This window comes from Dromiciops gliroides, chromosome 4 (assembly GCF_019393635.1).
Source record: "Dromiciops gliroides isolate mDroGli1 chromosome 4, mDroGli1.pri, whole genome shotgun sequence".
NCBI classification, from domain to species: Eukaryota; Metazoa; Chordata; class Mammalia; order Microbiotheria; family Microbiotheriidae; genus Dromiciops; species Dromiciops gliroides.
The window spans coordinates 198,094,295-198,236,873 of NC_057864.1; the positions used below are offsets into that span (position 1 = coordinate 198,094,295).

The following is a 142,579-nucleotide window of genomic DNA, read 5'->3' on the forward strand; positions in this document are numbered from 1 at the left end:
GCCTCCGACCAGAGCCATCTGATATGAACTCCCTCACTCAACTCTACTTCTCAGACCCCACACCCAGGCTCTAAACCTGTCATGCTTGACACCATCATTCATTTTCTCCCCCTGCTGGCCTCCCCAACATCCAGTTAGTCAAGTCCTGTATAGTCTATCCCAGTATATCCTTTTATATTCCTTTCTTTTTCCATCACCACCTCCCTAAATTGGGTTTGGATTCACTGCCTCTTGCCTTCTATACCATATCAAGAGGTTTTTAAATGGTTTTTGCCTCCAACCTCTCCTCTCCCCAAAGGATACTATCCATGGCTGCCAGAAAATCTTAATGTACAGCTTTGATTACATAACCCCTCTGTTCAAATACCTCTCATGCATTTAACACATATCCTAATTTGTGTTTTGCTTATTTGACTCTTTTATCTTTCTTTTTTTTTTTTTTTTTTGGTGAGGCAATTGGGGTTAAGTGACTTGCCCAGGGTCACACAGCTAGTAAGTGTTAAGTGTCTGAGGCCGGATTTGAACTCAGGTACTCCTGACTCCAGGGCCGGTGCTCTATCCACTGCGCCATCTAGCTGCCCCTCTTTTATCTTTCTTATTAGATTCTGAACCCCTTGAGGCCAAGGGCCCCAGTCTTGTTTCCGTAACTCTGCCAGTGCCAAGCACTGCTTATTAGATGTTTAACTGAGTTTTTGCTATTTAATCTGTAAAATGAGCGGGGTGGGCTAGACCACCTGGAAGGCCTTTTCCAGTTCTATAATTCTGTGATCCTCCAGGGGCCTGGCAGGGTGGGCAGCAGCACAGTTGTCTCTCCAGAGCTAGACTCTTGCCAAGAAGTCTGATAGTGAGAATCATGTATGTGGGGGAAGTTTGGGAAGAGACAGACATTCCCTTCTTATTTGTTGTCTCTGGTATGTGTCTGTGGGGATGGTGTTTGGATTTCAGGTTTTGGTCTGGGTCCTTCCTGGGCATATTGAATACATAAATGGCACCAAATAGGCTTTCAAGGGCTTCTGAATTCCCCGGTGAGTGGAGTTTGAGTCAGCTGCTTAATGAAGTGCATAATCCCCTAATGTTCTCAACGCTGGACACCGGGGAAGACATTGACTGTTTTGAGACCTCAGTTAGAAATACCTATAAGCCACAGGCAACCGGCATCTGTAACATAACCACCCATATCTAACAAACTACCAAGAATGCAATTCAAGCTAAGACAGTTGGCAAGGTTTCATGCTTCTTATAAGTCTTGTGAATTGTCTCAACAAGATGGTAAGATTTTCATGGGCAATGCCCTTTTGGATTGCCTCCAAACACCACAGATAATATCAGTCTACACATACTTTGCTTGACTCAATTGTTGCCAGTTCGGAAGGGCAGTTGCCATCACAGTCGCCGGCATCCATACAAGGTAGCAGCTGAATGATGGGTCAAGGCACACTATACAAGGTGGATAGGGGTGCTCAGCTGGATCAGTTCTTCAAGAGATTTCCAGACCAAGCTGGTCCATGCCAAGGGAGCATGGGGGCCAGCTGAATGGGGGAAGAATGATGGGGAGTCAGAAACTAGAGTCCGGCCCTGAGGACTGCATAAGGCCTGCTTCAGGAAAGTACCCAGGCCTTAAGCAGGGCTCTCTGCATCATGGAAACGATACCATTCTTTACAACGTAGCTTCCTTCACTTGACACTCAGCTTTCCCCCCAAAGTGCAAAGTTTAGTTACCAGAGAGAAAAATAAAAATAAAAGATTTCCCCCTGGGATTAGGCTGGGAAACATAGTTTAATACAGGGAACAGCTCTAGAGGTTGCTGTGGGGCAGAGATAACATGGGGAGAGGAAGGGTGGGGCGGCTAGGAATTCTCATATGAGATACTTTTATGTAAACAATGAGCAACTACCCCACCACAGCGGAGGTGATTCATCTCCCCAGCTACTTTAGAGCTTGAAAGGCCAAGAGCACACTGGGCACCGAAGGGCTTGGGAGAGCAATATCAGCAATGGAGAGAATGCCACACCTTCAACTAGAACTGTACCACACCAACCCCAGCCCCCCCCAATCATACCTGGACTGTCAATAACAACTCCGGTTACTGTGACCTTAGATGTGTGGCCAGGTGGGCACCTGCATGTTCCCTATAGGTGGAGAGGAGAGAGAGAAAGAGGGGAAAGGAGGGTGGGGAATACCAGGACAGCTACCTTGACAAGGTTCAATGTTCAGGGTACTCAGTGGCAGAAAGGGTGTTGGATTTATACCGGCTTCCTGCTATACTTTCCTCCTTATCCTCAACTCTGCTACTAGAGGTGGTAATAGGGGCAGAGACAGCTTCAGTTGTGTCTATAGCAACTTCTTTGACCGCTCTTCTCCCTGGGAATACCTTGGACTTAGTCATCCCCCTCCAGAGTCATGCTTCATCCTGAGGCCCTGCATGAACCCCGCCCACCCTCCACACACTGTGGAAGCACAAATTCTGCCCCTGTTATCATCAAAGACTCCAGGACAAAATCTCACATGTTTAAAGACTGAGCCTGTAGAAGAAGAAACTACCTGGGATGCTGGGCTATATTGATATAGCACTTTTAATAGAGCAATGGATGCCAAATTAACATGGCTGCAAGCAGTCTGTACAGCCCCGATGGGCAACAAGGGTCCTTCTGGATGACTGGGCAACAGATTCTCTCACTAGGACTAGAAAGAGAATGTTTTCTCAGGGTTGGCAAGACAGAAAGCTGCTCCTCATTGCTGGGAAGCTCTCTGGAAAGCCTCAGTCCAGGGACTGCATGGGTTGCCATGTCCATGGAGGCATCCCACATCTTGGGATCACAGTCTTGGCAAGGTCCTGGGGCATCTCCTAGCCTTCAACAAGAAGTATGTCCAGTCCTGTACCAGGTCTATCACTGCTTGGCCTTCTTCACAATAGTGCCCACGGCTGAGATGACTGTGGTCTTGGAGCCACTAGCACTAGTTGTCACAGTAACAACGGCTGGCAGGGTAGCTGTGGTGGTAAGGATGGTAGGCTGGGCTATCGTCGTCACTGGGATAGCAGAATCCCACTTACTCTTTCTCTTCTGAGCATCTAAATGAAAAGCCAAAGAGAAAACGTTTCAACTTTAGCACACAAAACCCAACATTCTCTTCCTTGCAAGTGACCTGCCCTGTGTAATCCAGAAAGCCCTCACTCTCTTGCTCCAGCCACAGGTTGTGACGTCACCAACACTGTGAGGCTGGGTCAGACTCAGGTACCCAGGACTACCTGGGGATCACGGTGACTCTGGGCCCCATATAAGCCACTCGACTCAGGAAAGGAAGGAGGCCTCAAGAGAAGGAAAGCTACTGGTTACCTGTAGCTGCGGTGCTGGCTGTGGTGGTTGTGGTGGCAGCGGCATTGGTTGTGGTGCCTTTCTTGGTGCCTGTCACAAACTCAATCTAGAAAGGGAAAGGGAGGAAGAATGAGAGCTATAGGAAGTTATCTGTTCATCATGTCCTCTTGTAATCCATCTGCTCCCAGGGGACAAGATTTTGGAATTGGTAATAAAGGAGACACTGATAATCAGCTCTGGTTTGACTGGCAATGTTTGGCTGGGGGCAGGGAGTGATGTCTATGGATATCAATAGTTTTAGCCCTAAGGGTTGTTTTTTTTTTGTTTTAACTAGGTTTAAAAAACTTCCTGAATAGAAGCCAGTTCCCCTCTCTCTACTGTCATGTATGTGCACAAATCCCAGACTTCCCTCCCGCACTGCCCCACCTCACATGCCCAGAACCATTTGGCCAGGCCCCTCCTCCTCACACCCAGGAGGAGGTGGTGCCTGCACAGGGGAAGGACAGCTCCGGTCACCTCCCCAGGCGCTGCAGACACGTCCCTGCAATAAGCCTGAGGTTTGAAGGGGGAGGAGGGAGAGAGAGAGAAGGGAAATTCAATCAAGTGTTAAGAAAGAGAAAATCAGATTATTCCCCAACACCAGTCCCCACATGCCTGGCTCAAAACAGTGCCTGAAGAAGTATTCTAGAAAGGCCAGGAGCCACAGCCCCTTGGCCCTAGGGATTGGAAGGAGGCCCACTGGGGCAGGAGGCATTACTACTGATAGTATAGGAGGGGTCAGGCCCAATCAAAGGCAAGAGGGGGTTGATGACCCTCATTGTCCCTCTCTCTTCCTTCAAGACAGAGTGACCTCATAGGATATAATACTCAGGGATAATAATCACTCACTCAGCCCTATGTGCTCAGGAGAGCTGCTGAGGGAGGCTGGTCTCTTGAAACAAGGGATCAACTAACCTGGCTGGGGAGTAGAAAGGAGTACTGAAGTGGGATACATGAGGGCCAAGTACTTAGGCTTAGCTAACTGCAGAAGGTTAAAGGCTCAGAGGTGGCTGGGATCTAAAACTAGGGGAGGGAAATGTTCTAAGGACAAAGCTGACTAGGGACCTGAAAGTAGTCCATGTGAAAGAAAGGATAAAGTAGCAAGGTCACAGACGACAGAGAAGGGGAAAAAAAACAGAGGAAAGGCAGGGCCAAGGATGCAAAGGATGGAAGTTCAGCAAAGACTGTTTGGCCTCAGCGGGACTATATCAGCTAACTACATAGTTAGATGACAGAAATGTCTTCTTGGGGGGAGAAAAACAGTATTCCCAGGCCCAGACCTTGAAGTTGGGGGGAACCTCCTTCCTTAAGCACGGTACTTCAATTATCCACCTTTTCTATCACCAAGTCTCCATGGTTTCTGTCACTTACTTTTGTTCTCTCCTTTTTGGCTTTTTCCAATTTGTCCATTTCAATCTTCTGGGCTTTGGCTACAAAGAAAAAAATAAACTGTCAAAAAAGAAGCCCCGCTCCCCTGCCATGAGCTAAGCCTACCCTCCTCTGTACTCCCTCCAGAGGCTCATAAAGCAATGAATGCTTCATCATAAAAGGAGGAAGTCAGCCACGAAGGCCCCTATTATTTTTCACGTTCTCTTTCCCATTGGTTAAAGAGAAGATTTTCTTCTGTTTGGACACTTAAAATTTCTCCTAGAGGAATTCCTTATTTGACAAGAATTACTAGGAGAAGATGAAAGCAGTCTGGAAGACTGGTCCAGATTTAGACCCACATGTTATACCATATATCACAATGAATATAACATACATTTGGAATTTAAATATTAAAGGTCACATACCATGACAAAATTAGAAAAAACCCCCAAAAGGTCAGGCACCTTTCATAAATACAGATAGGGGAATAATTCTTTATCAAACAAGGGTCAATGATAATCACAAATAATAAAACAGATAATAACAATCAAATAAACAAATAGCTAGCATTTACACCTTACAAATATTATCTCATTTAATCTTCCCAACAAGACTGGGAGGCAGGGGCAGCTAGGTGGCGCAGTGGATAGAGCACCGGCCCTGGAGTCAGGAGTACCTGAGTTCAAATCCGGCCTCAGACATTTGACACTTACTAGCTGTGTGACCCTGGGCAAGTCACTTAACCCCAATTGCCTCGCCAAAAAAAAAGCAAAAAAAAAAAAAGCCCGGGAGGCAAGTACTATATTATTACTATTTTATAGATGAGCAAACTGAGACAGAGAACAGTTCATTTACAATTACTTAAAACTGAAAAGTTTTTGCATTAATGTTATTAACACAACTAAGAAGGAAAGCAATCAAATGGGGGAAAAAAATCTTGGCATCAAAAATCTGATAAGGATCTGAAATACAAGACATAAGACAAAAAGTGATTCCCCAATGGATGAGAGGTCAAAGAATATGAATAGTTCTCAAAAGAATAGGTAAACTATTGGAAGCAAATGAAAGACTGCTCTAAATCTCTAAGAAAATAAAAAAAAAATCTGAGGTTTTACTTCCTACTTAGGAAACTGGCAAAGATGAGGAAAGATTGGAATGGTCAATTGCTAGAGGGCTATGAGAAGCCAAACACTTTAATTTGTACCGGTGGAGCTGTGAGATGGTCCAACTATTCTGGAGAACAACATGGAATCATGGTAAGAGAGGGAAGGGAGTGAGGGAACAAGCATTTATTAAGCACATACCATGTGCCAAACATTGTGCTATGCACTTTACAAATATCTCATTTAATCCTCACAACAACCCTGGGGTGGGGTGGGTGTAGGTGCTATTATAATCCCTATTTCATAGTTGAGGAAACTGAGACACACAGAGGTTAAACGACTTGCCCACGGTTACAGAGCTAGTAAGCGTCTGAGGCCAGATTTGAACTCAGGTCTTCCTGACTCCAAGTTTAGTGCTTTAATTCACTGTGACACCTAGGTAACACCTAGCTTCCTGTGACTAAAATATCTATACTCTTTGAACAAAAGATCCTACTGCTAGGATACCCCATATACTCCAATGGGGTCAAAGATAAAAAGGTCCCATATAAACTTTCCCCAGTCACCAAATACAACCCTGAAAGTACCTAGAGCCTCGTAGTAGGAGTCCTCAGACCATCCATGGGGGTCAAACATATCCTAGGGGGAAAAAATGTTAAATTCCTCATCAGTTAGATCTCATGCTAGCAAACTTTTCACCAGGGTTATGAATTAGGAACCAAAGTACATTTCCTCACTGAATGTGGGCTTAAAATCTTCTGTGTCTGTTATTAGCCTCTTGGTTTTTGGATGAGCACTGGAATTCAGAAGTCAATTTATGACTGTCAGCATAAATTCCAATGGGCCATGATATCCTATGGACAGAATCTTTTAGGAGCCCAACATTGGTGTTTTGTTATTTCATTGTTTTTCAGTTGTGTCTAACTCTTTGTGATCCCATTTGGGTTTCTCTTGGTAAAGATCCTGGAGTAGTTTGCCATTTCCTTCTCCAGCTTATTTTATAGATGAAGAAACTGAGGCAAACAGGGTTAAGTGACTTGGCCAGGGTCACACAGCTAATAAGTGTCTGAGGCCAGATTTGAATTCAGGAAGACAAGTCCTCCCGACTCTAGGCCCGGCCACTCTAGCCACTGTGCCACTTAGCTGCCTAAGACTGCTTAGTCTGTTGTCATGAAAGAGGTTATGTTCAGCTGACACATCCAGGACTATGGTGGTTATTCAGGTGGAGTCTTTATCTTTTAAAAACTAAATCTTAGGTCTGGGCAGTTTATATGGGCGGTGAGAAGTAAGGACTTTGTGTGAGCTGGAATGAAGTGCAACTTTGAGGAGGAATTCTCCACACTGCAACATTATATTTACAGAGCTTTGCCTCTTACCTTGGGATAATTGGTGCCAAGCTCATCAATTGAACAGTACTGGATAAGCTTCTCGTAGATGCTGAAACAAAGATGCACAGAAAACTGATCTGAGTACCCAGCATGACAGGTCACCCAGAACCAATCTCTTCTAATTCCCGGGCTGTTGTGATACCAGTTCAGCAAAACCCAACCATTATGTTTTCAGAAAGCCTTCTAAAGAAAAATTTTAACAAAATTCACCAATCTGAAAAGTCATCTCTGTCCTTTTTATTCATCCCAATGTTATGATAGGGATGAGACGCTTGTTGACTGTGAGTAGGAGTAGGCACTTTGAACAAGTCTAGTATCAAGTTGGCAGGTTATATTTTCATGTTCTAATCATATGTCTCTGACCTCCAATGGGTGTGAGTAGGATGAAGTACACTCAAAGGCAGGTCTCTGATGCTACCACATCATGTTCCATCAAAAGTATTATTTACATGACCAACTGGACTGAAGCAAGGTCCAGATACATCTCTGACCCTAAAAAGCACCACTCATTCATTTGTTCACAGAATCACTGGACCTTAAAAGCTAGAAGAGACCTCAGAGCATAGCTAGTTCAACTTCCTCATTTTAAAGATGGGGAAACTGAGGCCTAAAGAGGGGCAATGATTTATTCAAGGCCACAATGCTAAACTTCCAATGTTTTTTTTCTTTTGTGTTGACAATAATCCGTCTTAATGCTTTTGATTAGTAGTACAGTAAGATTTTTAATTGTAAATCCTTAGAGGATAAGTATCAATCCACTCTGTCAGTCTCCTAATGAAGTATCCCATGCATCTTGGTGCTTAACACAAGATGGGTGATGGTGATTGATTTGGTGTTAAGCTAGGGTCTGAGGTGGGCTCCTCACAGGTTCTGAACCACTAAAAAGACTATATAAGCCATCTGGACTAATTTGCTTCCTGGGCTAGAAGCAAAAACCGGAGCTAATTCTCTAGGCATCAGCAGAGCTTACCTGGGATTCCGGAATTCCTTCTTCCTCTGGATAATGTAGTTCATATCCATCCCTTCCTTTATCTTCCGCTCATATAATTTCTGTATCTTGTCCTACAGAAAAGGTACAAAAACTGTCATGATGTAGCTTTCCACCATAGTTCTTTCTTTTTTTTTTTTTAGTGAGGCAATTGGGGTTAAGTGACTTGCCCAGGGTCACACAGCTAGTAAGTGTTAAGTATCTGAGGCCGGATTTGAACTCAGGTACTCCTGATTCCAGAGCTGGTGCTCTATCCACTGCGCCATCTAGCTGCCCCTGAACCATAGTTCTAAAAACAGTTTTACAAACTGTACTTAAGTCATAGTTTTAACCCATGTCTCACCAAACCTTTTGCCAGAGGTTCTTGCAAGAAAGGAGACAGATTAGTTTGATTGTATCTTCTTCAATTTTTCCAGATAGCCTTCTACTACGAGTGTTAAAGAGCAACGAAATGGTCAAAGCCAGAAAAACTATTGGGAAGGAGGCCGGGAGAACCTGCAAACTGGTTAACCACTTCCTGAATTACTCATAAAACATCAAAGCTTTTCTGCAAAGATAAAATCCAGGTCTTAATTGAAAGAACAGGACTAAGCTCTCAGTGAATGGCTGAAGGGGCCTGAACATTTCCCACTGGAGAAGGAGTGTGCCTGCAGCTTCTAGTTTGGACTCTAGACACTTCTAAAGTGGTTTGCTGGAGGGTTCTCCGGGGTGGCAGATAACCTGTCGGACCAGGGTCATGCACTCATCTCTCATCAAGACTTTCCTACATTACATTGGCCAGGGCCTTTGTTAGAGTAATGAAAGGACAATATGGCACGGAGCCCAGCTGGCATGCTGTTATCACCTGCAGTGTTTTCTTTGGGGGAAGCATACCCAGCACATACCCATGTATTCTACATTATCAGCCAATGTATCAGTCTTGTCCAGTGCCAGAAGAGAGTCCGAGGAAATCATATTCTGGGGTAGGGGACACGGGGTAAAGAAACCTACTAAACTTCAAAATGAAAAGCCCGTGTTGCCCCAGGGAGAAACTAAACACAGCCAAATCCTGATTAGTCCAAATAAGGAATTCCCTCAAGTGCCTGCATGTATTTGAATTCGTCCTATACCAAATTATAACTGTGTAAAGTATGGTAACTGATTCCAGCCCAATGGAAATAAATTTACACAGCTTCTGGAGGTTGAAAACACTTGAGTTGGTTACCATCTCTCAGAAGAAAAAGGAGGAAAGGATAAAAGATAACTGATCTGGGGCGGCTAGGTGGCGCAGTGGATAAAGCACCGGCCCTGGATTCAGGAGTTCCTGAGTTCAAATCCAGCCTCAGACACTTAACACTTACTAGCTGTGTGACCCTGGGCAAGTCACTTAACCCCATTGCCCTGTAAAAAAAAAAAAAAAAAGATAACTGATCAAGTAAGATTCCCTTCAGGGATAGGACAGCAATGCTTTCATGTTCCTTTTTTGGAGGACTGTTCTTTTTAAAGATTTTTGGAACTCAGGCAACATTAGGGGGTTGGGGGGCAGAGGGAAGTCTATTATAATATCAGCAGGGAGAGAAGCTAAGAGTGATAAATTGCTTTCTAAATCTGCTTTCTTACAGAGTCAATTTCTCCTCAAAGAGAAGCCTCTACGATCTGATCAAAGGTAAATCTATCCCCCACAGAGGACATCTCTGTCTTGGGTCACTGAGATTGTGCCAATTCAGCTGAAATAAAATGTTCTCAGGGCCATGGATTTTACTATTAAGACAGTCTGGAAAGAAAAAAGGAAATTACTGGCTAGAAGAGTCAAGCTGCTCTCTGCCTGAGAGACTGCTGGAGTTGCTAACTACATGCTGTAGCTTGTCTGGCTTGCTGGCATAGAGGGAGCCTCCATCCTGTGGGATGGTGGGTGGGAGGCCTACTCAGCATGGGGTGGAGACTTCAGGGAAAGGGGGAAAAAAACACAACACCCTATTTTCTGAGTGCCCAGCCCTGCCACAGGGCCCTCACGTCATCAGCCTGCTGCATTCCTCAGCCCCAGACCCCATAAGTCACCCTTTGTCAGGACAGGCACATAAACTTTCAATAGAAATATGGCTAGAGGCACCTTGTGGAAGCTATGAATTAAAGCCTACCTTTGGCTCTATGGCTAGCCACTAATTTGCTCTGGTTTACTTATCATTGATTAGGGCTGGAAGGGACTTTAGAGGCCAACAAGAACAATCCCATCATTTATTAAGATGAGGAAATCGAGGCAAATAGAGGTTAAATGAGTTGGGGTCACCCAACTAGTGAGGGTCTAAAGACAGGATTTGTACCCAGGTTTTAATGATCCCTTTCTTCTAGTCAGAACTACCCAGGAGTGAAAGAGTGCCTATGACACTTTGGGCAAGCAACAAAGTGTGTGTGTGTGTGTGTGTGTGTGTGTGTGTGTGTGTGTGTGTGTGTGTGAGAGAGAGAGAGAGAGTCTAAGACTAGATTCAAATAGCTGAAGGAGGCTGTGAGACCCATCAAGACTACCAAACCTTGCTCCTACCTGGAGGTGATTTGAGCATCTGCCAGGTGGCTCGGGGGGGATTTTAATCTCATCAGGAGACATGTTCCTGACTCTCTCAGAGAAGGAGGCTATGGAGAAAACAGAGGCAACATCACAGGCTGGCTCCTTGCTCCCAAAGGTGGCATTCAAATGCCTAGAAGGATGCTGGAAGGTCAAACTCCTCTATACCATCTCTCACCACCACAACCCAGGCCAGTTTTCCAGGGCACTTGCATATGTCAAAGTGAGTTTCAACAAATAAACAAAGTCCTTGATGCCAGGGTTCCTACTTCATCTTCTAGAAAACAAAAGGCTTGACCACTGTGGGGAAGAACTATAGACCCCAAAGATCATTTCTCCCCAGGGCTTGCAGGCTTCCCCTCGGCCCTCCACACTGCAGTGACTTCAGTCCTGCTCTAAATGCCTTGGACAATGGGGTATTTGTAGCAGGAATCTGTCCATGTTGTTCAAAAACACCCTCCCATGAAAAGGATCACACACTGTGCAAATAAGAAGCAGGGTGGAGTGGGAGAAGAAGAAGGGCCAACCAGGACCCTTTTATTTGCTTTCAGGGTATTTGAGGAGACCCCCCACACCTCTGGTAGGAGGTGGGGAGGCCAGTGGGACTGCCTGCCTGTTGCTAGCCTTGAACCAAACACCAGGGTTCAGGTCATTCCTCTGGACCCTAGGTTGGGTTAATATTTTCTTAGGAGATAAAGTGCTTTGATCCCTCTACTTACAGTTCAACTGTTACACTAAAGAACACATTGTTAAACTCATGAAGCTGGAGTTTGGGCCTTCTGTGTTCTAGTTCCAACTTACCTTCCCAGATCACATTGCTTCCCTTCATTTATTACAGCTGGGTTGCACTAGCTGTACCCAGACCCTACATTCCATGTTGGGAGACATGCATTTGCACAAGCCAGCCCTGTGGTGAGAATGTGCTTTCCTCCCCAACTCTGTCTCTAAGAATTCTTATTTTTTCTTTGAGGCTCAATTCAGTTGCCACCTCTTCCAAGAAGCCTTCCTTGATTCTCTCAGCTGTTAGTGCTATCTCCTGAGCGAGGGACCTTGTATTTACTTCTCTGTACACATATCGGAATCCCCATAGTAGAAGGTAATCCCCCTAAGGGCAGCAATGTTTTTGATTTTGACTCTATTCCTAGCGGCAGCATAATGCCTTGTACACAGTGGTGGTTTTGCTGAACTAAACCAAATCTGAGACCAGGGCCACAGTCAAAAGTTACCTATGCTTCTGGCTGCTAAATAAATGATGTACTAAAGATAAACTCAATGCAAGAGTCACATTCTGCGAAATACTGAAATAGGGGCTATAAAACCCCTCTATGTGACTCAATTTTCACGGTCATCAGTCAGAGTCACTAAACACCCTCCAAGAACAGGATAACACAACAGTCACAGTACAGTCTCTGAGCAGAAGCAGCTTATTCTCTATTCACCCAACATACAGATCGAGAGGATTCTGACAACGTGGTGGTTTTTAGATATTAGCATGAATGTACTCTAAGCACATAGGGTTGGGAACTCCCTCCTCCCCTCCCCTCCCCCCTTGTAGTATTCTTTCTGTTTCTTAACCATCACAGGCAGCAGTAAATTATGCCTGTAGGCATTAAAGGACATTTTTAGGAGCCCTAAGGAGACAGAAGAAATACAATCTGAGAGTGTGAGCTGGCCTCAAGTTTCATGAACATCAGCAACAAACACAAAGAGTAGGCACTAAAGAAATTAAACTATGCCTATCAGTCACTGAAGGCCTATACAAAGGAAAGAGAGAAAGGTCCTATACAGACATAAAACTATTTATAGCAGTATTTTTCTTTTGGTATTATTATTATTTTTTTAATAAAGTATCTTATTTATTTTTTCCCGTTACATGTAAAGATAGTTCTCAACTTCTGCCCACAGCTTCTCCAACATTTATTATTTTCCTTTTTTGTCATTTTAGCCAATCTGATAGGTGTCAGGTGGTACCTCAGAGTTATAGCAGTATTTTTTGTAACAGCAGAGAACTAGAAAGTGGGTACCCACTGATTGGGGAACGGCTGAACAAACAGTGGTATATGAACGTAATGGAATGTTATCACACCATAAGGATGAACAAACATGAAGGATTCAGAGACTTATACCAATGGGTAGAGTGAACCAAGCAAGGAGAACCATTAAAATGTACATCAAGGAGGAGGAAGGGAACAAGCATCTATGAAGTGCCTACTATGTGCCAGTCACCATGCTAAGTGCTTTATATAGATTATCTCAGATGATCCTCAGAAAAACCCTGTGAGGTAGATACTATTATTACCCATATTTTATAGCCGAGGAAAATGAGGCAGACAGAAGTTAAGTGACTTTCTTTTTCTTTTTTTTTTTACAGGGAAATGAGGGTTAAGTGACTTGTCCAGGGTTACACAGCTAGTGAGTGTCAAGTGTCTGAGGCTGAATTTGAACTCAGGTCCTCCTGAATCCACTGCGCCACCTGGTAGTCCCCAGTTAGGTGACTTTCACAAAGCTAAGAAGCGTCTGAGGTCAGGTGTTCTTGACTCTGGGCCCAGTGCTCTATCTACTGTTCTGCCTAGGTGATATACAATTATGTAAAGGAAAACATCATTGAGCCTCCAGGACTTTTCCAATGAATGTACTGCCCAGTCACTGTTTCAGAGGTTGGATTGTGAAGCATGCCTCTGGCTTTATGGCGGAGAGGGTTGGCATTCATTTTCAAATATGGCCAATCTGTTTTCTTCTTCATGGCACTTGTTATAAGAAAAAGTTCTATGAGGGTAGAAGAATTCACTGGGAGGTGATCACGTTTGGGGGAAAAAAAGCACAATAAAAATATTCTTAAAGTATATCTCCCGACCTCTCCTGCAAAAGAGTGATAGGTTCAAATAGAGGCACCACTTGCAAAAGGAACAAGTAGAAAAAGATATTTTTATTGGAAACAAGAGGTTTGTCGTGTCAAGGTTCCTACTCATAAGAAACAAGAGTGTTCCTGATTTCACACTTGTGCCATTTGATCCAGAAGAAGCAAAGAAAGGAAAAAAAAATGAGCTATGAAAACCTTCTAAAGACCACAGTCCTTTGGTCACTTTTTCAGATGACTGACTGTAGAAGACACAGAGGAAGCTATTGCTTGACATAGGTTCTCTAGGTCTGCTAGTTTCAAAAGAGACTAAACCAAAATAACTTCCCTTTATTGACAGGGTTACTGCATCAAAGGCTCAGGGGGAATCTTTAGATAGTTTACTTAGATTTTAATTTTAGCATAGCATATGACAAAGATTCTCATACCATTCTTGGGAGAGGTTTAAAAAAAGGGAAAGATTGGGTACGTGACAATAACAAAATCAGGTGGATTTGGAAACTGGTGAATTACCTGACCTGACTCAAGTCTGGAGTCAACTTGGAAAGGGGTCTCCGGTAGAGTGCTCCCAACAATCGATGTGATATTTTCATGGGACACAGATAAAAAACTTGGATAAAGGAATGAAGAGGTGGTCAACACAGTAGATCACAATGAGGACTGTGATAGCCCTGAATGATGAATGGACTCAAAAAGTCAACTTTGTAAGTACAAGATGGAAGAGGTAAGACAGCAGTTCAATATTACCATTATAGCATCTAAAAACACAAATATGTCTGTTTGCTTTAAGAAGCCTGGAGAGGAGACGTAGGGGAGTAGGGAAGGACACCATGGCTATCTTCAGATATATGAAAGCAGTGAAGATTAGAATTGTACTCTGAGTGTTTGGTCCTAAAAAACAGAACTAGGAGCAATGGGTCACACCAGCAATGAGGATAAGTCTGTACCTGATAATGTGGCAGGCAGAAATGGACCTTAAAATACAGTCCAGTAAATCTTTGTTGACTGCCATGATCTGTGATCAGTGCCCTTTGATGTTACTATTGTAACTGTTCTGGGGTGCCATCTAAGATGGCAAAGTTAATCGATAAATGTTCTGACTGCTCCACCAACCGCCTGTTCCCCCATCTCTCTCTTTCTTTTGGTCTCCCTATTCCCTGAGACACAATGATATTGAAATTAGACTAGTTAATAACCCTACAGTGGCCTCTAAGTATTCAAGTAAAAGAAAGAGTCAAACTATGGGGCAGACTTCATTTCGTCTTATTTTAAGAAATTGCCACAACCACCACCCTAGTCAGTCAGCAGCCATCAACATCAAAGCAAGATCCTCCACCAACAGATTACAATTCTCTGAAGGCTCAAATGCTACTATTTTGGGCAAGAAATTATTTTAAAATTAAGGTATGTACAACTTTTTTAGACATACTACTGCGCACATAATAGACTACAGTATAGCATAAATATAACTTGTATATGCACTGGGAAACCAAAAAATCTGTGTGACTCGCTTTACTGCAATATTCACCTTATTGTGGTGGTCTGGAACTGAACCTGAGGTATCCCTGTATTTGGCTATCTCTGCCTTTCACCAATCCGTGGTTTGACTCAGTATGTCCCTCTTCCAGGAAACTTACTTTATACTAACCCACAATAATTAGATCTTCAATTTGAATTCTGAGCTGTGCCTATTGAAGTGGCCTTGTAAGTGTTCTTATGAAAACATTTTCTGACATGTGAATGGTTTCCCTCAAAGAGACTCTGCCTCTTTCCTCTGGCTCTCTCTCTCTCCAGCGCCAACTGTAGAGCTCTGCACACAGCAGGAATTCAGAGTTTTTCTGACTTGACCTAAAATACAGCCCAGAGCTTCAGGGCCCTACCTGAAGAAGTCACTCAGTACACTTACGAAGGATTCTCCCTCCAGATGGCTAAATCTGAGTTTGACTAGAGTAGATGGCAAGACATAGTGCTGTTCTCTGAACAGCTAGGAGACACATCTTTTTATTTAGGGGCAAAATACAAGCTCTACACCTCCAAGGCAGTGCCATAGTCAGAGGCTTCTGATGGGGCTGGCTTTCTGACAAAAAGCCTCACCAAGAGAAGCTACATTCAGGAAGGGATTGGAAAGTGTGTCATCAGCATGAGTCACCTTCTTGGGCACACCTCAGACTCTCTGTACCCAAAATGAAGATATATCCATAGCTGCCAGGTCTGAATCTGCATGAGGGAGATGAGCTATTGGGAGGAGCTCATCGGATGGGCTCATGTTTCCTGCACAATGGCTAAAGTGAATGTCTTAGGTTGTAGTGCAAAGGTCTCTGCTGAATAATAGAAGGTAACACCAGAGCATCTATCTACTCTAACACACTTTCCCTGTGTGAACATGAGAAGGAGGGCTCCATTTTACTTGCTGTCTGGTGGATTCTGAGAACATGAAGAACCACTGTACCAACAACCAGTGCAGCAGAGTCCCAGGTCTAGCGTCAGCTGGGCATTTCATCTAACACGTCAGTTGTCTTGTCTGGATTTTTTTTTTTAAGTGAGGCAATTAGGGTTAAGTGACTTGCCCAGGGTCACACAGCTAGTAAGTGTTAAGTGTCTGAGGCCGGATTTGAACTCAGGTACTCCTGACTCCAGGGCCGGTGCTCTATCCATTGTGCTACCTAGCTGCCCCTGGATTCTTTAAAAAAAAAAAATGTTTTTTGGGTGAGGCAATTGGGGTTAAGTGACTTGCCCAGGGTCACACAGCTAGCAAGTGTCAAGTGTCTGAGGTCGAATTTGAACTCAGGTCCTCCTGACTCCATGGCCAGTACTCTATCCACTGTGCCACCTAGCTGCCCCACTGTCTGGATTCTTGATGGTCCTATTAATGCTTAGACCACCAACATAGGCGGCACTGCCTAGGTAAGTAGCTTTAGAGTGTGACATCCAAAAATATTGGGTCATCCCATTGGGTAAGGAGCTAGGAAGTTGGGGAGAAGATTGAGAAGACCAAATCATCCATCTCCATCTCCTCCCTCCCGACATCTCCCTCCCTCCCCTCTCCCCTCCCCTCCCTCTCCCCAGCAGAGATTCTAAAGGCCACTAGTTTCTTAGCTGGCCCTCACTCTGCATTCCCCTGCCCACAATGTCAACTGCTGTGTCTCTATAGTATTGTTTTCTCTCAACAGAATCTAGGGTTTGGTGAACCCTGGCCTTTATAGGGATCTGAATAAATCAGAACTTTTATAGCAGGGATGAACAAAATTTAGAGGTAGGCAGAAACACAGAACCCTTTCTCAAACTTCTTCCCTAACGCTGTAGGTCTAAGCTATTCAATCCTAACTACATCTTTACCCAATCCCACCCTTAGGTCCATCTCTCCCCTCCTCTCCCTCCCCCTCCATTCTCTCCCTTGCTTCTTCTCAATCTCTCCCTTGTCAGGTCAGGGTTTGTAGAGGGTTTGTTTAGAGAGAAGAGATTTAGACCCCACCTAGAGAGCCCAAACAGCAAAGCTGGTTTGATGAAATCCTTGATTTTGAAGCCCACAGGCTTAAAATGAATTAACTATGATTCTGTGATCAGAAAGAACAAAATAACAGAGCAATTCTGTTGGGAGTAGGGGTTTGCTTTCATGTAGACTAAAAAGACAGGTGACATTCAGAAGCCACAGGAAAGGGTAAGAAGTAGGTGGCTGCAGTATTTACTAGTGTCCCCTTCATCTGGATGGGCTAGGATTGTTTTTCCTCTCAGAAGATAAGTTATCTTGGAACCTGATTAGTTTAGGGACCTAAGATTCAAGACACTGACACAGCTCCCAGGTCACCTAAGGGAATAAAAGTGGCATACCAACAAGGAGTCAGTGCCCCATGCATGTCACCATACCCTGCTGACCAGATAGATGCATTTCTGTACAGATGTGAGTTGTATTTACCTGAACCAGTGTTTAAAATATTGTCTGAGTATTATTTCCATGCTAGGCCTAAGTATACCTCTTTTTGTTAACTGTAATCTACAAGTGCTTTATTCTTTTTCTTTCTTTTTTGCAGGGCAATGAGGGTTAAGTGAGTTGCCCAGGGTCACACAGTTAGTAAATGTCAAGTGTCTGAGGCCAGATTTGAACTCAGGTCCTCCTGAATCCAGGGCCGGCGCTTTATCCACTGCACCACCTAGCTGCCCCCTACAAATGCTTTATTTAATTCCAATGGGCAGTATGACAACCTTGGGATTTCTTCATTACTACATTTATAGGGGAGGCTGAAGAGTTGGTGTTTTTTCACCACCAAAGAACCGGGGAAGTTGCAGGAGAATTTAAAACCACCACCTGAAGTGTTACTACAATAAGGGTTTTTGGGGGTATGGTCCAGTGGAACCAATCTGGAGACCCTCTCTGTGACAAAGTTTTATGACTTGGGGATAAGGCAGCTATTTCTGTCCAGTGGAGTACTTCATGCCAACTATAGAGCACCTGCTTATCCTGAATGGTTCTCAACTGGCAGAATGGTCCTCATCCTCCATCTCAGAGGAAGAGTGTCAGCCTTCTTGCACAATGATTTTGCCATTATATCCACCAATACCAAGTGTTTCACCTCCTAGAAGATATGTCTGCTAGGAATCAGTGACACCTTAGGAAGGGGGAGGGCTCTTCAGTCTCGTAATTTATCAGATTCAGACTCCAGAAAGACCCATATGATAAGGACAGACTATATCTGAACATAGTTCTTAGATGACCTTCTTTGACTCTTATTTCATTGGAAATGCAGTTATCAAAGCTTTTGCTTAGACTGAGAGCCCCATACAGCATGAGGAAATAGCTCAGTTATTGCTCAATTGGCAGATCTTTTCCTCCCAGGATGGTTAGGACCCATTCCTTCCCAGAAAGGGCTTGGGGGACCAAGAACTGATACTCTTCGGAGGAGACGTGGGAAAGACAAAACTATGCATAACTATGGTGTATGTGTACTTCCACGGAAGAAAGGAGACCCCCTAGCTGACTTGGTGGCCACCCCAAGCTCCTGGATGAAGGTGAGAGCCTCTAGCCACCTGGCAGAGGCTTCTAAAAAGGTACCACGGCCTCCTGCCTAAAACCACCCCACCCCCATTAAAGGAGGGGGATTTCCTTGATGGTGAGCAGGGGAATATCGACAGGGTGGTGGTACAGGGAAAGTCTCCTTTATTGACACTGGCACCAAAACAAGTGGCACACAAGAAAGTTTCAGCTACCCTGACCTATGATGAGAATCGATAATTGTTACAGAAGTGTCACCATCATATGTGCTATAATCCTGATGTTGTTCTTGCTAACTGTCACCACTTTACATTGGGACCTACAATGAAAAATGAAGCTCTGGCATCACCTACCATGTGGACCCAATTTAGAACCTGGTCCTTCTGAAGGCAGGAGGCAAGATCTGGAATTTCTGGTCTTCATTCCCCCCATATTCATTCACTCCTTTAGTGAATGAAAGGGGACTGTTATATTGATGTTTGTATTTAAAAAAAACCCCAAATTTGAACTAAGTTCCTCTTCCAATGCTGCCTACGCTAGGCTTCTTGTGTTTCTGAGATTAGGGCGGTGCAGTGATGGCCCTTAAAGCCATTTAAGTGGCAGAAGGTCCTTTAGAAGACTGTTAGGATCTTACTACCAAGGGATGGGATGTTGTAGGAGCAACACACACACACACACACACACACACACACACACACACACACACACACACACACACACACACACACAAAACTAATTTTTTCCCTAAAAGGCAAGGAAGGTGTTTTCCAGACTTGATTAGTCTAAAAGCCTAAGGCTTAAGCCACTGATGTGGCTTTCCAGTCACCTAAGGGCATAAAGGAAGCTAGCTCACAAGGAGTCAGTGCACCCCTTATTTATAGTAGATGATCCAATACTGTGCAAGTTACCATATTCCTCCCAAACTCTGTTGACCAGATGTATTTTAGGATGGAGATGAGGTGGGTTGTCTCTACCGGAATCAGTACTGTATCTCTGCTGAGTATCCTTTCCTCAGTATGGCATGGTAAATCTTCTGTTAACTGTTGGATGGTCTACAAGGGGCTCATTTAGTTCTAATCTTGAACATGAACTACCAAATCTGCTTGAGTAGGGCCTGGCCTATGACACAGTAGTTCCAAGGAAGGTTTTTGGCGGAACACCAACATCTTCCTTTGTAGAAAGATGAATTCATGCCTGCTCTAAGGACTCAAACCTGGGAAAACCTGGATTTACTAGAGCTCTTGGAAGGGTCAAGGCTAAATCGGTGTCTAAGGAGGTCCCAAGGTCCTAAGCAACCAAATGCTTAGGACATGGACTAGATAGTGTGGGCCTAGTACACTTGTACATATTTGTGCATCCAATAGCAGGTTTCCTCCATTAACAATGGGGTTCCTCACTCTAAGGCTGTCTGGCATTTTCCCCTTTTAGTGGTATGGCTGGTGCAAGAGGCCACATGCTTACCCTCTGAACAATTTCCAGTACATAAGACTACAGAGGAGGGGAAGGGCAATAAGAAGGGTCTAAGACAGGGGTTCTGGCCCAAGACACAAGGGGAATTGAAGCAAAGAGGAAACATTTTTTGGTTAAATGGGGCTCTGATTCCCCTCCTGACGGAACTGGCAACTAACCAAAGTCTGACAAACTGTTCCATGAATACCACGTTAAAAGAAGAATTGTGCCTTTCATGTCTCACCCATCCTATAAAATTCCAAGTGGAAGGAGAGTATTAAGAGGCTGAATACAAAACTTATCTCTGAGTAGTTGCTTAAGACAGAATAGGAAATATCTGTATCAAGCAGAGGTTTACCCTAAATGGCTAAAACCTAGCTTACTTCTTCTCTAAGCTGTTCTCCGCTCATCCCCAACATAAAATTCCTTATGCCCCACAATGCATATAATAGAAATACATACCAACCAGCTCCTGGGGATCTCGCTTTTCCAGTTCTGAAAACTCCTGCAAGAAAGAAACAAAAACAAGGGAAGATAAGATTTCAGGCTGACATTTCCTCTTACTGCCCATATTAGTGTTCTTTGCTATAGCATAACACTTTCCAAGGAAGGAAAGGAAAGGAAAGTGAGAAATACTACATGGAACACTTTCAGTGAAAAACCAAGCTCCGAGTGGCAAGGCTCATGCCCTAGCAACTATTCCAATGCTTCTTCTCCTTCACCACCTAAGTTGGACGACAAAATACTGCTCTGGCCTGTTAAACATCATGCTTCCAGCAATGACAGATACAAACTTGCATCAAGGAGAAACGACTCAGGTAAGCCTTTCATGACCAATGAAACCAATTTCACTATCACCAGTTTTCTTATCCCCAGGGCTCTTGGGGCAGCCTGCCTGGACTTTCACTACCCTATACAAAACATGTCATTTCATTGCAGCTGGAACCTGGTGAGCCTGCTCAAGAGCACCATTACAGTTACTATAGGCATTAGGATATCGGGAAGGCAAAGACAACAAACAATTCTGTACCAAGAAAGGAGCCACACAATTAAAAGCAGAAAACTGCTCCCAAAGGCGTTTGGTTTTTTGTTTTTAATAAAACGTTTTCTGGCATCACTTTCCACTTTACTGTATCAAGGTGAATTCTCTATCCCAAAGAAGTTTTGAGAGTGAGGAGCACAATCCAAACCCTAAACAACATCAAGTCCTGGCATATCTCCGATGGTGAAAAGTCCATTGCGAAAGCAAGTCCTTCTCTTTATTGGCACTTTTCCTTATCTCCAAGATGGAGAGCACAAACCCAACCTGCAAACCTGGGCTGTTGTTGCACATCCACTTAAGACACAACAGCTGCATGGACACAAAGTGCGCCTCAAAATGCTAACAGAACGGTGGAAAGTGATCCCACAGAAAATAACCAGCCTTTCCTTTGCTCTCTTCCTTTTGTTGGGGGAGGGGAGTTATATAAGAGCTATAGAAATGAGGCCTTCAAGAAGAATCTGCAGTACACCCAGGCACAAGAAGAGATCAATTAGGTTCCAGTTTGGTAGAACAGCAATATGCCAATATGTGCTTCGAATCTCATCCAGGCCAAAATCCGCAGCCGCATCCCCCTCCCCCCGCCCAAAACTATGGCATTATGTTATTGAGACAGCACCATCTGTATCTTACTCCCTTCCTCAAGCCCCATCTCAGGATTCTAAGACAGTCCAAAATTCCCTAGGTCCTCAGAACACTGCTGCTATTCATCCAACCTGAAAAGGCCACAATCCTCATGCCTGGCTGCTTAGCAACAAGACCCTTGCAGCCATATTCCCACTGCCAGTCAGGTGGGCAAATAAAGAACTCTAACTGGGCTGAGATAGGGAAGGGTTGGAAAGCTGCTGTGCCAAGTTCAGGCTGGCATCATAAACCAGCTGCTTCACCAAATGCACCAGTCTCTCTGGGGACTCAACAACAATCTCTTTGTAGCAGAGAATGATGAAGTTAATGTTGAATGGCCAATTGGGAGGGAGCTGTGTGGCTAAGAGACTTCCTTATAAATTGTTCTGGAAGACAGTTTTCTTGGTGTTAAATGTGGGAAAAGACCAGTTAAGTGTATTTCCCTGTATTTATATTCTCTCCCTACTCAGCTATTTGGGAACAGGCCTTGTCCTGGTAGACAACCTCAGGATAGATCAGCTAGCTGCTACTTCCCATCTTTTCCAAGGCATTCCAACCAAAAAGGACAGTCCCAAAAGTAAAATACCTTAGGCAAGATACTGACACTGGAAATTTAAAAAATGCTTATCTACCTTAGAATCACAGGTTAGTCAGTATCACTGACATTTATAGAACATGTTAGGATGTATAAAATACATTATTATATATCATCTCACTTACTCCTCAAAACAATCTTGAATTATTATTCCCATTTTACAGGAAAATGAAGCCATGAGAGATTAACTAGTCATACAGCTAGTACCTGAGGCAAGGCTCACCCAGGTCTATCCTGATTCCCAAGTCCATTACACCATTGTCTCCCTTTGTACACAGAACATCTCAAAGGATAAGAACAGTGGCCAATTCAGCCAATCTGGTACCCAAGGCAAAATCCGCCAAGATTGCTACTTTAATAGCTGTTTGCTTCTGTGGATCTTCTGTCAGGAGGTAGAAGGGGAGGCACCTCTGATCTCTTAAAGCTTCTGAACCGGACAGTCCCTCCTCTCAAGGAGCTCACATGCTAATTGTTTAAGCACTGTTTCATGTCATGAGCATGTTGGGGCCCGTTAAGCTCCAGAGAAATAAAGCTTGTGCATCTTCCATCTTGGGGCCATTTCTACACTCTCTAAGACTACTGAGCTGAGCTGCCCCCCCTCCTTTGCTTTCAATCACCATACCTGAGTATAGGGAAGTCCAGAACAGTGTCACAAGTTGAGCAGTCTAATTATGTGCAATCCATGGTATTAGCCTCTGAGTTATATTCTCCTGGAGCTGGTTCTGTCCTCAAAATACTTATAACTCAGATAAAGGCACAAAAAGTTTTCCTGGTACCCAAGGAGCCAACTCTGTTAGCATCTGGTGTCAGATGCTGCCCTAGGACACCAAATCATAACGTATTTTAGGAAAACCCCATATACATCAATGGACTGATTGTACACTGTAATGAATGCCCGGGGGTGTCAAAACAACCTGTTTCTAAAACAGAGGTGGTTCCATTACTTCAAAGCAGTGATACTAAATGAGCCAAAGCCATGAAAATGAGGTGGAGGCTCCTTCACATCCACTTACACTCAAAATGTCCACGAAATGACAAAGAACTGTCCTCATGGAGGCAAGGTGAGCCTCTTTCAATGGGAATGGCCTCTGTTCAGACTTTTCATTATGGTTCTCAAAAACCAGCCACAAGTATGATTTGGGGGAAAAGGGATACAGAAGGGCAGAAGTGTAGGACAGAAACCATCAAGTAAATTGTATTTGGAATCTCTAGGAATTTAAAAGAAAACAAATGTTTGCCTAACTCTTGTACTCTCTGGACTCTGGCACCAGAAACGACTCCTAAAATAATTACCCACAAGAGTCTTCTTGGAAGTAATAATGCCATCATTCTTAACGGTCTGCATAAATTCAAATTCTTGACACATTCCATTAGCAAAAGAAGTCAGCTTTACAAAACTTCTTATCGATGACACTAGCTGTTTGACCTTGGGCAAGTCACTTAATCCTCTTTGCCCCACAAAAAACCCCCCCAAAACAACAAAAAAACAAAAAAAGGAAAAAACCCCACAAAACTTATCGAGAAAGATTTTCACCCATTTGTTAAAGAAATAGGTAAAGGAGAACAAAGATACATAGAAAAGTTGGTATGTCATCACTCTGCCCTTTTCTTCTACACCCTCAGCCCAGAGCAATCTTTTGGAATGCACTGTGTCTGACTGTCTCAACTTGTACAAATCCATCTGCTTCCAGGTGGATATAATCTGTTGGTCAAAGTAACAAACCTAACCAAGTCCTCTACTCACCAGACAACTGTCTACATAAAGGCTTGTGTCAGTCGTGAGGAATGGAATCCACAGCCTAAAGACAACAAATTGTTATCTGTAAGAACTTTAGCGTCTGTGCCCTTCAGACACAAACATTGCACCATTTGCTAGGGAGACTCAAAACAAGATTGTCAGGCTGCAAAAGGAAAGGAAACCCTGCAGAATGTTGATGAATCTTTAGAAAAGACCACATACGACACATTTTATTGATTGTTTTAGTTATTTCTTCCCTGCCCCACTAATGACTGAATTCTCCCTTGTGATAAAGAAAAATAGCATGAACACTGAAGACAGTGACCCCCGCCCCCCATCTCCCTGCCTGGAGGGAGGTGTGCATCACTCCGTTCTCTAGGTCCTTCCTTGATTCCTCAGTCATTCAGAGTTTAACTCCCTTCAGGTAAACTTTCCATTCATGCCATTGTTGTCCTTGGGCCCACTGTTCTCTTGGCTCTGCTTATTTCATTTTTCATGTCACGGGATTTTTTCTATCTATTATTTCTTTTTTTTCCCTTTTTTTTTTTTGGTGGGGCAATAGGGGTTAAGTGACTTGCCCAGGGTCACACAGCTAGTAAATGTCAAGTGTCTGAGGCCAGATTTGAACTCAGGTACTCCTGAATCCAGGGCCAGTGCTTAATCCACTGTGCCACCTAGCTGCCCCTCTATCTATTATTTCTTATGGCAGAATATTCTGATATGTTGACAAGCCAGAGTTTCTTCAGTCCTTCCTCAATTAACTGGCACCCATTCTGTTCCCGTTCTCTGGCACCACAAGAAGTGCTGTCGTGAGAATTCTGGCACATACCGGACATTTGCTCTATCATGTATCTTTGGTGTATCTGCCCAGGAATGAAGTGGTAGGTCAAAGGGCTGGCAGAGAAGAGTCTCTGATCTCTGAGTTCCAATTTGACAGCTTTATGGGTCCTCCAGAAGTCAGTGGATCAGGACCTCTCTTCCCACAGGCCATCCAATCATCTTTGTCAGTCTACATGGTGTCAGGGGAAACCTTTAAATCATTTTATTTGCATTTCAAATAAATGTGATTTGAAGTGAGTTTATTTTGTTATGAGGCAGCTAGAGTACTGGGCCTAGAGTCAGGAAGACCTGAGTTCACATCCAGCCTCAGACTTATTAGCTCTGTGACCCTGGGCAAGTTACTTAACCTTTGCCTCGGTTGCCTCATTTGTAAAATGGGGATAATAATAGCACCTCCCTCCCAAGGTTGCTGTGAGGATCAAATGAGATCACAAGTATATGGTGCTTTACAAATAAGTACTATGTAAATGCTAATTATTACAATTCCTAAATGAGGAAACTCCTCCTACCAATGAAAATCAGAACCACCTCAACAACATAATTATAGTCTTATAAAATGGTTAAATGACTTGTCCAGGGACACAAGCCAATGTGTATCAGAGGTGGGACATAGTGGCAAGTAATTTGATTGGTAAAGCACTAAATCTATTTATACATTTGGGTCATATTGTATGATTTTTGTTATGTTGGCATGCCCCAACTAAGAACACTGATTCTCTCTCCAATTTCCTAATTCTCCCTAATTGTATAAGGAATGTTTTGTGGTTGTGTTACTCTTGCATAAAATATTTGTGTTAACCTACTAAAATACATGTATTTTGCAGATATTTTGAATGGAATTTTTATCTTTTTTTGCCTTGTTTTTCCTAATGCTACATTTTTGTCCAACATTAGCATTTATTTTGTATATGGCTACTCTGCTGACACTTTTAATCACTTCAATTAGTTTCTTCATAGAATCTGTGGGGTTTTCTAAGTAAATCATCAAGTCATTTGCCAAAGTGGATAATTCTGTCTCCTTTTTACTTCTGTTTATGCCTTTAATTTTATTCATCTTATTATAACAGTTGTTAACATTTCTAGACTTATGTCAAATCATAATGGAGAGAGGAGCAATTTTTGCTTTTTTTTAATTCTCAGGAGAACTTAGATAAAGCTCCAGAACTCACAAACTAAAATTCAATTAAGGCAAGAAGGAAAAAAAAAATCAACTCCCTAATAGAGGGCTGGGAGAGATAGAAAAGAGAGCCAAACAATGTTAAACTGTTAAAAGAAACCAAACTCTGAGGCAATAACCACTCCCTTCTGAGAGTCAGCACTCTTTCACCCACCCTTGGCTTCAGTTAATAGTAACTTAATCACAAAGCTGAACATGCAGCTGCTAAGGCAAGTCAGGCATTCTTCCTCAAGAAAGGGAGGCAACCATCGGACGAGCTGGTAGTGAACTAGTCTCCTGTTTCAGGCCCTTGATCAGCTGTGGAAGAAGCTTCAGAGTGTACCAACCAGGCTATAAAAGACTGAGGGGGGTGGGGGCCTATGTGTTGGTTTCCAGCTCAAAAGCCAGCACAGACACTCCTCTAGCAAACAATCTGAAATCCCTTGATGAAGTTATGACTGGAAAAGAGGAAGGAAATGGAAATAACACAAATCTGTAAAGCTACATGTTAGATGGCTATATTTGAGCTAAGAAAGATTTACTCAGAAGTATGTGGAACTGACTGGGAAGAATGGACTTTTATTTACAGCAACAATACTTGCTAAATTCTTCCTGGAACAAAGCCCATAAAAAACTGTAAAAGGAAAGTCAGGACACAGAAGCTTCTGGTTTCTGCATTCTGCCCAATTCAAATGTCAACTTTTTCTTCTAGCTTTGGGGGCATCAGACACAGAAAAATCATTTTAAACAAAGGGCAAAAGAGCACGGTCCTTTTCTTGGGGAAGGACAGCCATGGTTGGTATTTCTGCTCAATAAGCCCAATTCACAGCTTAGAGCCCTACCCTCTAGATCTCATCTTTGATCTGAATAGCCCATCAGTTACAGGGACTTATATACATACCTCACTTTGTAACACATGTAAAGCACTTTGTAAACATTAAAGTGCTATATGAATGTTGGCTATTCTTCTTCTTCTTGCTAGTTATTGACTATTCCTATCATAGTTTCCAGCCTAAAGTTTGGGGCTACACAGTTATCTTGTCTGCAATGACTGCTATTTAATATCCCCAAACTATTCATGTCTGTTCAACTCAACCTTGTTTTAAAAGGCACAGATTCTAGCTTTCCAGGAGTTTGAGTAACTGAATGAAAGACCTGAGACCATAAGCATATAAATGGAACAGAACTGTGAATAAAGTTGGAATAGCAGCCAATACGCATTTATTAAGTGTCTACTATATGTCAGGCACTGTGCTAAGTGCTGGGGATACAAAGAAAAGTAAAAGACAGTCCCTGACCTCGAGAGGCTCACAGATTAATGGGGGTGACGACATGCCAACAGCTACACAGAAATAAGTTACATACAAGATAAACTGGATATGTCAACAGAGCACAGAATAAAGAAGAAAGGAGAGGTTACCAAGTAATGCTACTAAGCTCAATGCTTTGCTCTTCCTCCTGTACCTAGTGCCTTTACCATTCAATTATGACCTGGAGGGCTCAGGTCATCCCCAGAGGCTACTGGGATGCTGACTTTTGTGATAACTCTTGGAGGACACCCAAACTCTTAAAACAAGATTCTTAGAGGTGGATGTAAATCATCTCAAGTCTCCTTGGTTGCAAAAATGCCTTAGAAGCCCATCATAATTATTATTTCCATTTTATAGAAATATGACTAAGTATATAACTAGTAGGGAATGAACCTGTCAGAGGCTACAATATTCTGTATAAGAACAGAGAATTCAGTTCAGCCAGTCAGTTAGTCAGTGACCAAGCAAATATTAAGCACCTGCTATTTACCAGGCACAGGACAGACAGAAAGACAAAAGACAGTCCCCATTCTCAAGGAGCTAACTAGTTGGGGGAGACATGTGAACAATCATGTACAAACAATATATAGAGGATAAATTGGAGATAATCAGGATTAAAGGGGATCAGGAAAGGCTTCCTGTAGAAGGTGGGATTTTAGCTGGCAATTCAGGGAAGGCAGGAGGCAAAGATGAGGAGAAGGGAAAGAATCCCAGCTTAGTTAGAAAGCCCGAAAATTTTTATTATACAAAGGAGAACCCAGGAGAAAGCCCATCACAAATATATTTCCTTCAGTTGTATCCTGTTGGTCAGTGTTGGAACATTGCCTTGGGCAAACTGCCTGTTAGAGAATGGAAACACTCAATTTATCCAAAAATGGACGGAAGCTGGTGGGGCCACTGTGAATATGACTGAATGTGCCAGTGCTCTCAGACAGGTTAACCACAGGAAGGTTCTACTAAATCAAGGGCACAGCTCTGCATCCAGGGAACATTTTATAGGAAAGGGTTAATTAGAAAGGTCTGCCAAGACAAATCAAGCAAGTCTTTAGAATTAGCCTGGTAGGCAGAAGAAAGGCAAGTAGGGGAAAAAGGAAATGGTTGATTTTTATCTGAAAAAAATCTTACTAAAACAAAGCAGACACCATTAAACACTGTTGTTTGTGTTCTCAGCTACAATGAATATGTTAAAAAGCAAGTTTAATTCAGTATAAATTGAAAACAAGCAAGAAAACAGTTTCTAAAGGGGGCTCTTTGTTGTCTGACTAGGCCAAAGTAATCATACACATGAGGGAAGATTTAGGAACTGTAGTTCCTCAAATGCTACAAAAAAGAAAAAGAAGGCCATAACTCATCCTTCTCTGTTTTACAATCGCCAACAAAAAGTAAAAATAAAGATCATTTCTTAATGACAAGCATGGAATTTACTGTTCACACACTAAGAATCTGGATCAATATTATAAATGATACAGAGAGTCATTTTTTAAAAAAAGCTTCTAACATACTCATGGCTGATATTTCAGGAGGGGTGCTTAGAGTCAGGAAAGGATAAAGCTGACAGCTTTATGAGGCTAAGGACAGGAAAGTCAAGTTTTTGAGAAAAGAAAAATACTGTACAATTATTGTGGGTTTATCTTTGGGGGATGGGGATGGGAGAGTGGTATTGAGAGGGAAAAGGCAGAGGTAACTTATAATGTGTGCCCACCTAATTTCCCCCTTATTTTGATTTGTGGTGTAGTGGAAATAATGTTGGATTTGGAGTTAGGTGGTACAGTGGACAGAATGCCAGGCCTGGAGTCCGGAGGACTCATCTTCCCAAGTTCAAATATGGCCTCAGACACTTCCCAGCTGTGGGACTCTGGGCAAATCACTTAACCCTGCTTGCCTCAGTTTCTTCATCTGTAAAATAAGATGGAAAAGGAAATGACAAACCACTCCAGTCTTTTTTTTTGGGGGGGGGGGTGGGGGGGAGGAGGCAATGAGGATTAAGTGACTTGCCCAGGGTCACACAGCTAGTAAGTGTCAAGTGTCTGAGGCCGGGTTTGAACTCAGGTCCTTCTGAATCCAGGGTCAGTGAGTTATCCACTAAACCACCTAGCTGCCTCTCACTCCAGTCTTTTTGCCAAGAAAACCCCAAATGGGGTCATGGAGAGATGGACACAACTGAAAACAAAGTAAATAACAACTTGTTTCAAATCCTGCCTTACTACCTGTGTGGCCTTGGGCCAGTCACTTAATTTTTCTGTTGTTTTTTGCCTTCAGAACATCTCTCATATATGCCCTGTTTTCTCTTGATATTGCCACCCCCTGGTATAGTAGGCCTCATGCCTAAAATATTGCAATAGCCTGTGGTAGGTCTTCTAGCCTCAAGCCTCTCTCTACTCCACTTCATCCTCTGCTGAGATGCCAAATAGATTTTTTTGGGGGGTGAGGCAATTGGGGTTAAGTGACTTGCCCAGGGTCCCACAGCTAGTAAGTGTCAAGTGTCTGAGGCCAAATTTGAACTCAGGTCCTCCTGAATCCAGGGCCGGTGCTTTATCCACTGTGCCACCTAGCTGCCAAGTCCTACCTTTTCCCAGTCTTCTTAATTCCTGAGATTATCTTTAATTTATCCTGTATATAACTTTTTTGTACACAGTTGTTTGCATGGTTTTCCCCATTAAGACTGTGAAGTCCTTGAGGGCAGGGACTATGCTTTTTGTCTTTCTCTGTATCCCCAGAACTTAGCACAGCATTAGGCACATAGGAGGCATTTGACAGATGCTGCTGACTGACCGGGTTCCATGGCCTTATCTGTAAGGGGGCTGTCCTGGATCAGGGCTTCTTAAACTTTTTCTACTGGTAACCCCCTTTCACCCAAGAAACTTTACATGACCCTGGGTATATAGGCATATCAAATAGGTATACATAATCTTTTACTGTTGCCAAATTTTTCTCAACTTCTCTAAAACTATGATCCTTTAATTGGGATAAAAGTAACTGGGATGCTGGAAAGCTAGAGAAATGTAATTGAGTAGAAGTGTCCCCTGATCATCACTAGCACATTAACATACTTGGCAGAAGATAAATATCAGTATCCTTTAGGTCCTGATCAGGAGCAATTTACCCATGTTCAAAGCTACTAATAGAAACCAACAGGGGCAGCTAGGTGGCGCAGTGGATAGAGTACCGGCCCTGGAGTCAGGAGGACCTAAATTCAAATCCAATCTCAGCCACTTGACACTTACTAGCTATTGTGACCCTGGGCAAGTCACTTAACCCCAATTGCCGCACCAAAAACAAAAAACAAAACAAAACAAAAAAAAGAAAACAAAAAGAAACCAATGCTAAGTATGAGTATGCTAAGTCCAGAAATCAAACACTACTGTTTCACTGGACCAGCCTCCTAACCTCCCCCCAAAAGGAAGACAGCAAGAAGGGAAGAACTTCAGAACACCTAAAGCTTTCTGCATCATGGCATTCTGGAAAGATAAAGCCCAATAAGGGAAAAGGAGGCCAGGCACACCCATGTTAGCAATCTGTGGTATCTGACCCTGAAGGGAAGGAAGTGTGTTGGGGCTTGTCTGTCTGCTGGAGCAAGGATGACTGGGCATGTAGCAGCTCTAGCTGCTGTGACAGACACAACCATTTGAGGGATGAGTGCCTTTCCTCAGACCTGTAGCTCTAAGTTTACTTGGCAGAAATCAAAGCTAAGAGCTGAGGTGAGGGTACCTGTGGGAATGAAGTCAGAGGACAGAATGATTCAGGCAGATTCCCCATCTGTGTGAGATTATTATTTGTGAACATTTCAACCACTAAAAATGGGACACAGGGATCAAGACAACACAATAAGGTATCAGCTTATGATACAATAAACCCTTGTTTTGAACGGGGCAGAACAAAGAGATCCGGACTGGATTTAGTTACAAAATAGATAATAGTTGACAGACTTCTTGCCTATCCACTGCCATCTGTCCCCTACCTTTTCATTCCCTACTCAAATAAAATTATGAGCCAGGCAGATCTTTGGGTTTCATTCTCAGGAGCTGTCATGCCACTTACTTAAGGAATTCTGGTGCCTTTTCAATTCAGCAAGTTGACCAAGTTCTACAATAGCTGACATTTATATAATGTTTTAAAAAGTGCTTCATATACATTATTTGATTTTCACAACCATCTTGGGAGGTATGTCCTATAAAAGATAAATCCCTAAGAATGTCATTGTTAAGAGAAGAAAAATGCCAACAGCTAACAGAATATAGGAGTTAAGGTTACTTAACAGTAGAAATGCCAACCACATGCTGTAAATTGCTAGCCAAAAGCTCACGGTTCACAAGCAAGATATTTAAAAAGTCAAGCAATGGTGCTATCTCTTTGCCCCATCTCTTTACCCCAGAAGCACTTTCCCTTTATAATGTTCCTTGATTAAAAATATTTATAAATCTATAAATCGCTTATTATGTACTGGGTACTAGGAATACAAAGGCAAAAATGAAAAAAATACCTACTCTAAAAAAGCTTACATTTCATCGAGAAAAAATTACACACATACACACAATATGTACAAAAAGTACTTTGTAAAACTTAAAAAATTATATATGTAAATGGAATATAAAATTACTACAAGTAGGGAAGGAGGGCACTAGGAGGTAGGGTGATCAGGAAAATCATATAGGTGAGTAGTATCAAACTGAAGTAGAAAGTGGAGCTACTGAGCCCTACATAAGGATCCCTGTCAGCACATACTGACTTAGAAAGCCACATATTAACATTATCTATGTTCTATTGTAGCTTTACTTATTTTGCTAAATATTTCCTGATTACATTTTTATTTGGTTCCTTGCATGTTCCACAGCTTGGATATAGTTGATACTGCTGGAGCTGTCTTCAAGGAAATCAGGGATTCTCCAAGGCAGAGGTGAGTGAGTACATTCCAGACACTGGGGTGGTTAGTGTGAATGCACAGAGAGAGATGGGAATAATCTAGCTAGACCGTCTGTGGGAAGGGGAATGATGCATAACGAGGCTGAAAAGGTAGGCTGTAATCATGTCCTGGAGGTTTTTACAAGCCAAGTAGAGGAATTTCTATTTAATCCTACAAGTAAAAAGGAGCCCAGAGTTTACTGAGAAGGGGATTGACATGGTAGAAAGACCTGTGCTTAAGAAAACTCTTTGGCAGCAATGTGGAAGATAAGAGTAAAGAGGGACTATGTGTGGGAGACCTGTTTGAAGCTCAGATGAGAGGTGATGAGACCTAAACTAGTGTGGTAACCATATAAATGGAGAGCAGGGAATACATTTAATATAATACGGAGGTAGAAATGTCAAGATTTGACAAATGATTAGAAATGTGAGCTAAGGGAGATTGAGGATTTGAACATGACCAGAATATTGAGAACCTCTGATACTGGAAAAGAGGGTACCGTCGAAGAAATGAGGAAGCTCAAAAGTTGAGTAGGTTAGGGGAAAATAAGTTCTATTTTTATTAAACCGAGTTTGAAATGTCTATGGGACATCTGGTAATTGAAGATGAGAGCTCCAGAGACAAAATGGAGTGGGATGTTAAGATCTGGAAATCATCTGCACAGAAATGACAATCAAATCTCTGACAGCTGAAGAGATCACCAAGTTCAAGAAAGTAGAGAGAAAAGGGTCCAAGACATAGCACTGGGGGTATGCCCACAGTTAAAGGGAAAGGTATGGATGATGATCCAGGAAAGGAAATCAGAATAGAGCAGTAGGAATCAGTAGTGACATGAAAACCCTAAGAAATTATCCAGGAGGAAAGGTTGGTCAACGTATTAAATGCTGTAGAAAGGTCAAGTAGGATGGAGTTTAAGAAAAGGTCAACAGATCTGGCAAATGAGGTGATTAGTCACTTTGGAAAGAGCCATTTCAGCTAACTGATAAGGTTGGAAATTGGATTGCAAAGGTCTAAGAGGTAAGTGGGAGGAGTGAAGGAAATAAGTGTAGATAGTTTTCCCAAGAGTTTGGCTGTGGAAAAGCTAAGGATAATAGCCTGAGGGGATGGCAGGCTCTAATGAAGGGTTTGTTTTTATGATGGAGAAACTGTAGACAGCTGGGAATGAACCAATAGATAAGTCTAGAAAAAGAAAATTGATTGTGGGGGTTATCTGCTAAGAGAAGATGAGAAGGGATGGTGTTAAGAACAGGTGTGTGAGGGACAAGGAATAGGGAGATGAAATGAGAGGGAATTATGATCGGAAAGGAATGTTAGCTTAATCATTGAAATGGAACATTTGTGGATGACTGTGAGAGCTAGAGAGTGCCTACCTCCGTGTGGCTGCGATGGAATGAAAAATTCTATCACAGGATTTGAGAAGTTTGAGGAGCATCAACATACGTTGAAAACGCCTACTATAAAGGCAGCAGGTGGTGGACAGAAGAGAGGAAGTTAGAGAAGCTAGATAGCTAGAAGCTATCAAAGATGATCTGGAAGCTAGTGGACAACAGCCACTGTGATGTGGAATGGGTGACAAATTTTTACAAAGAACTTCAAAGGAAGAGCCTGCTGAATGATGGCAGCAAAGGGAGCGTCTCAGAGTGGTAGTAAGTGTAATAAGCAGTCTAGGCAAAAGGCTTAAATTTATCCTCTTTTCCTACATCCATTTCCAAAATAAAGAGTATGCTATGGTCCCAACAAATCAGTAAATCTTTCATGTATATTTTAATCAACCAATTTGAGGACTTGAAGTCCAAGAAGGAAAAGAGATCTTTCTAGGCAAGATTTTCTGTAGGTAGGGTTTCATGCAAGACAAGAGGTGCCAAATATGCAACATGAAGGGGAAAGGAGTAGATTTATTACTGGTTAAACATCAGTCTTAATTAACAAGGGAAACATTTTAAGAGTTAATGACTCTTCAGTGTGTAATGGCCCAACTGGTTTGGAAGAGCTGGTCCCAAGACTTAATTGTGCTAATGGGGAGTCTTTCCCCCCAACCTTAGCTTAAGAGGGCCTGTGGAGAAAGGAACTGATTGCCTTAGAGCTTCAAGGGATATTCGTTTCAGTCTCCTCATCTACTGTGACTTTCAATAAATGGAAGATAAGGAATCATACCTTTTGACCCAGAATGTTATGTATACCTCAAGGTAAGCCAAATAAACTGCCTAGAAAATATTTTATTTCCATACCAAAGACTTTAATGTTTTAAAGTAGAAATTTCCTTCAAGAGATACCACAATACTGAATTCCTAGCTATATGTTCAGCAGCAGAGGGCAACTCCAGAAGCCCACAGGGCAAAAGAAGATAAAAATTCCAAGTTCACAAAGGACAAGTGAATTATTGTCTTACCCCCTCCCTCCAAGATGTCTGCAACAAAAAACGAGATGATGCCTCTGAATGGAAATAATTGGCATTTTCTCTTCTAATAAAGGTTTCTGAGCAAGGCATACCAAAGTGCTCAATTCTACCCTGATGTTTTTTATTTCATGGAGGCCTCTACAATGCTTGACATATGCTTTGGAGATTCCTTCCCTATACACATGGCAAAACTAAAATTAAAAGGGGAAACCTGAAGTGCTATGAAATTCCACTGAAATACAAGTGAAAGGCCTTCTAAAAATCAGCAGAAAGGTCACCAGTAGCCTCACCAGTCTTCATAGCTTCTAATGACATTTTATAAGCCTGAACCCACTTGAACACAGTAACTTGGAAGATGGTTTTGCTGGGTCAGTTCTGAGCTTTGTACACTGAGAGCCAGGTACCGTGGGGAGCTAGGCCTCCTCTTTAATAAGTCTGCAGGAAGTGGGGGGCCCATGGGTATGGAGCACTGCCCCAATCCAACCTAATTCACAACATCCCATGTCCTTCCTCTGGGCTTTTGACTAGGGAGTTCTCCCACCTCTCTATTCCCTTGATACCTCTGCTCGAAGAATCCCTAGCTTCTTCCCAACCCTGGGGAAATTATTCTGTATAACTGGTATGGATTTTGCATGTAACTATGCATGTACATGTTCCAACCCCTACACCTTCCCTCTCTCATAGAATTCAAGTTCATGGAGGAAAGGCTGCTTTTTGGTCCTGACATGTGCAGCAAGTCTAGCTCAATGCCTTGTACACAGCAGGAGCTTAATGTTTCTTGAATTGCATTTAATATGTGTGAACTATTTCCTCCTTTATTTTCTCTCTTGAACAAATAAAAAGGAAAGTAGCTAGTTAAGAAGATTTATATGCTTCTCATTAGACCATCTAATGATGCTTTTACTCAATGCCATGAACTTTCCCAGAAAACCTATTTTGCCTTTACAGAAGCCTGCTCCTACGAAGAGCATTCATTTCTTAGGTCAGTGTCTCAAGTGTGAAATCTCTTCATTGAGGCCTGATCCTCCCACACTCTCATTCAATTGGTAAAAGTCCATTCCTTTTTGTTTTCCTCTAGCCATCAATCCATTGATTTGTTTTCAAAGGAAGGGAGTGTCAAAGCCAATAAAGGAATGGAAATATCTTCATCCACAGGAACTGTGGCAATAAAGAAGAAAATAAACATGGGAAAATATTACAGGGCAACCAAGGTGAAATGCAGACACTGAGAATGCAGCACAGACAGAGGGAACAACATGGGCTCAGGAGGTAGAAATACAAAGAACAAAAAACAAGATATCAAGCCCCTGTTATTTTTGAACTGAGGACTGGAAGTGAGAACCTCCATTTTAGATTCAGGGATTCTAGGACAGGACTATTCAAAGACAGTGGTTCCCGTTGTTTTGAGCAAGTGAAGAATATGTATAGAAGAGGATATACCCTCAGAAGACATGAATAATAATAACTAAAGGCCAACGACCAGGCTGAAGAGCATTTTTAACTAAGCAAGTGAATGGAATGGTTCAATCGAACTCTCAATTCATTAGGAAGCATTCAGGCTTCTCATGCTTGTATCTCACCTAACAGCCTGAAACTTCCTATCAAGTAGAAATTGAATGTTTTGTCTAGGCCCAACTTTATTCTCTATGGAGCTTTTAGCTGGGGAATATGCTATTATCTACTCTCCAAGACAAAATTCCAAATGAGAATGAGGATTCAGGGATGATCTTAATCAGAAGTGATACTATAACCATTCCTAATGAAAGAACCAATCCAATGTCCATAGCATACATGTGGACACAAAACTTCCAGTCATAAGACAGGTTGACTTTATGTATAATTTTGCTTATTCTACCTTTAATAACAATCATAGTTAACATTTACATAGCATAACATTTCCTCCTCATAACAATGCTATGAAATGAGAATACAGGCATTATCCTCACTTTACAGATGAAAGAAATGTGGGCTCAGAGAAGTTATTACATTTTTTTTAAGTTAAAGATTTAAGGAAGATCATAAGTAGAATATTTTTTAAGCACACATTGAAAAGTCAAAGTAGGAAAGTTACTGCCACCTTGTGGAAGGGAGGTGTAACACTCTTTAATATACATTTCTCAGGAAGTTACATTTTATTAGTAGTAGGAATAGGCCACTTAAGGATGAGCTCCAAACCACAAGGAAAAGGTGGTTACGATATAAAGAGACAGAGATAGGGAGAGGGGCTACACTTACCAGTGAGGAAATTTGCTGACAATGCTGGTCAGCACCTGTGAGTTACTTAGAGAAGGGCTTAAATTTTTTGCTAGAGAAATTTTTATGCGACCCTGGGTATACAGATATGTAAAACAGGTATACATAGCACCTTTTATTGTTGCCAAATTTTTAGTAACCCCCACAATCAGACTCCATAAGCAGTCAAAACCCACAGTTTAAGAAACTAGGACCTAGAGAAGAGGTTTCAAAGTGTGGCTTATGCATGTAGCATGAGTGGGGGCTGAATCAGATTAACAAAATAAAAATATAAAACAGATGATACTGGGGCGGCTAGGTGGCACAGTGAATAAAGCACTGGCCCTGGATTCAGGAGTACCTGAGTTCAGATCCGGCCTCAGACACTTGACATTTACTAGCTGTGTGACCTGGGCAAGTCACTTAACCCCCACTGCCCTGCCAAAAAACCCCCCAAAAACAGATAATACTAACACATAGTTTTATAAGTCAATATGCAGGATCCTTATACAAGGTGTAGTGGCTCCCTTTCTATCAAGTTTGGCACCAGCAGTCTAGAGTTCTGAGGGGTTCAGTGACTTCGAGGTCACATCACACAGCCAGTATGTAGCTGAGGACTTCTGCCTCTGAAGATGGTTCTCTATCCATTATACCACAGTCTCTTCAAGGTATAAAACTGACTCCAAACGCTAGCTAAAATAATTCCAAATGTGTCACAAACAAAATGTTCATCTGGGAGTCTTGAGGCAGAGAGAGTTAGGGTCACACATTTGTCTGGCTTGGGGTAGACAGTTAGCAGAGGTCAAAATCAACCAGGAGGTTTTCAACAAGGGGACACTGGAGATGACTCTGGACCCTAGGCTAGTGCTGCCTGGAGTGACAGAGAAAAGCCAGGAGCAGCTGCTTCAGGACATGTGCACTGTGGTCACAACCACCACAAACTGTAGATTCTGTAATGCCAGGTCTCTGCGGACCTCCTTACGGCCAGCATGAAGCCTGCATGGATACAAGAGTGCCATTACAGGCACTGTTCTGCAGGGTCACCCATGTCCTCGACCCCATGACGAAGCAGGAGAAAGAAATATGAGTGACTCATACCTCCTCCCAGGATAGCAAAGAACAGAAACTACTGATAGCCACCAATGAAGGGCTCTACTCTGGGGCCCAGTTCCAGCAATGCTTCACCGCTATCCAGCACACTTCAAGATATATCTTTTATTTCCAATTCTCCTTCTCCCAGTGAAAATATTCAAGATCTGAGCTGGACCAAGAGCTGGACACTTTCTAAGAACCCCCCAGAGGCTGCATGCTGCGTTTAAGTCAGAGAACTGAGGTTGGACTTGACTGGTACTTTCTAGCTACACCTCTAGGTGTAAAACCTCACAGTTTTTCTAGAACTTGGTTTCCTCCTTTATGGAAAGAAAAAGTGTACTAGGTGACCCCTAATTTCCCTTTCCAGCTCTACATACACAATCCCTCTGTTCTTCCCTAGTCACTGGACACTTTCTTTGGAAGCCCTTAAAAAAAATTAACAAACCCCTACAGAAAAAACAAACAAAACAAAATAAAAGTACAAGGCCTAAAACAGGTTTGTCTTTCACAGCAGACTTTCCATGCTGATTTCAAGGGTTGCTTTCTCCTAAAACTTTCTGTTGAGCTGTCTAAAAAAAAAAAAAGTGGATAAAAACCAGTGGATTGCGTTCCACAATTCAGAGATTCAGTCTTAAATGCAAATGCCTTGTTGAAATACATAGATTGTAGCTCATTCACAAGAAAATATTATCACTAAATATATAAATTAATGCTATCAGATCTGCAAATTTATATGGAAGAATGGGGAAAGACCCCATGAAAAAATGTCAGGGTTAGCAATATTTTCTTCTCTTATCAATATGAAACTGTGCCTATAGCAATTTTCAGGTATAAAAAAAGGCTGTTCTCAGAATTTCCTATCTTCTTTTATCTAGGACATGTTCTGTAGCTCTAGGTTGCCCTCGACCAGCACTTATGGGCTCCATCAATATATTTCAATGCTAAGAGTGGCCCATGGCTAAATTAATTTGGGAAACTGTAGGTTAGCATAGGGTGATATTAATGAAATAGAAGATGGCTTACCACAAAGAGGAGAAATTAGTACAAAAAGGAAAAGCTGGATTGGTTCTGGTCACTTTTAGCAACATATAGAGAAAGCAAGGCTATGTGGTAGTGGGACGGAGTTCTCCTGGGAACATACACTGTGGTTGAGCCATGCTGGATGGAAAACACTAATATGGGCTGGGAAGAAATTTCTGCCACCCAGGAAGATGGGGAGGGTGAGAAAAATCAACATACTAGCTAGACACCAAAACTGATATAGCCCTTTTTTCTAGGGAAGGGTGAATTAATCTCCTTTGGCTAGCATACTTTCTTCTCCTATTCTCTGAATCTTTGTGATTCAGATTCAGGGGTGAAGGCTGCCTTTCCCCTTTCCCCTTTCTCCTGTTAGCACTGCATAAGACTCATCTACTTCAGGCATAACCCTTCTACTCTGCCCCCCCCACCTCCTCCCATTGCATTATCTGCAACAAGGTTCTATTGTTTGGTTTTTTTGGGGGGGAGTGGGGCAATGAGGGTTAAGTGACTTGCCCAGGGTCACACAGCTAGTAGGTGTCAAGTGTCTGAGACTGGATTTGAACTCAGGTCCTCCTGAATCCAAGGCCGGTGCTCTATCTACTATGCCACCTAGCGGCTCCCACAAGGTTCTACAGTTAACAAATGGTCTTTCATATTCAATTTCTTCCTTTGATACTTCAATTGATCTTGTACTCAGGGGAACCTGGCTTCCCTCAAGATCCTACATTCCTGATCACCCTCTCCAGTGCTGAAGAGACCTTCTCTTGTGCTTCTCAACACACCAGGCAGGAAGAGGACATGGCAATTCTCTGATTATCATCAAGCCCATTTCCAGACCCCCTCAGCCTCACATGGCAATTTCTCTCTGTCTCTCTATCACTCTTTGCAGATTCTAGTGGTTTATCTATCAGCACCCAGTCCATTTTCCCTCCCTGAGGAATCCAGCATTTGGATTGCAGATGTCCTCAATACTTGGGGATTTCACTATACATGTAGATGTCCCCTCATCTAATGTGGCCTACCAATTAATTCATCAACCTCAGTAACTCTTATGTTTTACACATCGACTCCACCTCTGAACTTCATGGGTTCTATGGACAGGGGAAGAGATCATGACCAAACAAGGAATAAAAAAGATCACAAAAGGGGCAGCTAGGTGGCGCAGTGGATAAAGCACCGGCCCTGGATTCAGGAGTTCCTGAGTTCAAATCCGGTCTCAGACACTTGATACTTACTGGCTGTGTGACCCTGGGCAAGTCACTTAACCCCCATTGCCCCACAAAAAAACAAACAAACAAACAAACAAAAGATCACAAAAGAAAAAATGGACAATCTTGATTATATAAAATCAAAAAGCCAATGAAACAAAACCAATGAAATAAAAAAAAAAATCCAACAAGAAAAAGAGGTAACTGGGGAAAAAACTGTACCATGTTTGACTGATAATGATCTCATTCCCAAGAAATATAAGGAACTGATTCAGATCTTTAAGAAACATTATCCAATTAATAAATGGTCAAAGAACATGAATAGGGAGTTTTCCATGGGAGAAATCCAAGCTATCAATGACCATATAAAAATATTCCAAATAACTAATAATTAGAGAAAGACAAATTAAAGCAACTCTAAAGTTTCACCTCGCAAACGATCAGATGGGTAAAGGTAACAAGAAAAGAAAATGACAAATGTGGGAGGAGTTTCAGGAAAACAGGTACATTGATGTGCTGTTGCGGGAGCAGCAAATTGGTATGACTATTATGGAAAGTGATTTGGAGCTATGCCAAAATATTACCAAATTGTGCATACCCTTTAACCTAGCGATACAATTAATTCCTAGGCCTACCAGTACGCCAAAGAAGGTCTTCTTTGCTGTTTAGAGGAAAAGGACCGATAAAGCAAAAATATTTATAGCAGCTCCTTGTGTAATAGCAAAGAAATGGAAATTTAAGGGAGTACATGTCAGTTGGGAAATAGATGAAAAAATTATGGTATATGAATGCAACAAAATACCATTGTGCCTTAAGAAATGAAGGTAGGGATGGTTTCAGTGAAACTTGGGAAGACTTATATGAAATGATACAGAGTGAAATGAGTGGAGCCAAGAGAACAATTTACATAATTACAAGAACACTGTAAAAACAATATTGAAAACCTTAAGAATTATATTAAAGCAAGGACCACTCATGATTCCACAGACTCCATGCTACCACGCGAGGCTACCCACTTCCTGATTTAGAAGTGGACTCTGGAGAGGTACAGAAAGAGAAATGTTTTGCACATGGTCAATGCAGGATTTTGTTTGTCTCTAGGTTTTCATTAAGAGTTTGTTTGTTTTTCTTTTTCAATGGTGAGGGAGTGAGAGGAAGAGAATTTTGATTTGTTAAAAAAAAATTGACTTGACAAATCATATCCTTTACCTTATCAAATCATCCACCTATGTAGTTCAGAATGGAAACTCCCCTGACCACAACCTCCTGCCCAGGTCTCTCCCAAACCTAATATTTTTCCTCACAAAACCCACAGCCATTCCATTCCACCATCTTTGCTCTGGCCTCACATTCTCCCTTTCAACATCTTTTACTTGTTCATTATATGTGTGTACACATCTCCCTGATGAGATCTAAGCTCTCTGAGAATAGGCCTTGTTTCATTTTTTGTCTTTATATACTCTCACCTAGTACAGTGCCTGGCACAAAGTAAGCACTTAATAAGGACTTGTTGATGACGCTCCACTCTGGAATCACCACCTTCTTAGAGGATGTTTCCAAACTGATGTCCCACAGGCAGTTAAGCCCAGACCATAAGCTCTGTCAAGGCAGAAGATAAGTCTAATTTACTTTTGCATAGTCTTATCACTTAGAACATACTTCCTAAGAGTTAGGCAACTAAGTAATTGTGGAAGTGAATTATTATAATTGACTTCCTTGGGTTTTAACTTATTTTAAAGCCATAACCCAGTCTCCTAGAGGCCTTTTCTTCAGAAGAAATGTTGGCTCTTTTCTTCTTTATTCTGCAAACACACAGACTTATCTGGCTTACCAGATACCTGAGTATACAAGTCGGCTGTGGCACTATTCTCTTCAGTAACATTTTAAGTGAGTTGAAGAATGTTTCTTGGACCTGGGTCCCTCACAAAAGGTGGGATGTTTTAGGGAGGTTCAGCTAGCACAGTTATCCTAGATCCTATCAGATCACTATAAAGCAGGGTTATCTTAGTTAACCTTTTATGTGTCACAGGCCCCTCTGGCAGTCTGATGAAGCCTATGGACTCCTTATGATGATAATGTTTTTAAATGCACAAAATACGTATGATTACAAAGGAAACAAATGATATTGAAATATAATTAAACAAGTTATCAGGTGACAGCTAGGTGGCACAGTGGATAAAGCACTGGCCCTAGATTCAGGAGGACCTGAGTTCAAATCTGGCCTCAGACATTTGACACTTTCTAGCTGTGTGACCCTGGGCAAGTCATTTAACCCTCATTGCCCCTCCCTTCTCCCACAAAAAGAAGTTATCAGACCCCAAGTTAAGAATCCCTGCGGTAAAGGATAAAGCTAGTTTTATAGAAAGTCTTGACGATTGTTCTCCCATGTTCTAGTATTGGAAATAAAGTTATCCCTTCCACATGGCGACTTTCCCCAATGAAGTTTTCATACATTGTGAGTTGGCATAAGAAATTAAATGGGAATTTGGGGGAAGTTTTGCAGAAGTGACAGATGACACAGAAAAAGTTCAGAACTCAAATACATAAAATATATATAGTATTGTATAATATCAACATATTTTATCTTTTAACACTATAATAATTTAGACTTCTTCTCTGGTACAAAGGGCCAGGGGTAGCTAGGTGGCACGGTAGATAGAGCACCGGCCCTGGAGTCAGGAGTACCTGAGTTCAAATCCGGCCTCAGACACTTAACTAGCTGTGTGACCCTGGGCAAGTCACTTAACCCCAATTACCTCACTAAAAAAAAACAAAAAACAAAGGGCCAAAAAACTTTACATGGATTTCCCAGATCAAAGAGGTGCCACACCTTTAACCCCTGCAATGTGGAAGGGATAACTGTAGTTTCTTTTTAACTTGAGAGAGGAAAAAAAGAGTCCATCTCCTTGTTGCTCTTTAAGATGCCCCTAGAGAACCCTCTCAGTTAAGGACTTTGTTTCATACTTCACTGAAAAAATTAAGGCTATTTGCCAAGAGTTCTCCCTTCTTCTCTCCTTATCTCACAGCATTCAAACATTTTCTTCCACTATCTCTTCTTTACTCCAATACTAGGTGAAGAAATGATCCCTCTTTTTCCCAAGGCCAACCTTCCAAGTGAGTCCTTGATTCCATCCCTTCTAGTTTTCCCTAGCACATCACTGCTCCTACTTTCAGCCTTACTCTCTAATCTTCAACCTTTACCTATTGACTTCCTCCCTAGGGCCTGCAAACACATTCATGTCTTCCTCATCCTTAATCCATACTTGGATTCTACCACCTCCAATGGCTACTGTCCTGTATCTTTCCTTCCTTTAGTGGTAGTTTAGCTACTTTGAGAAAGCTATCCACATTAGGTGTCTGCAACCAGGCTTCCAGCCTCATCATTCAACTGAAACTGCCCTGTCCAAAGTTATCAATGATCTCTCTTTTTTGGGGAGGTGAGGCAATTGGGGTAAAGTAACTTGCCCAGGGTCACACAGCTAGTAAGTGTCAAGTGTCAGAGGCTGGATTTGAACTCAGGTCCTCCTGACTCCAAGGCTGGTGCTCTATCCACTGCACCACCCAGGTGTCCCTCAATGATCTTTTAACTGCCTGATCTAATGGCCTTTTCTTAATCCTTATCCTTCCTGACTTCTCTACAATAATTCATACAGTCCATCACCTTATCCTCCTTAGGTTTTTGTGACACTGTGCTCCCCAGTTCTCTTTCTGTTTATCCTGCTGCTTCTTCCCAGTCTCCTTTGCTGCATCTTCACCTACATTATGCCCACTGACTGTGGGTGTTCCCCAAGACTCTGTCCCTCTACTCTTTTTGCTCTTTATCAGGTAAAGGTTCTAAGATTGAGGTTCTTAACCTGGGGTCCATAGATAAATTTCAGGGAGGCCATCAACTAGAATGGAAAAAAATTTACATCTGTATTTTCACTAACCTCTAATTAAAACTGAACTTTTTCCATAATCATGATTTTTTAAAAAAACCAACATCATTATAAAATAAGGCCTATAGGTTTCGGACTGCCAAGAGTCCAAAATATGAAAAAGTTTAAGAACGTGCTATCCCATACTATCTTTTTTTTTTTTTTGGTGAGGCAATTGGGGTTAAGTGACTTGCCCAGGGTCACACAGCTAGTAAGTGTTAAGTGTCTGAGACTGGATTTGAATTCAGGTACTCCTGACTCCAGGGCCGGTACTCTATCCACTGCGCCACCTAGCTGCCCCTATCCCATACTATCTTACTTAGTGATCACATCAGCTCCTAAAAATTCAGTTGTCATCTCTATGCAGATGACTCCCTACCCTTCTACCTGTGCTCCAGTAGTGCATCACCAACTACCTTTTTTATGACTCACAATAATCATCTTGAGGTCAACATGTCTAAAATAGAATTCGTTTATCTTTCCCCCTAAATCTTTCCCTGTCCTAAAGCTCTGTTGCTGTGGGGTACCACCATCCTCCCTGTCACCCAGGTTAACCTGGTGTTACCCTTCGGTTTCTCACTGGCACTAACCCGTTACAATTTCTACCTTTAGCTTTCTCCTGTGTTTCCTCTCTGACCACATAGCCGCCACCCAAGCTCAGGCTCTCATCTCTCAGCTAGACCACTACAGTAGCTTTCTAAGTGGTCTTCCTGCTTTGAGTCTGTCTCTCCTCCAATGAATTCTCCAGTTGGCTGCCAAACCAATTTTCCTAAAAATATAAATCTTCTGATGTCACCTCTGTGATCTATATGGGGGGGGAGGGGGAAAGGAACATTGATTAAGTGCCCACTTAGTGCCGGGCATTGTGCGAAGTATTTTGCAAATATCATCTCATTTGATAATAACTGAGTTCTAGTAACTGTTATTTCCAGGATCAAATGTAAATCTGATTTGGCATTTAAAGCTCTTAATTACCTGGCACTTACCCACCTTCCCAGGCTTCTTATGTTTTTCTGCCATTATTTACTTTACATACAATATAGTAATCTTAGCCTTCTTGCTGTTCCTGACATGAGCTCTTCACTGGTTGTCCCATATGCCTAGTGTGCACTCCCTCCTCACCTCTTCTTCGCTGCCATCAAGCTAAATCTCCTGTATTTAGTCAGATGTGTAAACCTATGTACCTAGTTATTTACATGTTGTCTTCTGCATTTGAATGTGAGCCCCTTTGGGGCAGTGACTGTTGTTGCTTTTCTTTGTATCCTACCTATGAGCCACAGTGCCTGGCACACAGTAAGCACTTAAATAAATGTTTGTTTATTGATGGACAAAAGAATGTTTCTCCTCACAAGTACCCTTCTGCTAACTCAGAATAAAAAGTCAATGAATCACAGTAAGAGAAGCCAAAGAGTTCTAAGGGGGAAAAAGTTTCATATTAGGGATGATTTAATAGGAAAAGACAAATTATGATGAAAAAGTTATGCTTTCAAGAGAATAATTCCACAAGGTAGAGGTTTAAAAGCATTTCACAGAAGTAGCAGGGTTTATAATTTGTATCTGCTACAGAGGAGTTACAAATCCTCTCAGCATTTGGCCAGACATCCTACACGAAGACTGGGTTATGAACAAAACCAAGATCACTTTGTAACCAGTAGACACTTCTAAAGATTGTTTTTGGAACTTGTTCGTTGTTGGTTTTTTGTCCTTTGTTCTCAAAAAGGACCATGATATCAGGAAGGTGATGTCATGACTTGCAAGTGAATTGGATTGAAGTGAGGGAGGGCTATGGATTATTTTTGGAACTTGTAAATCAGTCAGTTAACAAGTGAATTAACACACTGATAGAGTGGTGATACCTGCTAAGACCTCACAGTTTAAAGTTATACTTCATAAGGTCTACTTTCCGCAGAATTCTCTTTGGTGCCGAATACTTCTGAAGTTGACACTTGGCCAATGCCGAGCTGCTGAATACAAGGTGGACAGCCTGGCACCACCATCTTTATAAGGGATCCTAGAAATATGCTCACTGGCAGATGACTTAGCTACCAGAGAACTCTTGTCCTATTCTATTGCCACAAACCTGAAGAAGAGCATATTTCTAGGTGTTCTGCTGGACTAAGACTGGATCTCTCTCTCTCTAAGCTCTGTGCTACTCAAGTCTGATACAGAAGCCAAGGCTAGAAGCCCAATATGTCTCAAGGCTTATTCTTGGCCCCTAAGTTGAACTAGTGTTCTTACCAAACAAATTAAACCAATTTTATCCCAAAGTATTTATAAGTTCTTCTACTGTATATGTTAGTGGGGCAAAAAACTGCTCAGATACTGAGCCATAATGTTAGCTTTGTTTATATCCAGCCACCCCACCACAGCAAACACCAAATACCTTTAGGTCATCAGCCTCAGGTTTTTCAGTCTCTGAATCGTCATCTTCCTACAAGACAAGAATTTACAGGATTAAGCTTAAAAGAGCGGGCCTGGTGGTTCCCACATGCATAACTAGGGGCTGGAGGTCAGCAGCCCAGTTACCCAGCCTGAGTCTCCCCACCAATAACAGCCCCTCCCCTACTATATTACCCAAAGCTAAATAAAGAAGACAGAAAGATACTCAGAAAATAAGAACATCAGTATCTGAAGGTCCACAAAGGTAGCTCAGAGATGTAAGTCCATGTTACCATAGAAACATCCAAGAGATTCAAAACTACATACATAAAATGAAGAAAAGCTGAAAGATGCTTTGGAAAGGCATAAGACCTGGCCCACTAAGTGAAACTAGCTTTGGTTTATCTAGGAAACTTACATTATTTCTAATGGTTCAAGTAGCTACTTATAATTTTATTTGTGTCCTAGTTCTTAACAAAAATACATTCAACTTGGGCCTACCATAACATCTTTCATTGCAAAATTGTTGTGGGATCCACATACAGTTAAATTCCAACACCTCAATCAACTAAAACAATAGCAACACAAGATGTAGGGACTCTGAAGCATAGAGTGGCTACATTATGTAAATGCTCAAAAGTTCGCACCCAAATATCTTGCCTTCTTGTTTGGTGAGCACACTCCTCTCTACACAGGTCCGTCACAGATCCAACCTACTTAGCTTTGTTCCTCAAGAGAGGAACCATACAGAAACGGCCATGTGGGCAGGACGCTGTTCCAAGCATGTGCCAGTAACACAGATACAAAGTGACCAGTTGTCAGACATACATCCAAGGGTTCAGCCAGTGAGATGGTTTTCATAGATCAGTGGTAAGAACAGACAATACACCTCTTGGGTCAGCACAGCTGCTGCTTCAGTTCCCACCAAAAGTAGGATGCTCCCAGCACACATAGCAAAGAATACCAGCTAAATGCTCGGACAAAATCCACATGGCTTCACCTAAGCTTGCCTTCTTCAGTCAGAGCCACGCTTTGCAAAAAATCTTAGACAAAGACAACAATCCAGGTGTTGAGACAAATATCACACAAGAGGACTTGAACAGACTAAACTCTCATTGTTTTGCCAACTGTTCTTTAAGATGTCTATAAACAAAGGAATTTTATTTTAATACAAATACTTAAAAATAAGTGGCATAGGACCAATCTCCAGTTTTTTTAAATTAAAAAAAGAATCATGTTTATTGGAAATACATATCCAAATACAATTACATCTTGGAATGTCCATGTTCAGACCAGAAAATCAAGTGGCTTTTACCAGCAAAAATAAAAAAAAAAAAACCTCAGTAGAAACAAAATGAAAATTATAAGCCAATGAAATATGGTACAATGATTACAAAATAGCTGTTAGTTAAGCAAGTACCTACTTGAGTAGAGTAGAAAACAACATGCAGTTTACTTTACAACTACAGACAACTCTTGATTATCAGGAGAAATGGAAAGCAAGGAATTTGAAGGAGAGAGCCAAATGCAGCAGATAATGAAAATTTCCTTTTTTATTTGGCTTAGAGGTAATTTTTATACTTGCATTTTAATGTCATATCTAACATTCTAGCAACTCATATGTTGTTGTTCAGTCCTTTAATCGTGTCTGACTCTTTGTGACAAGTCCAGGGGGTTTTCTTGACAAAGATATTAGAGTGGTTTGTCATTTTCTTCTTCAGTGTGTTCCCTTTTTACAGAAGAGGAATTGAGACAAATGGGGATTAAGGGACTTATCAGGATCACAAATCTAATAAGTGTCTGAGGTCATACTTGAACCCAGATCTTCCTGACTCCAGGTCTGGTGCTCTTTCCATTGTACCACCTTGGTGCCCAATTCATATTACTGTCCAAAATACAGTACTGTGAATACCCAATTCAGAAGTTAGTAAAGTTGGTCAGTTTTTCCATCATGTTTATGACTCAACTGTTCTCTTTATTTAGCTTCGGGTCACATAGTAGGGGAGGGACTGTTTACTGGTGGAAAGACTCAGGCTAGGTAACCGGCCTGCTTACTTCCATTCAGCAACCTGAGATTTAAGTGTCTATTCACTCATCCTGTCAGTCTGGCTCACATTACTCTAGAGCTGTTTTGTTATACTGAGTTAAAGAGGGAATGTCAAACTTCTTTAATTTCCAATTCTTATTGTGCTTTGGTTCAAGTAAGGGTCAAAAAGGTGATGTCAGCAAAGTTACTAAACAAACTGTCAACAGCACAGTTAAACAGATAAGGTAATAAATTCAAGTATTTGGAAATAAAAGATTTCCCTTCCTAGGTTTTAAAATGAGAAATTAAAGATCTCACTTGAATAGTAGGCCACAAGGTGGCACAGTGGAAAGAGTCCTGGACTTGGGAGTCAGAGAGACCTGGGTTAAAATCTCAACTCCCAAACTTCATAGCTGTGTGATCTGAAGCAGCCACAACCTCCTCCAGCCTTCATCTCTTCATCTATAAAATTGGGGCAACAAAAGCAGCTGCCTCACAGATATGTGATAAGGATTAAATGAAATACTCTTTGCCAACCTTAAAAATTATAAGTCCCAAGGAATAGAAAGATAATAAAGAGTTGACTTCAGAGACAGAATATCATGATAACAGAAACTAAAGCACTTCTGGAAATGGAATGGATTGTATGAACAGGGAAGACTAAGCCAACACTAAATGCCTCTAGATTGCTGGGTTGAATACAGTGGTCTTGTCTGTCCCGTTCAACCCTCCCCTCATCTTGCCTCAAAAATTTGACTAAAAGTTAAGCCCAAATTGGGGGGAAAACCACAACCAATTACACCACTGAAATTTAACCCAGTATCTTCATCTAATGGTGAGGGAAAAAAGGTTTAAGGAACAGCTTAGCAATGAGAAAAAGGAAGTACTATGGGTCCATCTCAGGAAAGGAGTTTCCAGTGAACAGAAGGTGATGCCTTTGGGCAGCTTTGGATTATAGAACATAAGTACCTACCGACTGTCTGCTGTTTTCTTCGTCCTCTTCCTCATAACCATCTTCATCTCCCTCAAGTCGAGAAAAATCATCATCTCCATAGGCTTCTGACACTAAGCCACCTTTTTCCTCTAACCCAGAGGAAGAAAGAAAAATGAGTGGGGATGGGGAGAGCACAAATACTACTATCAGTGATCTTGAGTGGCTGGAACCACCTCTGCAGGTAAAAGGAAAACTGCTGCCTAAGCCTCATTCCTAGTCACACCATCCTACTATAGAAATAGCTAAAGGCCTTTAGCTTATCGTTTAGTTGAGGGAACGAGACTAATAGACTAAACCAAAAACTACCTTCTCAATTTTGGGTCCTGACTGACTTCGGTAGGAGTTCTTTAGTCACAAATGGGGTGAGTTTTAATGGATCGTCAGAGGCCCAGATCACAACTTCAAGGCTCCCGTCTTAACATAAAGAGATGGAGATGGGAATGAAATCACTGTGCCCATCAAGCTGCCTCCTTAACCCCGGATGCCTGGAAAAGGTAGAACTCAATCCCCTCGTGTGCCAAACGGGGAGACTGAGGCCCTGGAAGAATGAAACAGCTGCCTTGGGCGCCGCGCCCCTAGTCTCGCAGGAATTGGGGTGGGGGGTCGGCCTCGGCGATCCTGCGGGTACAGGAGGGAAGGCTCCGCCTCTTTCCCCACCAACCCCCTTCCCTTTCTTTCCCTTCCTTTTCTACTTGAGTGGCGGGCTCGGGTCAGAGCTTCGCGCTTCCCCAAGCCTTACCCGCTGCTGTCGCGCTCCCAGCCGCTTCCACTCCAGCCTCGCTGTCCGACTCGGGCTCCGAATCCTCCGCGTAAACCGCCAGCGACGACAGTACATTCCTCTTACCAGCCATCTTCCTCCCTCCCGGCGCTGGCGCTCCCAAATGACGCAGAGACGCCGCACTCGTTATTTCGAGGGAGCGCGCTCTTCCTACCGGAAGTCCAATGACCCCCTCACTTCCTCCCTCCCTGACCTTTTGGGTAGTACAAGAAGCCAATCAAAAAAGCGAACTCCTTCCTGTTCCCGCCCCCACCTTACGCGTTCTACCCTCCCCACGGCAGCCCTGTGACTCCATCTTCGTGCGACGTGGGAGTTGTGTGTGGGTCTGAGTCCCTGAGCGGTGCGAGTCTGAAGGAGATTGGCTAGTTCGGGATTTCTGAGGTCTCTCGGCCGCGGGACTCCCCGGGCTTCTAGAATAGCTCTGGGGTAGTGGGCTCGCGGTCCGCAGCGTGGCTTCGGCCGCACCGATATCCTGGGCTGGGGAGGAGATGCCTTTAGAAAGGAGGGGAGCAGAGAGAAAGTGAAAGGGAATGTGTGTGTGTGTGTGTGTGTGTGTGTGTGTGTGTACGTACGTACGTGTACGTACAGAAAAAGTATGTGTATATGTCTGTGCTCGTGTCTTTACGTGTGTTTATGTAAGAGGGGGAGGGCAAGGTTCGGAGGAAAAAAGTGAGACGAGAGAGAAGTTGGATGAGACTGGTCAGGGTGCTGGAGAAAGAGGAATGAGGTCAAGGGTAGGGGGCATGGTGTGGAATAAAAGAGTCAGAGTCCCGGGGGAAGGAGAATTAAGAGGAGATTAAGGCATAGTGGTATAATTAGAAGTGCAATGGAAGGGGAAAGGGGAGGGGCCGTTCAGAATCTGGGGGATCCGAAGGACGTGAGGGTCCAGAGGTTGCCAGTCCTCTCACATGAATGGAGAGCCTTCCAGGCTGTGCTTGTGACAGCTGTTAGCACCTCTCTTTTCAACAGTATAGGAGTGGGGACTACCGGACCCTGCGGGGAGAACAAACTATCCCATTCCCCAGGACTAATCACTAAAGATTTGTGTCTGATTTCTTGCCTTGGGTCTAATTAAGAGAACATGACCCCAGGGAGAAATGTAGGTTGAATTTTTACTTTTGTGATTGAGTTTTCCTAAGAAGGTGAGAGTGGAAAGTGTAGTTTGGGATAGGTATCACACGTGAAAGTGCTGTCATAAAGAGGGAAGTAGAGTATAATTAGAGAATTGTTCTTATGCAGTCATGCAGTCTTCATTTTTGCCTTAACTTTTGGCCACCATCTCTCTGAAGATGAGTGCCTGCCCGTATTCTTCCCTTTTCTCCTCTGGTCCTGAGCAACGTGTCAGGAGCACACTTAAGAAGATCTTTGGGTTTGACTCATTTAAGACCACCTTGCAGGAGAGTGCCACCATGGCAGTGGTTAAAGGTAACATACCACCAACGTTGGTGAAACCCCAGGGATACCATCCTTTGAGGTTGTGCTAGCAGTGCTGCTGCCCTGCACTCTTCCCTTCCCTTCCAATTTAAGTCCTTTAAGTCTGGAAAGCGAACATTCCATAGACCTGCCCTCTTAGCATAGGTTCTAGATAATATGCCACAACAAGCAACTTGGTTCAACATTCTATAGTAGGGATACATCCCAAGTGACCCCAAAAGCATCTGGTCTTCCACTGTTTGTTTTTGGTTTTGTTTTACTTTTGTGAATTTGGTGCTAGAATGACTAGTTTCTGTTATTAACTTGCTGGGTTGCCTGTCAAGCATTGTGAGATATCTGTCCATGAAGGGAAAGGAGGGAACAATAGTGCTAACTTCTGAAGTAATGTAAGATGGATATTGTGAGTTAAATCTTCAAATAAATGGATCTTGCTAAGTGCAAAACAGAAGTATTACTATCGATGCATTTAGAAATTAAAGATGCTACCCCCAGAGGAGGCATCACAGTTAGTCATCCCCATGCCAACACTTCCCACTCCTCTCTAGCTGTATTTATTTACTTTAATGGATGTTCTATCCAACCATCCACAACCCAGCTTATTTGGACTTTTCTGGTTTAGTTTCTGTCAGTATCAGAAAGGTTAAGGGGTCACAACCCCTCAGCGCCTAGGTTTCTTTATCTGTAAGAAGGAGATATTCATGTTTGCTCAATCTTCACAGAATTGATTTGAGAAAACTGACTATTACATCCCAATGAAATATAGAATGGAATGTAGTATGCAGACTTTAAAGCAGCTATGGAATTATCAGCGTTTACTATTATTCCTTATGAAAATGTTTCAGTGGTACCAGAACTTAGAGTCCCCTGGCCCTGTCCTCAAGAAATTCCCTTCCCCCAAAGGTAAAAAGGGTAAAATACTGTTGTCTTCACAGGTGAAAAGGATGTGTTCGTGTGCATGCCCACAGGGGCAGGGAAATCCTTGTGCTACCAGCTTCCTGCGCTGCTGGCCGCAGGTATCACCATTGTGATCTCTCCACTTATTGCTCTGATTCAGGTGAGACTTGGGGTAATGAAGAAATGAAACCCCCCAAAAAGGGAAGATTGTCCAGGTGGAAGTTTCGTTTCCCCTTTTGGGGTTTCCCCTTCTTGTCATCTTTGATTTGCCTGTCTTGTTTATCAGTTTTTACAGAGTAAGGATGCAACTACAGTTTGTGTAGCTGGTGTATCATCAAATTTGGATGTGTCATGAAGATATCATTGGTGTATTTCAGCAGTGTTGTGTTTTCTTGTTTTTCATAGTCAATTTTTGAACAGGCAAGTGAGGTAGTAATGATCATGATAAAGAAAGGAAAAAGTAAAAGGATGCTTGGGACTGTTTGGGGACAGAGAGAATGGGTGGGTGACTAGACAGGAAAAGACCCTTGGTATTGTCAGGACCTTTGTAAGGTCACAGGTTTGTCATAAAAGAAAAAAAAAGTTGGAAAACACTAGCTCAGATCTTGGCACCATCTGTGTGTTTTAACTGTTAACAGCTCAAATGGACTAATTAGGGCAGTTTGGCTTTCTTGAGAAACTTTTTAGAAGACTGATGATAAAACATACTTTTTACTTCTTGGCAGAGAAATGATGAACTAGAGGGACAGAACAAAGCAGGCATCCCCAGACATGGCCATATCTTGGTTTGTTTTGCTTGCCTTTGTTTGTATTTGTTCTAAGGGAAGGGAGGGTGGTTTAGTACCTTGATAGTGATAGACATGAAGGGAAAGAGCATCAATAAAACATTTTTGAAAAATAGGTAGATGGGGATGGGGGCGGCAAAAAGGGATACAAACAAAATCATTTTTTTGTTCAGTCGTTTTTCACTTGTGTTTGACTCTTTGTGACTCCATTTGGGATTTCCTGGCAAAGATGCTGGAGTGGTTTTGCCGTTTCCTTCTCTAGCTCATTCCAGATGAGGAAACTGAGGCAAACAGGGTGAAGTTACTTGTCCAGGGTCACACAACTAGTAAATGTCTGAGGTCAAATTTGAACTCAGGAAGATGAGTCAGGTGGCTGCACAGCAGATAGAGCAGTGGGCCTGGAGTTAAGAAGACTTACTTTCATGAGTAGAAATCTGACCTCAGTTACTAGCTATGTGAGCTTGGGCAAGTCATTTAAGTTAACCCTCTTTGCCTCAATTTCCTCATCTGGAAAATGAGCTGTAGAAGAAAATGGCAAACCACTACAGCATTTTTGCCAAGAAAACCCCAAATGGTGTTACGAAGAGTCAGACATGACTGAAAAATACTGAACTGAATTTTATAATTACTTTTTTTTAAAACATTTTTTTCTTTTTATTTATTTATTTGTCTTTTCCTTTATTTGTTTGGTTGGTTTGGTTTTTAGAATTTATTTATTTATGGGGCAGCTAGGTGGTGCAGTAGATAGAGCACTGGCCCTGGATTCAAGAGTACCTGAGTTCAAATCTGGCCTCAGACACTTGACACTTACTAGCTGTGTGACCCTGGGCAAGTCACTTAACCCCAATTTCCTCACCAAAAAACCCCACAAAAACAAAACAAAACAAAAAAAAGGAATTTATTTATTTATTTAGAATTTTTCCCAAGTTACATGTAAAAAACAAAACAAAACAAATTTTTTCACATTGATTTTTTTTTTACAACTTTGTGTTCTGGGGGCACTTAAGTGGCGAAGTAGATAAAGCACCGGCCCTGGATTCAGGAGGACCTGAGTTCAAATCTAACCTCAGACACTTGACACTTACTAGCTGTGTGACCCTGGGCAAGTCACTTAACCCCCATTGCCCCGCAAAACCCCCCCAAAAAAACAAGAAAAAAACTTTGTGTTCCAAATTTCCTTCCTCCCTCCTCACCCCTCCTTAAGAAATCAAGCAATTCAATGTAAGTTATACATGTGCAGTCATGCAAAACATCTTCACATTAGGTTGTGAAAGAAAACAAACAAAATAACTTTAGAAAGAGGAATTAACAAGTAAAATTATACTTCAATCTGTATTCAGATACCATCAGTTCTTTTTCTGTTGATAGTTTGCATTTTTCATACGTCCTTCTGATAGCATCCTGCTCATCGTTTCTTTCACAATTACTATTGCTAACTATATTACCCTCCATCCTATTCCCTCCCCTTGATATTTACTCTATTTTCTATCTTCTTTCACCCTATCCCTCCTCAAAAGTATTCTGCTTTTTACTACCCCCTCCCCCAATCTGCCTTCTCTTCCTTCACTTCTCTCCCCTTATCCCTTTCCCCTCCTACTTTCCCTCAGGGCAAAATATGTTACTATACCCACTTGAGTGTGCATGTTATTCCCTCTTTGAGCCAATTTTGATGAGAGTAAGGCTCACTCACTCTCCTGCTCCTTCCCCATCACAAGCTTTTTCTTGTTTCCTTTATGTGAGCTACTTTACCACATTCCACCTTTCCCTTTCCCTTTCTTCTAGTGCCTTCCTCTTATTCCATAACTTTATTTTAAAGATGTCATCATGGGTCAGCTAGGTGACACAGTGGACAAAGCACCAGCCCTGGACCCAGGAGGCCCTGAGCCCAAATCTGGCCCCAGATATAAGCCACCCCACCCTGCCTGCCCCCACAAAACTTTTTTAAAGCCACTGTTTTCAATAGAAATTGTTTCCTAAGCAATCCTCTTTCATGTTCTGTGAATCTTGAGATGACTATGTTTATGATAAAGTTCACAATAAAGAAAGAAAATTCAAAGAAAAAAAGAATTCTCCCTCCTACTTGAGAGTTCCTGTTTTTATGCGTGGAGAATAGATATGGTAGACAGGTGGCATATTCTATCGATAGAACTAAGGGTGTATTCTTTACATTTATTTGCCCTTAGCCTTCTCTCAGCTCACTTTCCAGCTTTCTTTGAATATGTGATGGTTGTACAATGAGCCGGGATCCTCTGTTGCTCGCAGCTTGGTCTAGGATGTTGGAAGGAGGCATTTCAGTTAGATCTTGAAAAGCCTGAGCTTTCCTGTTTTCTGTTTACTGATCATCTGGTTTATCTGCATATAGGAGGAGCCATCTGGGATGGAGAAGAGTCTCTGCCTAGCCAGGAGGAAGAACCCATGTGACTTTGTGCTGTTCCTTCACCCTACTTAACCCTTGACCTTTCCTACAGCCATACTTCCCAAAGTTTTTCTCCCATTTTGATCTTGGTCGTCTTAGAAAGGGCATCAGGATATCAATACCATAAAAATAATGGGGTTTTTTTCCTTTTACAAAATTTGAGAGTCATGAGCACAGCCAATGAGGTATGAGTGGTAAGAGGGGAAACTTACCCTTTAATAAAGTAGAGGTGTCTTATAGGCCAGAAGAACTGATTAGAGGTGGGGATTACCCTTGGGGATTTATATGAGTTATTGAGTCCTAAGAGCAGAATTTGCCTTTCTCTTTATTCAGGACCAGGTAGATCACTTGTTGGCCTTGAAGGTACGTGTATGCTCTCTGAACTCCAAATTAACGGCTCAAGAGAGAAAGAAAATTCTAATGGACCTGGAGAATGAAAAGCCACAGACTAAGCTCTTATATATCACTCCTGAAATGGCTGCCTCTGCCTCCTTTCAGCCCATTCTGAACTCACTAGTATCCCGACACCTTCTTTCCTACCTGGTGGTAGATGAGGCTCATTGTGTCTCCCAATGGGGGCATGACTTCCGACCTGATTACCTCCGGCTGGGTGCCCTGAGGAAAAGAATACCCCACGCCCCTTGTGTGGCTTTGACAGCCACAGCTACCCAGCAAGTTCAGGAGGATGTGGTCACTGCCTTGAAGTTGCGACAGCCAGTTGCCATCTTCAGGACACCCTGTTTCCGGGCCAACCTCTTCTATGATGTGCAGTTCAAGGACCTGCTTGGTAATCCCTATGGAAACCTCAAGGACTTCTGCCTGAAGGCACTTGGGCAGAAAAACGACAAAGGGGTAAATGATTATTGAGAACAGGATACAGGGAAACTATCAGATCTTCGGGATTTGACCTCTAGGTCCTGCACTCTGCATTACACAGATGAAAACTGGTTTCCAGAGGCTGTTTCTCCTCTCTGGCTTTCTTGGCTGGTAGTGGCAATAGCTTCTTAAAAACTTAGGGAACTCATGAGTTTTTGTTTTCTAGAGTTTTCCTTTTTTCTGATTCTCTTTATCCTAGATTTTTCCTTGAAGGGTAAAAGAGTAGACCCTACTGCTGTGTGGGAACTTTGAAAATCTGAATGAAGAGAAGGAATGAGATGGTGGGATTAAAAAGCCTGGGCTCGGGGTAGCTAGGTAGCTCAGTGGACAAAGCACCGGCCCTGGATTCAGGAGGACCTGAGTTCAAATCTGGCCTCAGAAGCTTGACACTTACTTGCTGTGTGACTCTAGGCAAGTCACTTAACCCCCATTGCCCTGAAAAAAAAAATAGAAAAAAGCTTGGGCTCAACTTTTTTTTTCTCCTATTGTATCCCAAGTCAGAATGGCCCCTGGTAACATTGATTCCCTGTTTGTGCATATAGCCCTGAAGAGATTGTAGGAACTATTAAGAGGAAAAGCCTGTGGTGGCTGGGATCATTTTGTTCCTTTTAACACTGATTATATCTGGATCTCTTTCTCCTGCAGGCTTTTCCCGGTTGTGGCATTGTGTACTGCAGGATGCGGGAGGTCTGTGAACAGGTGGCGACAGAGCTCAGCTCCAGGGGCATAAAAGCCAAGGCTTACCATGCAGGTATAGGGGGCCATGGAGACCAGTCCTATGCAGTTTCAGAACCTCCTTAATGGAACCCACCCGGTCCTCCCTGCCTCCTGGTAGTTGATTTGTATGTCATCCCTTTTTGTCTACAAAAAGAACCAGAGAACTGGGCTTAAGGCCTCAGAAGGAAGGAACTGGGGCTAAAGTGAGGTTTAAAATGAGATTTGTGGGTCTGATTTTTCAAACACTCCTCTGAGTCTCCCTGTCATTGCAACTAGTTAATATTTCAAACTCCTTGGGACACCGATAGGGGCACCCCAAGAACTTCATGCTCCTTTCCGAGCTCTCACTTTCCTTTGGTCCTTCCACAGGGCTCAAGGCCGAAGACAGGATGTTAGTGCAAAATGAGTGGATGGAGGAGAAGGTTCCTGTCATTGTTGCAACCATCAGTTTTGGGATGGGGGTGGACAAAGCGAATGTCAGGTGGGCAGTTATCCTGGCTTAAATGGTTGGGTGAGTCCTGGGGGACTGTCCAAGGGCTGGCCATCCAGTATCTTACCCAAAGAAACAGGCTGGTGTTCTCCCTCCAGTGTCAGAAAGGGGGGCAGCTCTTTAGGGAGTTCAGAGGGGTCTGCTGTTTTCTACTGGGCCACTTGCAATACTGTCTTGTGGCTGAATAAAGAAGGCAGGGAAGTGGCAGAACAGTCAGCCCAACCTAAACATAGATACTGTGTACTGGCTAGAAAGCCTGGCTGTTAGTAGATATTGGGGGCATTAAGCAATTGAATAGCACCTTAGAAGTATTTGGGAGTAAAGAATTTATTATCTTCTTGTTACTATTTACCGATAATCCAGAGAATTATAGGGTTAATGTTAACTTTTTAAAGTCTACATTTGAAAATAGTTCTTAGTAATATTTGACTCCCAACCATGGACGTAACTATTTATTGGGAAGCATTTTGGTCTGAAGGCCAAAGGGGATTAGTATCTTGACTCTTTGTTTCCAAATATATACCAGAGTTCTTAAAGTTCCCTAATGAATACCTCTGGGTTAGGCTGCCATATAGCACTGATAGGACACAGGTACCTATTCCCTCCTTGCCCCAAAACCCTTATCCCCTCTTACATTATGTACCCCCTTCTGGCTCATCTGTTGCCCTCAACATCGAGGAGAGAGACTTGATGTTTTGGTAATAATCAGCAGGTATTTATTAGCCACTCACTAATCCAAGCCCTGTGCTATATAAACCCTTGGAATAAAAAGAAAAGGCAAAAACATAGTTAAGGAGTTCCTATTCTAATGGTGGGGGCAACATGCAAAGAACTACATCCATGGTTTCTACAGTGTAAATGGAAGGTAATCTTAGAGGATGGGCACTAGCAGTGGAGAGAAACACTGGGAAGGGCTCCTGCAGATGGTAGGATTTGCATTGAGTCTTCTGAGTCCTAAAGGAAGGCAGGAGGGAGAGTATTCCAGGTGCGGGGGTCATGGACAGTGCAAAAGTACAAAGAATGGGTAGGGATTGTCATGTTCAGGGAATAGCTAGTAGGCCAGAGGAGCTGTATGATAAAGCTCATGGAGAAGAACAGAGTATAACATACTGGAGAGATAGGAAGGATCCAGGTTGGGAAGGGTTTTAAATGCCAAACAGAGCATTTTATATTTTATGCTAAGGGCAGAAGGGAGGTACACGGTCGGGCCTGTGCTTTAGGAAAGTTGGGGTGATTGGAGTGAGGAGAGACTTGAAGCAGGGAGACCAAGCACAAGGTTGGATCACCCCTCTTCTCAGCTCTTCATTTCTCCATTAATTTTTTACTCTGGGTCCTGCAGATTTGTTGCCCACTGGAATATCGCCAAGTCAATGGCTGCATATTACCAAGAATCTGGACGAGCTGGGAGGGATGGACAGCCTTCTTGGTGCCGCCTCTATTACTCCAGGAATGACCGGGATCAAGTCAGCTTTCTGATAAAGAAGGAGATCTCAAAACTGCAGGTGAGGCTTGGGTAGCAGTTGCCCAAATTTTCTGCCCTCTTCTCAGTCTAAGCCTTTCTGTCTGTCTCTCGAAATTCATTTATTTACCCCAAGGGTCAGTTATTATTTCTGTCAAAACTTAAAGTCATGGTGTAAGGTAATATTTAAACAAACGATTCCTTTGAATTTATTAAAACAAAACAAAACAATTCCTTCAGAAATTGGTTCATTAGGCTAAGTAGTTTTTCTTTGCTACAGACATTACCCTTAACATTTCTATGGGTGACAGTTGTTGCCAGTCCTCAATCCTGAGTATCTTCTAGGGTCTGTTTAGTTCTAACAAACATACCAAACCCTTAAAATTTACATTTGCCTCTCAAGCATTACAAAGAGAATACTGTTTGAACTACAAAGATCCTACCTAAATCCTTGTTCTTCAGAATACACTTAAAGAGAAAAAAAAAGACCTGGTGTGCTTATCTTGCCCAGACTAGACATGCAGAGGCTATTCATGAGTCCAAACCCACTCTAATTTGCACAGAAGTTCTGACCTACTCTGTTTCCAATCTAGGCTGGTTCATCCCTGCTAATGCAGCCTGGTGTGTAAGCCACCCTTCCTTCTCAGGGCTCATCATATTAATTAGTGTTGAACTGAGCGCAGACACTTGGGCAGCTCTAGCCCACTTAAATAGTCTAGAAGTGAAAAATGAGCATTTGTAGAGATTTGCCAGTTTTACTCAGATTCACAGACATTTGACCTCCTCAATAGCCTGATAAACTTCTTAATAGAACAAAGCATTGAGGGAGTACTGGGACGTTATTGATCTGTCCTTAAAAAGACCCCCAAGGTGAGGACTACTGTTGTGCAACAGCAAATTCGACATTCTGCATCTTCGATAAAGGTACCTTATCTATAGTTGCTCTTTGGCAGCTCCCATGTTACAGCCTGCATCAGAGTATTGAGTCCATAATTGAGCAATAAGAATATGTGATCGCTTTTGTTTCTCAAACTGTCTTACCTTGGAATGATGTTTACCTTCGTAATGATGTGTGTTTAAGTTTTCAGACTTAGTCTTGGCATTGAAGATTACAATTTGAGCAGGTTAAGGTATTGGCCACTCAAGTTAATTCCCCACCCTTTCCATCAGCCCAGACAAAGGCCAGTTCCTCAAAACTACATCCAATTTCAGTAGTATTGTTTGGTTGGTTATGTTGTAACCCTGGCTCAATATGTTTCTGCTTAAAAAAGAAACTAACCAGAAATTTATAGCACAGAACTCTAAGATTCAATAGGTCCACATTTTCATCATGCATCCTGCCTTCTGTCCTCTCTCAGGAGGTAGGTAGTCAAGTGTAGCTCAAGGAGTATTCAGACTTCAGCTCTCCCTTTTTTTTTTTTTTTTGCCTTTTTTTTTTTTTTTTGCAGGGCAATGGGGGTTAAGTGACTTGCCCAGGGTCACACAGCCAGTAAGTGTCAAATGTCTGAGGTTGGATTTGAACTCAGGTACTCCTGAATCCAGGGCTGGTGCTTTATCCACTGCGCCACCTGGCTGCCCCTCAGCTCTCCCTTCTGAGCCAAGTAACTGGTTCTCCAGTTTAATATTCAGGTGAGGCACCTTTTTTCAAGTGGCAGCATGAGAAGGCCTCTTCTAGCAATCTGAGCCTTTTTCTTTCTCTCTTTTTGAGCCCTCAGTTTTAGGCTAAAGGGATGCTCTTAGATCTGGGCCATCAGTCAAGCATGGAAGGTCAGCAAGTATTGATTAAGCATGTAATATGTTCCAGGACTGTGTAAGCAGTGAGAATATAAATACAAGCAAAAATAAGGACTTGGAGCTTATGTGAGAACACAACACAAAAAAGGAACTTGAAAAGCTGGGAGGAGGGAAGGGGTGATCAGGTATAGTGGAGAAAGAAGAGAACCAAGAATGGAGCTCAGGGAGGAACGAATGAAGGAAAATAACTGGCCTGGGTATTTTCCTTAAAATGGAGGTTCTGGGATGTACTGACCAATCAGAGGCAGGGACTGCAGAGCCAGTGTAATCTTCCATGGCGAGGTCACTTAACTGAAGGGAATCTCAGAAGCCATCTAGTCCTTCCCCCAACAACTGGGCAGCCAGCATTGCCTCTACCTCCTGAGCCATCCACATTTCTTAGGTTAAGCCTGGATTTGTCCCTCTGTAACTTCCACCCCTCATGCTTGCTTCTGCTTTCTCCAGAGAACACATCTGATCCCTCTTCTGTGTGGCAGTCTTTTAGATAGCATATGTTCAAAGACATCTGAGTCAGGAATGCTCATCTTTTCAAATCTGGCCTCAGATACTTACTAGCTATGTGACCCTGGGCAAGTCACTTCACTCTGCTTGTCCCAGTTTCATCTGTAAAATGAGCTGGAGAAGGACATGGCAAACCACTCCAGTATCTCTGCCAAGAAAACCCCAAATGGGGTTGTAGAGAGACGGACACAACTGAAAATGACAACAACAAATCCTGTTCTATCCTCTTTCTACCATACCATGAATTTTATCTTTTGATCTAATAATTTCCATTTTCTTTTGATGACATAGTCTGCAGACCTTTCCTAGTTTCCCCCCCCCGGGCATTCTGCTTTACCAAATATGAAACAAAAAACTAAACACACTATTCCAGAAAGGGCCAGGTGGGGCTGTCACCACCTCCGTTCTGGATTTTTGGCCTCTCTTATTAGAGTCTAAGGTCTCATTTGCTTACTCTGTTTTTCACTATTAAATTTCATCTTATTCAATGAGTCTCCTTATTCCCTTCTGTTTAGATATTTTTGGATCATGACTGCATCCAGCATGTTTTTATTCCTTCTCATTTTCTGTCATCTTCAAATTTTATCAGTATAAGATCTCTTCCTTCATCTAAGTTATTGATAAATGGCGAATAATGGTGCCAAGGACAGGTTTCTGAGACACTTCACTAGAAGACACCTCCCTTCACGATTTGACGTTAGCTCATTAATGACTATTTTTGGGGTTTGATAATTCAGCAAGTTCCAAGTTTATTTAACCGCTATCATCTGGCCAAGATCTCTCTAGCTTGTTCACAGGTTAGCTTAGGAAGCATGTTGTCAACTATCTTTCTGAAATCTATATTTACAGCATTCTCCTGATTCTACCAGTCTGATGACCCTTTCAGAAAAGGACTTGAAGTCATTCTGGCTTGATTGTTTTTGATGTAGTCAGCGTGCCTCTTCGTGATTGTGGTTTTCTTTTCTAAGTCTGCACAGACTGTCCCTTTCATGAGACATTCTAGAGCTTTGCCAAGAATCTCAGTTTATAATTTGTAGAGTCCGTTCTCTTCCCTTTTGTGAGGAGAATAGAGTACAAAAGTTAGAGGATGATTATGGAGTCCCCTAATGTCATTGAAGTGGTTAATAATCAAATTTTGTTTCATGAATAATTTGAAAGTATTAAAGTAGACTAAAACAAACCATTACAAGTGGTCAGCTTTATGAAGAATTTTGTACAGTTCTATGTCAAGCTGCTATGTGGACAAAACACCAGACATGGAGTTTGAAAGACTCAGGGTCCACCCCTGCCTCGTGCACCTGCATTGGGCAGGTGGAAAGATGACAGAACTTGCAATGGGCTAGGAAGAGTTTTTGTTTCAATGCCTTTGATTACCTTTAGGAAAAGAGAGGGAACAAGGACTCTGATAAAGCCAGCATGGCAGCCTTCGAGGCCCTGGTGGACTTCTGTGAGAAGCTGGGGTAAGTATCATTTTTTGTTTGGAATTGAATGAAATGTCAGCTTGAGTATTTCCCTCCCCTGGAATAATGTTAAGAGATCAGAAAAAGCAATTCTGTTCCATCAAGGTGGGACTTCTGAAGGAAGGCCAAATATAATTTTTCCCAGTCTGCCTTTGAGTATCTTTTTCAGTGGAAAAGAGAGGACGGCTGGGTGGCTTGAGCCCCATAAAACTCAACATCATGGGAATTGGCCCATCCTGCATTAGGGAAGCCATCCATATCTTAATTCATTGGCCTCTCTCTTCCTGACTCAGTCCTCTAAGCAGAACCATCGTGTTTATTGTATGGCCCTGTCTTTATTCAAAGGCAATAGCTACATTATTGTTTGTTTGTTTGTTTTTTTAGTGAGGCAATTGGGGTTAAGTGACTTGCCCAGGGTCACACAGCTAGTAAGTGTTAAGTGTCTGAGGCCAGATTTGAACTCAGGTACTCCTGACTCCAGGGCCAGTGCTCTATCCACTGCGCCACCTAGCTGCCCCTGCAATAGCTACTTTAACTAAGACCCAAGTAATCCTTAGCACCTGACCCAGCTCATCTTTCAGGCTGCTGGTGATTTCATTTGGGGAAATTGGTTGTTATATTAGAGATGCAAATTAACTTTTTCAATTCAAATTAATTCATATCATCCTTTATTGAGCACCATTTCCCCCCTAAAAAAGCCACTGTACTAAGTGCTGAGGGTGATATGGAGATGAAAAAACAAACAAACAAATTCTCTTCTACCCTCACAGACCTTACAATTTAGGTTGGAAGAAGAGACATGCCGAATTTATCTGGGGGAGGGATCTCTTCTGTCTGATGGGAATGAAGAAGGGCTTCATGGAAAATGTTTTATCTGAAGTAGTGCAGGAAGGATGGATAGGATTTAAATAGACGGGAATTGGGAAAGAGTTCAAGTGTGGAAGCTAGAAAGTGTGGATTATATTCTGAGAATGGGAGTAGGGTAAGTAAAGGGAGTAGTGGAAGATAATGAAGGTTGGGGCCAAATTGTGGAGGGCCTTGAATACAGCAGGCAAAAATAGCAGGAGAGTAATGTGATAAAAACTGCTTCTTGGGAAGCTTAATCAGGCAGCAGTGTTGGGAGGATTGGGCAGAAGAGCCACAGATGAAGGAAGCCAGGGTACAGGGTGACCGCAGTGGGAGCCAACCAAGGGTGGTGGCAACGGGAACAGAAAGGAGGGGAAATGTATGTGACTGATGTGACTCACAGCCACTTACCTGTGTGGGGATGGGAAGGGGCAGGGCCCAAGAGAGGGAGGAGTCTGGGGGCTGAAGTTCAAACTGGCTCTGTAGAGGGCATGGATTACTGCTCGAGAGAGGGCATTAAGGGGCTGGCAGAAGGCAGGGCTGCACCTCTTCTCTGTTACTCTGTTATGGAAGCTAGAGCGGTTTTTGTGTGAAATGTGTGTTTTGGACAATTCTGCTGGCAGCAGTGTGCAGAAGGATTGGGGAAAGGAGATGGTGGAAACAAGCAGGCCAGTTAAGGGGCTGCTGCAGTGGTCTTGGAGAGATCATGAGAGCCTGTACTAGCCAGGCTTGTGGCAGTAGGGATAAAAAGGGGGGAATATTTGTAACTGGTCATTCTAAGTCCCCCAAGGACTCTAGTCTTCTCTCTCTCCTCCATTTTTGCCCTTATTACTCTCTGATCTTCTGTAATGAGAAGGTGGTTCCTAGACTGAAGTAATTTCCTTCTCCATAATTGGACCTGGCCAGCTGATGAGCCACACCCAACAATCAGGACTAGTGGGCTGGAGTTCAGTAACTACTACCCTTACCCACAGCTGGCGTTATCCCCCCAGGGACCTTAGTGCCAGGGATTGTGGGGAGCTGCTAAACTGGGTCTTTTGAGGCTCTCTGGGAAAGGCTTTCATTTCTGCAGAGAGATGAAAGAGCCAAGTGTTCTTGCTAATTGTCAAACCCTCTTTGAGCTTTGGTCGCTGCTTCCTGGAAATAACTCTGGATAAGTCTCTGGCCAGGGGGGCGGAGCCAAGTTCTCCATAGGGGTTCCACGTGATGTCAGCTCCTTGCCACTACACAGAGGCCCTACAGAAGGGGCTACCCACAGAGCCTGCAGCTGCACTTCCTTTATGGAGTTGGGGACACGCTGGGCCTATACTGACTTTGGCATATTCTTCCCCTTCTTGCCTCAGTGGGCATGTCTGTCTGTGGACTCCTCTCTCCCTGCTCCCCTCTCCCACCCGTACACATCCTCCTCCCTAATTTCATCTCTCTGAATTTCCTGCCCAGCTTGTCCCTGGGAATCAGGTCTTGGTCTGAAAAGCACTCAGTCTGCCCAGGACTCCAAGAGTCAGAGAAGGAACTCTCTCAGCCCCCTGTGTCCTGAGTAGTTTTCTAGAGTTAAGGGAAGCCTTCCTAGGCTAAACAGTGTACAGTGTGAAGGAAAAAACGTTCTACAAACACTTGTATTTCCTAACACAGTTTTAAGCTGAAGTTGCCTTGGCTGCTTCCTAAAAAAAAATCCTTTAAAATGGACCTTTTGGGACAGAAGTATGGTAGTCATATGAGAAAATGAATGGTGTGGGAAGCAATTTGGGAGAGCAGGGATACATTAAGCACATCACGATAATACGCAGAATGAGTATAAATGGATGACAATAAATTTCTCTTTTACTGTTTTAGTGGGGCGTCATTTTCTTTTATCTCCTTTTAACTAAGAAGCAAGTAACTGTTTTCCTTTTATAGGGATATTTTCTTACTGTTTTTCTATCACTATTATTTTTTGACAGATGTTGATATCACACTATTATTGACTGGGTATATAGATTCTAGATTTACATTATTTCCCACCTGTTTATTCAGGAGACCGTTGTAATGTGGTGCTAGTCGAGTATTGTTTTTGTGTTTTTTTTTAGTGAGGCAATTGGGGTTAAGTGACTTGCCCAGGGTCACACAGCTAGTAAGTGTTAAGTGTCTGAAGCCGGATTTGAACTCAGGTACTCCTGACTCCAGGACCGGTGCTCCATCCACTGCGCCACCTAGCTGCCCCCTGAGTATTGCTTTTTAAAATATTATACAAATTCAAAATAACTGTTCTCTGAAAAAAAAAAAAGAATCATTGGACTCTGGCCACCTAGAATCAAGAATCAGTCATAATGAAGATCTTTCTGCTCTAGTAGCCTACGTGGTAGGTTAGAGTTGCATAGAGGAAATGGGAATCCCTAAGTGGCAGCCTTAAGGACCTGTGGTAAGAGGAGGCACTCAGGACAGGAACTGGAATGGAGACAACTAATGGTTTTCTTCTGTTCTCTGATTCTACACCGCAGGCATAGGATGGAAACATTGATTATTCATGATGGGCTTTTTATTTGATATCATTGTAATGAGCACTAATTTCCATTTGGGAAACACTAACACTTTGAAGGGGAGGGGACTGGAGTCTCAGCCCTTAATTGAGTTGGTTTACAGGGAATGAGGACCCTGTAAGTCCTATCCCTGTATTGACTTTGTGAGTAAAGCTTCCTCAGGCATTTGTGGCTGTACAGAAAACCAAACTTGCAGGACTTTAAGAATTTAAAGGGATTAATTTCATTTGTTTATTTTTTGCCCCCAACCATCCCTGTCACCATGAGTTGTCCTGACCTTCAGCTTCTGGGCTCAGCCCTTCAGATTCACCAGGAGAGCTAGTCTGAAACAGGAGAGACATGGCTAGTTTGGCAGGCCAGGCTGGAGGAGTTTGCCAGATGTGATTTTTCCCAGGGTTCTTGTCCTCTTCCCTGATCCTCTCCCCACATCTTTGGTGAAGGCACTGAAGAACTTATCCTGGAGCAGGAGGACATAAGCCTATAGGATTGACCCCATGGGACGCTGGAAATTTGTCTCAGGATGCCCACTCTCCCCAACTTGTCCAGCTCTCCCAAAATGATCTCTGCAACTTGTTATTCTAGAATCTCCCAGGACCTTCTGTGGAGGTCATTTACCGGAGGACTTGGCTTTGGGCAGAGGTGATGGCTTCCTGCCAGGGATTAGCAGACCAATTTCCTCTCCCATCTCCTCATCTTTGTTAAATCTCTTGGTTTTTTTGAGAATTAGTATTGGGAGTCCCACCTGGGCGGCAGCAGAAGCAGTTGAAAAAAACAGCAAAGAAGAAGAGAAAAATAAGTGTGGTGTAGAACAAGCACATCACCATCAGGGGCCCAAAGGACCAGGGATCACTTAGGGTCTTTGGGTTGGACAATTTTTGCAGGCTTTGGTTAAATACGTTTTCGACAGCTGTGGCAGAATCATCCATTACCTGAAAGAGAAAGCACAGGCGGCTGGGTAAAGGATAACGTGTGGCAAGAACATGTACCTCTCCTCCTGTGCTTCCTTTCTTAATCCTTTAGGTGTAGCATTGGCCTATTTGGGTCATTCATTGGACATGAGAGGAAATAAGCCCATCAGCAGACCCTGAGGGAACATTAATGTTGAAAGCAAGGGACTGTCTCCCTCCACCTTCCATCTATCTGCACTTCCTTGTATTGAACAGAAATGCAAGTAGACACCATAACCCTGAAGTCCCATTTTTTCCCCCCGAAAGATTATACTCAGTTTTGCTGGGTAGGTGATTCTTGGTTGTAATCCCAGTTCCTTTGCCCTCCAGAATATCGTATTCCATGCCCTCTGATCCTTTAATGTAGAAGCTGCTAGATCTTGTGTTATCCTGACTGTACCTCCACAGTACTTGAATTTCTTTGACATCATAACCCTAAGCCCTTTCTTGAGTCCTTCCCAACTGAAGCCCACATGCCCACTCCGTGCCCTCACCCCTTATAATTCCTGTCCTCGTTGCCAAGTCATGTGGAGGATTTTTAGGGGATATGCCTGGGGGCAAAGACTGGGATGCTATTTTCTGAACCATCTTCCCAGGACTGAGGTCTAAAAGGAGATTCCCAGAGGATGGCTAGAGGAGCAGGCACACCCGCTATGGAGGCCTTTGGGAAGGCAGCTAATAGCTGCAGGCTTGGGCCCTGGAGAACTGGCTGATTTTGTCAGAGAAAATGGAGTCATCGTTACCTAATGCTGTTGTCACTGTGGCGTGTGCTCTGACACCCCCCCACCCCCCCCCTGCAAATCAGAGTGGTCAGTCTAGACCTCAAGCCAGTGCACAGTCAGCTAGCTGGAGCTGTCCCAAGACACAAGGAGATGGCAGGTGGAAAGAGCAGCTATCACTAGTCATCGCTAGACAGAAGAACCGGCTCCTTCTCTAACTACTCCCTCACCATCGTCACCAAGGCGATGAGGCAGAACTGGGCCTGGCTGCCTGGCAACAACAATTTCCCTTTGAACAGTCACCCCTCAGGTTGCATGCTGCCTTTTTATGACATCTTTCATTCCCCTTCCAAGATTGTCCTTGATGTTCATTTTAAACAAATCGCTCCTCTATGACTGACATTAGAGGTGAAGGGAGGAGCCTGTACAGTAGGATTTCCCCCAGCTAACATGCCCATGGGAGAGCCCAGGGCCTTACCTGATGCTGGCTGTCCTGGTGATCTAGATGACCTGCTCTAGAGCACAGGAGAAGCCTGGGACCAGTTCTGCTCAAGCCTTTGAAAATGGCCTTTTAAGTGCTGGGGTGAATGATTAACTATAACCTAGGCCAGCTCCTCCTGGTACTAGTTTCTCAGGGAGGAAAGGATTCTTATCACAACAGAAACCTTAGGCCTCATTTTTCTGGGTGCGACGATGTTTTCCCGGCTGCCTCTGCTTTCTCTTAGTACAAATCCCCATATCTCTCTAATGATGTGATAGAGAAAACGGAGAGGACTAGATCAGTGTTCCCTAGTGCGAACTAATGGCGTCCACTTGGCTTAAGAGTGTAGCCCTCAAGAACCTCCTTGTGTTCTTCACTAAACATCATCCATCCCTTGACTAGGGCTAGCCCTCGATAGGTGTGCAGCCCATTGCTATTTGCTTTTAGTAGAGAGGAGGTCCTTGGGTTACTGCCCTGTCCTTGTTCTCCATGTTATCTTTCCTTTAAAAATAGATATCCATTTTACCTGCATTCCCAGAATTCAGACGGAAGCCACTGGTTTCAGTGGCTTCACAGGCTGCTCCCATGGGGGCTCACACCAAGTTCACTAAGCTGGGTGCAGTTTAAATGAACCTGGAGTTCTTTCAAAGCCTTGTGAGATGTGACAGTCAGCTAGGGCACTGCCACAGTGAGCAGTCTTCCTTTGCCCTTAGGATAGAGTGGGCTGCATATAACCAAGGCCCTGTGTGGGCAAGACTCTCGCTTCCAGTATTTTGGAAGAGCTGGGCAACAGCCCTACGAGTTAGACTAGTTTAAGCAGTAGAGCTTCATTTGGCTACCCTGACCGATTCTGGGAAGGACTCACATGGCATTTAGGGCAGCAGCAATTAGAGAAGATCCAGATGAGATTCATTCAGACCTCACCACCCCCCACTTCTATTGCTTCTCTCTACTGTTTTTGTAGAAGATGGGACTCGCTCCTTATGCACCTGTTTGTGCTGCTTTCTGAGAAGAAAGGAAACTTTACCCTGTGGAGCCCCTCCCATTCACGTGGAGGTTGTTTTGAGAAAGATTTGGGAGTGTGTGTGTGTGTGTGTGTGTGTGTGTGTGTGTGTGTTTGGGGTGGGAACTGGTTGACTTTGATGGAGATAATGAAACCAGATCCTGGGCCTGTGCTTCAAGTTGGAATCCCATCCTTGGAATGAAGTGTGGGCCTTGGGATTAGGAGGCTGAGCCTGTATGTATATTCAGGTGTGGTGAATTTAATAGTCAGATTCAGAAAGTACAACTGTGCCCCTCCTTCCTCCAAGCCCACAGTTGTTTGTAGCATTTATTGCCAAACCCCATTGGATTCTTGCACTGCTTTTAAAATTTTTTATTGGGCTTTCAGGGGAGACGGGGCAAGGCAAATATTTGTGTAAGATGGAAATCGTTCCTCCCTTTGTTTTTATCCCCAACCTGTCCAACCAGTGCATGAAAATCAGGAAGTGAAACCAGCAAACAATGCCTGCCCTTCCTGGCCAGGTTCCTGGACTAAACAGAGGCAATGGGGGCAGGCAGCAGAGCTCTGTGGGGTCAAGTCTAAGTTCTCAGGTAGCCAGGAGAGTGACTAGGACACACAGAAAGGGAACAGAACTAGAAATGTTTTCCATTTGATGGCTCTGATAATTTTTAACTTAGGAGAATGATTGCAGTGAGGATGTCGCTCTTGGCAGTGCTGCCATTTCCTCCTTCCGCCTCCATTCCTGGGTTTATATCTCTTTCTGCCTGAAAAGGTCCCTTGGAACAGGAATGGGAGATTAGCTGGGGGCAGAGTGGGGGAGGAGCAGCGTGCTAAATCTTGGGCCTGTTCTGCAACTGGCTTCTAGGAGCTCAGGGCCAGTGTAGCAATAGCAAGAGCACATTGAAGCTGTGCTAAAGAAGTGTCTGTTGTCCTTTCCTGTGTTGTGGTTGAAGGAAAATAGGAGATGAGCAGGAGTTCCAGAGAAACCCTGACTCAGGGGAATGCCTCTGAGCCACCCTTCACCTGCACTCCTTCTCCAGTGATTGTTGCTTTAATTTTGTCCCATTGGTACAGTAGATGGCCAAACCAGCCCCCCACAGAGCACATCCCCCTGAAAGCATTTGGACAAAACCACTCGTTGGAACGATTGGGACCATCGTTTTCCACTTTTCTGTTGACCGTCTATTAACCAAAAGGATGTATCCCTTTATAATTTGGTGACAACACCTTCTGTTGTGTTTGACCTGAGGTTTGCTGCCCTTTTACTGTTGAACAGATTTTTCCACCTTTATGCATTCCAACCCTCTGCCTTGTTCTTCATCAGCTCTTCTTATTGCTATAAGTCACTTCTACTTGGGCAAACCTCACGGGCACTTGTATAGGACAGAGATAGAGAAGGCCAGGACCACTTGCTCCCTTGAGGCCCATTAGCCTCCTTCTCCCATACTAATAAACCAGCCCCAGACTCCAGGGTAACTGGAGCCTTAGTAGCACTTTTACTTAGAAAGAAAAAAAGGCACATTCTAGAGTAAAGGTTCAATACATTTTCTCTTTCACATGGGTTTGGGCATGTACTAATCATTGTATAGTCTGGCTGCTGCTTCTTTGGCGTGGGTTAGTTCAGTCTTCTCGTGGCAGCTGGCTAAGAATGAGATTGTCCTTCAAAGGCCTAGGAGCAGGCCCACTTCCCTTTTGTTGTGGTAAGGCACAGACCAAGAAAGGAATGAAGACAGTCTGCCCATTGTCTCTGGCGCAGCTGGCTTCTCTTTGGCATCGCTCGTTCAGCAAGAGGCTCGTCTGAGCCTTTTCTTGTCAGGCCCAGTGTCCCAGTGTCTAGGCCCTTTCTCGGAGCTGGAGCTAGGGCCAGTTACATGTGGCCACAGTCCGGCCTGTTCTAGGTTCTCCCAGCAAAACAGTTCTTTCCATCTGCACCTTGTCTTGAATGCTGTGCACTGCAGGGCCATGGCAAGAAGCCTTGGCAGGGTTTGGCCGCCTCCTGCTCTGGCTTTCCCTCTGTCCCCAGCCTGTCTCTCATGATGGTGTCATGGGCTGGACCTGACTCTTCCTGCTTCTCTGGTCAGGGCAGCAGCATTCAGTACAGCAACAGCTGCAGGCTATTGCCAATAGCAGCAGCACAGTAGCTAGGGCAGAGGAATGGGGAGGGGAGAAAAGAAGAGGAAATCGACGTTAATTGATTTTTCTGAAAAGAGAAACCAGGAGAGATTGGCCAAGTCCCAGATCATCCCAAGTCATCTGGAAGGAAAGTCCAAGCTCTGGGGAGTTACTCTCAGGCAAGGTCAAGGGCAAGGCAGGGAGTTTGACTCTGTCTGGTTCCAGGTCCTTTGAACCAGGCCAGGCCAGGGTTCTCTGGCTCCTAAGGAACATTTCTTTGACACATTCACTCAGTTCCACACCAGAGCTGTGGGCACAGTTCGAGTTCGATAGGGCAGATAGATCTCTATTTAAGAGTTCCCTGCTCCTAGAGAAGCTGCTAGGGTGGGTGCTGCCTCTCCCCAAGAGTTGTGGTGAGATGTCATCAGGGTGGTCCAGGGGTGGATAGAGCATTGGGTCTGGAGTCAGGAAGACCTGAATTCAAATCTATCCTCAGATTCGTGTGTGTGTGTGTGTGTGTGTGTGTGTGTGTGTGTGTTTTGGTCCTCAGATTCTTAGTAGCTGTGTGACCCTGGGCAAGTCACTCAACCTCCGTTTGCCTCCATTTTCTCAACTACAAAACAGAGATGGTAACAGCACCCACCTCAAAGACTTGCTGTGAGGATCAAATGTGATAATATTTGTAAAGCACTTAGCCCAGTTGCCTGGCACGCAGTAGGCTCCCTCCCCTTCCTAATTTCCTAGTTGTAGCTTGGAGAATCAAATACAGCTAGTTCCAGCTCTTTCCTCCGTTAACCATCCCCGCTACATCCCATATACCCCTGACCTCTTTCCTTAGAGCGATCTCCCTACTCCTGCCTCTTGCCCCAAACTACCACTCATCTACTGCTGTCAGACTGACCCACCTTCACCTCTCCTACTTCTTGATTACCAAGTTCAAGTTTCTCCTGTGCTAACTTCATTCTAGAAGACCCAGCCCTGAAAGAAATCTCTTGGTGACTTCCACCTCCAGATCTCCCCTTGGTAGAGAATAGAGATTGTGCCACCTGGGGCTAGTCCATCAGCTCTACCCATTTGCTGGCTATCAGCTTTCCCATGCTGGGAGGAGCTCTGGGTGCAGAAGAAATCTGAAGTCCCCCAACTTACCAATGAAGAAGAGAATGACAGAGAAGGCTACAATCTCGATAGGCTCGGCCTGAGGCAGCTTCTGTAACTTAAGAAGGAGCTTCTGGCCCATGGAGTGCATCTCCTGCAGGAAGTTCTGGGTTGCCATACTGCATCACACTTCCCTCTTGGCTGTAGTGAGGACGACAGAGAGACTGGAAGTGAGTTAGCTCGGTGCCTCTGTTCCACTCGGGAGCACCAGAGATCCTGTCTTCTATCTACCCTCCCCATCGCACTGCCCCATATCTTACTCGCAGAACGAGTTTGTCAGGCCTCAGCCATCCTTTCTCTCCTGGGTCACATGGGGAGTTGATGGGGCACTTAGCTGCTCAGCTCAGCCCCTCCCTTGCTGGGAGATCTAGCCCCTTTCTCTCCCTACACTTGGCCCATGAGTGATGAAATTCAGTGACCCTTGTACAGAATTCCCTTGTCCATTCCTGCTGTACTGATGGGAGCCCAGAGTGACGGGATCAGTTGGTGAGGAGAAGCATCAGTGCAGTGCTAAAGCAGCCTGCTAGTTGTCCCAAGGATGTGGGCTCTGCTGTCACGGCCCTTTGTCTCTAGATGCCATGCTGGGCTCTGCCTCTGCCTGGCAGAGATACACTTTAGCATCCTAGCATTAGCCACACTGGGTGCCTCCCTCAGGCCCATTAGGGAAGCAGGAGTGGACTTCTTTCCCTGGCAGGAAACCATTGGAAGTGAACGAGGGAATTCTCATGTATAAATATTTTATTATTTTTTAGTTACATGTAGAAATAGTTTTCAACATTGGGAATTCTCTATGTGGATCATTGAATCCCATCATTCCTGGGATCCAGATCTCCTAAGAACATGCTCTCTGAGCATTCTTTTAGTGTTGACCCTCTGGTGAAGGGTGATCAAGCCTTTGGGAAAAAACAAAGGCATGGGGACAGCTAGGTGGTGCAGTGGATAAAGCACCTGCTCCAGATTCAGGAGAACCTGAGTTCAAATCTGGCCTCTGACACTTGACTAGCTGTGTGACCTTGGGCAAGTCACTTAACCCTCATTGCCCTGCAAAAAAGAAAAGAAAAAAGAAAACCACAAAATGAAGGCAAGCCCATTACTCTTGGAGTGTGTGAGCCAAAATGGCTCTGCCCAGCTTTCCAGCAGCTCTCACCTCTTCTGTTCCCATTGCTGAGAACCCCTCTGTCACCTTTCCTCACACCCTGTGCTCTCACAAGGAGAAGGGGATGGGTGACATCATGTCTTTCTAGCTGCCACAAAGAGGTCTCCTATCTTGGGATCGAGGCTTGAATTCCAGTCCTTCAAGCATCAATCACGGGCTGGTTTGACCAGCGCTTGTCCTCCCTTCTGGTCTGACTTGGAGGAAAAGACCCTTAGATAAATAGCTGCTTGGCCTTTCTCAGCTCCTACCAGCTAAGGCTTGTTCTTGTTCATAGTGACCTCTAGGAGCATGGGGCAATCTCCAGAGCCCAGCCAGAAAGCTGAAGTAACGTCTGTGGGAAGATATGTTTCCTTTGGGAAGAAAAGGGGTGGGGGCAGGTTGGAGATCAGTGCTCCCCTATTGGAAGAAAGCCTGGGAAGAGAGCTCCGTCTCAATCCAGTACCCTGCCCAGACCCATTACACCAAAAAACATGCTCTGATCCAGGAAGAATAGGCAAGGAGCAGTTGGCCACAGGAGCCAACACCTAGTTATTTCTTTGGCCTGTCTCTTGTTTCTGCTTGGCACAGGGTTGGAGTGTCTCTCGGTAGGATTGTGACTTTGAGGTGCTTATTGTCTGATGCCACTCTTTCAGCCATACTTCCTCATAGCTGATTAAGTCTACTTTGTGGTGGTGTTTGTCCCCAAGAACCTTCATTCTAGGATCCTTGGCTGTGAATTAGAGCTTACAGGCTATGCTGGCTGTAACCTGACTAGGGAGCAAATGCTGACTTGCCCACCTTTCCCCTTCCCCTTCTCCATCCCCTCTGGTGGATCCCTCTAACCTTGCTCATGCTTCTTCTCTCTTGATTGCCATTTTCTGGAGAGGTGATCATTAGCCTAACCTTTGAATTTGTCCAAAATGCCTTTAAAAATATGTATTGATGTGCCAAGAGACCTGTCCAGTTGCCTTCACTTTGGGCAATAGGAGGAGTTCTGTATGGACACCAGCCTACTCCAAAGGGAGCTTGAGGGCATGGGGCACTCAGACCCTTTACCTCACTGTACCATAAGACAGCCACTTAACTTTCCTTAAAGCAGAGATGAGGATTGGCCTCCCAGATCCTTCTGAGTATGAAACCTTCCCTCCCTGCCTCCTGCCTTGACATAGAATCAGTTCCCCTTTCTCTCTAAAGGCACAAGGTAGGAAGCTTCAAACAGCCATTGATTAGTGCAGATGTCTGCTCGAGGGACTGACTAGCTCATGGCTAAGTGGAGTAAGCTGCCATGGAAATGCTGGAAACCAGTGGGAAATTGTAGCAGCCCTTATTTCCAGGAAAGCTGAAGGAGTCCAACCAGTGACTCTCACTTTGTTCTCACCCTCCTGAAAGGAAGAGGGCCTTCAAGTAGATAGCAGAGAACGTACGTGTGTGTGTGTGTGTGTGTGTGTGTGTCTGTCTGTCTGTCTGTCTGTCCCTCCCTTTCTCCCTCCCCATCCTTGTGTCCCATATTTTCTAGCAGGCTATTTAAAGAATAGTTAGTAACACTCTTGGCCTCTGGTCACCCAGTGTAGTGAGCAGCCGTCAGGTGACTGTCCTCTGTGGCATGTGCTCAGACCAGGGCTTCTCAGTGAGCCCCTAAGTATTCCCAGCTGCTCGCACAACCGCCAGCATTAATTGTTTCAGGCCTCTCTCTCTCTCAGTCTCTCTTGGTATGTGTCTTTTGTCCATTTGTGTCCTGCAGCTTTGGAAAAAAAGTAGATACAGGACGCCAAGGACCCTGCATTTTTCTAAAGTCCTTTTGTGTCAGCATCCTCAAACCCTCTGTACTGATCACAAATACACTTGAGCTGGAGAAAATGAAGGAGCAAAAGGGCCAAGTCAGGTGAAATGTAAGCTTCTGAAAAGCTGGTGGTCCAGACTCCTGAGTGCCACCTTGAGGAAGTGGTGAGAATAGCCCATCCTGCCCCTGGCCTTTCCTGTCTCTCAGGCATCCCCATTCTGCTGAGCTTCCTAAGTCATTCCTGTTCCGTTTCCCAGTCCTTTCATGTGGGAGAAGAGGACCGGTGTTACCCCCGCAGAAAAGGAAAGCAAGGGACAGAAAAGCAAGGAGGCAGAGAGATGCCCGCCTTGGGCAGCATCTCTCCCTGGCACAGGGTGCCTTGGGAGAAAGCTTGGGGACAGCCGGTGGGACTGGGCAGCCTGCTTGCTCTGTCCAGCGGTTTCCCTCTTTCTCAGTTTCCTACTCTGCAAACTGGAAAACTCAAGGCCAAACCCTCCTCCAAAAGATTCCATGTGTATATGGGAGGGAGGGAGATTGAGTGCTTGAAGAGCTCTCCGCTCTCTGAGGTGTCATCATCAGGCTGGCCATTATTGTTGTTGTTATTGTTGTTATTATTATTATTATCATTGCTACCTTCACCATCATTGCTGTTGATATTGTTATTGTAGATTCCTGGCATGTGCTGGAATAGTCAGTCCCCGTTACATGCTGCCTGACTATGCCTTGGGAATAGGAAGTTGATAATGGAATTCTCATCATTTCCTACTCATTTGGTCTGAGGATTGGGGAGAGACAAAATTTCCTTCCATTGCTGCCCCTGGAGAACCAGGAGCAGCTCCCTTCCCACAGCTAAGGAGTAAGGTCTCAGACCTGGGCTGTGTGTCCCACTGGTTCCCCCAGAGCAGACAGTCTTGGCAAAAAAGTCAGAACCCCTCAAGGAAGATGTTCAGTAAATAGTTTCCCTGTAGCTGTATCTTGGTAGAGAGGCACTTAGGGTGGAGAGAGAGAGATACAGCTCTTTTGTCATCTGCACTCCGTGTCCCTTCCTGTCAGGCTTCCTGAAACCTTGCTTGAGCGTCTCTTTCCCTGGATTGGCCACATGGTTCCCGTGGCTGCAGGAATTTTCTGCTCAACTGCTGGTGGAAGAAACCTTGGCTAAAGCCCACTCCCTCAGCAGTGCCAAGAACACTTGGCCTCTTCCTTGGTCTCCACTTTTTCCTAATTGTTGTTATTCTTTCCCACTGGAAAACAGCTCTATTGCTTTGGAGGAAAAGGAACCAGAGGAGAGATGCTTGGGTTTAAGGTTAAGGGGTGGGTGTGTGTGTGTGTGTTGGGGGGTTCCTCTGGGTTGCCTGAGAGTGCTATCCCAGGGCCTGTACAGCACAAGCTGCCCCTGTCCTAGAGCTTGAGTTTGCCCGTGTCCAGACTATTCCAGAGGCCCCTTCCTTCTCTCCCCCAGCCTTGTTTCAGACACTGGTCACTCCCTGTTCCAGAGCGAAGCCCTCGAGTCCCAGTGCCAATAGAGATAACCAGGGCTTGCCGTGATCTTCCCATACTGAAGGGGGGGAGTGGTACCCTGCATGGGGCACCCAGGATGAGAAAGTAGGCCTGGCAGTCAGCCAGAGAAGTTGGGTTTCTTTCCCACACATTGTACCCCTAAGGCGCTGGAGTGGGGTTTGGTGGGGGAGGGTCCTCTTGTTGCCAGAACAAGAGAGGAAGAGCTGCTAGGTGCCAGAAGCAAAGTTGGCTTCCTGGGGAGCTTGCCTGCTGGGAGCCAGCCCTTGAGCCCAGGCTGGGAGCCTCACTAGTTGGGGGAGTAGACAGAAGAGCTCTGGGCCTTGAGAAAGGGGGCTCCAGCAATTGGACAGGGTGTTCCATTCCAGATTTTCCAAGTGGGTTTGCTTTCCACGCTACGAATACCGAGCTCCTAACTTAGAGAAGCTTCAGCCAACTTGTAGACACTCTTAGGGGCTGTCTGCCTGCCTCGGGGCATCCCGGGGTGGGGCTTGCAGAGGTTGAGGTGATCGCAGGACCTGCTCCTGTCTGCCACTCAGCAAAGCAAAGTGGGCCCCCCCAATAGAGGAATCATCCCCCCCCCCAAGCAGTTCTCCACACTATTGACCTTTTCCCAGGCCAGCATTCAACATGTTAACCAAAGAAGGGAGAGATCAGAGCCTGGGACTACATGAATGGTCTAGAGTGTCCCTGGAGCACTGATCCTCGACAGACTTGGCAGCCCCCTTCACGCTCCCCTCTCTGAAGGGCACCTTGTCGCACCCCCAGCATGCAGTCTGTGCCACTGAACTCATGACTCCCTGCTCTAATTGCCTCTACCCAGTATGCCTTTGAGGACGGAGACGCATGCCTGCCCAGCCTTACCCCAGGAGAGTCCCCAGCTCCTTCTGCCGGCTCGTCTTCACCTCATCCCGCCCTTCTCTGGCTTCTCTCTCCCAGATCCACTCAGAGGAGCTCTTCTCGACTGCTGACAACCAGCTGCTCTCAGCCTCGGCTTTTTTGTTGTTGGTTGTCCGGGAGATGTGAAGTTTCAGATTACAGGGGAAGGGGGAGGGAAGGAGGCAGAGCCAGCTGGTGGCGGCTACTCCCCTAGCACAGGCATCTCACACTTGCTAGGAACTTGTCTTATAGCTTGGGAAAAAATAATTTGGATTTTATATTTCATTTACTTGGATCCACAGCCTGTCTGGGTTGGGGAAGAAGGGAGGGAACTGAGGAAAGGAGAGGGGGGAAGACCTCACCTCACTTCTCCATCACTGTTTCCCATGCCTGTTTTGTGGTGAGCTCCTTTGGGGTCTGGCTGGGCCTGCCCATTTCGGGATGTTGACTTGAACTGTTTTAGTCTGATTAGATCAAGGCAGTTCCTAGAATTCTCTAGCTAAATACAAACCAAGAGATTTCACCTAAGATTGGGGGTGGGGAAAAAAGTGAGGTGCCCAAGGCAATAGACTCCACCTGGGGATGGATTCCTCTATCTCTTGCCAGACCCTCTTCCTCCTGCCTTCTTTCTTCAACTTGCCCCCCTCCCTTTCAGGCCACTCTTAGGAAAGTAAGAGGGTTGGGGGTAAGCAGATTGCTCAGACCACCCAGGCTGAATCTGTTTTCTTCTCCAAAGCAGTTTATCCTCACAGATACCTAGGAAAGACCTCTTTTTAGTTCTTCTGATCACTCAGGATTAAAAGACATGAGTGAAAAGCTGGACTATATAACCTCCACATTTTGTTCTAACCCTAAGGTTATTCAAATGGGTAAATAGAACTGTGGTAGCCTGGATTCAGCAGGTCCCTCCGGTGGGAGAGAAATGGGTGATTTCCTTGGAAGCTTGACTGGAGGCACAATAATAGAGAGATTAATGCCCAGGAGAGGTCTTTTTCTTTGGTTTTATCAGATTGGGCCCAGAATCCTCAGTGGCCTTTCTAGACCACCAGTGACCTCTCCTAGCTCTGAAAGACAAGAGCAAAAACTCCAGTTTTTGTGGTTTTTTCCAGGATCTAAGCAGGCTAAGGAAATTTCCATTGTGTCTGGTGGGGCCCACTGCCCCCCATTCCTATCTCCCTGTCCTCATCACCCACCCCCAGTCTCAAGGGGGAAGCCTTTTGATCTGAGTGGATGGAGCCTTTTGACATTTGGCTGTCATGCCACAGTGGCAGGCCAAACAGTCCCCAGGGCAGAGGGAGGAATTGACCATGGCCCCGCTCTGCCCAGCTGTCAAAGGAGCCCTTTTTCTGAATACAAAACCCCAGTGAGTTAGAGTTCAGTGGTGATGGGAGTGGTAGAGAGAGCCTTCTTTGTAGAAATATTGTCCAGCCACTAGGGATCCAGGGAGGGCAGCACAGTCACCCCACTGTCCATAAAGCCCTCACCTGTGACAGGGCAGAGATCTAGAGTGTACACATCCGTGTACATAGCAGCAGCCTAGCAGCTCTGCCTCTGTTCCCCCTTCTTTGCCTTTGTCACTATGTTGTCTAGAAGCAGTGTGATAGCCTAGAATTATATTCCTGAAGCCTAACAACAACTTTTTTTTTTTGGTGAGGCAATTGGGGTTAAGTGACTTGCCCAGGGTCACACAGCTAATAAGTGTTAAGTGTCTGAGGCCAGATTTGAACTCAGGTACTCCTGACTCCAGGGCCGGTGCTCTATCCACTGCGCCATCTAGCTGCCCCAACAACAGCTTTTAAAAATATTTTTTTCAACAAACAAAAATTGATTTTCTCTCCTTCCCATCTTCCTCCTTTGGATAAAAAGAAAGAAAAATAAATTACTGCATTGGCCATGCCCAAAAGATAGGTTTCTTTCTCTTCCCAGAGTCTGTCACCTCTCTGACAGGAGATTTCTTCATTAGTTCTGTGAAGTCATGATTGATCACTGCATTGATCAGAGTTCCAAAATCTTTTAAAGTTTTCTATCTTTATAGTGTTGTTATTACAGAAATTGTTACCCTGGTTCTGTTCACTTCATTCTGCATCAGTTCATAATGCCGAGGTTTCTCTTAAAGGAGCCTTCTCATTTCTTATGGCACAATAAAATTCCATTCCATTCACATTCTCCACTCCATGTGCTCCCCCTTAGTTTCCTGTTCTTTGCCAACGCAAAAAGCTGCAATAAATAGTTTTGTCCATATAGGATCCTTTTTCTCTTTGATCTCCTTGGGGTATATGCCTAAGAGTGGTATCCCTCAGTGAAAGGGCATGCATTTGGGGCATAGTTCAGTTCCTTTCCAGAATGTCAGGACCACTTCCCAGCTCCACTAACAGTGCATTAATGTTCCTCGACAAGGACTCTTTTTAAAGACAGGGTATGAGTCTCCTTTCCCAGGCCTCTGTGTGTGTCTCAAAGATTGGCTCCCCCTTCCTAGTTCAGAATCTGAGGATCCTTTGGAGAAATGGGGCCTTATTCCAGAAGTTAAAGAAGCCTCTGTCTGTTCCGAGCAGGATAGCCAAGGGGTTTAAGGTCAAAGCAATAGTCCTTTGGCCTTAGATGGTAAAAGGTTTTGGAGAGGGAGACAGCCCAAGGGTGGGGCTGGGACTGAAGAAGGCTCCCTCTTCCCTGCTCCTAAAGTTTACTTATGTGTTTGTAAAGAAACACACACACACACACACACACACACACACACACACACAAACGATTGTTTTTGGAGTTAACTTGTTTCTGGTGCTTGGAGTGGGACTTAACGGAGTGGCCTATCTAGACCTTGCCCTAGTGGGACGGCTTCCTAAAAGGTTGCTGCCAGGAATTCAGGCTGCTCGACTGAAGCTCTCTGAGCCCACATTCCTGAAAAACGCAAATGGTACAGGTTATCCCTGGTCACATACCCTTGCTGCGTGTTTCTGGCAAGCCCCCAAGCTGGGTTACTTTGAGTTCCCCAAGTCTCTGCATATTGATTCTTTGCTCCCAGCCCTTCCTCCCTGGGTACTTCATTGAAACAAGTGCCCCTTGTGGCATTTCTTTTATCCTGCTTTGTATTAGAGCTGTTTGTGTACATATCTTATCTTCCCCACAAAATTATAAGCCCTTGTGAGGCAAAAATGACATCTCATTAATCTTTGCTCCCCTTCATGGTAGCTTGCCTTCTTGATGCATATTTCTGGATGCACAAATGACTCTTCTTTAAGAGGGTTTCCCCATTAGACACCACACATAGCTTTCACTTATGACATTTGACTTGCTATGCTATAGCCCAAGTCTTCTGCCCCACCCCCCCATACCTTTGATTCCCATTTTAGGTGCCGCCACGCTGCCATTGCCAGGTACTTTGGGGATGCAGCCCCTGCGTGCGCCAAAGGCTGTGACCACTGCAAGAGCCCTGGGACTGTTAGGAAGCAGCTGGATGCCTTGGAGAGCAGCAGCAGCTGGAGTAAGACACAAATCAGGAGCTCTCGTGGGGATGACTCTGACTCCGAGCTGTATGAGGGTGGCCGACGGGGATACGGCGGCTTTGACAGGTAAGGAGAGCTCGGTAGCCCGCTGATGATGGAGGGAGGAGGGGGCTGCCCTCACCCACTTGGAGAGAGTGCCATTGATTCTCCTTGGCATTGTTGGCCCAGGCCAAGGTTCTTCCAGCCTCTAGTTCCTGAAATCTATAACTGACCATGCTGGGCAGCACTTGCAGTCTCACATTGCCCTGGGTAGTCTGGGCCATGGACTTCAGGGGAACTTGTTGGGGAAACCCTGCCAGATGACCACAGTGGTCGGGGTGAGGAAGGCAGAGCAAGCAAGCTTGGGACCGGGGAGCCTCACTCCCAAGCTTGGCATTCAGATACGATGAGGACTTGGGGAACAATGGAGCCGAGGACAATGATGAAGCCCAGAAGCGAGAATGGAACATTTTCTACCGGAATCAGATGAACCTTCGGAAGGTAAAGACTCAGGCTGTGGTGTGGAGAAAGGCATCATTTATCTGGCTTTTGTCACCTAAGTCAATAGTACAGGGCACTGACCTGCAATGAAGGAAAGGGCATGTTTACTCTGTGCCCAGCACTGGGAATGTAGCTATAAAAGAGAGAAGACAGTTCCTGCCTTCAGAGGGCTTAAATTCTAAGAGGATCAGAGGCTAAAAGACAACTGTTTTGGTTTGAGAATTACAAGGGATGGTGAATGGAGCCATAAAGAAATAGACTGACACACCCTTCTCAGTACCATGGGAGTATTGATTTGATTCTGAACTGGACAGGGGAGAGGGACAGCAGATGATATGCTTGTGGTAGCAAGGTGGCTGCTAAGAAGAAGGCCAGAGAAGTCTAGCAAAATGTGTCTGGGGCTCCTGAGAGATGGTGAGCCAGCCATATGAGGCAGTCAGCCAATCAGGACAACCCTTCCCCTCTCTCCCTTCCAGAATTAAGAGGGTTAAGTCACCCAGGGCATGACCTGCTCTTGCCCTCCTGACCTCCCATCCCTTCTGCAGTCGCTGGGTCAGGAGCTGACCATTGCAGGCTGAGGATACTGGAGGAATTGATGGTGCTCACTGTGTCTTTCCATAGGGTAAAGAACCCAAGAAAGAGGAGTTCGTCCCCCCAGGTGGGTGTATGAGTGGTCCCAGAGCTGGGTAAGTAGGGAACTTGGGAAGGGCTGTGAAGGACCAGGACCCCCAGGGTTTGGGTCATGGGCAGTGAGCAGAGAGCCTGTTTGCTCCAGACCCATCCATTCCTTCTCCAGATGATGACTGTCCCCTGAAGGAGGCCTCCAGCAGGAAGATCCCCAGGCTTACTGTGAAGGTAAAGAAATATGCCTCCCCCAGGGGCAGCTAGGTGGCATAGTGGATAAAGCACTGGTGCTGGATTCAGGAGGACCTGAGTTCAAATGCGGCCTCAGACAGTTGACACTTGGCTAGCTGTGTGACTCTGGGCAAGCCACTCAACCCCAGTTGCCTCACCAAAAAAAAAAAAAAGAAAGAAATATGCCTGCTCCTCTAATCTCTGGCCCTTCCTGGGCACCCCTACCCGCCTGCCTGGAGTTGTCTGACTCTCCCTTTCCCCTGGTTTTTGGGTATCAGGCTCGGGAACACTGTTTGAAAATGTTGGAGGAGGCCCTGAGCAACAACCTGCAAACAGTTTGCACTACAGAGAGGTAGGATTCATAACAACCAGCTGTATATTTCCATGGTACCTTCTATTCAACCTGTAGGGAGGTTGGGCTGGGGAAGCCCGACAGTCGTAAATTCTAAGTGTGTGGTATCCAGGGACCTAACCGTGTTCTCTCCCCAATAAGCCATTCACATTTGGGTCAGATTGCTAGGCCATCAAGTTGTGAAAATGCCCTGAGTAAAGTGTACTTCCCAATTGCTCCACTAGGGGGAGGCCTTGGCTAAAGCTCGACTACTTGAAAGAGGCAGCCCTGGGTACAGAGAAGGGAAAGCAGAGGACCCCTAAAGTCAGGGGCTCTTCCCAGGGATCCCCCCTGCTCACTGGCCCCATGGCCCACCCCAGATACCAGAATCACTTGGCCCATATTCAGAACATTTGCTTGGTCCTCTGTCTGTCTCCTGCCTTGGTCTGCACTTGCCTGGAGGCCTTGTGGGAACGAGGGCAATGACCGCCTGGCTGTGACCCTCTGCTTTTCACATGCGCAGGGCATGGCTGGGGTGAGGAGGGCCAGTGTGGAGGCCTTCTGGTCACCGTGCTAGGGGAGGGCTCCCATGGGAGTTATACTCTCAGGGGCCTTGGGAATGGGCCACGGTCTCCCTGATATACCCAACATGCGCACACACAGGACCGAGCCCCAGGCCCATGCGGTGGAGCTGGAGTACGAGGCATTCCGCAGTACCAGGATGGCCAATCTGTACAAGGCCAGTGTGTTGAAAAAGGTAGGCACTTCAGTGAAGGGAGCGGGACCCTGGGGAAGGGGAGGAATGTCTGGTTTAGCTCTGAGCCTCCCTTTGAGCTCCCTAACCCAAGGACAGATGGAACTCCTCTTCACAAGGTGACCTCTCCTTTGACTCTTCCCCGCTGACATCGCCTCTGCCTTGTGAGCACCAGGGCTTGAGCAGAATGCCCATGTAGACCACTCTCTACCACTTGTCATCTTGACAGATCAGCGCGGGGGGGGGGGGGGGGGGGGGGGGGGGGGGGGGGGGAGGGGGGAAGATTGCCCCCTTAGTTGCAAGAAGAGGATTGGATGGGTGTGTGGTATCCTCTGCTCAGTTCTGCTTTCTTGGCTCCAAGGTGGCAGAGATCCACAAAGCCTCCAGTGATGGGAAGCTCTACCCTTCTGGGGGTGATGGGGACCAGAGCTGCAGGGCCCAGGCTGTGTTGCCTGAGGAAGACATCCGACCAGCCTCTCAAGTGTATTCAGTGAGTGAGGGGGGAGTGGAGGGGGTGGTGAGGGGCAAAGGACTCCATGTCTTTGATGGGCTTTGATTTTAATAGGCTTCACAGTGCTGAACCAGAAATAGACTTGTCCATGGGGCCACTCAACATTTGCTTTGCTAACAAAGAAAAAAATGCATCCCCTTTTCTTCTCCTCAGTTGAGGCATTCTGAGGACCCTGTTTATTAACTTCTGAGCTACCTCTGTCTTTTTCTTGGAACCTTATATCCCTAATTCCTTGGGCCCTGCTAAGAAAGGACTCCACCTTTCAAGAGGGCTGTTGCTGCTTTTGAAATGTCACAGAGGGGCAGCTAGGTGGTGCAGTAGATAAAGCACCGGCCCTGGATTCAGGAGTACCTGAGTTCAAATCCGGCCTCAGACACTTGACACTTACTAGCTGTGCGATCCTGGGCAAGTCACTTAACCCCCATTGCCCCGCAAAAAAAAAAAAAAAAAGATGTCACAGAGCTGCCTTCTTTTCTCCCCTCTTCTCTACTGTTTTCTCCTTCCTCAGAGGGGAAAGGACTGATAGGGCCACAGCAGTTAGGCTGGGAACCTGATAATCAGACCCCTCCATCGCCTTCTCTCCATAGTTCAAATCAAAGAGAATAGGAGCTGGCTTCCGGACAGGCTCCGAGCCCTTCCAGACAGCAGCTGAACTCTTGCAAAGGTCCTTGGCTCAGGAGCAGATGCCACCTGTTAGACCAGAAGGAGGAGAGAAGCCTGGCCCAAGAGATACCTCCAAGCCTGAAAAGAAGGCAGAGCCCTTCCCAGAACAGGGAGTTTTTGGAGGAGGCCTGGAGAGAAGTGGACCATTGCCTGAGAAGAAGGCTAAAAGATCCCCTGCGGACCACCCCGTCATCAAGTCTCAAGGTAGCAAGAAGCAGCAGTTGCTGGCCAAGGCAGCAAAAAATTCTCAGGAGATAACTCGGTTCTTCTCCCACCAAGGGGCAAAGAGCCCACCCCTACCTAGCCTATCATCTGTGCAAACAGTGGACTCAAGCCCCTCTCCTGAAAGGACTCGGGAACCCAAGGTAGCCCAGGGAAAGAGTATAATGGAAGAGGACCGAGCCCTAAGTCATTTGTCTGCTCTGAGCCAGGAAGAGACCACGGGAGGGCTGGAATCAAGGTGAGGAGGTTCAGGACAGCAAAGGCTGGGGCTAGAGACCTCCAGAAGTCCCTGAGAGTAGACTCAGAATCATTTCCTCAGTAGGAGTGGAGAGTGGAGGAAACTATTCACAGGGACTGGGCTCGAACTACGTGGGGGGTGGATGCAGTGAGAGGGCAACTGTTACCCAGCCCAGCAGCTAAGGTTTAAGGAGGAACGTATGGAAAGGACCCGGACACCTACTTTCTTCTTCTCCCCATCCTCCCCACTCAGCCTCAAGGTCCAATCTGAGGTGCAGCCCATCGCCCCAGAGGACACCCAGCCAAGGAAACGGCCCAGATCCCATCAGGTATTGTTCTAGAACTCAGTCTCTCCTGCCCAAAGACAGGCTGGGGCAGGGAGAATGGGGAAAGGGTCAAGCTAGAAGTTTGCTGGAAGGTCTTTGGTGGGTCTGCTGGAACTCGTTAGAATTGCCGGTAGTCTCCCAGCTGGTTATGCTTATCCCCTGAAGGATCAAGACAGGGGTTAGCTCAGGTCGAATTCTTAGCTGGGGAGGAAATGGATCCTAGAGTTGCCAGGTCCACTGTGCTTATGCCCAGGGGATTCCAGAGGACCAGACTCAGAAGAGGCTTCGACCCACAGCCAAACCCTCTACCTTGATACCACCAGAGGCCAAAGTCAGCAGCTCTTCCAAAAGAGAAGATAATTTTGACCAGAGTATAGAGAACCAAGGCCCCAATCACCTTCCAGACCCAAGACCAAGGACGCCTGGTGTCTCTCTGAAAGAGGCTGCAGACATCGTAGTCAAATACCTGACCCCTTTCTACAAGGATGGCAAATTTGCTTCCAAGGTAGGGTGTGTAATCCTCTTCCTGCCCCAAAAACCTGTTCTCCATTGCCCTTTAGCACTTAGATTTAGGGCCATGAGGCACAGGGAAATGGGGAACAGTCAGCCATTGATGGGAGGGCAGTTTCCCCCACTAGTAGTAGTTACTGTTATTTTCATTATTGCCAAGGAGGGCAAGGGATACTACCCTTCCTTGAGGTCTGTCATTCCCTTGTACCAGGAAAAATGCAGGGAGCCATCTCCAGAGGAGCTAGCTGCTAAGTGGTCTGGGGAGATGACAAGGCTTACCACCTTTCTCTCTGTCTTCCGACTTTCCAGGAATTATTTAAGGGCTTCGCCCGACACCTTTCCCACTTGCTGACCCAGAAGATGCCTCTGTGGGGGAGTGGTGAGTGCCCTGGGCCTTGCTTTGGGAGACTAAGGGGAAGCACCTTGAGGGAAGGGTACAGGGCCTTACCCTTCCACTTCTCTGCAGTGAAAGAAGAGGCTCAGAGGCTCATCAAGCAGTTTTTTCAAAGCCGGGCTAGGTGTGAAAGCGACAGTGATTGGCTGGACCTGCCTGACCCAGGTCAGAGATAACTGATGCTGGGGAGGAGGAGAGGACTGGCATAGCACTGGAGAGGCTATAATATCTGCTGAGAGCCCAGGGCCCCTTCCTACCTCATGCCCTGGGAAGCCCCCAGTGACTTCTGTCCTGTGCCAGGCCAGCGTAGGGAAGACTGGCTCAGTGCTGTGGGCTCTTGGCTTTGGAGAACTGGGGCTGGGGGCAGAAGAAGGAGGGGAATCCTGCTGCTGCTAGGGAAGAGCTTCCCCCTCACCCAGAGTCCCAGTGTCTGCCTATGCAAGAACCTTATTTGAGGGTGGCTGTTGTAAATACCTCCATCCCTTGGGGCTGGGACTAGAGCTCAGCCCATCCCTTTCTACCTGTAAAGCTAAAAGTCTCATCTTTCATTGCTGCTTCCCCATTTTTGTGGCTGGGCTTTCTTGGTTGGCTTCCTGGAAGAAGGGGCCAGCTCTCAGGGCTTCCTGGAAGAGGAGGAAGGCATTTGGAGGGTGCCTCCCCTATGCACTTTTTTTTTTTTTTTTGGTGAGGCAGTTGGGCTTAAGCGACTTGTCCAGGGTCACACAGCTGTTAAGTGTCTGAGTTTGGATTTGAACTCAGGTCCTCCTGAATCCAGTGCTGGTGTTTTATCCACTGCGCCACCTAGCTGCCCCCTCCATGCACTTTTTAATGTGTTGGTGGTACTACTGTCTGAGGTGCCCACATACCTACTTTCACACCCTCTACCTCCCTCTGAAGCCATATTGACTAACTTTGCTACTGGGTGTGTATGAGGCCCTGGGACCCTCTCAGAAGCCATACTTGCCCTGGGCCCATCTGCTAGGGTCACAATGGCCTATTAGTGTTTACAAATTGTAATAAAAGTTTTTATTCTGATCAGGTTCAACTCTGTTCCCCAGCGCCATCTGTTCTCGGTTCTACTCACATCTCTCATTCATGTTTACAAGACATCTTGATTGTTTGAGGTTTTATTTTCTTTGCATCTGTCCCCAGCAGGCCTGGGGCTGGACTTGGGTAAGGATGAGTGGGAAAATAAGTCCTGCCCCCTGATGGCCCAAAGAGCTGGGCAGGATCCAGCCGCTTCAGCTGAGCACATGCTTCCCAATTCCTGCTTGCAGCCCGGCCCCATCCTCATACCCAGGTTACCCATTCTCTTCTGCCCCAGCTTGGAGCAGGGGCAGGAACACCAGGAAGTGTGGAGACTGTGAAGAGTGGGAGTATGGAGGAGAGGGAAAATGAAAAAGAAAACAGTCTTTGTCTCCCCACCCCTTCCCCTTCCAACGCAGGATGAACCAGGCCAGGCTAGGTAGAGGTACTGGACTCCATTAAGAAGACAAGGGTGTGCCGTAACTCCTGGGCCTGTCAGAACAAAGTGGACATTAGTGGGGGCTCCCTTCTAAACAAGAGTCTGGGCTGTGGACAGAGATGGATCGGTGACTTGTTGGCCATCCTCCATGACAACATCAGAGGGCTCTCACCTGTGGCAGCTCAAACCAGATGGTCTTGGGGCTGGTGAAAGACCCATAGTTGAGCTCCAGCCCTGGGTTATCGTCCAGGGCGCTGAGCTGACGTAATTGCTGTATGTCCTTTAGATTGATGGAATAGCACTGCTCCTGGGGAGGGGGAGGACATGGAAGAGGGAGTGACTGACTCTGGGAATGGCACAGCATACCGGGAAGGGGAGCTGTTCTTTAGATCTTTGTGGGGGCCAGGGTAGAGAGATGGAGACTCATCTGACAGGCAAGGACCCAGGAGTGGAGGGCAGTTGTATGAGTGAGGGGAGGGGAGGAGAATCACACCCACGTGAGAACTAGGATCCACCAAGATGAGGTGTTGGCGGTTGAGGCCCAGTAAGCAGGGGGTGGCGATGGTTGGCTCACTCATCCGCAGCACAGCGTACATGGTATAACCAAAGAGAGGAAGGCGTCTCACAGCCTCTGCAGGCAAAGGGCAAGGATGGGGGATTAACCAACAAGTCAGTGACTCACACTGTTCAAACACTGATAATGCCTGCTCCTCCTCCCTGCAGTGGAGTTGGAGGATAAAGAGCATAGAAGGGAAAGTGCTTTGAGAGTCTGTGGGCCAGGATGTGACCCCTTGGCCCGTGAGGTGGGATGGGTAGGGAATGTCACTGGTGGGGAGTGACTAGGAACCCATAGACTATCCCAGCAAACCTATGAGCAGGGCCAAGTAGAGGGTGAGGGGAAGAGTAGAGGGCACTCTGGTGCCTTCCTCGACAGCTCCCTTGGCCTGTTCATCCTTAGCATGGTTCTGCTCTCTTTCCTTCTTGAACCCCCCCTTCGGTTTATTGGCCATTGCCACCCAAAGAAGGTAGCTCACCAATGAAGCTGATGTGTGCTTCTCTGCGGTTGTAGCTCTTCAAGGCCCTCAGCTGGCTCTCCACCAGATTCTCTAAGATCTTCAAATTCACCTGCGGCTGTAGTGTCCATGGGACATATTTCAGCAGATCCTGCCTGAGAGACATGTGGGTGGTGAGACAGCTCCTCCCTTAATACCAGACTAACTATATCTAAACCTAAAAGTGGGGGAGAGCATGGGGCAGATGAGGGAGGAAGGCTTTAAGGTAAGTGATGGGCAGGGTGGACTCAGGGGGTATTGAAGGAGAGAGAGGCTGACACTTGGGTATGGCACCCCCAGCATTACTAAGCCTCCCCATGCCCGTTTGGGCTCATACCCAGTGGGCAGTTTGCTGATCTCTCTGCCTAGATGCTGCAGGGCCACCAGGAGAGCTAGCGGGGCTTCAGCTTGGACCTGGGTGCTAACCAACAGCTTTCCCTGCAAGTAGTCCCGATGTACCTAAGGGAAGAGGGCAGATGAGGGAGAGCCAGACCCAGGAGCACCTGTCCGGGATGACTTCCTGGCTCCCAAACTTAGCCTCTGCTTCCCTCATCCATCCCTCCTCTCTGACCCTTCTCATTCCTCACGGTCCATTTCCCCCTCAGTCCGGGGAAGCAGAGGTGATGCTGCCTGAGGAGCAGGCCTGGGGCTGACCTGGTTGTAGTGTGTGGTGATGTAGATTTCATTGTCATAATGCAGTGGGGTATCCCAGGTGAGCCGGCGGCTGTGCAGCTCCACGTCAGTTTCCCGCACCACGTTGTTGAGGTACTCGTTGGGGTGCAGAGGCCTCACTAGTGTACCTGCCGGGACCAGCACAGGAACGTTCGCAGCTTGGCCTTCCCATCTCAGAGCCCTTCATGCAAGTAGAGCAGCTCTCCTCTAAGAGCTACCACTCCCCTTGCTTAAAGCATTTAAGCCAGCCTTCCCAGCAGCCACATAAAGGTGGTCAGCTGCCGCTCCTTCCACATCACCTTCAGATCTCCCGTGAAAAGACATTCGGGGGGGCAGCTAGGTGGCGCAGTGGATAAAGCACCGGCCCTGGAGTCAGGAGGACCTGAGTTCAAATCTGGCCTCAGACACTTGACACTTACTAGCTGTGTGACCCTGGGCAAGTCACTTAACCCCCACTGCCCCGCAAAAGAAAAAAAGAAAAGACATTCAGCTGGTTCCAGGCAGTGCTCCCCCCTCACCTTTTTCCTTGATGAGGAAGATGGCAAACTCTTGCACCTCTAGGGCTTCTTCAATGCCCATCTGGCCACACATCTCCGCCAGCACGTCTGCTGCCACCTAGTGTGTGAGTGAGGTCATAAGTGAAGAGGGAAAGGGGCTCTGCTCCCCACAAGCTCCACTGCTAACTTCCCAGCACTCACCGTAAAGGTCTGGATGATTGTCTTATATTCCAGACCCCCAGGTAAGTGGAGCAAAAGTGCTCGAGTTGTCTTCCCCTTCTGCCAAGGAAAGTTGCAGGATTAGAATATAGACCAGTTATTAGAGAAAAACAGTGACCCTAGGCCCCTTCCTCTCCCCTAAGGGACACTCAAAATGACCTCCCAGACCAAGTACCAGGAAAGCTTGCATCTCGCCAATGCTGGGGCAGGTGCTTGCGACCTCTGTATTTGACAGTGCGTTGTAAATGATCCTGGCATTTCTGGGCCAGCTCTGGGTAGAGATGGGGAGTTCAGGATTGAGATCATAAACTACATCTGGTCTTCTCCCCTTGTCTGGCACTTTGATTTTTTTGCACCCTCCCCTTTACCTCTCCTGTCCCCACCAATGTACCTTGGCTGGGGGCAGCATCCTGCATGTACTTGGTGACATAGGGCATGAGGGTGGGTGAGGGGAGGAAGTAACCAGTGAGGAGGTGGAGGAGGTACCATCCTCGAATGCATTGTTCCCTGAAAGGCAGAGATCAAGACAGCCTGGATCATCTCCACCTTCCCAAAACCCTATCATTTTCCTGTGTCCCAACTTCAACCTTTCCACAACACTCACTGTTGGGGGTTCTCTGTGACCTGTTTGATGAGCTGGCAGTAAATTTCATCTCTCAAGTTGTGTTCTCGGCACAGCTATGGAAATAGGAATTTAGTTTGCGGAGAGAGTTGAGTTGTGTTAGGACAGAAAAGTTGGGGAAGAGGGGGTTGGGGTTGGGGACAAGGGGGTGGAAATCAGAAAATGGGACAGAGCAATGGTCGTGGGGCACAGGATTCAATTCAAGGCCCTGTACCTGACAGGATTGGGTACTCAAGGACTCTCCTGTGTCCCCAGACTTCCAGCTCTGATACTCACCTTCAGCATCTCAAATGGTATATCCAAGTCATCTTTCTTCTTGGGCTGATCGCCCATAAATTGCATCACAGCTGCAGAGCAAAAGTGGGAGAAAATAGGTAGAACTAGGTGGGTGTGCTGGGGGTAGACTAGGTGGGGCTACCTTGAGTTCTAGGTCCAGATGGGGATGACTAAGAGCCATGGGAACCTGTGCACTTTGGTAATACTGTGGTAAGCTGGAAGTAAAGACTCAAGGAGAAAAGGAGTGGAGTCCCAGACAGCCAAAAGCACAATCCAGCAACCAGTATCTGTGGTGCTGCCAGCTAGTAGGTGCATTTGCCCAAGGTGTGCCCACAACAATAAAAGAAGACTCACCCCTGAAGTTCTCCACAGCTAGATTGTTCATATCATCATCAATTAAGTTGGTCAGAGATTTCTGGATGGGAACCTGAGGGTCAGAGTTATTTGGACAATGACCATGGGGCAAGAGTCCAGAAAGGCAACAGTCTACAAAGTCTGGATCTGCCCACCCTCTGTGCCAGTTGTCTGAAAGAAGACCACTCAGGAAGGGGTTAAGTTCCCTCTCACCCTGACCCCTTACCTTCGTATGTTGCACCAGGATTCTGGCATTATATTCTGACATCTCCACTGTCCAGCCCTCCCTAGATTAAGGACAAGGCCTAGTTAGGGCTTCATGGGGAGGAGACTGGCTAAGGACTAGTCAGAGGCCTTGGGGGTTGGGGAAATTGGGTACTCTCTCTGTTCCTGCTGTTTGGAATTAGGTGAGCAGATGAATTTGGGTAGAGGATCATGACCAATCCACAGAGAAGGGCACACAGTCCTAATGTGGGAATGGGTCCTGCCTAGATTCTGGGCACTCACGAGTTCTTTGCCTCCTGGAAGTAGTTCAGGGCATACTCCCACATGGCGTAAGTGTTGGTACCAGCGGCCAAAGTGGAGTTGACATCCAAGAAGACAGAGCTGGTCACCTCAGAGAACTCACTGGGTGCCTGGCTGGGAGTATGTTCACACTGAAGATACAGGAAACCCAATGTCAATCCAGTCACTGCAGTTGGCCTGTTTTGCAGGTTGGCCACTGTGGCTGTTTTCAAGCACCAGAACCTGTGTTTGTCTATGCCCCCATCCTATCCCCATGGTGTAACTAAGTAGATGCCTGCAGTACAACTGCATAAGGTGCAACATCAGAAGTCAGTCAAGCCAAAAGAGCTTTTATTGAACAACTGCCTAGCACCATGACTGGCTCTGTGCAAGGCACACAGAAGCACCCCAACAGTTTCCCTGCTCACGAGGAGCGTACAGGCTACTTGGTGAGACAAGACACACGGAACAACACTGGGAAGCGTTCAATAACCAGCTCCGTTTATCATCTGTTGGATTGGATGCCAAGTGCTTCACCCTTCACAAGCAGTCACAAATCCCCCTCCCCAATCGTGTGGGATTATGTCTTCAATTCCTTCCCTATTTCTTGGAGCACCAAGCCCTGCTCTCTACACAGAGTAGGTATAAGCTTAGTCCATCTCAACTGACTTGGAGTTGGATGATTTTTTTTCCTGGTAAGCCAAGGAATAGAAGAAAAGATTTCTTTTCCAAGGACTTGATTTTGTGAATTCAGGCCAAAAGAGTCCCAAGAGAAGAAGGTGTTGTTCATGGTGCTGGCAAAGTTGAGGAATTACTAGTTAGGCCTTTGGCCCGTCAGTTTCTCCACTCTCCCTCACCTCCGTGGCCCGGTTTTGTGGAGACAATCCTGATTCTCTTCTTCGAGGATTCCTTTGCCAGCTATCCCTCTGCTCCATGGGGAGGGTGAGGTAGTCAGGCACGGCAGCCACTTTCACCATGTCAGAAGGAAAGAGCCCAGATCGACCCCCAATGGAGCCAAATTGCCACCCTGCAAGTGTCAGATGGAAGCGATGCCAGGGTTAGAGCACAGGAGCATCTGGTGCCAAGCCTGAGTTCTGGACCTGAATACCACCTCCAGCTCCTGTCCTCAGCCCACACCATATAAGTATTCTCCCCTCCACGCCAGTGAACACAGATCATATCCTTTCCTATATTGTGCATCAGGCAGCTTTGTAACAGTGCATAAAGTGCCAGACCTGGACTCATCTCCATGAGTTCAAATCTCGCCTCAGACACATACTAACTGTGTGACCCTGGCCAAGTCACTTAACCCTGTTTGCCTCAGTTTCCTCATCTGTAAAATGAGATAGAGAAAGAAATGGCAAACCACTCCAGTATCTCTGCCAAGAAAACCCCAAATAGGGTCATGAAGAATCAGACAACTAAAAAAAATGACTGTACAACAACATACTATTCATCCCGGCAGGGCACGTCAATGTATACCTGGCTCGAGGGAGGCCATGGGCAGCAACTTAATGATGTCTCCATAGCGGAAGCTCAGGAGGCTTGGGTCATCAGTGACATAGCTCCGAAGGGCAATAACATAGCTTGAGTCCTGGAGAGGGAGAAGCAGACGGAGCAAAGGAATGCATTCTCTGTCTTCCTGCCCCCTCATCCTTGTCCTTTAGTCTTCATCTCCAATTCTTACAGTCTCTCACTCCCTTCAAAGCTCAACTCAAGTGTCTTACATGAAGCCTTCCCTTGGCTTTCAGTGCCACCCTTCTGAAATCACCTTGCATTTACTTTACAATATGCTTTGATTTTGCATATTTTTGTAAGCATACATGTTGTCCCTGGTCCCTTGACCCTGCCATGGAATGGAAATCCTTTGAGGGCAGACAGACTGTTTCCAATTGTTTTCTTTGTATTTTCAGCCCCTAACTCAGTGCCTGGCCAATCAAGTCAGGTCAATAAGCACTGAAGTGCTTACTATGTGCCAGGCACTGTGCTAACCACTAGGGATACAAAAAGAGGCAAAAATCAGTCCCTGCTCTCAAGGAATTCACAGTTTTATGGGGGAGACAACAAGCAAACAGCTGTGTACAAACAGGCTACATACAAGATAAATTAAAAATAATCAACAGAGGCAAGGCATTTACATTAAGAATTACCAGATGGGTACCACCTGACACCTATCAGATTGGCTAAAATGACAAAAAAGGAAAATAATAAATGTTGGAGAAGCTGTGGAAAAATTGGAACACTAATTCATTGTTGGTGGAGCTGTGAACTGATCCAACCATTCTGGAGAGCAATTCGGAATTATGCCCAAAGGATGATAAAGCTGTGCATACCCTTTGACCCAGCAATACCACTTTTAGGTCTTTTTCCCAAAGAAATCATGGAAAGGGGAAAGGGACCCACATGTACAAAAATATTTATAGCTGCTCTTTACGTGGTAGCAAGGAATTGGAAGTTGAGGGGGTGCCCATCAATTGGGGAATGGCTGGACAAGTTGTGGTATATGAATACAATGGAATACTATTGTGCTGTAAGAAATGATGAGCAGGAGGAGTTCAGAGAAACCTGGAGGGTCTTGCGTGAGCTGATGATGAGTGAGATGAGCAGAACCAGAAGAACCTTATACACAGTACCATCAACATTGAGTGTTGATCTACTGTGATGGACTATATTCTTCTCACCAATGCAATGGTACAGAAGAGTTCCAGGGAACTCATGATAGAAGAGGATCTCCAAATCCAAGAAAAAAAAAAAAAGAACTGTGGAGTATAGATGCTGAATGAACCATACTATTTCTTTTGTTTTTGGTGCTGTTGTTTTTTTTTTTCTATTTTGAGGTTTTTCATCATTGCTCTGATTTTTTCTCTTATAACAGGACTAATGCAGAAATAGGATTAATGTTATTATGTATATATATATATATATGTGTGTGTATAGATATCTATCTATCTATATCTGTATATAGATATGTAGATATAACCTATGTCAGATTACCTGCTGTCTAGGGGAGGGGGGAGGGAGGGGAGGGAGGGAGAAAAATCTGAAATTGTAAAGCTTGTATAAACAAAAGCTGAGAACTATCTTTACATGTAACAGAAAAAAAATGCCTTATATGTAAAAAAAAAAAAAAAAGAAAAGAAAGAATTACCAGATGGTGCAGTGGATAGAGCTCTCCAGGCTGAAGTCAGGAAGATCTGAGTTCAAATCCAGCCTCAGATTCTCACTCGTTTTGCTACCCTGGGCAAATCATTTAATCCCTATTTGCCTCAGTTCCTAGTCTATAAAATGGGGACACACTGAAGAAAGAAATGGCAAACCACTCCACTATCTTTTTATTTTTTTTGGCGGGGCAGTGAGGGTTAAGTGACTTGCCCAAGGTCACACAGCTAGTAAGTGTCAAGTGTCTGAGGCCGGATTTGAACTCAGGTCCTCCTGAATCCAGGACCAGTGCTTTATCCACTGCGCCACCTAGCTGTCCCCCCCCACTCCACTATCTTTGACAAGAAGACCCTATGGACAAAAGTCCATGGGGTCATGTAGAGTTGGACTGAATGACTGAAGAACTTGTTAGGAAGTGTTTTCTTATACTCCTGCTACTGACATGATGCTTTACCCCTTCTTAATTAGTATTGAGTCCATAGAGACTAGGCTCTGCAAGACCTTTGGAACTTTCACCTTGGAGTCCAGTTATCCTGAGAAGTGAGATTTCACTAGACCTAGACCCAACCATGTTCTTTTTTTTACCTGCAGCCACAGGCACCCTCCCCATCACACCCCTTCCATCTTGCTCTGGTACAATAATAAAACCAACACTATCTTAGACCTTTCTATCACTTTCCACTCACCACCCCTCTCTGCCTTCCCAGATCAAAACACTCCTCTATAGCCACCACTTCCTTTATACGTGTTGCCTTCTCCCCGCCTCCCCTTAGAATAAAACCCCCTCAAGGGTAGAGATTATCTTCACTTTCATTTTTATTCCCATTGTTTAGCGATAGGTCAACAGGCATTTTTAAAGTCCCCTAAATATTCCTCTTTGTAACTTCCATCCAGTGTTCCTGGTTCTGCTCTCCAGGGTTAAGGAGAGCTAAATCTAATCCATCTTCCACATGTCAGGCTTTAAATATTTAAAGGCAGCCAAATATTCCCCCTGAGGATCTTTGCTGCAGGGTAAACTAAGTCTAAATTCCTAGATGCTAGGTAAACTCTATTGGACCTTGAGAACTAAATATTGAAAGGGTTGGACTCACTTAGGGCTTCTTAACCTAAGGGTCCCTGAATAGATTTCATGCTCTTGGATGGAAAAAAAAAATGCATCTTAATTTTCACTAATGGGGCAGCTAGGTGGTGCAGTGGATAGAGTACCAGCCCTGGAATCAGGAGTACCTGGGTTCAAATCCGGCCTCAGACACTTAACACTTACTAGCTGTGTGACCCTGGGCAAATCACTTAACCCCAATTGCCTCACTAAAAAAAAAATCAATAAAATAAATAATTTTCACTAACTTCTAATTGAAATTCTATGTTTTCTTTGAATTATGATTTAATTTTTTTTTTCTGTGAAGTAGTCCATAAGCTTCACCAGACTGCCCCAAAGGGCCCATGACCAGTAACTTAAAGAACTTTTGGGTTAGATGATGCCTTAGGTGTTTCTAAACTTGTTCAAATATTCTATGATAATAGTCTATTGAGGATTAGAATATCCAATTGTGATATGGACAACCTATTATTGTCGTAGTTCTCTCCATAAGAACTTATCTTCCTCCTCCATACCTGTTGTCCAACCTCTGGGTACCCCCACCATCTACAGCTGTTACTCAATCTGCCTCCAATGACCCCTCCTCCCCTTCTTCAACTTTGCCCTCTTCCTCACCCCTGCCCCATGCCCACTCACTTTTTTGAGCTCATTCAGGAACAACTCCACCATGGACTTGATGACCTGGGCTTGAGTTGTGCGCAATATTAGTTGCTCATTCCTCAGGGAGAATTGGAGAATGCCATGTTCTTGGGCCGCCACCTCCAGGACTTCTGCAAAACTGTGGACGAAGGGCAGATCCTATTTTAGAGAGACGCAACTTATCTTTAAGGAAAGGGAAAGCTCCCAGTATGCCGGTGTCTACTGCTACCTCCTACCCCTCCTGACCTGTAGCTGCAGAGAGTCTTGAGGTGGTCTGTGCGGAAAGTGGCATTGTTTACAACTTTGAGCAGGCGAAAGCCCCGATGGGAAACAGCCAGAAATTGTACATCACTGCCATTCTCGCCCTGGAGGGAAATTCAGGGTCACAATGTTGACAGAGGAATCATGGGAATGGGAGGGAAAATCCCCAGGTGGAGTGAGGAGAGGGCCAAGGGAGACATGGGAGATATTCAACTCTGCTAAATTCATAAACTTTGAGGGGGTAGCTAAGAGGGGCAGTGGATAAAGCACGGGCCCTGGATTCAGGAAGACCTGAGTTCAAATCCGACCTCAGACACTTGACACTAGCTGTGTGACCCTGGGCAAGTCACTTAACTTTCATTGCCCCGCCCACCAAAAATAAACTGCTTCTTGAGTGCTATGGAAATATTTATGTTTGTCTGTCCATTTTGTCACTGCCATCAAGCTCATGGACTCCTTCCTGTTGGCAGGAGCTTTGTCCTGTTTCCCTTATCTGACGGGGAGCTTCTTCCCAAGGGCAAGGACTACTCTGTTAGACCAGGAGGAAGGAAGGAACCATGTCTCTCTGGTTAGACTGGGAGCTCCCTGGGGGAAGGGATTAGGTCTCCTCCTTCCATTCCTCTGTCCCCCCATAATGCCCAGCACATGGGACCCTGCATTCAACATGGTGGCTGACTTTGATGGATGAAAGACATGGGATGACATTCCAAGGCACCAAAAAAAATGCTTGGGCAAACTAGGACTCATGAGCAATGCCCCCCTAAAAAAAACCTGCACAGTTTCAGATAAAGGGCTCTGTCAGGGCTGAGTATGTTTACACTGACCGATACTCGGAAGATACGAGAGAAGTAATTGGCCCAGTTGTCCCGGGCAGCTACCACGATTCTTTTCTTTACACTGTCTTCAGTGATGGAACTGGCATCCATGCCCACCTTCAAGTCCGCTGTAGATAAGAGACTTTCTTAATTTGGCCATTACCCCCCTATCTTCCTTGACAATTCCCCTCCATCGCTAGGCCTTATCCCCTCTTGACTACCCAAGGTCTTAGATCCAAGGACTACTGCCAAATGGAGGGGTATGTCCCTTTCCAGAGACACCCCCCACACAGATACCTCCATCAGTTTTCCTCACCCCCTCCAATATGACTTTGGCTCTGAATGCTTAGAACACAAGATTCTCCCATATTTTTGACCACCATGATCAACCCCAAGGTTTCCTAAACCCTATACCTAGCATATCCTTCATCTTGCTCCGTTCCTCTGGGGAGATTCGGATACAGGACTCGGTGAAGGTGTCACGCAGGATCTGAGGATGTAGCAAAGTGTCATCACTATGGGGGCCTCTAGGGTCAGAGTCACTCTCCCAAGGAATGATCACAGATAGAAATACCAATAGTCCAAGACTCTTAGAGGGTAATACCTCTGTTCCCCGCCTCAGTATATCTTGATCTGTTCGTCTCTTTTTGTCTATGTCTCAGTCCTTTTCTCTCTCTGCCCCTCGATGCCTGTGTATATGTCTATGGGTATCTTTGTGTCTCAGTGTGTATATCTCATATCTTTGAGGGACATCTCTGGACATGTCTAGATCTCCATGTCTCTCAGCACTCCCCCTCCACCAACTGAAAATCAATCTTAGACATAGGGTGTGGTTGGGACTGTGCCTTAAGAAATGCTATGACGGGGGCAGCTAGGTGGCGCAGTGGATAAAGCACCTGCCCTGGATTCAGGAGTACCTGAGTTCAAATCCAGCCTCAGACACTTAACACTTACTAGCTGTGTGACCCTGGGCAGGTCACTTAACCCCAATTGTCTCACTAAAAAAGAAATACTATGACAGGCCCTATATTGCCCCAGGGTTCATTTAATTCTGCTGCCTGAAGGATTGCCAATCATTGATTAATGTAGGTTAACATCACCTCCTTTAAAGTGAAAATTCTCCTGGGAGAGATAACTTGAATTCATTTTATCAGATTGCTTCACAATCTACCCAACTCCCAATGTCCAAATGAAAGCAGAAATGCCCATTGACTAAGGATTGTAAGTGGGAGTGGTCAAGAGATGGAAAGGTAGGGAAGGGAAGAGCAGAGGGCTTCTGGAGGATGGAAGACAAGTGATGGGGAAGAGCAGATCCAGGGACCATAGCTGAGATTTTGAGTAGGCTGGGATAGCATGAAACCACTTGGACTGTCATGACGTGAAGGGTTATTGAAACAAATTTGCAAATTTTTTTCAGGGAGAGGGGTACGAATAATCTAGCACTCACTTGTTCACAAAGAAGTCTCAAACAGTAGGGGTGGCTGAAGTTTTCCCGGGGGTAGAACACCTGTGAGAGGTACAGGGAGATAAGAAAGGATCCCAAGGAATAGTGGAGCCATTGTCTGCATGGAAATGGGAAGGCCCCACTTCTGGCTAGCCCCCCACCTTCTACTGTGGCTCGTCACTTTCTCTAGGAAGGCCAGGCCAAGAGCATTGGGAGAAAGGGACAGGGCCCTACCTCTTTTCGAAGGAACAGCTTCCAAGTGGCACTGGCATAGGAAAAGGAAACGCTGCTTGAGGGACGAAGCAACTGGGTACTGATATGTTCATCTCCCATGGACAGAACTGGGCCTAGAGGTCAGAAAAAATAACATTAGGGACTCTGAAACCCTGTGCTTTCCTTTGTTGTTGTCATTTCAGTCATGTCCAACTCTTCATGACCCATTTGGGGTTTTCTTGGCAAAGAAACTGGAGCTGTTTGCCATTTTCTTCTCTGGCTTATTTTACAGATGAGAAAACTGAGGCAAACAGAAGTAAGTGACTTGCCCAAGGTAACACGGCTGATAAGTGTCTGAGGCTGGATTTGAACTCAGAAAGATGAGTCTTCCTGACTCCCTTTATCCACTGCTCCCTCTAGCTATTAGCACCATCCCAAATCCCATGAAGTAGCTAGGTAGCAAAGCTAGATAGAATGCCAGACCCTGGAGTCAAGAAGACCTGAGTTCAAATCCAGTCTCAGATACTGCCTAGCTTGTGTTACTTAACCTCTGTGTACCTGAGTTTCCTCATCTGTAAAACAAGAATTATAATAGCACCCACCTCTCCAGGGAGGTTGTGAGGATTAAATGAGATATCTGGAAAGTGCTTTCCAAACCTCAAAGCACTATATAAATGCTGGCTGTCATTATTATAATTAGTTATTGTATCCAATCAATTGCCAAATCCACAACAACTCTCTCTTCTGCTTTGTTCCCTTGCCATGACTAGTCCTTTAATTATGTACTTTGTGGTAATACCCTTCTGGTTGGTCTCCCTGCCTCCAGTTTCTCCTCTTCACCCCATTTTCCAGGAAATTGGCAAAATATTCTTCCTAAGGCACAAACCTGACTATAAGACTCACTTTATCAATAGCCTTCAGTTGCTCCCTATTGCTTCGAGGTTGAAAAAACAAACTTCTTAGAATCCCACAATATGATCCAAACCAACTATTCTAGTCTCATTTCTCACTGTCTCTCATCCAACACTTGACACTAATTCCGGACAAATGGACCACTCACTGTTAGCCTCAAGTCTTGGGGCCTCTCTGCATCTTCACAGGGTGATTGATTCCCTTTGTTTGTTTGTTTGGCAGGGCAATGAGGGTTAAGCGACTTGCCCAGGGTCATACAGTTTGTTGTGTCAAGTGTCTGAGGCTGGATTTGAACTCAGGTCCTCCTGAATCCAAGGCCAGTGCTTTATCCACTGCGCCACCTAGCTTCCCTGGATCAATTCCCTTTGAAGAAATGATCTCCATCCTCATTCCCATTCAGAATCCTCTCAGCTCTTTCAAGGTTTAGCTGAGTCGTCTTCTACTCCTTATAGCCTCACCTGATCCCAGCTGCTAAAAGTGTTTTTCTCTCTTCTCGAATATTCCTAGAACATTTAATCTGCATTTCTTCCTTTTCCCCCTCATTCCCTACCTTGTATAATACCTGCGTACACACTGTATCCCTCTCCCCCATAGAAGGGAGGGACCTTGTCATTTGTTTATCTGTGTATTTTCAGTGACTAGCACTGTGCATTGAAATAAGTATTTGTTATGGAAATGTGTTTTGCATGCCTACATATGTATAACCTGTGTCAAATTGCTTGCCTTCTCAGTGAGAGGGGGGAAGGGAAGAAGGGAGGGAGAGAATTTGGAATTCAAAATTTGAAAAAAAAAATGTTTTAAATTGTTTTTACATGTCATTGGGGGAAAACCAAAATGTTAAATTTAATAGAAGAAAAAAAAATAAGTATTTGTTAAATAAAAGATTGAGTCATCAGTGAGGGATAAGACTCATTAAGAATTCAATTGAATTCAATGAGTTCTGAGTTCAAATCTAACCATAGATACATAGTGGCTGTATGACTCTGGGCAACAACTTAACCTCTCAGTGCTCTGGGCCAGGGCTTCTTAAACTTTTTCCACTCCCAATCCTTTTTTGGGGGAGAAATTTTCATGTGACCCTGGATATATAGGTATATAAAATAGGTAACCTTTTACTATTGCCAATTTTTTCACAGCCCCCACATCCAGTTATGTGACCTCATGTAGGGTCACAACCCACAGTTTAAGAAGCTGTTATTGTTGTTTGTCCTTCATTCTCACAGAGGACCATGATATGGGGGAGATGTCATGACTTATAGTTAGTTGGATTTAAGTGAGGAAGGGCTGTGCAAAGTTGCCAACCTCACTCTCTCCTCCAGAGCCATCTGGGTCCAGATGACTGGAGATGGCCCTGGATGTTTAAGGCAATTGGGGTTAAGTGACTTGCCCTGGGTCACACAGCTAGTAAGTGTCTGAAGTGAAATTTGAACTCAGGTCCTCCCTACTTCAGGGCCAGTGCTTTATCCACTGTGACACCTAGCGGTCCCAGTTTAAGAAGCTAGGCTGTAGACAACTCCAGGACTAAATTGCCAATAAGATAACATGCCAACTTGCATTGCATAGGTAGAGGGAGTTCCCTTTATCAATAAAATCACAGATCCAGTTACTAAATCTATCTATATAAAGTGATACAAATTAAATTCCAGAAGGAGAAATCATGAATGAGGGTGGTGAGCCATAGAGATGGGAGTAGAAAGAGATCAGAAAAGGTCTCTTGTAGTGGGGAGGACCTGAGGCAGGTTTGTGGAGGTTGAGAGAAAGGAGAAAGAATTATTTGATGAGAGTCTCATTCCCCAGGGACCCCAAGAGGAGAGAAGAGAGTGAGGTAAAGAATGGCCCCTCAGGGCAGCTAGGTGGCGCAGTGGATAGAGCACCAGCCCTGGAGTCAGGAGTACCTGAGTTCAAAATCAGCCTCAGACACTTAACACTTACTAGCTGTGTGACCCTGGGCAAGTCACTTAACCCCAAATGCCTCACTAAAAAAAAAAAAAAAGAATGGCCCCTCAATCTCCATTGCCTTCAAGGTCAGCAGTCCTAGCCTTAGTATAGCCACCCCCACTCCAAATAATGTGGTCCAGTTCAATATAATAATAACTGCCAAAGCATTTATAATGTTATGTCTGTAGAACAAAGCCCTGTAATGTTTTCCTAGGAAAAATTAATGCTTTAGGTTAGGTATGCATGGATTTCCATTCTTATTATTCCTATCCTTTCAATTCTTGTCCTTAACCTTCTCAAATCCTGGAATATTCTTGGATATGGGGCAGTCCATTATTCCTTAGCTCCTTCCCAACCTCTAACCTCCATCCTTCACATGGTAGATTGGCTAGGGCACTACATTTGGAATCGGCAAGACCTGAGTTCAAATCTGAATTCAGACACTTACTAACCGTGTGACCCTGGGCAAGTCACTTAACCCTGTTTGCCTTAGTTTCCTCATCTAGGGCCTCTAAAGTTCTTTCTACCTCAATTTTTGGGGGGTGGGGGAAGAGGGGGCCTGGGTCTCCCGATCTCACTCAGGCTGGGAATACAATACCACTTGTGGCTGGATCCAAACCCTGAATACTGCTCAGTACAGAAGCTTTACCTGGCTCCATTTTTCCAACTTCCCTGTTCTCTCAATCTTAGTCAAATTGGGGGCCCTCTACTTCCCAGGGCCCCACCATATTGGTTCCAGATTTAGTATGGACACCTGATCATCTTTAGCCCAAACTCAAACAATCTATCAGCTTCCCCCAACAGCAGAAATCACAGATCCATTCCACCACCCTAGTACAGTTGTAAATCCATAGCCCTTTGACCAACTAAGTTACTTGGCTGGTGGCGCTTTAACACCATTCACAAAGCTGGGTACTCCAGCCCAGCTCTCCCATATTCAAAAATAAAAGTCTATCTAGTTAGAATAGTGAGACCCATCCAGTGCCAAAAGCCACCTGTTCAAGATAGCTGTCACTCGGGATGGAAATAAACTTGATTTAGGAACACCTTCTAGATTTAATTATAAAGCCAAAGAATCAGAAAATCTCAGAGTTGGAAGGGACCTTAAGCATTCCTTCAATCTCACCTCTCCTACCATGCCAGAGTAGTACAACCTGGAAACCCATTTCTCCCTAAAAAGGTCATGTAGAAAAAAAAAATTAATATATATTTATAAACAGGGGCAGCTAGGTGGTGGAGTGGATAAAGCACCGGCCCTGGATTCAGGAGGGCCTGAGTTCACATCTGGCCTCAGCCCCTTGACACTTACTAGCTGTGTGACCCTGGGCAAGTCACTTAACCCCAATTGCCTCACCAAAAAAACCCAATATATAAAAGGTCATCCAGAAACCTGTCTCCCAGAAACCCAGGATGGAGATGATAACAACCCTTAACGATGCCAGTAAGAGTGACTAGGAAGGGTTGGGGGTTGGGGGGGGGGGTCCTCACCTGAACTGGGTGGGTCCGGATTATCTGAGGAGGATAGAGGTAGAGGTGGGGGTGATGGAGGCTGGGGAATTGAGGTCACGGATTGAACTGGGGCAAACAAATCCATAATGGGTCTCTGCTTCTCCTTGATGGAACTAGAAGATTCAAAGGGGATGGAGGTCTTGGGCCGAGGTGCAACAGGTGGTGGGGAGTCCTTAGGGCTCAGAGGTGATGGCTAGGAGGAAATTGAGAGGAATTATTCATGGGCCTGTGCCCACTAGGCATCTTTCCCTTCCCTCAGAAGTCCTGAAGGTGACAAGTTGACCTAAGGCCATGAAGGGATGGGAAAGGGGACCAGAAGACTTTTGCTCCTTCCCACACTCAGAATTCCCCAAGAATGAAAAGGAACAGAAAAGGAGTCAGAAGTGTAAAACCCAGGATTTCAGGGGCCCAGTCCCTCAGGTTTACCGAAGGAGGCAGACAGTTGCCACTAAGACCCAGTTTGGCCAAGGCCTCATCCTTGGGGTCATTCTTCTTTAGGAATTTTTGAGGTTTCCTGGGGAAGGAACAGGGAGACAGAGGATCAGTCCCAGGGAAGCCTCCACACCATCCCTTTGGAAAGCTTTCCTCCAAGTCCCAGTAACCTCTGTGGCCCTGACCTGGTGGGCTGTATTGGTTCAGGCACTGGTGAAGGGCGGCTCTGGTACATCTTGATGATGTTTCGAATTTCTCTGCTGGGCTCTCCTTTTTGGGGGGATGGGTTTGAACTTCGTACCACAGTAGCTTGACGCCTTTCCTTAATCTCGTTTTGGCTTTTGGCTTCTGGGTAAGTGTCAGTTTTAGCTTCATCTGCTGTTTTGGGTCCAGCACCATCTTTATTCTGAGTTTTGTTTCCTCCTTCCTTTTTTTTAAGTGGTTTCTTGACCACTGGGGGAGGGGGACAAGGAGGAGGAGTAGGTGCTATAAGAAGGAAGGAGAAAAGAATTAGAATGCTAGTTAGTAATACTGGGGGTTTGTGGTGCAAGTCTCAATTATCTGTTCCATCCCCCTCTTCCTCTTCTTACTCCTACTTAGTATAAGACCTATTTCAATTAATTCTCCCACGGAGTCTATAGATACCATACTGTATCTTTAAACAACCAAATTAAATATTTTAGAAAGGGCAGTTTATGCTGGCAATTGGAAGTCCATTGAATATAGCATCAGATTTTTATTGACATGTTGATTGATTTTTGAGAGGTCATGGTGGTGATAAAACAATTGGGGTTAAATGACTTGCCCAGAATCACACAGCTAGTGTCTGAGACTGGATTTGAACTCAGGTCCTCCTGACTCCAGGGACAGTACTCTATCCACTGTGCCATGTAACTGCCCCATGTTGATTGATTTTGATAAATTTTCCCCCTCTTCTTTCTCTTAAAAAAAAAAATCCTTTGGGGGCAGCTAGGTGGCACAGTGGATAAAGCACTAGCCCTGGATTCAGGAAGACCCAAGTTCAAATCCAGCCTCAGACACTTGACACTTACTAGTTGTGTGACCCTGGGCAAGTCACTTAACCCTCATTGCCCCACCCCCCAGAAACATCCTTTATTTTAAGGGATGGTCCTTTGGGAGGGGAAAAGAGGAAGGATACAAAGGGAAATATAGACAATATAAGAGCAAAAGATGGTAACAAAAATCTAATTGGGGGGGCAGGGCAATAAGGGTTAAGTGACTTGCCCAGGGTCACACGGCTAGTAAGTGTAAAGTGTCTGAGGCTGGATTTGAATTTAGGTCCTCCTGAATCCAGGGCTGGTGCTTTATCCAATGTGCCACCTAGCTTGCCCCCCCAAAATCTAATTAAAAAAAAAGGAATTTCCTACTGTGAGGTATTTTTTCTCTTTGTGGAGATTAGGAGAGTTAGATATTCTTTATATTTACTCAGTATCTATGCAGAAGACAAAGAGAAGAAGCTTCTTTGTCAGAACTCAAGATGTTTTATGTTAAAAAGAAAAAAGAAAATCTTAAGAATAGTTTGTGAATGATCTTGATAAAATCTGTGTTTAGTCTAGAATAAATTTTAAGAATGTATTGTGTATTTTTTCCTTTCAAAAGAACATTTTTTTCCAGAGGCAACATATTCAAACCAATGGAACATGAAAATGAAAAGCATGAAAATAATTTTATGTATGGAATACCATATTAATTGTTCATGGGTAGGCAGGGACAACATAATAAAAGTGACATTTTTACCTAAAAAAAAAAAAAGTCTGTGAAGAGCAGCAAAATTCTAGAAAAATTTTCCTGTGATGACTAAAAAGAGGAGAAAGAAAAAGGACTAATGTAACTATGAATAGTGAAACTGTGTTTCTGGAAGTGAAATCATCTATTGTTATAATGAGGGTTTAAGGTGACTTTGATTGTCATAACCAACATACTGTATATGTTTACCTCTGCCTTTTTATTGCTAACTTCATTTGTTAATAAAATGAATATGAGTAATGGGTTCCTAGGAAAGGAGGCTTCTTCAGTTTATTTAACAAATAATATTTGAGGGGGCAGCTAGGTGGCACAGTGAATAAAGCACCAACCCTGGATTCAGGAGGACCTGAGTTCAAATCCGGCCTCAGACACTTGACACTTACTAGCTGTGTGACCCTGGGCAAGTCATCTAACCCTCATTGCCCCACCCCGCCCCCCAAAAGAGAGAGAGATATCAAAAACACAGAGACCCTCTGGATCTGACAAGATTAAACAAATAATATTTGATGAACGGGGATGATGGTTCACATCAATTAATTAATGAAAAGTACATGGCATATAGTAAGTGCCTAATAGGTTCTTGGTGACCAATCAACTGACAAAGGAGTTGCAGTTTTATTAACTAAGAAGAATAGAGGGGGCAGCTAGGTGGATCAGTGGATAAAGCACTGGCCCTGGATTCAGGAGGACCTGAGTTCAATATGGCCTCAGACATTTGACACTTACTAGCCGTGTAACCCTGGGCAAGTCACTTAACCCTCATTGCCCCACAAAAAAACAAACAAACAAAAAAACAAAACAAAAAACCTAAGAAGAATAGATCCAATATATCCCTAAATTGCTCTAAAGCTTGGAATGAAAAAATTAATTATGAGATTAGGTCAAGTGGCAGGCTGAATGAGGGGGTGACATACAAGTAAGTGGGATCAATCTACTCCACCTACCTTGCAATACAGAACCACAGAATGTCAAAACTAAAGGGGACTTTAGACTCTAGTCCAACTCTTTCATTTTTACAGAGGAGGAGAGCAAGGTCCCAAGTTTCTTGTTTTTTTTTTGTTTTGTGAGGCAATTGGGGTTAAGTGACTTGCCCAGGGTCACACAGTTAGTAAATGTTAACTGTCTGAGGCCAGATTTGAACTCAGGTACTCCTGAATCCAGGATCAGTGCTTTATCCATTGTGCCATCTAGCTGCCCCAAGGTCCCAAGTTTCACAGTCAGTTAGTCCGATAGCAAGGGCCAATGCCCAAGATTCCCACTTCCCAAACTAGGACTCTTTCTACAACATCACCCTCACCTTTGATTTCCTCTTCCTCTTCTTCTTCTTCTTCTTCCTCTTCCTGCTCTATCTTCCCCTGGGGGATGGGCACCTTTGCAGGTGGCTTCACCTTCTTCAACCGAATAGGTTCTTGCCCTGCCAGGAGATACCAGTATTGACACTGTCCCATCTTCTTTGCCTTCTATCCATTGTATGGCTGCCTCCCTCCTTCAGCAGTCCCATTGCCACCACAACTGCTTCCATCCCTGCTGATATTGGCCCTAGCCCTTATCATATAATAAGGGCCCTGTTGCCAAGCCACTCTGCCCCACTGGATACAGAAAGAGGACCTGAGTTTCCTCTGCCCTGGCATAATTGTGCTGGAATGATAGTTTAGAGCAAAGCTTCTTAAACTGTGGGTCATGACCCCATATGGGGTCACATAACTGGATGTGGGGGTCGTGAAAAACTTGGCAACAGTAAAAAGTTATGTCTACCTATTTTATATACCCATATACCCAGGGTCATATAAAAATTTCTCAGGTGAAAATGGGTCACAAGTAGAAAAAGTTTAAGAAGCCCTGGTCTAGAGAAGTTGTGTCAGGGTCCCAGTCTTTGAGCCCACCCTTCTAAATGTGAGATTATCTCTGCCTGCAGAGATCCCTTGCCTGGGATCTTTTACCTATCTTCTGGAAATAATCCCGTTTCTGCTGGAAGGTGTTGAGGTGCTTTGGAGTCTCCTCAACCTCGTCTGGAATCACTACCTGTTGGGAACAAGATAATGGCTACCTCCTCCCCCTTTCCCCAGACACTTGCTATACCTTGGCAGAACTCTGCCATGCTTGTTACCCATTCCACACCAACTGGGAGCTGGGACACATTGGCATCTCCTTCCCTCTTCCTTCTTTTCTCTTTTTTCCTTGATTAATGTTTTGTTTTGTTTTGTTTTGTGAGGCAATTGGTGTTAAGTGACTTGCCCAGGGTCACACAGCTAGTAAATGTCAAGTGTCTGAGGCCAGATTTGAACTCAGGTCCTCCTGAATCCAAGGCCAGTGCTCTATCCACTGTGTCACCTAGCTGCCCCGCTTTATTAATGTTTGCCCCCAAAGGCTAAGGCCCTAGAATACTCCATCTCCATTTCCACCCTTGGTATTGCCACCTGCCTGGTTTTGCTATAATGCTCCCCTTGGGACAAGACCCAACCTATCCCTGCTGGGAACTCTCACTTATCCCTCTCAGGCCTGTACCGGTTCTAGGATACTTTGGGGCTCTGCCTTGGGATCAGGTGAGCTGACAACAGCTGGGGACTTCTTGGGTTTGGGAATGGGCTTGGATGCAGATGTGGACGCTTGAGCCAGATGTTGCTGTTTGGCCTGCTGCTCCAGGGAAAGTGTCATGGCCTGGCTGGTCATTTGCTGAGCCTAGGGGGGAGGGAAAGGGAAAGAGCAACGCGGTGAGATAAGAAACCCTGCTGGGTATCCCCACAGGATCGGATGACTAAGCAGAGCCCTTTCCCAACAAACCTGCCTCCCTCATGCCCATCAGCACAGCATTCATAGAACGAGAAGGGACTTAGAAGTCCTCTACATCTACTCATCATACAGATGAGGGTAAAGTGATTCGCCTACTGTTACAAAGGTAGTTTCTGTCGGAGTCAGGATTTGAACCCAGGCCCTTTAACTCCAGAGCCAGCGATGTTGCCACTACGTCATGCACCCTCCCCATACATCCTGACCACTCCAACCCTCACCAGGATCATGGCCTGCTGGTTGATAAAGCTCTGCTGCTGTGCAGCCAGCTCTCTGGCACTGAGCGTGGGCACCACAGGCTGGGGCTGGGATGGCATCATCATGGCTAAGAAGCAAATAGGACACAACAATAATAGGCAAAAAACGACTTTACATATATCACATCATCTGATCCTCCCAACAATTCTGAAATATGGTTATTCTGGGGATCATTAGCCACACTCCACAGATGAAGAAACTAAGACATCAGAGAGGTTAAGTCCCTCACCCAGGGTCACACAGCCAGTTAATATCAGAGGTGAGTTTCAAACCCATAGTTCAAGTGGTCCCAATCCTCATACCCTAACCACTATTGTGGCTATCTCCCTGATAGACACGAGTGATCTGCCAAACCCCTTATCCTCCCTACTCCCAGGGGGAAGCTGTGACACCCTGGCATCACCTTCTCTCCTCCTACAGGCACGCCCATGTCCTGGTCATCATCCTGTGGATGGAGACAATAGTCCTATGCCCACTCAGTACACTAGGTCTTTTCACTATACCTGGCATAGCTGGGACACCACCTATTGAAGGCATGGCTCCCATTGCTGGCATTACTGGCATTTGTGGCATAAATGGTACTGGTGCTGGCATCATTGCCCCCATGGCAGGCTGGTAGTTTGGCATCTGCATCATCCCTGGATACACTGGGTGGGGAGGAAGGGAGAGAAGGCATCTTGTTTCTACCCCATGGGTAGACATTTAGGATGTGTGTCTACTACAATCCCCACCCTATATCTGGGGAGCAATTTCCTGCATTCCTAATTCAGGAAGGACAGCCCAGGGAATCGGGAGCAAGGAGACCCATGGAAAAGAGGTGCCCAACTACCCAGGTATTGACTCCCTACTGGCACTCAATTTCCTTAACAACCAAGTGACCTCATTACAATTTGTCCAAGTCCATGAGCAGACTTCTCCTCCTAACCTTTGGTCATTTGCATTGGTACCCACTGGTCCTTGATACTCAAAGCCTCAGAGGAAGGACTCAGGGAAAGGGATCAGACAATTGTAGATCTACTGATAAACACTGAGGCTGAACCCAGCTCAGAGCTCATTAGGGTACCTAGAACCTAAGAAAAAGCACCCATAGCGGAAGCCCTCAATGAATGAGAGCATGTGTTTAGGTGCCAAGGCCTATAACAACTGCCAGCCCCCCCTCCCTTTCCCTGGTCCAGGTATGCCCAAGGGGATTGGCACAAGGATGCCAGGATCTAGCGCTATACTCACTCATGGGGTAGCCTCCTTGCGGAGTCCCAATGCCTCCACCACCTTTCATTCGGCTGAGCAGTGCCCTGGCTTGTTCCAGATCCTTCTGGGACAAAGAGCCAATAGCACATCAGAGCCCAGGGCCCTTGAGTCAATGGAATGAGACAAGTGCAAGGATTGGGAGAAGAGACAGTGACAACTGGAGGATGGATAGAGGCAGGGAAGAGGATCTGGGAAAGAAGCAAGGGAACTGGCAGATTCTGGACAAGTGTGTAGAACTCACCCTGGACCCCGAGGAGAGCACAGGCTCAAAAAGGTTATCCAGAAAACCATCCAAGCTCCTGGGGCTCTGGGGTTCCTCTGTTGGGAAGAGTTAACAGGGATTGTTAAAATTGCTTCCAGGCCCAGCACCCCTCAGCCTAGCATGACTTCCCAACTCCCCCTCCAAATTCATTGCCCCCCATCTCCTGCCCTGTAATAAGCCCTCTCTTGCTCTGTCTCAGGAAGCTAATTATAGTCCTCACTTGCAAAGCTCCTTTGAGGCAGTGATGGGGCAGGACCTGGAGGCGGCCCTGGAGCCAAGGGGGGAGCCTGGATTCCTGGGGGTGGAGGGATGTCTTGGTAAGTTCTGTAGGAAACAGTGGTCACATCACAGGTAGAAATGGGAGGGGAAGTCGATTTACCATCCCCATCCTGGGCAATATGAATTAGACGGGGCAAGGGGAAGCACTCACACATTATATGGGGCAATGGGGTAGCTTTCAGGGGCACTGGGGTCCCCTAAGTCCTCAGTCTGTCCAATCAGATCCAGCACAAAGTCACAGCCAACCAAGTCCTGCCAGGAATCTCCAGAGAGCAGAGACACTGACCAGCCCCGGGTAGGCTGCTCCATGCCCCTGGGAGTAGCAAAGAAAGGAAGAAAGTAGGGTCAATTGAAAGCTGTAGCAAAACTTTGGTTCAGCATCTACACACACACACACACACACACACACACACACACACACACACACACACACACACACATACACACCGTACCTGAGAACTAGTGTGCATAAGAGCTCATTAAGATTAATAATACCTAGCATTTATGCAACACTTTAAGGTTTGCAAAAAGCCTTGTTTAATCCTCTCACCAACCCTGGGATCTTGGTGCTAATATTATCCCCATTTTACAGATGAGGAAATTGAGTGGGAGAGGTTATCTGATTTGCCCAGGATTACACAACCCGTAAGAATAAGTGGCAGAATTTGAATTCGGGTCTTCCTGACTCCACGTCTATCCCTCTATCTATTGTGCTACTGGGCTACCTCTAAGATTGCCCAAAAATTCTCCTATGAGAATGACTAGCACATGTTTGGTATACAAACATACTTCCACTACTACCACTGGATCTTTCTTAGTAAGTGATGAGTATTCTACCATAAGGAGAATCATTTCACCATTTGTATTTGCCTAAACTTCCTTCCCTGTATAGTTAATCCTCCAGACAGCTGCCAAAGTGGTATTTCTTTTTTTTTTTTTGGTGAGGCAATTGGGGTTAAGTGACTTGCCCAGGGTCACACAGCTAGTAAGTGTTAAATGTCTGAGACTGGATTTGAACTCAGGTCCTCCTGACTCCAGGGCTGGTGCTCTATCCACTGCGCCACCTAGCTACCCCAGTATTTCTTTTTTTTTTTAAATTTTTTTGCGGGGCAATGAGGGTTAAAGTGACTTGCCCAGGGTCACACAGCTAGTGTCAAGTGTCTGAGGATGGATTTGAACTCAGGTCCTCCTGAATCCAGGGCCCGTGCTTTATCCACTGCGCCGCCTAGCTGCCCCTAAAGTGGTATTTTTAAAGCACAGATCTGAGCATGTGTTTCCTCTGCTCAACAAACTGAAGTGGTATTAGACCTCTGCCCCAAAGAGACGAAAGAAAGAGGGAAAGGACCCACATGGACACAAGTTCTTATAGTAACTCTTTTGGTGTTGCCGAAGAACTAATAGCCAAGAGGGTGCTTGTTCATCAAGTGGGAAAATGGCTAAACAAATTATTTTATCTGACTGTAATAAAATCCTATTGTGCTATAAAAATTGATGAAGGGGACAGTTTCAGAGAACCTTGGGAATACTTGTATGAACTGATACAGTGTGAAGGGAGCAGAACCAAGAGAACAAATTATACAGTAATAGCAATATTGTAAAGCCAAACAACTTTGAAAGACTTAAAAACTCTGATCAATGCTATGACCAACCAGGACCCATCATGCAGCATATTTTGTACACATACACACACACACATGCACATGCACATACACACATGCATATATACACATACATATACCCATCTTCTGACAGAGGTAGCTGATGGACTTACAGAATGAGACACAGATTTTTGGAAATGGCTTATGAGGGCATTTGATTTGCTTGACTATGCATATTTAGTATAAGGATTTTGTTTTTTCTTTTTTCCTTAGAAAACTCTTCTCCCAGAGGAGGAGATAAATTAGGTTTTTGTTAATTAAAAAAAATTAAATTTTAAAAATTAACTCTAGTGAGTCCCTATTACCTCTAGAATCTAGACAAATTCTGTCATTTAAAGTCCATAATCTGGGGCAGCTAGGTGGTGCAGTGGATAGAGCACTGGCCCTGGAGTCAGGAGGATCTGAGTTCAAATCCAGCCTCAGACACTTAACACTAGCTGTGTGACCCTGGGCAAGTCACTTAACCCTCATTGCCCCGCAAAATAAAATAAAATAAAGTCCATAATCTGTCTCCAGGCTACCTTTCCAGTCTTATTATTTAGTTATTATTTCCCAACATGTACCTTGGGTCAACCAAATTGGCCTTCTTGCCCTTCTTCACACATGATATTCTGTCCCCTGTCTTTGCCTGAACTGCCTTCCCTCTTCACCTCCATCTCTTAGAATCTTTAGCTTCCTTCAAAGATTAGGTGAACTGTCCTTACAAGAACCATTTCCTGATCTCTCCAACTGCTAGGGTTTTTCCCACTCCAAGGTTACCTTCTATTTATTTTAAGGAGACATAGGTTCATAGAATTTAGAGCATGAAGGCATCTCAAAGATCACTGAACCCAATTCCCTCTTTTTACTGATGAGGAAACAGAGTTGAGTGTCTTGTGTAGGGTCACAGAGCTGACTCTGAGTATCTCAGGCAAGACTGAAACTACCAGTTATGCCAAACTACCTATTGTAGTTTCCTCCTATAGAATGTAAATTATTTGAGGGTGAGGATTGTTTTGTTTTTGTCTTTGTATATCTCTAGAGTCTAGCACAGTGCCTGGCACATAGAGGGGCTTAGTAAATGCTTGGTTTAATTTTTAAAATTAATTTTTAAAAATTTTATTTTATTTTATTATCAGTTCCAGATTCTTTCCCTCTCCCTATTCCTCTCCCTCCCATTGAGAGGGCAAGAAATACAAAACCCTTAGTAAATACTTATATATTGATAGGATGATTGTTAACCATTTTGACACAAACTAAGACTTACAAAGAAAATAACTCACATATGGGTATTTGGTTTTTTTGACTATGAATATTTGTTACAAGAGAGTTTTTTTTAATGTGGGAGGTGGGAAGGAGAGAAAAGAAATGCTTATTAATTTAAAAAATACTTTGCATTTATCAAACACTAAGTTTTTTGTTTGTTTGTTTGTTTTTAGTGAGGCAATTGGGGTTAAGTGGCTTGCCCAGGGTCACACAGCTAGTAAGTGTGAAGTGTCTGAGGCCAGATTTGAACTCAGGTCCTCCTGACTCCAGGGCTGGTGCTCTATCCACTGTGCCACCTAGCTGCCCCCCAAACACTAAGTTTTACAAAACACCTAACTTACTTTATTTCATATATGTACATATACACTTTCACAAAAACCAATACAACATATACATGCTCAGTCATATACACACTCAACAATAACCCTCATACAACACACACATGCTCGGTCATATATACACATATCCTTGGTCATCTACATACAATAACTCTCATACAACACACACGTGCTTGGTCATATATACACATATCCTCGGTCATATACATACAATAACTCTCATACAACATATACATGTTTGGTCATATACACACATAACAATAACTCTCATATAACATACGCATACTTGGTCATATACACACAACAACAACTCTCATGCACACACATCCTCGATCATATATATACATACAACAATAACTCTCATCTATTTTAAAGTTTACAAAGCACCTAAGGTATATTACTTCATATACATACACATTTTAGACACTTTCCCATATATATATGTATGTATGCATATGTATATATGTACATACACACACACACACACATATGAAATCACTGATGTACATGCCCTGGGGAGTGAAACTTGTCTCCTTTTATCCATAGCTTTTTCTAGTGAGGCCAGTTTAAAGGCTCACTCCCGAGACAGCAGGTGGCCCAGGAGGAAAAAGCTTGAGAGAAATGGAGGAGGAAGAGGAAGAGAGAAATTCCGAGTAGCCCCAGAGTAGGCCTTGCCTAACCCGTCCCCACCTCCCCAGGCTCTTACCTGTTCTGTAGGATCCACCCAGCAAACTCTTCCCCTGTGGTCCAGGATTTGACTTCCGCCGAGTAGCGCTCTTCTGCAGGATTGGAACAGCCCAGCGGTTAGAAGATTGGGGGGAGATGGAATGAAGGGGGACATTACCCAAGTGAGGGAAGTCAGCTGTCACCATGTTGAATGCTATGCAGGTGATGAGTAAGGATTACCATGGGGAAACAGGGGTCATCAAGGGAAGATTGGGGGATGGGGGATATTGGGGACCAATACTCTGTCAATACTTCCTGTCAAAGGACAGGAAGGAGGGAAGAGAACCCACAGGGACTGAGCACAACCAAGGGCTGGGAGAGGGGTGGGGTGGGGGAGGGAAGTAGGTCCTGGGAAATAACTTTGGGGGAGAGGAGCTGAGGAAGGCTGATGCTCAGTCCTATTTACCACTGAAGTTGAAGACATCGAGGGCCATACGCCCACATCGCCACCCTGAAATCCACTCCAGCTGGGTAGGCGGGTAGGCACGGACAGCGTTGACTGCTGACTGGGAATGCTGCAATGCCCCCAAGAGCTTGTGCTGGCACACCGCTGCAATACCCTTTGGGGCATGGTCAGATACAAACCTGAATGGAGAGGAAAGAGCCTGGGATGGGAGACACTGGCCCCTGGGTCAACTTGTGTAGAAATGAGCTCATGAATAGTAGGGAGCACTTACTAAGCTGTGTGACCCTGGGCAAGTCACTTAACCCTCATTGCCCCGCAAAAAAAAAAAAAGAATAGTAGGGAGGAGTCAGATTCTGAAAGCCTTCCTGGGCCTTGTTCCATTACATAGCCCTTATCTCTACTTTGTTCCCCACAGACTGTAAGCCCCTATTCTCTCCCTATGTCCCCCTTGTGCCCCATCTCCCCTGTTCAGTCTCCCAGAGGCCACCTCAGCTCCAACCTACTTGAGCAGTGGCTTCTGAAGGGTCGATGTTGGGGTGAAGGCACTGAGCAGAATGGCCATGAGTGCCCAGCCTCGATGGCATTGCTGTTCATCCGGGTTATGCCACAGCTGGCTCACAAGTTGGCAAAAGATCTCATTCCTCAGGGCAGGGTGGCGCTGCCCTTTTTGGGCCAAATATGTGCCTACGGTCTGCTCCTGCCAGGACTGTAGTGATAAGTCACCCAGGAGCCGCAACATCTATTGACACCAAGGGGTTGAGGGACAGGAGAGAAAGTTGACATTCAATCTAGATAAAGTGCTAGGCCTAGAATCAGGAAGACCTGAGTTTAAATCCCACCTCAAATACTTTCTAGTTGTGTGATCTCGGGCAAGTCACTGAACCTGTTTGCCTTGATTTCCTCAATTGTAAAATGCAGATAATAATAGTGCCTCCCTCACAAGGGATCAAATGAGATTTGTAAAAACACAGTGCCTGGCACATAGTAGGTGCTTTATAAATGCTGGTTATTGTTGCTGTTGTTAATGTTATTAGATGGGAGAGGGGGAGGGGAGGGAGGGAAGGAAGGATAAAAATTGGAACCCCAAACTATAAATAAAGATGTTTATTACTTTAAATATATTATTATCATTATTATTATTATTATTATTATTATTATTATTATTATTATTAGATGGGAGAATGGAATCAAAGATGGAAATGAGAAGATTTAGTGAGGTGCATTGGAAAGAACAAAGAGTTTGTAAGTTAAAGAACCTTAGTCCCAATCCTGACTCTGTCACATGAATGACTTTAGGCAACTTTTTTTGTTGTTCATTTTTCATTTTTGTTTTTTTTTTTTCCTTAGGAAAATTTTTAAAGCTCATTAGACCTCAATTTGTTTATCTGTGAAATGAGGATGCTGGAATATTTATAAATAAATGATCCTATGAGGAGGGGAGGAGAAGGCCTTATAGACTCAGAGGAGGACACAACAAGTAATCCCATAGCTGAGGGGTGGGCTCTTGGCTACCCTTTCTATTCCAGCCTAGATTCTTGACCCAGTGGTGCCTAGACCCTCTTCCCTCTTAGCCACCGTCACTCACTTACCACTTTGTTGACATCCAGGGCAAGCTGAGGGCTTGCCCCATTCAGGTGAGTCAGAGGTGACATCAGTGGCTGTCCTGGAGTGGGCAGGGTTGGCTTCTAGAAAGGATGATCTATTTATTAGTAGGCAGGTATGGTAGGTGCTAAAGTGAACACAATCTGAAGTGGCTGCCCAGTGAGGGAGAATCACTCCAAAGGGGAAGAATCACATAAAAGAAAAGTGGGGGTCACATAAACATGGGGAAAAGGGGTCTAAAATTCAATTAAACTTGGCAAGCATTTCTGCTACGTGCCAAGTATGTACCTAAGACACCATGTTAGATACTGGAGATACAAAGATAAAAACCAATATAATCCCTGCCCTCAAGGAGCTTATAGTCTACTGGGGAAACATTAATACAATTGTTTTGAGGGGGAAGAAAGCACTAATGATTGACAAGGAGCAGAGTTGGCACTGGAACTGAATTTTGAAGGGAGCTGGGGATTCCAGGAGGGAGAGGTGAGGAAAGGTGTTGGCAAGCACGGGAGACAAGCAGTGCAGACGTGGAGATGGGAGACGCAACAACATCGAGAGCTGGAATATACAGCATGTGATGAAAGTGGACAGAGTAGAGGCAAGATGACAGCAAGCAGCACCTGAAAGTTTCCAGGGATGAAGCTGGAAAAGGGGAATCTATCGATGTCAGGAGGGAGAACCAGCGTGTCCTGTGCTGTGACTTCTGGGGGCAGGGCTTCAGTGATGCTTTCCGCCATGACTTGCTGACAACCTAGGAACATCCCAGAACTGTGAGGTCAGACACAAGAGGCTCCTCATATCTGCCCCCCTCCTCCCTCCTGCTTTTGCCTATTCCTAGGATCCTTCTCCTTCATTACAATAACAGTGGATAAAGCACCAGCCCTGGATTCAGGAGGACCTGAGTTCAAATCCGACCTCAGACACTTGACACATACTAGCTGTGTGACCCTGGGCAAGTCACTTAACTCCCATTGCCCCACAAACAAAACAAAACAAAACAAAAATCAATAACACATCATGGAGTGAGATGAGCAGAACCAGGAGAACGTTGGTACAAGATAGTTCCAAAGGACTCATGATAGAAAAGGTTCTCCAAATCCAGAAAAAAAAAGAACTATGGAATATGGATGCAGATCGAACCATACTATTTCTTTTGTTTTTGGTGCTGTTGTTTTTCTTTTTTGAGGTTTTTCCTTTTTGCTCTTATTCTTTTCTTATAACATGACTAATGCAGAAATATGTTTAATGTTAGTGTACATATATAACCTAAATCAGATTACTTGCTGTTTTGGGGAGGGGGGAGAGAGGAGAGGGAGGGGAAAAAAAATCTGAAACTAGAAATCTTATAAAAACAAATGTTGAAAATTATCTCTACATGTAACTGGAAAATAATAAAATACTTTTATAATTAAAATAACCCACATCATGGCAATGACAACAGGGGAAGGCAGGACCACTCAAGGTGGACAAGGGACTTGAGGGAGGGGGATAGTCACATGGCAGGTGAGAGCAGTAGTCAAGTGGACAAAGCAGACCCCAGATGCTGCATAGATACCCAGTGGAGAGAAGTGAATACCTCAGACAGTGTAGAAAGTACCTATTCTCTTTCCCCTCCTTCCCTTTTTTATTTTATTTTATTTTTTTAGTGAGGCAATTGGGGTTAAGTGACTTGCCTAGGGTCACACAGCTAGTAAGTGTTAAGTGTCTGAGGCCGGATTTGAACTCAGGTACTCCTGACTCCAGGGCCGGTGCTCTATCCACTGCTCCATCTAGTTGCCCCCCTCCTTCCCTTTTTAAAAAAGTATTTTTAAAGTTTTATTGATTCCTTATTTTGTATATCATAGGTATGGTTGTCCACCCTGCCCCGACCCTGTCAGTGTGCCTTCCCTTCTAACAAAGAAAAAAGTAAAAGCCAATCCAACCAACAAAGTAATTTCATCTGACAATGTATACAACATTCAATGCCCCAGATTCTCCCAACTCTCCAATGAAAGGAGAAAAATGTTTTCAGGACTCACCTTCCGCTGTCTTCAGCAGAGCAGACAGCTCAGCTGGGATCTCCAGCCGCTCCAGGTCCTGGGCAAAAAGGTGGGGAGCAATTTATCCAAGCATTAGGGGAGGGAGGATGGGGAGAGAGGCAAACCCTACCCTCTTGCTGTCTGGTGTGAACTGGGTCCCCTTCAAAGTGTAGGAAAGGGATTGTTGAGGCTAGGCTTAACAGGAACAGAAAAACTATAGCGAGCCCTACAAGCAGAGCCCTATTCAATTGCCTGCTTAGAGGAAACAAATGGGAGACTGAAAAGATTGAAGGGGTGCAATACCCTAGGGTTTCAACCGATTGGGCCCTCAGCGTTGCCTGCAGCTGAGCACATCTTGAAAGGCAGAACCCACCAGATGGGCATCTCACCACAAGGATGTCTGGAGAAGGCAGTACCTGACTGGAATGCCTCCCCACCTCCATTGACTCTTTGCCACCTACCATTTTTGAATTGGCTGCCTTTGTCTCTTCACCTGGAGATTGGTTTTTGTGCCAGCCTGGCCAGGACCTGAGCTGTGGGGAGAAGTAAGGGTATGTTGGTGGGGTGGGAACAGTGCTAGAGAATCCAGCAGGGGCTTCGTTACACAATTGAAGATGTTCCAGTAGCCCAGAAAGTGCCCGGTGGTATCAGCGACCTTGGTTCCTACAAGCCAAGCCAGCTGCTTCCTTTCCCTGACCTCAGGGAGTCCCCGAAGCCAAGAGAGGGACAAGTATGGCTAAAATGAAGGTGAGGGTGACTCTACTCATCTAGTCACAGTTCCCCTCAGCCCAAGAATCCTTACCTGCCTCCAGCTCTCTGGGTGTTGTGTCTCAGCTCCTGAGAGAGGGAAGAAAACTCTACAGGGAACAAAGTCTGGCCAGGGAGGGGCAGCGGGAGGAGTGGTGGTGTAACAATCATGGGCCCTGGACTTTGAGATGCTTTATGGCACTTAAAGTAGTGTCATCTGGTAAGAGAATAGGAGGAGTCAAGGGTTAGCTTCAAAACACCAGTGGAAGATGGGAAAACCAAGCTCATGGGGAAATCTTGGTATATGGGTAAGAGTTAACTGTGCCCTGGAAGGGGTGATTCCCAAGGAACACAGGAGAATGATCTGGGCACCTGAACATGCCCACCATCTTTTTCCATTCTCTCTAAGACTGGCTTACCTTGTGCCAAGGTACCCTATTTTTATTTATTTTTTATTTATTTATTTATTTATTTATTGGTGGGGCAATGGGGGTTAAGTGACTTGCCCAGGGTCACACAGCTGGTAAGTGTCAAGTGTCTGAGACCGGATTTGAACTCAGGTACTGCTGACTCCAGGGCCAGTGCTCCATCCACTGCACCACCTAGCTGCCCCAGTACTCTATTTTTAGAAAGATGTGAGGAGGGGGCAGGCAGGTGGACTAGACAAGAAATCAATCTCTTACTGGCTCATACACTCTGGTACCTGGGCAGGGCTCATGGGCACCAACAAAGTCTTTACCAACATAAGTAGCTGAGATCTCTTAACCCCTGACATGGATCATAGATTCAGAGCTGGAAGAGAGACCTGAAAGACTTAGTCTAGCCCCTTCATTATAGAGATGAGGGAACCTAGGGCCACTGAGGTTAAGGGACCTACTTATTCACAACCCCATCTCAAATCCTATTACCTGTGATGTGATTACCTGTGATGATATCACAGAGGTAGGGCATCGGGTGACATTGTGCCCGGCTGCCACAGAGATACTTGTAATCAGAGATAATGCTTCCTAGAGGACAGGAGAGAGTCAGTCACCTCTTCTCTTTTTTTTTTTTAGTGAGGCAATTGGGGTTAAGTGACTTGCCCAGGGTCACACAGCTAGTAAGTGTTATGTGTCTGAGGTCACATTTGAACTCAGGTACTCCTGACTCCAGGGCCAGTGCTCTATCCACTGTGCCACCTAGCTATCCCACCTCTTCTTTATAGTCACTGTGCCCCATCCCTTACCTCTAGAAAATAGGGTGAAAGTGATGCTGAGGGCTGTTAGGTGGTGTAGTGGAAAGAGCACTGGCCCTAGAGTCAAGAGGACCTGAGTTCAAATTGAACCTCAGACACTTGACACTTACTAGCTGTGTGACCCTGGACAAGTCACTTAACCTCAATTGCCTCACGAAAGAAAGAAAGAAAGAAAGAAAGAAAGAAAGAAAGAAAGAAAGAAAGAAAGAAAGAAAGAAAGAAAGAAAGAAAGAAAGAAAGGAAGGAAGGAAGGAAGGAAGGAAGGAAGGAAGGAAGGAAGGAAGGAAGGAAGGAAGGAAGGAAGAAAGAAAGAAAGAAAGAAAGACTGAGAGTCACAAGATGTCCTGAGCTAATGGACTTAGTTTTCTCTGCATCCATGGGTATGAAATCCCAAGCCCCCAATCTGGTGAGATCAGACATTCCTGTTAAACTGATCTTGGAATTTCAGGAATTTGGGGCAAGAAATAGAGGAACCAGTAGGAGATACAGGCACAAAGGCCTTGGTTTCAGGGGAGCAGCACATATACCCAGCCACTGTATTAGCTGCTGCCAGCCCCATACCTGAAGCAGTATCTATGGTTGATATAGGGGCAGTATGTGAAGGGAGAGGGGAGGTCTCAGAGCAGCCTTCTGCGTGTTAAGGGCTAAAATTCTAGCTAAACTGTCTAAAATATTCAATGAGTGGTCGCTAATAAATTATAAGCTTTAGCAAGAGTTAGACTTTTAAGTGTTTATTAAAGAGAATAAGAATTTGGTAAAGAGATAGAGAAAGGCCTAGATTCCTATCTATTAAAGGGAGAGCACATTTCTAGCTCCTCTCTCCACCAGAGTCCAAAGGCAAGACAGTCAGAGCGAGCGCCAGTCCCTTCCTTCCTCCTCCCACTAGCCTGCGTCACTTCCTGATGCCAAAGAAAAGACTCCTGGTCTTGCCCTCAAAGACCTTTGCTTCATGGGCGGAACTCTTCTACAGTAAGTCTCCAGCAGGTGGCGTTATTCCAATCGTTACATACGTCATAGCTACCCTGCTCTCCATCTCAGTCATCTTCATCTCCATTTCTCTCTCTCCCTACCCCCCATGATTTGCCTAATCCTTTGATTGCCCTAATGATCTGCCCCACAGTCCAACATTCTGCATAACTTAAGATGTCCCCTCCATTTCCCCTATCACCCCAAACATATACCTTCATGATACAAGGCACAGGGGATAGAATGCCGGGCCTGGAGTCAGGAAGACTCATCTTCGTGAGTTCAAATCTGGCCTCAGACACAAATTGTGTGATCCTGGGCACATTGTTTAACCCTGTTTACCTCAGTTTCCTCATCTGTAAAATGAGCTAGAGAAGGAAATGGCAAATCATTCCAGTATCTTTGCCAAAAATAAAAACTCCAAATGGGATGATGAAGAATCAAACATAACTGAAGAACCACAAATACCTCCATGACTCTGAGATTACAGAGGGTGAGTCAGCTTCCAGCATGGGGCTGCTCATCACAACCTCATGGGTCAAAAGGCTCCCTCTTCAGTTTTGCTCTACTCCCATGACCTGAACCTGACACCAAGAATAGGGGTACCAAGATAACAAGCTCAGAACAGTCACCTTCCTTGAATTTCTGCAACACTCAATATCTATATCCCTTCAACAATCACTTGATTTTATATGGTTCTATAGTCAATATTGCTTTGTATGTTAGTGTGATCTTTTTCATTTTCTTTTTTGGGGGGATGGGCAATGAAGGTAAGTGACTTGCCCAAGGTCACACAGCTAGTAAGGGTTAAGTGTCTGAGGCCAAATTTGAACTCAGATCCTCCTGATTCCAGGGCCAGTGCTCTATCCATTGTGCCACCTAGCTGCCCCCTAGTGTGATCTTTTTCAAACTAAATTAGAAACTCTTGGAGCACAGGGACTATGTTCTCGACTTTTTTGGTATCCTTCAAAGTGCCTAGCACAGTGCTAGGAATGTAATAAGCACCCAAAAGCTATATACTTGCTCCCTGGCCTCATACATCACCGTTTTCAGTAATATAATCCAGGAAATGCCACATCCTTTACTCTGCCCAAGCAAGGTACTTGGGCAAACTAGAGCAGGAAGGGCCATAAGTCAAGGACTGGGACATTCTCCAAGGACTGGGGAAACTTCCTGGTCTTCAGTAGACTCCCATACCATCCCATTTCTTTTGTCCTTTGGTCCTTGGAGGAAAATCAAGGCTCTCTATCCATCATTCCTGCCCAGATGAAGGCCATTCAGACTGTTCAAACTAGTGACACGTGGTTCTGACAGGAGACACAGAGAGACTAGACAAAATCTGACTCTGACACCAATATCCCTCTTTTCCTGAGTCCTCCCTGAACTGAGCCAAGGGAGGCTGAGAAGAAAGGCAGCAAGGGAGGCTGGCACTATAGGTATGTGTGACCTCCAGGATGCCCACCTGGCACAGTTGGTGAGCTACATATTCCATCTTGTTGTGCCATATGCCTCATGTCAAAGTGGTTGAGGGAAAAAATAAGTTGAAGTTGAGGAGCTGGCAAAGTTGGCCAGGTAGAAGGGGGGGGCAGCTAGGTGGCGCAGTGGATAGAGCACTGGCCCTGGAGTCAGGAGGACCTGAGTTCAAATCCGGCCTCAGACACTTAACACTTACTAGCTGTGTGACCCTAGGCAAGTCACTTAACCCTCATTGACCCACTCAAAAAAAAAAAAAAAGACACATTGGGGGGCAGCTAGAGTGGTGCAGTGCATAAGGCACTGGCCCTGGATTCAGGAGGACCTGAGTTCAAATCTGGCCTCAGACACTTGACACCTACTAGCTGTGTGACCCTGGGCAAGTCACTTAACCCTCATTGCCCTGCCCCCCCCAAAAAAGACACATTAAACTGACTTTATTTGAACATCTCCACCTTAGAATTATCCAAAGGGTCACAGTTTTGATTAAAAAACTTGTGAACTGTGGATAGAGCACCAGCCCTGGATTCAGGAGGACCTGAGTTCAAATCTGACCTCAGAAGCTTGACATTTACTAGCTGTGTGACCCTGGGCAAGTCACTTAACCCCAATTGCCCCACAAAAACAAAAAAACAAAACAAAACAAAAAAACCCTTGTGAACTGCATACATAATTAATATCACATTGCTTGCCTTCTCAATGGGTGAGGGATAGGTAGGAGGGAGGGAAAGAATTCAGAAACAATGTTTTAAAAAAATGAATGTTATAGGGGCAGCTAGGTGGTACAGTGGATAGAATACCAGTCATAGAGTCAGGAGGACCTGAGTTCAAATTCAGCCTCAGACACGCACCAGCCATGTGACCCTGGGCAAGTCATTTAACACCGATTGCCTCCCCCCCCAAAATGAATGATAAAAATAAATAAGTTATTAATTTATTTTTTAAAACCCTCCTGAACTTGCAAGAGATATTACATTAAGGATGTAGGGAGAGCATCAATGAACAGCAGCTCATTTGCTACCTCCTACATGAAGCCTTTCCTTATCTGTTCAGTTAGAATGTTTTTCCTCTTGAAATTACAGGGTCCTTTCTTGGTATTCACTTGTCTGCAGACATGTTGTTTTCACCCCCAGTAGAATGGAAGCTATTTGAGGACAAAGAGTGCTTCATTTTTGTTTTTGAATCACTCTTACCTATCACAGTGCTTGGTTCAGTTGATATTTAACGTTTCTTGAACTAAATTGACGAATATGTGTTAAGGGGAATGGGGCATGTGGAAGCTGTTTAAGGGAAGGTCAGACGAGGAGGTGGCTGCAATGTTTGTTCCAAGAGTAAGTTGACTGATTTTCAGATAGAATTCTTCCCCATTGCCCTGGATCATCATCCCCACCCAATGTTTAGATCTCTAGATACTCACTGTATCTTCCTCCTGACCACAACCTTGCTGGGTTGGTAACTAACTGTATTCAGTTTCTATCTCCTATTAAGTTGGGGATCCTCTAAAGGTGGAGACGATTATTATTATTAATACTTGCCACTTATATGGTGCTTTACATACATTATCTAATTTGATCCTCATAGGTACCATGGGTATATTATCCCCATTTGACAGATAAAGAAATTGAGGCTCTTGTTCAGTCATGTCCATCTCTGTGACCCCAGTTGGGGTTTTCTTGACAGAGATTCTGGAATAGTTTACCATTTTCTTCTCCAGCTCATTTTACAGGTGAGTAAGTACGGCAAAGAGGGTTAAATGACTTGCCCAGGGTCACACACCTAGTAAGTATCTTTGGCCAGATTTGAACTCATGAAGATAAGTCTTCTTGATTCTAAGCCCAGTGCTCTACCCACTATGCCACCTAGCTGCCCATAAACTGAGGCTCAGGGAAATAAAATGATGTTCACGGTCACTCAGCTAACAAATGTCAGAGGTAAGATTCAGCTTCAACTGATTCCTAGTACAGTCACTATATACACTCATCATTATATTACTCTGCTTCTCTGTCAGGAGGCTCTACCAAAGATGTTTTCCCATTAGACGGGAAAGGTCCTTAAGGATGGGGTCTATGTCTCCCACTTTGAACATAGGCTTCCCTGAAGGTATGAATTGTGTTATTTCCTTTCGCAGCCTCCCCCACATTAAAATCAGATATTCTCTAGGACAAGGAACCTGCCTTCTTCCAAATCTTATCCCCAAAACAGAATACAGACCCCAACATACAGTGACTGCTCAGTCCAGGGTGTGAGTGATTGATTCCCAGGTCCAAGGCCTGGGAGGAGTCAGGGAAGGGAAAGAGAATCCCTTCTTTGCTTACCTCACCCTGCCTAGGTGACCCTATTGGGTTCTGTCCCCACCCAACATTAAGCATTCCATTTCTTGATTCACTTATTTAGCTAGTGCCTGCTCCCTAGATGGAACTACCTGGGCCTCAAAAAACCAGAGAAATGATCTTTGTTCTCTGGTAAGTGGTTGGTCCATTATAATTATACAAGGGGAAGACAAAGGAAGGACAGCTAGGACTTGGTGTAGCAGGGGTGATCTTCAAGATGAAAGTGGAAATTTTGGAGAAAGGGGTGGTCTGTTGACTAATAATAATAATAACCAACCTTTATATAGCTCTTTAAGGTTTCCTCATAACAATCCTATAAGTATTTTTTAAAATTTTCTACCTTTTGGGGGCAGCTAGGTCATGTAGTGGATAAAGCACTGGCCCTGGATTCAGGAGGACCTAAGTTCAAATCCGGCCTCAGGGGGCAGCCAGATGGTGCAGTGGATAGAACACTGGCCCTGGAGTCAGGAGGACCTGAGTTCAAATCTGGCCCTGGACACTTAACACTTTCTGGTTGTGTGACCCTGGGCAAGTCACTTAACCCTCATTGCCCTGCCCCTCCCCAATTTCTATCTTTTGATCATTTATTTATTGAGGAGTGACTTTTGGTCTGAGATTTACATATATACATATATATTTTTCTTAAATATGAAATCTTTATCAGAAAAAGTCAATACAAAGATCTTTTTTTTCCCATTTGATTACTTCACTTCTTAGGTATATTCATTTCATTTGGACAGACTCAGCATCATGTGATTAAAGTTATCTATTTTATCTTGTATAATTGCCTCTATTCCTGTTTGGTTAAGATTACATCTCTTACTAATAACTGTGAGAAGCAGATGATGTGTTTCTCTACTTTTTTTATAGCAGGATCTTTAATTTTAAAGTCTCATATCCATTTATTTTTTTTTAACAGGGCAATGGGGGTTAAGTGACTTACCCGGGGTCACACAGCTAGTAAATGTCAAGTGTCTGAGGCTGGATTTGAACTCAGGTATTCCTGAATCCAGGGCAGGTGCTTTATCCACTGTGCCCACCTAGCTGCCCCTCCTTGCTTTTTCACAAACAAGACATTCTGTCTCTTGGCTATGGGTATTTTCTCACTATGCCCCCCATGCCTTGAATGTTCTCCTCCTTATCTCCACTGCCTGGCTTTCTTCTTATCAAGTTCTACAAAGCATCCCTTTTATAATTTGATTGGTATAGAATTAAAACTATAAATGAACCCTTGTAGTATTTATTGTTATTTAATGATATTGACATACCACAGCCATGAGTACTGAATATTTCTCCATCTTTTAAAATTCTTTATTTCTGTAAAGAGAACATTGTCATTGAATCTGTATACATGTTTTGTGTGCTTTGTTTGACAATCCTGTAAGTGTTAGTATTACCATTTAACAGATAAGGAAACTGAAGCTGAATGAGATTGACTTGCTCTGTGCCACAAAGCTAATGTCTGAAGTAGGATTTGAACTCAGGCCTTCCTGAATCCAAGCCCAGCCCTACTAGGCCACTCACTTTCCTAAAATAAGACAAACATACATATTATCCCCCAGGGATGGAGTTTATTCATTCAACAAACTAACCAAAAACATTTATAAGGTGCCCTCAAGAGTTTGCAATCTAGTGGGAGCTAAGATATGAATATAGGTGGATATAATACACATGTCCAGAAAACGTCTGTTGCCATTGGTAGGAGATTCTGGATTAAACCTCACCACAGCCCTTGAAAAGCTCTACTGCCCATGATTGATGGTCCTCAGATGCTACCGTCTCACAACTAGGGAGATGAAGTAGTCTTCTGCTCTAAAGGGCAGTCTCATTACTGGAGGACTGCGGTTAGCTAGCTGTGTGCTTGTCACATTCATGAAGTAACGAGATGGCTTCTCTCATTTGGCCTCAGGAAACTGTGCTAGTTAATTTACAACCATTATGCACAAGGCAGATTGAAATGACCGGGATATTCCAAGACTCACACGAATTTGACCCTCTTCCTGTGTCCTTTGTCCTTGTGACACAGACTGCTCTCCCTCATCTGGGGTTGTCAGGTCTGAGCATCCCAGATGTGCAGGGAGCTGTAGGGCTGGGGTGAGATGAGAGGAGGTCCAGGCCAGCACTCCCCTCAGAGAAGGGCACTGAGATTGGTGGGTCCCACTGCCATTCTTCCTAGGAAGGGGGGGGCAGGGTAGGGAGGCCAATAGAGGTTAAATGACTTGCCCAGGGTCACACAGCTAGTAAAGTATCTGAGGCTAGATTTTAACTCAAGTCTTCCTGGCTTCAGGCCAAGGACTCTACCTATTGAACCACCTAGCTGCCTGGAGCAGAACTAATTATGGGCAGAATCTAATGGTACTGTCCAACATCACCCCTGATTAATCAATCAATAAACAAGTCTCTACTATGTGTCAGGCCCTGTACTAAGTCCTGGAGATACAAATATAACGAATGGGGGGCAAGTAGGTGGCCCTGGATTCAGGAGGACCTGAGTTCAAATCCGGCCTCAGACACTTAATACTAGCTATGTGACCCTGGCAAGTCACTTAACTCTCATTGCCCTGCAAAAAAAAAATATAATGAATGAAATAATCCCTACTAACAAGAAGTTTACATTCTTTTATTTTAAATTTTTTTTATTATGTATAATATTTTCTTTTTCTTTACATGTTAAAACAATTAAAAAAATATTTAGGTTTTTAAAAAACAGTTTGAGTTCCAAATTCTATCCTCCCTCACTCCCCTTCCCTCCCTGAGACAGTAAGCAATCAGATATAGGTTATACGTGTGCAATCATGTAAAACATTTCCATATCAGTCATTCTGTACGAGGAGACTTGAATGAAAAAAGCAAGAAAATGAAAAATAGCATGCTTCAGTCTATATTCAGACAATGTCAGTTCTTTCTCTGGAGGTAGATAGCATGGTACATCATGAGACTTTTGGGATTGTCTTGGATGAGAATAGCTAAGTCATTCACAATTCTTCATTGTACAATTTTGTTGTTGCTGTGTACATATTCTCCTGCTTCTCCTTACTTCACTTTGCATCAGTTCATGTAAGTCTTTCTAGGTTTTTTTGGAAATCTGCCTGCTTGTCATTTCTTATATCACAATAATATTCCATTACAATCATATACCATGGGGGCAGCTAGGTGACACAGTGGATAAAGCACCAACCCTGGATTCAGAAGGACCCGAGTTCAAATCTGTCCTCAGACACTTACTAGCTGTGTGACCCTGGACAAATCACTTAACCCTCATTGCCCTGCCCCCCCCCAAAACAAACAAAACCCCCAATCATATACCACAACATGTTCAGCCATTCCCCAATTGATGGGCATCCCTTTGATTTCCATTTCTTAGACACAACAAAAAGAGCTTCTATAAATATTTTTTGTATAAACAAATCCTTCCCCTGCCCCCTTTTTTGGGGATATCTGTGCATAATTTTATAGCCCTTAGGGCATAGTTTCAAATTGCTCTCCAGAATGTTTGGATCAGTTCACAAAGGGTTTATATTCTAATGAGGCAACAAAGACATAAATAAGCATAGACAGAAAAAAATGTAAAGAGAATAACTTCAAACATACATAAAGTAGTTAACCATGAGGCATTTAAGGAGGCATCACAGTTCAGAGGATGCAGAAAGACTTTATGTAAAAGGTAACCCTTGGGGCAGCTAGGTGGCGCAGTGGATAAAGCACTGGCCTTGGATTCAGGAGGACCTGAGTTCAAATCCAGCCTCAGACACTTGACACTTAACTAGCTGTGTGACCCTGGGCAAGTCACTTAACCCTCATTGCCCTGCAAAAACAAAAACAAAAACAAAAACAAAACAAAAACAAAACAAAACAAAAAAGGTAACCCTTGAGCTGTGTCTTGAAGGAATAGAGGGATTCTATGAAACATTCAGGAAGAGAGAGTGTATTCCAGGCATGGGGACAGTCAGTGCAAAGACACAGAACGGGGAGATGCCAGCCTTATGTCCCATAAGTATTCCCAGATCATACTTAGCTCAGAGAGAGGGTCAAAGTCATGAGCCCTTCTAGTAGTAGGCTTTTCAGCACTGGCTTTCCAGTACACCTACCCTACCTCCCTGGGGGCAAGGTGATATCAAAGGAAGAAGAGCTGAAGCCAGTCACTGGGGAGATTTGGGGATGCAGGGCTAATTCAAATCTGGCCTCAGACACTTGACACTGACTAGCTGTGTGACCCTGGGCAAGTCACGTAACCTTCACTGCCCTGCAAGGGAAAAAAAAAAAAGAAAAGAATGAATGAATGATTTAGCTTCTCCTCTCAACAATATAATGATCCAAGACAATTCCAAAGGACTCATGATGGAAAATGCTCTCCACGTCCAGAGAAAGAACTATGGTCAGTGAGGCCAGGATAACAGCAATCATGACCTAAATGGACCCAGTACGTTGAGGCTTAGAAAACACTTTCTGCACGTGAGCAGAGTTGGCTATCCCCAAAAGGGCTAACGATCTGTCTTCTCTTCCCAGAGTTCAAGGAGAGAAGGACCCTTTCCTCTCTCTATTAACAGGCACATGGTGTTGTTGTTGTTTAGTCTTTTTTTTTTTTTTAGTGAGGCAATTGGGGTTAAGTGACTTGCCCAGGGTCACACAGCTAGTAAGTGTTAAGTGTCTGAGGCCGGATGTGAACTCAGGTACTACTGAATCCAGGGCCGGTGCTTTATCCACTGTGCCACCTAGCCGCCCCGTTGTTTAGTCATTTTTCAGTTGTGTCCAACCTTTTGTGACCCTATGTGGGGTTTTCTTGGCAAAAATACTGCAGTGGTTTGCCATTTCCTTCTCCGGTTCACTTTATAGATGAGGAAATTGAGGCAAACAGGGTTAAGTGACTTACCCAGGGTCACAAAGCTAGTAAATGACTAAGGCTGGATTTGATCTCACAAAGATGAATCTTCCTGACTCCGAGCCTTAGCATTCTATCCACTGTGCCACCTACTTGCTCCTGAGTTCTGTAAAACACTTTGTGAAATCATAAAGTACTATACAAATGGTTACTGTTATCATTATCTATTGAGAATGGCCACAGCCCTTGTGTTTTCTCATCATGAAAACCACCCCTGCTACACCAACTCACCTAGGAATAGATTTGCTAACCCCTAAGTAAATCCCTCTATCTCTGCTCCTAGTCCTGCCATTGATTCCACACCTGATTGCCAAGGCATGTGACTTCAAAGTCATATAGTGCTACCCATTATGGTTTCGATTTCCCATGGGGCCTCCTGCTACAGCCTGTCAAAGAGCCAAGAGTACAGGGTGTTGGCCTTGGCAATCCTGCCGGGAACAAGGCAGGTAAGGAGAGCAAAGCCTAGCCCTGAGCTCCCTGCCCAGATTCCTCAATGTGATAAGAGGTTACCAGGCATCAATAGCATTCCCCAAATGTAGGGGGTGGGGAGGGGAGACTCAGCTCTATAATGTCTCCTAGAACAGAATAGAAGGTCAAAGTCCAAAGTAGGCCTTATGTTCATACTTGACTATTTACAAATGAAAACAGATATTACCACATCACTAGTCTAAATTGTACCCATTTGTGTGTAAAAAACCAACCAACCACAGGTTTTATATATCATAAAACCACTATAGCATAGAAGTAACATTACTAGACAAGCATAAATGATGTATACTGCCTTTTGTAGCATTGTTATTTACAATGCTATGGATAATGAAGCTCTCACAATACACCCAAGAACAATGATGACACATACAAATGGAGATTCATAGGGATATGAGCTCTACATCATTGCCATCTGCCCTAGTTCCACCTCTACCTTTAGTCATCATAATATTCACTGTTAGGGCAGCTTAGTGGCATAGTGAGTAGAACATTGGCCCTGGAGTCAGGAGGACCTGAATTCAGATCTAGCCTCAGACTCTTTCTAGTTATACGTGACCTTGGATCAGTCACTTAACCCCGATTGCCTCCAAAACCAAATATTCACTGTGATTCTCTGAGTAATCACTTTCTCTCTCTTCTCTCTATAGGTATTCTCAGCAGCTTGGCAATGGTGTAGATCTCTGTTTTCCTGGTCACAGCCTCAGGTTTCTGCAGTCTAATCCAAGGGTTTCTGACCTTTTCTGTCATGGATCCCTTTTGTCAGTCTAATGAAGCCCATGGACCCCATCTCAGAATAATGTTTTTGGATGCATAAAATACACAGTTATATTTTCATTTTTAATGAACAAAAATCTATCTTATCTCCCACCTCCCTACCCCCTTGAAAAAGAAAGAAAAAAAAATCATGTTAACAAATATACATAGTCAAGCAAAAAAAAAAAGAATCCTTACATTCACCATGTCCAAAAAATCCCACGTCTCAGTTTGTACCCTGAATCCAGGAGGTGAATAATATATATCATCATGAGTTCTCATGGCTGACCACCGCATTGGTCAGAGTTTCTAAACCTTTCAATTATTTGTCTTACACATTGTATACAGTAGTGGCAACATTGTGGGATGATCAAGAATGAATGATTTAGGGCAGCTAGGTGGCACGGTGGATAAAGCACCAGCCCTGGATTCAGGAGGACCTGAGTTCAAATCTGGCCTCAGACACTTGACACTTACTAGCTGTGTGACCCTGGGCAGGTCACTTAACCCTCATTGCCCTGCAAAAAGAAAAAAAAAAAGAATGAATGATTTAGCTTCTCCTCTCAGCAATACAACGATCCAAGACAATTCCAAAGGACTCATGATGGAAAATGCTCTCCACGTCCAGAGAAAGAACTATGGAGTCTGAATGCAGATCAAAGCATACTGTTTTTTACATTCTTTCTTTTTTTCATGATTTTTCCCCTTTTGGTCTGTTTCTTCTTTCACAGTATGGTATGGAAATACACCTTACATGACTGCAAATATATAACCTATATTGCTTGTCTGGGGGAGAAGGGGGGAGATGGAGGGAGAAAGGGAGAGAATTTAGAACTCAAGATTTTAAAAATAAATGTTAAAAATTGTTTTTACATGTAATTGGGGAAAAATAAAATACTGAATAAATTCAAAAAATAAGAAAAAGACTTCCCCATTACTATCTTTTCTTCTTTTTTTTTTCTTTTTTTGCGGGGCAATGAGGGTTAAGTGACTTGCCCAGTATCACACAGCTAGTGTCAAGTGTCTGAGGCCAGATTTGAACTCAGGTCCTCCTGAATCTGGGGCTGGTGCTTTATCCACTGTGCTACCTAGCTGGCCCTCCTCATTACTATCAAGGGCACCATCTTCAGTCACCGAGGCTCACAATGGAGATGATATCCTCAATGCTTCACTCTTTCTCACCTCCCATAACCAATCTATTGCCAAATCCTGTCTATTTTACCTTCATAACATCTTTTGCACATATACCCTTCTTTCTTCTGACACCGCTGCACCAGCCTGGTGCAGGCTCTCCTCATTTCATACCTGTACTATTGCAATAGCTCATTGGTTGGTCTCCCTGACTCGTCTCTCTCCACTCCAGTTTATCTCTGACTCAGCTATCAAATTGATTTTTCTTGACCATGTCACCCTGTCCCCACCCCCAAACCTCCTTCAGTAAACTCTAGTGGTTCCTTATTACTCCTAGGACCAAATACAAAATCCTCTGTTTGATATTCAAAGCCGTTCTTAACATGTCCCACCCCCAGTTTTCTAGTATTTTTACAAGTTACTGAGTTCCATCTACTCTGCAATGTCTTGTTTTGTTTTGTTTTGCAGGGCAATGAAGGTTAAGTGACTTGCCCAGGGTCACACAGCTAGTGTCAAGCGTCTGAGTCTGGATTTGAACTCAGATCCTCCTGAATCCAAGGACAGTGCTTTATCCACTGTAACACCTAGCTGCCCCCTACTCTACAATCTCTTAACACTGACAGCCTTGCTATTCCTCACACAAGACACTTCATCTCCTGACTGGGCATTTGCACTATTTCCCATGCTTAGAATTCCTTCCCTCCTTGTCTCTGCCTCCTCTAGCTTTCCTGGCTTCCTTCAAGTCCCAACAACAATCCTATCTTCTCCTTCTTCTCCTCCTCCTCCTCCTTCTTCTTCTTTTTCTGGCAGGGCAATGAGGGTTAAGTGACTTGCCCAGGGTCACACAGCTAGTAAGTGTCAAGTGTCTGAAATCAGATTTGAACTCAGGTCCTCCTGAATCCAGGGCTGGTGTTTTATCCACTGTGCCACCTAGCTGCCCCCAATCCTACCTTCTATAAGAAGCCTTACCCCTTAATGTTAATGACTTCCCTCTGTGGATTATTTCCAAATTATTCTGTGTATATCTTGTTTGCCTATAGTTGTTTATATGCTATCTCTCCCATTAAACTGGAAGTTCTTTGAGATCAAGGACTGTCTTTTTGCTTTTCTTTGTCACTGAGCACACTGCTTGGGACATAGTAAGCATTTAATAAATGCTTGTTGACTTGACATACCTTGACTTCTGATTCTGTTCACTTCATTCTGCATCGGTTCATATAAGTCTTCCCAGATTTCTCTGAAACCATCATCTTCACCGTTTCTTACAACACAAAAGTACATACCATAGTTGGCCCAACTATTCCCCAACTGGGAAGTCAATATATTGAAATACTGAAATTATCAAATTTTTAAAAATTAAAAACAAGTTCATGAGGGGCAGCTAGGTGGCGTAGTGGATAGAGCACTGGCCCTGGAGTCAGGAAGACCTGAGTTCAAAGCCAGCCTCAGACACTTAACACTTACTAGCTGTGTGACCTTGGGCAAGTCAATTAACCCCAATTGCCTCACCAAAAAAAAAAAAAAGAAAGTAAATGCTTGCTGATTGGAAAAAAAGTTCATGGACACCAAGTTAAAAACTCTTTGGTGATTTCTCCCCTCCATTTTGGAGAAAGGCCCAAGACCAGCCATGTCTCCTTCTTTAGACTATGCCATCATGTGCAACTAACTCCTGACACCTGATCCCTCTAGGCCCTTTCTCCCATTGGTCAGTTCTTCCTGGGAAGAATTTTGGGGAAGGGACACAGATCAGACACCCCTTATCCTCCAAACTTAGTGACCATCCTCCCACCCACATATCCCTCTCCCCCATCCTCCTCTCTCTCCCACCCCTGCTGATTTATATGATCTATTCTCCTATTGTGGTTGGGGTAAGGATGGGAGCCATCTTTCTTTTTGTCTGTACTTGTTTCTCCAATGCTTAGCATAGTCCCTGGTATATAGTAAGCAATTAATTAATGCTTGTTAACTGATTTACTGACTCCTATTCTTGAAGGAGGGATACGAATAATTGAGTGGAATTGAGCTAGACAATGTGACAAGCAATGCCAAACCAAATAACTCAGTGCCTACCACAGTGTCTCCCATAAGGTGGGGAACATAATAAATGTTTGTTTGAATGAATGATTGACCATGAACCTTTACCACCACCACCACCTTAGAGGAAGAAAAAGAGAATTACAAAATCTGAGAGTTGGTAGGAACTTCAGAGGCCATCCAGTTTAAACCATACACTGAAGGAATCCCCACCATAGGACAAGTGGTTAGTTATCCAGTCTCTTCTTGAAGATATCCAGAAGAAGCTACCACCCCTCAAGGCAGCCCATTTCAGTTTGGGATAGCTCTCATGATTAGGAAATTTCTCTTGACGTTAAACCCACTCAGCCTCTTCCTGTCTGTGGTTCTGTTCTCCGAGGCCTAAAAGAATAAGTCAATCAATAAACATTCATTACATGCTTACTCTGTGGGGGACACTGTGTTAAGTACTGGGGATATACAAACAAATAGAGAGTCCTTGCTCTCAAGGAACTCACAACTTAATGGAAGAAAGTAACAATATCTAAAAGGCAGCTGAAAAGGATGGGGAGAAGGTACTCTGTGTACATGCCAGGACCATGATGGAGAAAAGTCCCCAAATGACAAAAAGCAGCATAGTTGGTGTGAGACAAGGAGCTGAGTGTCCTGATCCCCCCTCCTTAAATGGAGGCTTGGTAGCTTGTGGCTCGATCCTCCAGTCAGAAGGTCCCTGAGGTTCCTGATGGCATGACAGAGTAGTCTTAAGAAGTGCCAAAGCAGTGGAACTGGTGAGAGATGGGTCCCTAATCTCTTTTCCATATGACAATCCTTCAAATACTTGAAAACAATTATCGTGTCTGAAGTTTTACGTTCCTTAGGCTAAATATGTCCAGTTCTTTCAACCAATTCGCATATATCTTAGACTCGAGTTCCTTCATCATCCTGGTTGCCCTCCTCGGAACCCTCTACAGATTATCACTGTTCATCTTAAACCATGGAGTGCATGGAACTGAACAATGTTGCCATAAGAAGTAGTGAAGGGGGGCAGCTAGATGGCTCAGTGATTAAAGCACCGGCCCTGGATTCAGGAGTACCTGAGTTCAAATCCGGCCTCAGACACTTGACACTTACTAGCTGTGTGACCCTGGGCAAGTCACTTAACCCCCATTGCCTCCAAACAAAACAAAACAAACAAAAAAAAGAAGTAGTGAAGGGGGTGGTTTCAGAGAAACCTGGGAAGACTTATATGAATTGATACAGAGTGAAGTGAACAGAACCAGAGGAATACCTTATAGGGGGCAGCTAGGTGGCACAGTAGATAAAGCACCTTCCCTGGATTCAGGAGGACCTGAGTTCAAATCTGGCCTCAGACACTTGACACTTACTAGCTGTGTGACCCTGGGCAAGTCACTTAACCCCAATTGCCTCACCAAGGAAAAAAAAAAGAACAACTTATACAATAATAACAGTATTGTAAGGACAAACAATTTTGAAAGTCTTAGGAACTCTGATCAAAACAGTGACCTGCCACAACTCCTAAGTACCAGGAATACAAATGGAGCAAATATGCTCCACACATATCACAGAACCAGGCTGGCTACAAAAGCACCTCAGTGTTCTAGAGTATGCTCAAGAATTTTAGAGTGTGTCTTTTACAATGCTTTCTACTTGAGCCCTCATCAGTCTTCTCCCATCACAGTTAGGTGACAGTAAATAGTGCCCCGTTCCATTTAACCCATTAACATGTGTTAGCTTTTATGAATAGATATTATTTCAAAGTTTTAGCAAGAACAAAAGTACAAACATTTCATCCAACCCCTTGGAAGAACACCCTTACCTATCTCACCTCAGTCTCTGGTGAGAACAAGCTTACTCTTAGGTAGTGTCTCCACAACATTGGAAGTACCAAGTTCATGTCCAAATGTGACATGACAGGTAGTAGATGAATCTGCATCTCAATTACTGCTAAACTGGGTCCCAAAAGTTACTATAGAAGGTGTGAGATTAAAATTGAATATTAGATCATAAATCTACCCTACTTAACCTTTCTCTTAATTTATCTCCCAGACTAGTAAATGGAAGAAGCTTCTGGTTTTCTAGATAGAGCTTTTATTGTATGGTAGTCACAAGGTGATGTTGATTAGAAGGATAGGAAAGTAGAAATACAATACAAATCGTCTTAAGTCTAGGCTTAGTCTATATTCTGTATAAAACTCACCAAAAACCGAAGGCCACCTTTGGGGAGAGAGACCGAGTCAAGAGCGTGCTGTTAACCGAGAGCCGGGCCGAGTCAAACTCTAGTCCGCGTCTGTCTGTGCAGCACAGCCAGCGGAGACCAGCGGAGCAGGAAAAAAGCCCCACTTCCGTTCTCTCCTTGCCTTTTAAGCTCACACCCTGGAAGTCGAGTGCTCAGCAGGCAATCTGGCATGCGTTGCAGGCGGACTGGTGTGCGTAGCTCATGCTGTTGGTCTCCTCCCCAAAAGGGTGGTCCTAAGAAAAACTGGCGTCTCTCCATTATCTAACCGACTGTTAAAACTTTTTACCACAAAGGTCATTCCTTCTCTAGGGCATCATTGCTGAGCTGGCTGCAAAACTTGGCACATTCTTCAACTCTTAGGCTCCTGGAAGCTCACTCTCCCAACCTTCTGAAGCTCACAAGGTCAGAACCTTCAGATTAATCTCTGTCACCTAAAATGGAAAAGAAATGGAAAAAGGAAAGCACCTCAGCTCAGTCTCATTTTCACAGGGCCACATGACCTCAGAGGGAAGATGGTCCAACACCTTTCCCCTTACAGCACTATGTCTCACTAGATATTATTATAGAAGGAGTCAAAGAGATCCACCAAGATCCAGTAGCCAAACAAAATGTAGCCCAAAAGAAAATGGTGGGGGCCCACTAAGGACTTTTGGAAGGCAGCCTGAGTTATAGCTATGTGGTCAATCAGAAGCCTTTTCCTAACCATGTAGTTAGCATGTTTAGACCAGTTACAGAATGTCTACACATATTCAAGTCCTTCTAATGTTCTTTTTTTTTTTTTTTTTTTGCAGGGCAATGGGGGTTAAGTGACTTGCCCAGGGTCACACAGCTAGTAAGTTTCAAGTGTCTGAGGCTGGATTTGAACTCAGGTCCTCCTGAATCCAGGGCCGGTGCTTTATCCACTGTGCCACCTAGCCGCCCCTCTAATGTGCTTCTATAACATAGTAGCTACATATCATCATGACTCTACAAATATCAGCCCCCTTTACAGAAATACAATTAAACAGTATGATCCCTACTCTGACAGGGGAAGACAAAACATAAAAGGTAAAATGAGGATAATAATGAAAGTGAGCTAGAGAATTTGGGGGTTGAGGTGGGCAGCAGGGGGCAAGGTTGCTGGTTGGGAGGGGGAGCAGTCCAGAGAGTAAGTTGAGCGGGCAGTTCAGTAAGCATGACTGGGGCTCTTCACAAAATGGTGATTCACCACAACCCTACTCTCTTACCATGTCAACTGTGTGGGATAGGTGGACTCGAGTCAGTTCAGATTCTGAGGATGGGCTCCAGAAAATACCTAGTCCCTGGTCCCTGTTACTGTCAGATCATTATGTTTATGTTTTATCCCATAGATTATAACAGAAATCATGTATCTTGCTTTACTGAATTTGATGTTCCCTGGTACCAACCCCCCCACCCCCGCCTACATTCCAAACCCCCAGTCCTTATTATGGGTTAGTTATGCCTTTGCTACAACACACCTCGTACTCCCCCCTTGTTCTATGAACAGGCAGGAAAAGCTTTCTCTTGCTAGTGCAGACCCCACCCAGATACTTACATTCCTAAGCCCTAGCTTAGGTAACAGCTCCTGGTACCATCACTCCCTTCTTCCCCCTTGCCCCTCCTTGCACAGGTGGAGTGGTTTCACCCTTTCCCCCACCCTTGGTTTGACCTTTTCCCCCTCCCCTTCCCCCTCGCTCTTGGAACCTGTATCCATACTCTGATCACACGCTGAACACGTATACTGGGTGAGACAGGATTGGATGTTTGATTGGCAGCTCACCCTGTGCACAAGGGGACCCTCCCTTCGAAACTTCCATAAAAACCCAACTCATGAGCCCATTAGTGCGCTCCTCATCCCTTTCATGGTGTTGCCCATTCTCGTGAAAATGTAATAAATCTACCTCTGCTTGACTTGGTGGTTTCCTCTAATTATTTGGGTAAACTGAGGCAATTTCGTCCCAAACATCAACCAAACCAGAAATTCAGATTCCACTCTCTGAGTCCCCTGATTCTGATAAGGAGTTTTGCTTGATTTTGCTGGAACCTAGACCTCCAGGACACTTCCCAGATGTCTCTTTACCATATCCCCAAAGGGTACTCTTCTTCCCCCCTACTTTCTAACACCCATTTATATATTGTTTTCCCCTATTTGAAAATAAATTCCTTGAGGTCTTTCTGGCTTGCACAGTTATCCATTCCATATTGAGGGGGTTATGGAAGTAGTGCCCTCACGATCTAAAAAACCCACATATAATTTTTTGGTCCTCCTTTTGTACCAGAGAAGTCTGCATTTTTTTCTTTTCTTTTTTTGGGATGTTTACAGTACCTTATTGTAAAATTTGAGTTAAGGATTTGGTCATAGGCTCTGTGTCATCTGCTGGCCTTTGCATATCATCTATGGCTTCTGCAAAACTCCCCCCAAATTACCATTTAATTTCTAATGCCGATCTGTGATTTATCTAAATTCATGATGTGGAAGGAATAGCTGTATTTGTATTCCCAGTGCCTGGCACATAGTAAGCACTTAATAAATGCTCTCTCTCTTTCTTTCTCTGTCTCTGTCTCTCTCATTGGCTATGTCTCCTTCACTCATTTTTTTGTCTTTCTCTCTTCTTCTGTTTGTCCTCTACAAGAACAGTATCAAAGACTTTGCAAAAATCTGGGTAAACTATGTTCACAGCAACATTCCCCTTATCTAAAGGTTTAGTAATCCTGTCAAAAGTGGAAATGAGGTTATTCTAGCATGACCCATGACCCTGTTCTTTTGTTTTGTTTTGTTTTGTTTAGGAAGACTCCACATTTATTAAGCACCTTTTAGTGTGAAAGGCACAGTGTTGGACATTGTGCCAAGATACAAAGATCCAACACAGACAAACATTCTGCCCTCAAGAGGGCTTGAAGCCTAATGGGTTTATGTAATACAAAAAAGGATGTAAAATAAGGAACAACGACCTTCGCTCTTTACCATTCCAAGTCTTGATCAGCTGTCATTCCCATCCACCCCTAAACATAATTATCAGTTTTCAATGAACAGGCCATCCCTTTAATATTTCAATCACAATGAATGACCCTGTTTTTGTTGAAGTCATGTTGGACCTTTGTAATGGTCACTCCTCTTTCTAGAGGTTGGTCAATGATCTCATATTAGTGATCCTTTCTTGATTTTTTTCCAAGAATCAAAGTCAAACTCACTAGCTTAGAGTTCACAGCTCTGCTCTCTTCCTTTTTTTTGAAAACAGGGACCACATTCTCCAATTTTGTGTTGCCTATTCCCCCCATTTTCCATGAACTTTCAGATATCACTGACAGTGGGTCAGCAATCACAGCTGTCAGTTCTTTCAGGACCTGTGGTGACTTGAATTTATCAAGGGAAATCAGGTACTCTCTTATTCATCTTGGGTTTAATTCCCTTTTAGTTATTTTTGTTCTGCCACTTCCAGGGTAAAGGTCATTGTCCTAACAAAGTAAGAGTTGAGCAGGTTTTGTTTGTTTGGGGGCGGGGCAATGAGGGTTAAGTGACTTGCCCAGGGTCACACAGCTGGTAAGTGTCAGGTTCCTGAGGCTGGGTTTGAACTCAGGTCCTCCTGAATCCAGGGCCAGTGCTTTATCCACTGTGCCACCTAGCTGCCCCCAGAGTTGAGCAGTTTTTTGTTGTTGTTCAGTCATATTCAACTCTTTGTGGCCTTATTTGGGGTTTTCTTGGCAGAGATTCTGAAGTGGTTTGCCTTTTTCTTCTCCAGCTCATTTTACAGTTGAGGAAACTGAGGAAAACAGGGTGAAGTGACTTGCCTATGCTTACACAAATAGTAACTGTCTGAGGCCAGATTTGAACTCAAGAAGATAAGTCTTCCTGACTCCAGGCCTGGCACTCTATCCACTCTATCCACTGTGCCACCTAGCTGTGCTGGAGTTTGTTTGACTAAAGTCAAATCTTAGATAGCTCTTTAATGAGTTGGAGAGTCTTTACATTTTTTTTTTTTTGCGGGGCAATGAGGGTTAAGTGACTTGCCCAGGGTCACACAGCTAATAAGTGTCAAGTGTCTGAGGCCGGATTTGAACTCAGGTGGAGCTCTCCCAATAGAGAATAGGGAACTTGAATCAGCTTCACATCACCCCCTCACACTATAGTAAGAAATTAAATTCTCCTAGATGAAAATTCCTCCACGATTCTCTCAGTGCCTAAGGCCATCTAGCTATGGTCTAGACAAAGTTTCCCAGCTATTCCTTTTGATTTGCCCACAGAAAGCAATTCATAATCAAATCCAGTATTTCACATTCCTCCATATTTCCAAATACATAGTGTCACAACTTAACAAATAAGCATCTTTTTTACAAAGTCCTAATAGTTCATCACCTATCCTATTGCTTACAGAAAGGACCTTTCCCAACCTAAAAACCATAAGGAAAGGGAAAAGAAAAATCAAGTCTCCCATTTTGGAGGGAAATCCTGGCCCCCTACAAAATTCCCCAGGTTCTCTGCATAGGGATTAATAACCTAGTTTTGACTGGAAGCCTCCCCTTCAGTCTTCAGGTGAGAAAACAAATTGATTTGACTTGGTTCTTGAGTAGCAACACTATACCACCAGCTCCAGGGGACAGAGGTCCTTGCCCTCTCCCTCTCTCATGCAGGGGCCCCTTTACTCTGTACTCAAATGTTGC

At 44.5% G+C, this 142,579-nt stretch overlaps 4 protein-coding genes across 13 annotated transcripts; 1 reads left to right on the forward strand and 3 right to left on the reverse strand.

The window, feature by feature from the left end:
* Window positions 1-2,555: 2,555 nt before the first annotated feature.
* LOC122726615 (SAP30 binding protein) lies at window positions 2,556-50,396 on the reverse strand. 7 transcript variants are annotated; one of them, XM_043964443.1, is made up of 12 exons: window positions 50,240-50,396; window positions 49,480-49,589; window positions 46,485-46,532; window positions 20,495-20,537; window positions 10,719-10,807; window positions 8,183-8,274; window positions 7,201-7,261; window positions 6,412-6,463; window positions 4,725-4,783; window positions 3,831-3,866; window positions 3,336-3,420; window positions 2,556-3,070 (listed from the first exon to the last, which is right to left on the reverse strand). In XM_043964443.1, exons 1-12 carry the CDS (start codon window positions 50,349-50,351, stop codon window positions 2,889-2,891), a joined length of 969 nt encoding a protein of 322 aa, XP_043820378.1. In that variant the 5' UTR covers window positions 50,352-50,396; the 3' UTR covers window positions 2,556-2,888. The 7 variants fall into 7 exon arrangements, with proteins under 7 accessions (XP_043820378.1, XP_043820376.1, XP_043820375.1 ...); XM_043964441.1 differs by having other exon boundaries at window positions 3,783-3,866; XM_043964440.1 differs by having other exon boundaries at window positions 3,741-3,866.
* Window positions 50,397-50,586: 190 nt separating this feature from the next.
* RECQL5 (RecQ like helicase 5) lies at window positions 50,587-88,017 on the forward strand. Of its 4 annotated transcripts, XM_044004959.1 has the most exons (20): window positions 50,587-50,745; window positions 51,555-51,703; window positions 52,645-52,766; window positions 56,141-56,659; window positions 57,329-57,434; window positions 57,770-57,881; window positions 59,230-59,392; window positions 63,025-63,104; window positions 81,537-81,755; window positions 82,070-82,169; window positions 82,791-82,827; window positions 82,966-83,024; window positions 83,303-83,376; window positions 84,019-84,112; window positions 84,471-84,599; window positions 85,208-85,743; window positions 85,996-86,071; window positions 86,322-86,573; window positions 86,888-86,957; window positions 87,045-88,017. In XM_044004959.1, exons 2-20 carry the CDS (start codon window positions 51,568-51,570, stop codon window positions 87,146-87,148), a joined length of 2,988 nt encoding a protein of 995 aa, XP_043860894.1. In that variant the 5' UTR covers window positions 50,587-50,745; window positions 51,555-51,567; the 3' UTR covers window positions 87,149-88,017. The 4 variants fall into 4 exon arrangements, with proteins under 4 accessions (XP_043860894.1, XP_043860893.1, XP_043860897.1 ...); XM_044004958.1 differs by having other exon boundaries at window positions 86,888-88,017; XM_044004962.1 differs by lacking the exons at window positions 86,888-86,957; window positions 87,045-88,017 and having other exon boundaries at window positions 86,392-86,568.
* Window positions 70,055-78,331, reverse strand: SMIM5 (small integral membrane protein 5). Its single transcript, XM_044004963.1, has 3 exons — window positions 78,178-78,331; window positions 72,875-73,024; window positions 70,055-71,757 (listed from the first exon to the last, which is right to left on the reverse strand). Exons 2-3 carry the CDS (start codon window positions 72,999-73,001, stop codon window positions 71,648-71,650), a joined length of 237 nt encoding a protein of 78 aa, XP_043860898.1. The 5' UTR covers window positions 73,002-73,024; window positions 78,178-78,331; the 3' UTR covers window positions 70,055-71,647.
* A 416-nt stretch (window positions 88,018-88,433) lies between the features above and the next one.
* On the reverse strand, window positions 88,434-121,346 carry MYO15B (myosin XVB). The gene is given in 46 exon segments (XM_044003294.1): window positions 88,434-88,490; window positions 88,610-88,744; window positions 88,935-89,068; window positions 89,472-89,605; window positions 89,827-89,948; window positions 90,144-90,289; window positions 90,680-90,776; window positions 90,860-90,937; window positions 91,053-91,082; window positions 91,084-91,148; window positions 91,269-91,384; window positions 91,482-91,555; window positions 91,776-91,846; window positions 92,130-92,202; window positions 92,356-92,416; window positions 92,637-92,785; window positions 93,491-93,660; window positions 94,116-94,227; window positions 97,528-97,669; window positions 97,777-97,895; window positions 98,616-98,734; window positions 99,021-99,096; window positions 100,054-100,113; window positions 100,285-100,397; window positions 103,712-103,720; window positions 104,548-104,815; window positions 105,049-105,136; window positions 105,240-105,540; window positions 108,119-108,235; window positions 108,762-108,843; window positions 109,327-109,500; window positions 109,830-109,933; window positions 110,370-110,513; window positions 111,094-111,178; window positions 111,356-111,432; window positions 111,597-111,700; window positions 111,807-111,968; window positions 115,603-115,675; window positions 116,029-116,207; window positions 116,532-116,767; window positions 117,618-117,713; window positions 118,251-118,381; window positions 119,649-119,706; window positions 120,253-120,340; window positions 120,451-120,505; window positions 121,304-121,346. Coding segments are annotated over 46 exon segments (5,127 nt in total).
* Window positions 121,347-142,579: the final 21,233 nt, after the last annotated feature.

What these genes read in the sequence shown, in the direction of transcription:
- RECQL5 (XM_044004958.1), top strand. Translation starts at nt 51,568, where the DNA reads ATGAGTGCCTGCCCGTATTCTTCCCTTTTCTCCTCTGGTCCTGAGCAA. An exon ending in GTGGACAAAGCGAATGTCAG is followed by an intron (nt 57,882 to 59,229) that starts GTGGGCAGTTAT and finishes TGGGTCCTGCAG; the next exon opens with ATTTGTTGCCCACTGGAATA. An exon ending in CAGCCTCTCAAGTGTATTCA is followed by an intron (nt 84,600 to 85,207) that starts GTGAGTGAGGGG and finishes TTCTCTCCATAG; the next exon opens with TTCAAATCAAAGAGAATAGG.
- LOC122726615 (XM_043964440.1), bottom strand. Translation starts at nt 50,351, where the DNA reads ATGGCTGGTAAGAGGAATGTACTGTCGTCGCTGGCGGTTTACGCGGAG. An exon ending in AAGAAAACAGCAGACAGTCG is followed by an intron (nt 46,533 to 49,479) that starts GTAGGTACTTAT and finishes CTTGTCTTGTAG; the next exon opens with GAAGATGACGATTCAGAGAC. An exon ending in TTGGCACCAATTATCCCAAG is followed by an intron (nt 6,464 to 7,200) that starts GTAAGAGGCAAA and finishes TTTTCCCCCTAG; the next exon opens with GATATGTTTGACCCCCATGG.
- SMIM5 (XM_044004963.1), bottom strand. Translation starts at nt 73,001, where the DNA reads ATGGCAACCCAGAACTTCCTGCAGGAGATGCACTCCATGGGCCAGAAG. An exon ending in TGTCATTCTCTTCTTCATTG is followed by an intron (nt 71,758 to 72,874) that starts GTAAGTTGGGGG and finishes CCTCTGCCCTAG; the next exon opens with CTACTGTGCTGCTGCTATTG.